At 37.7% G+C, this 138,997-nt stretch overlaps 5 protein-coding genes, 1 long non-coding RNA gene and 1 pseudogene across 13 annotated transcripts; 3 read left to right on the top strand and 4 right to left on the bottom strand.

Moving 5' to 3' along the window:
• Positions 1-3,687: 3,687 nt before the first annotated feature.
• LOC111780489 lies at positions 3,688-15,519 on the top strand. Its single transcript, XM_023660909.1, has 16 exons — positions 3,688-3,940; positions 5,165-5,239; positions 6,421-6,509; positions 7,969-8,053; positions 8,300-8,381; positions 9,066-9,154; positions 9,926-10,165; positions 10,273-10,332; positions 10,458-10,505; positions 11,868-12,000; positions 12,085-12,161; positions 12,488-12,583; positions 13,200-13,270; positions 13,365-13,455; positions 13,530-13,636; positions 15,134-15,519. Exons 1-16 carry the CDS (start codon positions 3,773-3,775, stop codon positions 15,219-15,221), a joined length of 1,599 nt encoding a protein of 532 aa, XP_023516677.1. The 5' UTR covers positions 3,688-3,772; the 3' UTR covers positions 15,222-15,519.
• Positions 15,520-33,266: 17,747 nt separating this feature from the next.
• LOC111779897 (bifunctional TH2 protein, mitochondrial-like) lies at positions 33,267-37,865 on the top strand. The gene is made up of 6 exons (XM_023660088.1): positions 33,267-33,685; positions 34,612-34,720; positions 35,363-35,653; positions 35,752-36,166; positions 36,265-36,528; positions 37,209-37,865. The coding sequence occupies exons 1-6, from the start codon at positions 33,354-33,356 to the stop codon at positions 37,628-37,630; spliced, it is 1,833 nt and encodes a 610-aa protein (XP_023515856.1). The 5' UTR covers positions 33,267-33,353; the 3' UTR covers positions 37,631-37,865.
• An 8,495-nt stretch (positions 37,866-46,360) lies between these two features.
• On the bottom strand, positions 46,361-57,066 carry LOC111779893 (probable UDP-N-acetylglucosamine--peptide N-acetylglucosaminyltransferase SEC). The gene is made up of 28 exons (XM_023660084.1): positions 56,684-57,066; positions 55,990-56,135; positions 55,741-55,839; positions 55,606-55,656; positions 54,950-55,066; positions 54,254-54,310; positions 53,351-53,470; positions 53,146-53,208; positions 52,944-53,022; positions 52,499-52,608; positions 52,328-52,381; positions 52,182-52,249; positions 51,981-52,083; positions 51,588-51,790; positions 50,926-51,022; positions 50,194-50,265; positions 49,991-50,067; positions 49,800-49,916; positions 49,642-49,726; positions 49,401-49,568; positions 48,872-48,982; positions 48,706-48,792; positions 48,487-48,614; positions 48,329-48,411; positions 48,095-48,200; positions 47,854-48,000; positions 47,182-47,302; positions 46,361-47,086 (listed from the first exon to the last, which is right to left on the bottom strand). The coding sequence occupies exons 1-28, from the start codon at positions 56,814-56,816 to the stop codon at positions 46,973-46,975; spliced, it is 2,916 nt and encodes a 971-aa protein (XP_023515852.1). The 5' UTR covers positions 56,817-57,066; the 3' UTR covers positions 46,361-46,972.
• A 2,237-nt stretch (positions 57,067-59,303) lies between these two features.
• LOC111779891 (protein PIR) lies at positions 59,304-98,774 on the bottom strand. Of its 5 annotated transcripts, none has more exons than XM_023660081.1 (31): positions 98,585-98,774; positions 98,321-98,393; positions 87,923-87,987; positions 86,046-86,123; positions 84,272-84,391; positions 84,128-84,198; positions 83,858-83,950; positions 82,373-82,442; positions 81,680-81,744; positions 81,268-81,463; positions 81,018-81,169; positions 80,615-80,708; positions 79,016-79,228; positions 76,809-77,020; positions 74,200-74,344; positions 72,838-73,006; positions 72,524-72,600; positions 69,557-69,727; positions 68,545-68,621; positions 68,364-68,466; positions 67,889-68,008; positions 67,649-67,792; positions 66,747-66,896; positions 66,398-66,541; positions 65,800-65,887; positions 65,299-65,426; positions 63,941-64,145; positions 62,443-62,615; positions 61,373-61,579; positions 60,223-60,454; positions 59,304-59,694 (listed from the first exon to the last, which is right to left on the bottom strand). In XM_023660081.1, the coding sequence occupies exons 1-30, from the start codon at positions 98,636-98,638 to the stop codon at positions 60,254-60,256; spliced, it is 3,858 nt and encodes a 1,285-aa protein (XP_023515849.1). In that variant the 5' UTR covers positions 98,639-98,774; the 3' UTR covers positions 59,304-59,694; positions 60,223-60,253. The 5 variants fall into 5 exon arrangements, with proteins under 5 accessions (XP_023515849.1, XP_023515848.1, XP_023515847.1 ...); XM_023660080.1 differs by having other exon boundaries at positions 59,304-59,639; XM_023660079.1 differs by lacking the exon at positions 59,304-59,694 and having other exon boundaries at positions 59,918-60,454.
• Positions 98,775-125,229: 26,455 nt separating this feature from the next.
• On the top strand, positions 125,230-130,544 carry LOC111779909. Of its 4 annotated transcripts, none has more exons than XR_002812760.1 (7): positions 125,230-125,461; positions 125,556-125,657; positions 125,745-126,194; positions 126,501-126,774; positions 126,901-126,973; positions 128,978-129,085; positions 129,982-130,544. It is a non-coding gene; the product is annotated as an uncharacterized LOC111779909 (long non-coding RNA). The 4 variants fall into 4 exon arrangements; XR_002812761.1 differs by having other exon boundaries at positions 125,231-125,461; positions 125,556-125,606; positions 130,037-130,544; XR_002812759.1 differs by having other exon boundaries at positions 125,231-125,461; positions 125,556-125,606.
• LOC111779908 lies at positions 125,373-128,239 on the bottom strand (annotated as a pseudogene).
• A 6,049-nt stretch (positions 130,545-136,593) lies between the features above and the next one.
• On the bottom strand, positions 136,594-138,168 carry LOC111779903 (germin-like protein subfamily 1 member 7). The gene is made up of 2 exons (XM_023660099.1): positions 138,032-138,168; positions 136,594-137,147 (listed from the first exon to the last, which is right to left on the bottom strand). The coding sequence occupies exons 1-2, from the start codon at positions 138,147-138,149 to the stop codon at positions 136,594-136,596; spliced, it is 672 nt and encodes a 223-aa protein (XP_023515867.1). The 5' UTR covers positions 138,150-138,168.
• Positions 138,169-138,997: the final 829 nt, after the last annotated feature.

Below are 138,997 nucleotides of genomic sequence, written 5' to 3'. Positions count from 1 at the left end.
TTTTTTTTTTTTTTTTTTTTTTTTTTTTTTTTTTTTTTTTTTTTTTTTTTTTTTTTTTTTATGACTGTTCTCTTGTGTTTTACTACACATTTCCTAGAGGATGAACCTTGTATGTAATGTAACCACAAAGTTTTATTGTGGTAGCTAAATGGCACCTAAGAGGAGTAGAACCTATCTCGGGCCTGGACCTAGAAGGGGAAGAAGAAGAGTCGCTCTGGACATTGATGTCCCGCCTCCTGAGGCGGAACAACCCGTACTTGAACCTCAAGAGGAGGTTGAGGAAATGCCTGCATGGTTTGAATGTCCTATACCACGGGCACCAAGGTCAGGAATGAGCGAGAAGAAAGCAGTGACTCAAGAATTACCTGAGGTAGACTCTACTGCTCCTCCTCTTGAAACTGTCCCATCAGTGCCCACCAATAATGTGGAGGTTCCACCTAAGCAGCCAACAGCTATCCTCTCTGCAGATGTAGTATAGTCATTTATGTTAACCTCTATGGAAAACCAGGCTCAATTGGCTCAGATGATGCAGACACTGGTCACCAACCAGGCTATGATGCAACAGGCGATACAACAGACAACATTACAACAGACAACTTTACAGCAGACAACAATGCAACAGGCTGCAACGCAACAGGCAGCGATGCAACAGACAGCATTGCTGGGGAATAGAGACTCTGGAACTATGACCATAGAGGCTCGATATCTTAAGGACTTCCAGAGACAAAAACCGCCTTCCTTTGAAGGTGGCAAGATAGATCCTATTGCAGCAGAAAATTGGCTGGAGGCTATGGAAAAGGCCTTCTTTTACATGAATTGTCCACTGGAATATCAGGTCCATTGCGGAACATATATGCTGGAGGGAGAGGCACATTTATGGTGGAAGGGTGCTAAAAAAATGATTGCACCACTTGGAGAATCTATCACTTGGTGTCAGTTCAAAGAGGCCTACCTCCGCAAATACTATCCATACGCTGCTAGAATGAAGCTGCAAGCAGCATTTCATGAACTCAAGCAGGGCGATCTATCTGTGGAGGATTACGATCAGGAATTTAATAGGCTGGCTAGATTCTCCCCTATATATGTCAGTACTGAAGAGCTTAAGGCCGAACGTTTTATCGCCGGCCTAAGGGAGAGCATTAGAGGTTATGTGGCATCACAGACATCCACAGACTATACAGCAGCTCTCAAGATGGCTTCTCTCATTGACGCGCCTCGTACTGACATACTGCAAGCGGGGTCAGCCCAAAAATCCCAGATCGCAGTCCAGGGAAAACAGATAAATCGAAATCATCCCAGGACTAACAGACCACCCCGTGGTGGCACTGCCAATCGCGGAAGAACCCCAGCACTGAACAGGAATCAATGTCCTAAGTGTCAGCGTACTCACCAGGGAGAATGTCGCCTAGGGACTAATGTATGCTATAATTGTGGCCAGATGGGACACTATGCAGCAAACTGCTCTCAACGGAGAGACGATGTCACCAATCGACCTGTAGTAAAGAATCAAAGGGGTCGGGGTGCCCAACAGCAGCAGGGGCGAGCTGTAGCCCATGCAACCACAGGTAGACAGGCTGACGCACCTGACGCAGTCGTTACAGGTACACTACCCGTCTTTGGTCACTTAGCTTTTGTACTATTTGATTCGGGTTCTACACACTCATTTGTGTCCGAGGAATTCGTTGACCTAGCACACCTAGAAAAAGAACCCTTGGAGACCATTCTATCAGTGTCCACCCCTGCTCACGAGTTATTAATGGCTACACATAGAGTTAAAGGAGGTAATGTGACAGTGTCGGGACGAGTCATAGAAGCTACTTTAATAGTTTTAAGCATGCAAGACTACGACATCATTTTGGGTATGGATTGGCTAGGCGAGAATCGCGCTCTTATTGATTGTGAAACTCGAATAGTTACTTTCAGGCTCCCGTCAGGGGATAGTTTTTCATATAAGGGAGCCACTTCCAAAAGAACCCCAAGTGTCGTAACTGCACTTAAGGCTAGAAAGATGATCCGCGGTGGTGCAAGTGCATTTTTAGCTAGTGTGACCCTAGATAGCAGTAATGAACAGGCAGTCTCGTCAGTGCACATTGTCAGGGAATTCGTTGATGTTTTTCCTGAGGATTTGCCAAGTTTGCCCCCTGTTAGGGAAGTTGATTTCGGGATCGACCTAGAACCAGGAACTGCGCCGATCTCCAAGACACCCTACAGAATGGCACCTGCAGAACTCAGGGAATTGAAGGAACAGTTACAGGACCTATTGGATAAGGGTTTCATACGACCCAGTGTGTCGCCCTGGGGAGCCCCTGTTCTGTTTGTCAAGAAAAAGGATGGATCCCTGCGCCTGTGTATAGATTACAGAGATTTGAATAAGGTCACCATAAAGAATAGGTACCCCCTTCCGAGGATCGACGACTTGTTTGACCAACTGCGGGGAGCATCGATATTCTCTAAAATTGACTTGAGGTCAGGATATCATCAATTGAGAATAAGAGAAGAAGATATTCCCAAAACAGCTTTTAGAAGTCACTATGGACATTATGAATTTCTCGTCATGTCCTTTGGACTTACCAATGCACCAGCCGTCTTCATGGAACTAATGAACAGGGTGTTTAAGGAATTCTTAGACACTTTTGTTATAGTGTTTATTGATGATATTCTGGTGTACTCTAAGTCCGAAGCAGAGCACGAAGAACATTTGAGAAAAGTTCTGACCATACTGAGAACACAGCGACTGTACGCCAAGTTTTCCAAGTGTGAATTTTGGCTGTCTGAGGTAGCGTTTTTGGGTCATGTGGTGTCTAGTAGTGGAATCACAGTGGACCCAGCTAAGATCGAGGCAGTGATGAAGTGGCCAAGACCGACCACAGTCACTGAGGTACGGTGTTTTCTCTCTCTTTTACAATCATCTCTCTCATTATTTTGGTCGATGATTGTTGCACGCCCCTCGCCTTAACCTCGATCATGTGTTGTCCTTACCAATTGTCGACCAAAGCCATCGTGTGAGAAAGAGAAACACAAGGACGGTTTATTCATTATTTTATCCTTCTTTATCTCTCGAGTTTGCAATTTGCTCCTCTTTCACAATGGTTGAGTTATAGTACAACAACCATGGACTCTAATTGTAACGAAACGGAATAAAAAAACCGATGTCGCTAGCGAGGTTGTGAAAATTCCAGCAGTCGTCGAAATTTTCGGATATCACTACCACGACCTCGGCAGATCGTCCCCAGACGTTCCCTCCCTTCTCCAGCCTTCAGCCAATGTCTCGAACACCTGCACAGAGGAAGAAAAGACTAGAAAAATCGAGAGAGGGAGAGAGAGAGATTTCATAGTTTTTCCAGTAAGAACTCGCGCCTCCAACGAACTCACGACCATACCTGAAATCCTACACTTCAGCAAACCCTCAGAACTCACCTGTAAGGATAGGAACCACAAAATGAAGAGAGAAAAGGATGGAAGATGAACGGTTTTGTCTCGTCGGACATAAACGCCGGTGAAACAGAGATATTCGATCTAGCAAACGAAAGACAAGCAAACACGCAGAGGATTAACACAACCATTACTCTAGGAAGAGAGGGCTAACGAGCCAAGAAACACCTTGTCAATTCAACTCTGGGTGCGCAAGTTCGAACCTTAGTACGTATAGAACAGTGGCTACAATTTTAAGCAGAGGGCACCCGCCAGTTTGCATAGAAACTCAGTCTGTTCCAGTTCCAATCGACTCAGTGACGGCCACAGTGTGGGTTCGACGGAGTTTGTGAGAGGGACAATGAAAGAAGGCAAGGAGGAGACTGAGTTCGTCTCTCCAGGTGAAGTTCTCGGAAAAATTTCGGACTTAAAAGCTGGAAGAGGCGCTTATGTTGCCAACAACACTGTTTATGCTTCTCTTTCTGGTTTCCGCCGCATTATTCCCCCTCCGACTGCCTCTTCGGATTTGGTACACTCGTTTTCTTCTGTTCATTGTGTTTTGTAGTTTGGGATTTGTTTGTTTGTTTGTTTTGTTGTTATTATTATGAGTTTTGTTTTGGAATTTAAGGCGGTTTTGCGGTGATTTAGCAAAGGAAAGGAATTCTATACGATGTATTTCGATTTTTCAGTCTCGAGGAAGGAAAACAAGCGTTGTGGATGTTGGGAGATTCATCATCTAATGCGCTTTCCTCCGAGCCTTGTTATAGTTTCTTGGCTAGGTGATACTCCGGCGGTTTAATTTTGACGCCGTAGAAGATTTAACTAAGGTTAAGCAAGATTCATCATCATGCCTATGATAATTTAGCATTACACAATTTTTGTTTTGTTTTGTTCTTTTTTTATAAGAAACAAAACTTTTATTATCAAAGGAGAATTAGAAAATGAAGGGGAGATGAGATATGAGTACGAATCGTCGGGGAGAAGAATGCTCTACATGATCTGGGTCCAAGGACCTTTAAACGAGCTTGCACTTTTCATAGGAGTCCTCCACCATTTCGCATTACATTTATATTTAGAAACAATGGTATTGATATTGACCCATGAACATTTACTTTGTTGGAATAGCACACTTCTCCAATGGTATGATATTGTCCACTTTTGACGTACGCCTCTATGAATTTGCCTTTTGGGTCTATCCAAAATGTAGAACATGAATGATTCTTCACCTCTTCTAGCCAATATAGGACTTACATTTGCATTCCAACATATTCGTAGATAGTTTGATGCATGATTATAAGAAATTATTGTTGAGAGCTGAACAAATATTTAATACTAATAAGAATAACTGAAAGAACTGTTTAGTTTTGGTGTTCGGTGAAGAAACTGTTACCTTGGTGTATTATTGTATTATATTAGGGACAGGACCAAAGGTGAAGTTTTCCACGTATTTTCTCTTATAACTCTGACTGAATAAAACAGGGGAGTCTTAAACCCAATTCTTTGGTTTTCTTCCCTTTGCTTTTAAGCATAACCATGCCATCTGAAATTTAAACCTCAGACTTCATACTGGTCATGGAAGCATGTTATAATGGCTACTTTNTTAACCTCAGACTTCCTACTGGTCATGGAAGCATGTTATAATGGCTACTTTATTTTCATTTATCAGTTCTTTTCAACATCTGTACCTCCAGTTATTTATTTATTTATATAAATCTCTATGTTGTTTACAACTATGGCTGATCTGCATTATTAGAAATCAACTGTGGAAGTGACTGGTCATAAGGCCCATGGAGCTGTTCCAGCTCCTGGATCTATTGTCATTGCTCGAGTAAGTTCCTCACTGCCTTTGTCATTTATTTGTGCATGATATTTAAATACCATCACTCTTTAATTTTAGTGCCTGCTGATGTACGGTATACCTGCTTCCACCCCCGTTTTTCTCTTTCCCCACCTGCTTTTAATTTTGGTATGGTAAACCTGTTGGCAAAAGTAATTTTGCATCTTTGGCGTATTAGTCTCTTTTCATTTCTTCAATGAAACGTGTTATTTCTTTTTGTAGATGAATAATCAACCTTTCATTCAAAAAATAAATGAAAGAATTAAGGGCATACAAAAATAGAATACCCACCAAAGAGAGACAACTTACAAAAAAGGCCTCCAGTCTAGCAAAATAAGGCCAAACAAATAATTACAAGATCAAACTTCAGACGGAGGTCTCTTAAAACCTCTAAAAATCCTAGTGTTTCTCTCTCCACAACCCTTCCAACTTGCCACAAAAGCATTCTTTTCTCTCGCAATAGAGGATGGAGCAAGATCTCCTCAACCATATCTCTACAACATCTAAGTCTGGCTAAAGCTAACATCAAGCTCCTCCAAAAATTGACTCCAAACTGAAACGTTCTGTTTCTTGTTTAAAAGAAATTAATTTTGCATCTTTGCTGTGCTAAGCTCTTAGTCAAGTCATAAGTAGTACTGGAAAGAATAGTCATGGGGACGCTTGTAGTAACAGGTAGAATCTTTTGCAGACGACTTAAATATGTGAAAGGGTGATTAAATTGCAAACTTGCATTGTTGCTAGGTTCGATCTGTTGCGAATCCAGTTTCTTCTTAGGAAAATAAAAGTATATTAAGAAAATACTAAGGAAAACTTTGGATAAAAACAGTCGAGTTTCAAATGGGAAATAGAAAAACAGCTTTCCTTAATAGGAGGATTGTACATAATAAACAAAAGTAGAAAAGAAAACAGAAAAAAACCCAACCATAAACGATAAGCTTTTAAATTTAAAATAAGACGACAGACGGCTGTGATTATTCGTTTTGCCTTTTCAGTCTTCTGGACACTACTAATTGAGGCTTACACCTTTAAGGCCTCAAGGGTGGCGTAAGCCTCCAATACTCTTAACTCTCAACTTGTTAGTAGTAGTTTNGTATCCGTTTTGATTGATGTTTACATTATTACTCTACGGAAGTTTCGGACAGTATTTCTTATTATTCTTCCATTAATTGTAGGTCACAAAAGTAATGTCTAGAATGGCATCAGCTGATATCATGTGTGTTGGTCCGAATTCTGTGAAGGAGAAGTTTACTGGAATTATAAGGTTTGAAATGTTCTTTTATGAAGCTTTTATTTATTCAGAATTTTTTACATATCTTATCTTCTTTGGTGTGAAAAGCTCTTCAACCATGTTCCAATTTTTTTTTTTTTTTTTTTTTTTTTTTTTTTTTTTTTTTTTTTTTTTTNATATTGCATGGAAATCAAATAATTAAGTTCCATGTAAATTCGGTCAAAATTTATGTTGATGGAAACATTGTTTTAGCAAGCCTGGAAAATATGCACCTGTTGTGTACCTTGGCTACGTAAAGCACCTCAAGCACTTAACATTGTTGAGCATGAGCTTCTTGCGTACGATTTGTTTAATAAATTAGGAATAAATTAAGTTAAGAAAAACCTACACAAGAACATTGTTAATTTCCTTCATTTGTTCATTTGACCTCTCTTGAAGCCTAGGTGCATGTCCCATGTCTGTGGGTTGGACGTTTGGAGCATTTCCAAGACATGGCTGTGTCCAACATTGACCCTTTGTGAAAAAAAAAAAAAAGGTTTCCCTGCTTCCTAGGGAACAACCATTCACATATATTGAGATAAATCTTCTGCGAGCTGGAAGTAATAAATGGGTTGTGTTATAGTCATTTGTTTTAGAAGAATCTTTTTTCTTTCTTTCTTTCTTTTTTGGTATTAGTGAGGGATACCTTGCGTACATTTCAACTACTTTCATGAGATAGCTGCTTAACCCTTCCACATTTTATTATCAAGGGAACTCGTAGGACCTATCCTTTCTAAACTCTTTATCATATAATTTAGCTCTTATTGACCATTAGGCCAACTCAGAGTGGTTCGAACATCACTCCTCTTGAGCACAAGGAGACCTAAGATTTCATTTGGATAAATCAATATCCTATCTCGTGGAATTTACTAGAAGTCTTTTGTGAGATCTTCCGTCACAAATAGGTCGGGATTGTTTTGTATTGCCATGGGCTCTCTTCATCTGAATATCAATACTAGTAAGGAGATACCTTACATATTCTTTCACTTTTTCTCAACCAAAGTTTTGTAATTCATTAAAGAAAAAAAAAAAGAAAGAAGGAAAGTGGGGTGTGCCAACTGTCAAAGTATTTGGCTTCAATTTCTGTGTGCTTGTTACAACCAATGCCAATTCCCACTAGAATTTGGGAAGACGTCCCTTTGAGTTTTTATTGAAGGCTTGCTAAATCAGACGTGTACGACTTGAACATGGTGGGGGTGGAAAGCTCATTTAAGTATGCCCATTTCATTCCTATGTGACATTCTTTTACCTTCTTAATTTTTATGGAAATTGTTTCATAATATATAATGATGGAAGTGGCAAACAAGGAATGTTTTTGTTTTTCATCTTGTTATAATGGTGTAATTAAATAATTGAGAGACTTCTATTTGAAATGTCTTTTAATCTATTCTGTTTGGGAAATATTTTACACTGGAATATCATTCATGCTTTCTGTCTTAAATCATGTCTATAGGCAACAAGACGTTCGAGCAACGGAGATTGATAAAGTAGATATGCATTTATCATTTCGTCCTGGTGACATTGTCAAAGCTCTTGTTTTATCCTTTCTGTCTGAATTTTAGATATGATCATTCATGCTTTCATTATTTTTCCCACTCAATCTTCCTATAGGAAACAAGAATTGGCAAGAGCGAAGCGTTGTTTTCTGGATGGGGACAATTTTATTTCATCTTTTTGGTGTTGGATTTAGTTCATTGCTCGCACTAATGAAATTTTCTTGGATGTTTTGATTCTGAGTGTATTTCTTACCTCAAATTTCCTTGACAAAAGGTTCTCTCCAAAAGCTTTCTCTTGTAGATGCAAGGGCCTATCATCTATCAACTGCAAAAAACGAACTCGGCGTCGTCTCTGCCGAAAGTACAGCAGGTATAAACAGTATGGTACTTTCATAATCGTTGTTCCTATCTTGTCGTCTTGATCATGAAAGAGCTTGAGCCATAGATGTCCAACTGGTATTTTAGTACTTTGAATGTTCTGTTATTACTTGATTAGGAATGAATATAGATCTCCATAAGCATGCCTCTTTTTCTTGTTCTTACCCACCCCAAAATACGAAATTGTATTGATACTTAGTATAAAAAAAAACATCGAGTAAATAAAAAAAAATCGAAATGGATAAAGAAATAGTGGGTTCCTTCGTTTCTATGGTTACTTCTTAAACGGTGAGGTCCTCTCTATACACCGGAGCTCCTTCTTTTATTTCATCAATGTTATTGTTAACTTGTACAGTTCACCCTCTTTGGCTCTACCCATGAATTAGCTAGTAATCGGTCTTTCACAACGAGATCTACCTATACAGTAACGGTATTTAATTATGAAGATTAGTTGGGTAGCTGACCCTCTTAGTCCGTTCTTGGAAGAATAAGGCCATAATTCAAAATGCCAATTCTTGTGTACTTGGTTCATGATTTTAAGGGCTTGATGTAGCTAATGTTTTGAAAGGCGCCATCTGTGAAGCCCACAAAAGGCTATTGCGTTTTATTGTGTTTGAGCTTTGAAAAAACACTGGTTGTATGTAACTCTTCTATTATGGATTGAATGTTATTTTAGGTGCAGTGATGGTTCCCATAAGTTGGACAGAAATGCAGTGTCCATTAACGGCCCAAATTCAGCAAAGAAAAGTTGCCAAAGTTGGAGGATGATGTCTAGGGACAAACCTATTCCTTTTTTCTTGTAGTTTTTCATTTATAATGTCGGGGATCGAATATGAAAAATCCGCACGCTTCATTATGGTAATTGTATAGTTCAGGTGGGGTCCTTCATTTTGAGACGGGGATGAGAGGAAGATGATTATTATTAACGGTTACATAGAGATGTCCAAAGGATTGACATGACAAAGATAAGGAAGTCTTCTCTGTCTCCATCCCGGTCACCTATTCATTTTTTATCTCCATGAAATTTCTATTTATTTTTACAGGCATCGGAGCGTGAATTCTCTAGAGAATTTGTGAAAATTGAGCTCGGCAAGTGAACATTATATTATTTTTTAAATGGTCTTTTGAAGAAGCTTTTTAATGTATGATTTTCATTTTTCAATATAAACTATTAATTGGCGTGATTTATTCCTATTATTAGAAATTAGAGATGAACACATTTGTAATAAATTATTATTTATTGATAAAAGAATATATAAAATTAATCTATGTCTAAATTATAATAGTAATTTATTTATTTTTATTATAATTTGTAAAATATTTATTTATTTACTTTTAAATGTTTAATTAAGATTTAACATTCAAATATATATATATATATATTTTTGAAAATTATATTTCAAATAGTTTTAAATTATTTTAAGATTGGTTGGAAAGTAAATAATAAAAAAATAATTATGAAATTAAATAAATATATTTATATTATATTTTAAGCTAATTAAAAAAAAAAAAAANTCCAGTGGCTGACACTGAACACACCAGATTCTCTCTTACTCACCTCCAATGGCTTCTCTTCACCTTCTTCAACCTCTCACTTTTCTCTCTTCCCATTCTGCCCCTCTCTTTTCCCAATATTCCCATCCGATCCGCTTCAAACCCTCCTTTGCCCAAAAGCCCCTTTCACCAAAACCCCTCACTCTTCCCTTTGCTCTCGCCGAATCCGACTCCGCCAAGTCCTTAGAACCCGACCCCCAAGTTCTCCTTCAAGAACTGGCCGTAAGTATGGGCTTCATCTCAACTTTTCCCCCTCGATTTCGTTAAGTTCATATCCAATTTTCTGTTAGGGTTTTGATTGTTTGTGGCTGTTTTAATTTTATGTACAGGACAGTTTTGATCTCTCGCGAGATTACTTCGAAAAACTTCCCCGTGATCTTCGTCTTGATGTAAGAGGAAGTTGTAGATTCGATGTGTTTTGTTTTGTTGTTGTGTCATTCTGTAGCTCTGTTCTTCATGTTCTTCGGTTTTTGGGATTGAGATTAATACCGACAACGTTGCTTTGTATGTGAAGCTCAATGATGCTGCGTTTGATCTCTCTAATGGACCCGTTATTGATGAGGTACCGTTTCTGTTCTTCTCGCTTGTATCTTTGCTTGTTTAGGCGTGTTCATATCCATTTTGGTTTCGTTACCGGATTAGAAAATGATGCTTATTAGTGATTTCTTTTACCTTGTGTTTGGAATGACTTCTGGAAGGTTAACAGTGCTTTTAGCTGCACTTTTTCAAAAGTTATCCAAAATACACTCAAGAGAGTTAGCTTTCAAAAGTGTAACAGACCGAGTCCATCGCGTGTAGATATTGTCCTATTTGGATTTTCCCTTCTGGGTTTTCCCTCAAGGTTTTACAACGCGTCGGTTAGGGAGAGGTTTCTACACCCTTAGAAAGAATGTTTCGTTCCCTTTTCCAACTGAGGTGGGATCTCCTAGAAAGGCTTGCGTATAGTTCATTTATTACTAACTATCGTAGAAAATGTAACAAAAAAAAATTATCAACGTAAGGACAGTTCAACTGGTAAAGACAAATGTATTACTGACTATCGTAGAAGTCGAGTGTTTGAAACCCCATATCTATATTGTTGTTGAACCCAAAAAGAATGTGACAATGAAATTATCGAGAAGAAACAAGAAAATTAGAAAAAATTGTTAGGGGAGGATGCTATCATAAGTTGGCATTTGTTGAAAATTGTTGGGAGAGAAGTCTCACATTGGTTAACTAAGGGGTTGATCATGGGTGTAAGGAATGCATTTCTATTGGTATGAGGTTTTTTGGGAAAACCAAAAGCAAAGCCACGAGAGCTTATGCTCAAAGTGGACAATACCATACCATTGTGGAGAGTCGTGATTTCTAACATGTTAACAGAGTCATGCCCTTAACTTAACCATGTCAATAGAATCCTCAAATGTCAAACAAAGAAGTTGTGAGAGTCTCAATGGTGTAGTAAAAAATGACTCAAGTGTCAAACAAAAGGTGTACTTTGTTCGAGAGCTCCAAAGAAGGAGTCGAGCCTCAATTAAGGGGATACTATTCGAAGGTCCATAAGCCTCAAGGGAGGCTCTATGGTGTACTTTGTCCGAGAGGATTGTTGGGAGATGAGTCCCACATCAGCTAATTAAAGGGTTGATCATGAGCTTATAAGTAAAGAATACATTTCCATTGGTACGAGGCCTTTTGGGAAAACCAAAAGCAAAGCCATGAGAGCTTATGCTCAAAGTGGACAATATCATACCATTGTGGATGTCATGGTTCCTAACCGCACCCTCTCTGCTACACATGCTTTTTTTCTTATTGTATCTCGTCTTTCTTATTGTAAAACCGTCATAATAGGATGAACGCATTGATTTTCGACTCTCAACTTGAAATAAATGTGGATTCTCTGCTATAAATTTGTGATGTACTGAGAATGTTAGAATCTCTGCTTCAGTGTGGTCAAGAAATGGGTGAAATATTGCTAAATCTCTCTCGAGCATGGGAAGTAGCTGACACCTCCACTTCACATACTTTAGTAAGCAAGCTCCCCTCGTTGGTGCAATCTTTGACTGAAAATTACAAGTCAGGCAAGAACAGGACTCAAGGAAATTGATACTCAAGTATTTTGTGAAGAAATAAATGTGACCTTTGTTTGGTCTCTCTCTATTTAGGACTTGGCAAGCGTTTGATATCTGCTGGAAGAAGGTTCCAATCAATGGGACAGTACGGTCAGGGCGAACTACAGAAGGTACCTCGTAAACCCGAAATTACTTTTTCATGATCAAAGCTTTTGTGTTCATCAATCATATTGTATGAATTTTTTGAGTTAATGTGCCAAAAGATTTGAGGTTGCTTAGAGATTCTGTTCACTATCTATGGTTTCCTATTCTCTACATAATTGGAAAGTTAATGACGTTATGTATTCCTTCTCGAGGTCGAGGAAATATCAACGTGTTAGGTTCTACCCTGTAATTTTGTTCATAGGAAAATGGAAAATCGAACTATAAATCTCGTCGGTACAAAATGTTATCATTCAAGTTTTTCTAAGTTTCTTGGAAGTTTTCACAATTGTAGATTGCCAAAGCAATGAACACAACTGGAAAGCTTCTGTCTGCATCATCTGCTCCGAAAGTAGCCGAACAGCCGAAGAACGAAACCAGAATGTTTAAGGTAGGTTTGAACTTTATATTCGATGCAACGTATAAATTACAGATAAACCATTATTTTGCCGATTTGAACCATCTTGAACAAGTTCAAGTAATTGTACTAGCCCAAGCTTACCGCTAGTAAATATTGTCCTCTTTGAGCTTTCCCTTTCGGGCTTTTTCTCAAGGTTTTTAAAACGCGTCTATTAGGGAGAGGTTTCCACAGTCTTATAAAGAATGTTCCGTTCTCCTTCCCAACTGACGTGGGATCTTACAATCCACTCCCTTTTGGGGCCCAAGGTCCTTGCTGTCACTGTTCCCTTCTCCAATCGATGTGTGGCCCCTAATCCATCCTCGACAGGGCCTAGCGTCCTTGCTAGCACACCACCTCATGTCCACCCCCTTTTGGGGCTCAACTTCCTTGCTGATATATCGCCCGGTGTCTGACTCTGATACCATTTGTAATAGCCCAAGCCCACCGCTAGCAGATACTGTTCTCTTCGGGCTTTTCTTTCGGGCTTTTCCTCAAGGTTTTTTAAAACGCGTCTACTATGAAGAGGTTTTCGCACCCTTATAAAGAACGTTTCGTTCTCCTCCTCAACTGATGTGGGATCTCACAGTAATGTTGTTCCACTCTTCAGTTCGGAGAGCTTCAAGTTGAACTGACTGCCGATAAGGCGAACATCGGTGCAGCAATTGGTGTCGTATTTGGGTAATCACCACTCGTTTTAACTCGATTCTTCAATTATTTCTTCATTTATCAGATGACAAGCATATCCCTTTCATGTCTTGAATGTAAAACGCAGAGTAATTTCATGGCAACTGGGTCAGGGCGTTCAGAGCATTCCTGAGAGTTCTCTGCAGTATGCAAATGACAATGCTTTACTTCTAGCCAAGGTACTAGAACCTTATGATTATTTTGATTCTTAAGTTCAATGCTTAATGGTAATTTGATGATTTATATATCCTAGTCATTGAGAGGTGCTCTACTGGCGGTTTCGTACTCGTCGACGGTTTTGTCTGCTTTTACTGCTGTGGGATTAGTCTTACTTGCTAGACAACTTAAATCAAAGGAAGAGTAAGCTTGTCTTCTTTGTTTGTGAACTCTGTAAATGTGTTGTTTTCTGCCAAAGAACTAAGCTCCTTGCTGGGGCTTTTACTGAAAATGATATGAATCTATGTACATGACAATAATCCTGCTCGGTTATAGAATAAGAGTGGCTGATATTTTCTTTGTTTTTTCTTTTTTTCTTTTTAGTTTTGAATGAGAAACATGGGAATAGCCTTCTAGAGCCAAAAGCTGAACAAAACAACCCAAGGGACAAAGTGATAAGACATCGTTGAACACTCTCGAGTACGCCTCCTTCCAAATAAGCGACGGGATAGCTCTTGCAAGATTCATCGGAAACACTCTTTAAGTTTGCCTTTAGAAAACCACCCTGAAAAGATTTTAAAACGTGTCTGCTAGGAAGAGGTTTCCACACTCTTATAAAGAATGTTTCGTTCTTCTCCTCAATCGATGTGGGATCTCACAATCCACCCCTTTGAGGTCCAATGTCTTCGTTGGCACTCATTCCCTTTATGAATCGATGTGGGACCCCCCACCTCCCTTTAGGGCCCAGCCACCGCCTCGTGTCCACCTCCCTTCAGGGCTTAGTCTCCTCACTGGCACATCGCCCGATGTCTAGCTTTAATACCATTTGTAACGGCCCAAGCCCCACTGCTAAAAGATATTGTCTTCTTTGGACTTTCTCTCAAGGTTTTTGAAACATGTGTGCTAGGAAGAGGTTTCCACACCCGTATAAAGAATATTTCGTTCCCCTCTCCAACTGATGTGAGATCTCTTAATCCACCCCCCTTCAGGGCCCAACATCCTCGCTGACACTCATTCCCCTCTCTAATCGATGTGGGATCTCGCAATCCACCCCCTTTAAGAGCCTAGCGTTCTCGTTAGCACTCGTTTCTCTATCCAATCGAATCCACCTCCCTTTAGGGCCCCATGTTCTTATTGGCACACTGTTTGGTGTCTGGGTTTGATACCAAACTTTGTTTCAATACAGTTGAGAATATGTATGGTTAGATATCATCCGTACAGTTAGAGAAGTTGAAGAGAATCTCCTTTCCATTTTGTTCGCACATACACATCCTATTCTCTATGTTCTTGTAACTTTTGTCCTTTTTTTTTTTTTTTTTTTTATATACAATAAAGGAAATAACATTCCAAAATCTATAAAGGGACTTCATATATTTTATGTTGTTTAGCTATTCAATTTCTCTCGCTATTGGTTCGTAAGTAAAGTAGTATTAAACCAACTAATAGCATATTTGAAATGACTTTCTCAACACTTAAAATACTTCGTAAGTTATCGAAGCAGACTCTCCATAGCTGTCATTTACTTAACGCGTTTAGAATATAGATCATTTACTTGATACGTTTAGAGTATAGACGACGTTGAATGAAGATGATATTTCTAGGACTAATTAGATGCAACTATGAAAGTTGAAAATGATGATTCATGGAGCAATTGTAGATGAATTTGTTAATGGATATTGACTAAGTGTTTTTTTGTGGAAGGATTTGGAACAACAATTTGATTAGCCAATCAAATTGGTTCATCTCTCCTAAGTGGGATCATATTGAAGCATTTCACTTTCAAAAATAAAGTTCCATTTATGAACGTTGTAGTCACGGTCATGCTTGTTCAAAGCATGTTGTCTCTAGCTGCATGTCGGATGTTTCGGTCATGTTTGTCTAGGACGTGTTGTCCATGATCGGATATGCATTCCAAACCCTCTTTTACTTGCTTTCATGTTAAATAAGTGTTTAATATTTCCTGTTGTATCAATACGGAGTTGTTGTGTCAAAATGTACTAGTTGTCACCCATCAAGGCTAAAATGCCCCAAAATGTACTAGTTGTCAAATCTTTCTACCCGGTTATATGCTATCAAAGTTGTTGTTGTTGCTACTTGTTTTTTAGCTTATAACATTACTTTCTTTAAAATTGTTTTCAATGTATTTCCTCGCTCATATTTTTCAAAATATTTCTGTCAAACTAGGCTCGAGGCTCGAGTACACACCAATATTGTCTACAAAGTCCGAATTTCACACAACTAACTTGTTCGCTGTGTTAGAATAAGTGTCGCACAATCACTGTCCCGACAAGAGTGTGATTGTGACAGGTGTGACTGTATATACGTTACAATAAAGAGACTTTTTCCTTTTCCAAAAGAGACCGAAAAATACTTTAAAATTTATATATAAAGCAATAAAATTAATAATAATAATAAATACTGAACAATTTTTGCCAGTCATTTTCTAATTTCTCTCTTTTTTTATTATTATTAATTGAATTTACGAAAAAAAAATTTAGAAAATATTAAAATGGGGCCAATCGAACCGTCAATCTTATAATAATTGATACTTTTATCTACTAAATTATGTTTAAATTGATGAGTAAAAATTAATAAGGGTGTTCGTTAATTGAGTTGAGACATTTTTTATACTTGATCCAATAGTTCGGATTGTAAATTTTTAAATACAAACAACTGTTATTAAATAATAAATTCAACGTCTACTTTTAAATATTTATTTAAATTTTGCAACTAAATTTTAATATATATTTTGAAAAAATAAAGATAAAAGTTATTTTTAAGAATTGTCAAAAATAAATAAATAAATATATGCATTTGTATCATAAGAAAAGAATATATTTTAATATTAATAATAAAGTCGAGTTGGTTTGATTCGATAACATCTAATTAATCTATAAATTTTTATTTATTTAACAAATAATAGATAAAAAAGAATATAATTAATTTTTATAATTTTAAGATAAGAAAAAAGAATGTAATTTATTTTGAAAGTAATCAAAATTTAAATAATTAGAAAAATAAAAAAATTCTAAATTATGCAAAAAAAAAAAAATATATATATATAATTTTTTTTTATTAAGTTTGGAAATTAAAGTTTTAGATTATCTTCGAACCATTCCATTTATCCCCGCTCCATAAGGGGTTGACCCATATTGCCTTGGCTCGGTCTAGGAAGGTCCACCCTTAAGAGCACATAACCTAGCCCTTAGTTATTGTCAAACTTTTCTCGGATTGTATGGTGTCACGGTCACGATTGGCTAAAGTGTTTTGTCTGTTGCATGTCAAACTCTTCATGTTATAATGCTTTTATCGCTTTCATTTACCGCTTTTATGATGTATAGTTTTCGTTTTGTATTTTCTAGGAGTATGATGTTTCAAAAAATTCATGTCTATGCTTGATAGACTGAAAATACCTCAAAATGTATCATAGGAGTATGCGACTAGTCGTCAATTATTCATACATGGTGTTATATGCTATCTAAACCGTTCGTTTTTCTTGCTCGCTAGTGTATAACATTGCTTTCAACATTGTCTTCTACATTGCTTTCAAACTCTCTTTTTCAAATATTTATGCCCTCATTTTATAAAACCTTCTTCTTAAAACAAGATCAGATGCTTGGATATATGTCGTTCGACCAGAAACGACACGAATTCGAGTTGGTTGACTCACTGAATAGTGACATTGAGCCGTGACACATGATATCTCATTCACGAGGACAAGGAGAAGAAAAAGAAAAAAAGAGCCACGAAAAAGGATTAAAATAAATTCCTATAAAAAAAAATTATTTTTAGAAATTTAATTAAGTAGCTTCATTATAAAGAATATTTGTGTATATGTTTCTTTAAAAGTTATTTCACATACAAAATATTTGAAAAATAATTTTAAATATAGAATATTGTTTAAAAAGAACCTATAAATCATTAATTAACATTAATTAACTTAAATGATTGATTAACATTAATTATGTGATAGTCATTCAACATAGAATGATAATTAGGGTCACGGTTATGCTTGTCCAAGGCATGTTGTCCATGGCCGCATGCTCATGACACGCTGAAACCTTTGCCTTGTACTACTTTATTGCTTTCTTTTACTACTTTCATGTTGTATTATTTCTTTCTTGTTTTCTTTAAGAGTATGACGTTTCGGGGATGTCATGGCTACACCTTGTAGACATGAAATGCCTCAAAATGTACTACAGGGGATATGACTAGGGTCAACTTCTCCCTATCCGATAGTTATATGCAGTAAGTCGTTGTTGTTGCCTTTTGCTTACATTCTCATAGAACACCGATTTCAATTTCTCTCTTGCTTTCAAAACTCATTTTCCAAAATCTCTCTCCCCCGCTTTCTAAAATCTTCTTTTGAAATTGAGACCTGAAGTTTGTATTCACGTTGCCCGGCTGCAGGCAACGTAATTCGAAGTAGGCTTAACCAACTCAGTGCTGAGAGTGGGTGCCGCACAATCGCCAAATCCGTTGCCTAGAAACTGTTAAAGACAGTCATACTAGACCTTTTCTCTAGGGTTGATGTTGTCACGACCCGATTTTTGAGGCTTCGAAGCTCGGACCGTGATCCGAAAGACGAAATAAAAACAAACAAAAAGAAAAGAAAATAAGAAGAGTAAAATGAAAATCTAATAAAATTAAAATAGAAGAAAGCTGAGTGTAATTTTTTAAAATATTTCAAAAAATGATTTAAATTTACAAAAAAGAAATACAATCCAAATATAAAAGGAATTTGCAAAAGACTTCAAAAGACCAAAGAGGGATTGACGCTCCGGAACGACCCCCTCTGTGACCGCACAGCTCTCGAACGCTCCTCCTCCTCGACCGGCACCTGACAAAAAAAGTAGAAAGGAATGAGTATAAAAATTATACTTAGTAACCACCTACTTATAGGCTCTCTTCGCATCCTAATTTAACAGGTTCCCACGGTTTCCTAATTCGGTCTTAGGACATCTGGTTCTAATCTTAGTCCCTTGGAGCTTGCCCCTTGGGTTTCACCGGTTCATCGTCCTTTCATTAGACGCCTAGTGTAACGACCCGAAAAAAAAAAAGAAAAAAAAAAAGATAAAAAAAAGAGATAATAATAAGAATAAGTAAATAATAATAAAAAAAAAATTGAGAAGGAAAAAATGAGAGAAAGAAACAGAGGAAAGATCACAAATTTTGGGAGAGAAGAATTGGAGATGGCCTTCGCTTCATTCAGATTTAATAGGAACCGAAAGAGATGGAAAAGTAATCTGTAAAGTTAGATCTCCTTTTCTTTTATGTTTTGCAGAGATAGAAAAGTTATGTTAGATCTCCTTTTCAATTATTTAGATTTTTTTATATAGATAGAAAATCAAAATTGATTGAAAATGGCTTATAGAATTGCATTTGAATCATCATTTTTAGGGGAGAGAAGAAAATCATAATTGATGGAGGTATAATTGAAAATGACTACGGTCATTTGGGAGAGAGGCTAAAACAGAATAGATTGAAAATCGCTTCCGTTTAGTTTCCAAGAAAGAGAAGAAAGATAGAAGAAAATAGAATAGAAAATGGCTTCAGTGAATGAGAGTAGTTTTTAGGGAAGAGAAAGAAAAGAAAAAAAAATTGAAAATGGCTAGGGGAGAGAAAACAGAATTGATTGAAAATTATTTTATAATTTCATAGTGATTCATATGATAAGACAGAGAGAGGAGAAACAAGAGTGGNCTTGAGGCACCTTGTTACCGTGGTAAACTGCTAAGTTCCTAGGGGAAAGTTAGGTCTGGCTAGAGCGACATATCGCTCCTAAACTAAATCCCCTAAGCTTATCATAGAAATGGGCCCTAGCAATTAACAGAGTGTGTATGCAACCGTCTTCTAACATCATAATATATAATTCATGCAAACTAGGCATACTAGCTCAACGGTGCGATGACCTCCATCAAGCACCCAGAGCACGACGTTCGCGCTCAATGGGGCGAATTCATCCATCAAGCACTCGGAACGCGGAATACACAATTCCAACATAAATTAAATGCATGCATACATACAGCGGAAGCTTAAAGCATACAAGCAACACTTAGATAATTCACCCAATACACTCATAGCAATCAATCTGGCTAATATTTTACCTGGAGAGCTAATCTGAAACAAAATTACTAGCATGCATGCAATCCAAGCGAATCCTACAAGTATTTGTTCCTAAATACCGAGTGGTGACTTACCTGGTTGACGCGTGCCTTTTTGGTAGCGTTTCTTTGCCCATGAGGTGTCCAAAAATATTGATTTTCTTAGATTAGGTCCCTATTCACGTAAAAACAGTATTAAAACTGGAACCGGGACAAAAATCGGGCAAACAGAGAGCAAACGGGCCAAAACAACCGTTTCACGCGCGCTCATGCGCTGGCCACGCGTGTGGAAGTGCATTAGTCGCAGGCCGCATGCGCGGCAGCTTCTGCGCAGTCGCGGGTCGGCCGGTTCGGCTCGGCTCGCGTTTGCGGTACGGCTCGGGCTTTGCAGGTGACACGTGTCATTGCCTCATTGGAGCTGCATTGCTCGAGCCGACAGTCGACGCGTGTCTGGCGCCTGTCACGCCATCCTCTGCCGCTAGCCGGCCGACTTTTTTATTTATTTATTTATTTATTTTTTTATATATATATCTCTGTCCTCTGCAATCCGTAACACAGTGTCCCCTTTCCGATTTTCATATCTTTTNCCTAGAGGTTCCTTACGCCAAGCTAATACGGTCGGCATCTCTCTATGAGGTGTTACCTCTACATGGCTATCTGGGACTACTTGGTATCTAACCTAGGGGTGTGATGAATACCCCTACGCCCATATAGTCCCCCTATGGGGGGTGCGACCCAACCCGTTCCCATGCAGCTAATGGGTTGTACGACGTGGGGACACATTTCCCATGCGAAATGGCTAAGAGNATCTCTGTCCTCTGCAATCCGTAACACAGTGTCCCCTTTCCGATTTTCATATCTTTTGATTCGTAGTTTGAATCGATATGATTTCTTCGGCAAAGTTCTAGATCGTGTTACGGGCTATGTCTTAGTATTTTTGTCGTAATTTTTTTTTTTTGCTTGACTACCGGATGAGTTAAGAGCATCGGAAGTTCGCTCACCGTTCTTCGACGATTCTCGGGTTTCTGCCTTCGGATCGAGGTTTCAGCCAAACTTCTTCAAAGATCCTGTAGAGAGTTGTTCCTAAATGAATATATTAAGATTTCAGATCTTGATTCACAAAGAAAAACCGTAGATTTGAGAAAATGTTCAAGATCTTACCTCGCGGGTTTTACTGATATCTTGATGGAAAATGGGACTCCGGCCACCCACATTCTCTTTTCCCTTCCAAGAAAGGCTCCTTGCATCATGATCTTGACCGTAGTAGACTCCGACGGTAGTTTTTGGTGAGTCTTTCGACCGTTCATTCTTCCTCCTCTCTCTAGGTTCTCTCTAACCCCTTACTCTCACTATTTTTTTTTACAGGACTCTTGATAGGATTTCATTTGGACCCCTTCAGTGGTTGGAGGGGCAAACTTACCTATTTGCCCCTCTCTCGACTTTTCCTATTTTTTTTTTCTTTTTCTATTTCTATTTCTCTTTCTTCGGGTATTAAAGATGTCCACGGTCATACTAGACCTTTTCTCTAGGGTTGATGTCCACTTCTCGTAGAACCACTAAATTAAGTAGTTGGTGGTTGTTTTCCTATTTTTAGAGGTGACTAATTTTATGCGTTCTAAAGTTGTTAGTGTGTAAGGCTATAAAAGCCAACCGAGTTGATCTGTGTGTCAATGCAATTGATTTCAAAGCTTTAGTTTGTGTGTTTACAACATTTGGAATCAGAGCCACATCACAAGGCCGGATTGTGAGAAGAAGAAACTGCAGTTTTTTTCTTTAAAAAGTGAGCTGAAAGAGATTCAAAATATGGCAGCTAAAATCAATTTCGTTCAACCGGCAATTCCTAAGTTTGATGGTCATTATGATCACTGGTCAAAAATTTCGTTCAAAGGAATATTGGTCTTTGGTGGAGACCGGAATCCCTGCTGCAGCAGAAGGAGTAGAGATTACCGAAGCACAACAAAAAATAATTGCAGACCAGAAGCTGAAAGACTTGAAGGTCAAGAATTATTTGTTCCAAGCCATTGATTGAACTATTATGGAAACGATCCTTAATAGAGATACTGCAAAAAAAATTTGGGACTCTATGAAGCAGAAGTACCAGGGTTCCACAAGAGTCAAAAGAGCTCAACTTCAAGCTCTTAGGAAAGAGTTTGAAATCCTACAGATGAAAGAAGGTGAGAGTGTTGATACATAGTTTGCTCGAACTCTCACCATTGCAAACAAGATGAAAATTCATGGCGAACACATGAAACAAGTAGTGATATTGAAAAAATCTTGAGATCAATGACCTCAAGATTTGACTATGTTATATGTTCGATTGAAGAGTCTAATAACTTAGACATTTTAACAATCGATGAATTGCAAAGCAGCTTACTAGTACATGAGCAAAGACTGAATGGATGTGTAAGTGATGAACAAGCACTAAAGGTGAGATATGATACCTGATTCGGTGGAAGAGGAGTTGGTCGAGCTCGTAAAGTTTTTCGAGGAAGAGGTAGAGGAAGAGGAAGAGGTAGACATCCATTCAACAAAACTACTGTTGAATGTTATAAGTGTCATCAGTTAGGACACTTTAGATATGAGTGTTCTCAATGGGAAAAGGAAGCAAATTATGCTAAGCTTGAGGATGAAGAAGAAATCTTGTTGATGTCATATGTGAAGCTCAATCAATCAAGGAGGGATGATGTTTGGTTCCTTGATTCGGGGTGTAACAATCATATGTGTGCAAACAAGGAATGGTTCTTAGATTTTGACGAGGAATTCCGACAATCTGTGAAGCTTGGAAATAATTTCAAGATGGCGGTGTTGGGAAAAGGTAACATTAGATTGCAAGTTGCTTGAGTCACTCAGGTAATCACTGATGTTTTCTATATACCTGAGTTGAAAAACAATCTCCTAAGTCTTGGACAATTGCAAGAAAGAGGTGTATCTATTTTGATACAACATGGAGAATGCAAAATCTATCATCCCAAGAAATGGCTTATTATGCAAACAACAATGTCTACAAATAGGATGTTCATATTACTTGCAAGAATCATGTCACAAACCACCACTTGCTTCCAAACAATTATAGAAGACAACACTCATCTTTGGCACTGCAGATATGGACACCTAGGCTTCAAAGGTTTGAGAACATTGTAACATAAGCAAATGGTGAGAGGGTTACCCCAATTGAAAGCATCGTCTAAAATGTGCACTGATTGCATGGTGGGAAAGCAACATAGGGATGCATTTCCAAAGAGAAGTTTATGGAGAGCAACACAAAGACTGCAACTCGTACATGCAGACATTTGTGGACCCATCAAACCTTTTTCCAACAGTAAAAAGAGGTATTTTATAAGTTTTATTGATGATTACAGCTGCAAGGTGTGAAAATATTTTCTTGCTGAAAAGTCTGAAGCCTTTACAATCTTCAAGAATTTCAAAAATCTTGTTGAGAAAGAGACTGGAGATTTTATTCGTTGTCTACGCACAGACAGGGGTACAGGGGTAGAGAGTTCACCTCTCATGAGTTCAACAATTTTTGCAAAACTAATGGTATCAATAGACAACTTACTGTAGCCTACACTCTCCAACAAAATGGTGTAGCTGAGCGCAAGAACAGAACAATTATGAACATGGTTAGAAGTATATTATCAGAGAAGTAAGTTCCAAAGAATTTCTGGCCAGAAACAGTAAACTGGACAATGCACGTGCTCAAAAGAAGTCCTATTGTGGTAGTGAAAGATATAACTCCTGAGGAGGCTTGGAGTGACGTAAAACCTAATGTTGATTATTTTCGAGTTTTTGGATGCATTGGGCATGTTCATGTATCAGACGATAAGAGAAAGAAGTTAGATGATAAAAGTTTCCAGTGTATGCTTCTAGGGATGAGTGAAGAGTCTAAACCATATAGACACTATGATCCAGTGTCCAAGAAGATAGTGGTAAGCAGAGATGTGATTTTTGGAGAAAACAAATGCTGGAATTGGGGGAAAACTAATGATGAAGCTAGACTCCCGAAGTGAGGAAGAATCTAAAGAGGAGACGATAGCAGAAGAAGAAGGGGAAGTTAGTATATCTTCTAGTGAGTCATCTGAATCAAATTCCTCAACATCTGAAGAAAGCACTCCCGAAGTGAGGAGCAGAAGCGCACCATTATGGATGGAAGATTATGTGAGCGAATTTTCTGAAGAAGCTGAGCACAACAATTTAGTTCTATTAACCTCAACTACAGATCCGACTACTTTTGAAGAAGCTGTTCAAAGTTCAAACTGGAGAGCTGCAATGGACTTGGAGATAGAAGCCATCGAACAAAATGAGACTTGGGAGTTGACAGATTTGCCTAAAGGAATGAAGAAGATTGGAGTAAAGTGGGTTTTCAAAACCAAACTCAACGAAAATGGTGAAGTTGACAAGTATAAGGCTAGGTTGGTTGCAAAAGGTTATGCACAACAACATGGTATAGACTATACCGAGGTGTTTGCACCTGTGGCTAAGTGGGATACTATTCTAATGATAATTGATTTAGCAGCTCGGAATAGTTGGAACGTGTATCAGCTTGACGTGAAAAGTGCTTTCTTATATGGAGAATTCAAAGAAGCCGTCTTTGTTGAGCAACCACAAGGTTATGAGAAAAAAGGTCAAGAATACAAGATATACAAATTGAAGAAGGCATTATATGGCCTTAAACAAGCCCCACGTGCATGGTACAATCGAATTGAAGCACATTTTGTCAAAAAAGGATTTGAGAGGTGCAACTGTGACCATACTTTATTCATATAAACAGGAGATGGAGGTAAAATTTTGATGGTTAGTCTATATGTTGACGATCTAATTTTTACTGGTAATGATGAGAGCATGTTTGTTAAGTTCAAGATTTCTATGAAACTTGAATTTGAAATTACTGATTTGGGAAAAATGAAATATTTTCTCGGTGTAGAGATTTTACAAAATTCTGAAGGCATTTATATTAGTCAGAGAAAGTAGGTAAAAGAAGTTTTGGAGAAGTTTAGGATGGAAAAAAGTAATAGTGTGAAAAACTCTATTGTTCCTGGGGTTAGACTAACAAAGGATGAAGAAGCAGCCAATATCAATGCTACCATGTATAAACAATTGATTGGAAGCCTTATGTATCTAACTGCAACAAGGCCGGATTTAATGTATGTAGTGTCTCTAATGAGCAGATTTATGGCAAGTCCAACAAAGTTGCATTTGCAAGCTGCAAAAAGAGTGTTGAAATACTTAAAAGGTACTATAGATTTGGGAATCCTTTATCGGAAAAGAGGTAATGGAGAGTTGATAGCATATACTGACAGTGATTATGCAGGAGATATAGATGATAGGAAAAACACTTCTGGCTATGTGTTCTTACTTAGTGATGGAGCAGTGTCTTGGTCCTCTAAAAAACAATTTGTATTTACGTTGTCCACCACTGAAGCAGAATTTGTGGTAGCCGCGTCTTGTGCTTGTCAAGGGGTGTGGATGAGGAGAGTTTTGGAAAATCTTGGTCATGTTCAAGACAAGTGTATCACTATGTTATGTGATAACAGTTCCACTATTAAGCTATCCAAGAATCCAATCATGCATGGACGTAGCAAACACATTGATGTGAGGTTTCATTTCTTGCGTGATTTGACCAGAGATGGAGTTATTGAGCTGAAGCATTGTGTCACACAAGAACAAGTTGCAGATATTATGACAAAACCACTGAAGTTGGATGCATTCATAAAACTACGTGAGTCAATGGGTATGTGTGTAGTACCACGAGTAAACTGAAAGCATGCTTGCAATCAGTTTAGGGGAGAAATTGTTAAAGACGGTCATACTATACCTTTTCTCTAGGGTTGATGTCCACTTCTCTAGGAATGGTANAAAGTTGCATTTGCAAGCTGCAAAAAGAGTGTTGAAATACTTAAAAGGTACTATAGATTTGGGAATCCTTTATCGGAAAAGAGGTAATGGAGAGTTGATAGCATATACTGACAGTGATTATGCAGGAGATATAGATGATAGGAAAAACACTTCTGGCTATGTGTTCTTACTTAGTGATGGAGCAGTGTCTTGGTCCTCTAAAAAACAATTTGTATTTACGTTGTCCACCACTGAAGCAGAATTTGTGGTAGCCGCGTCTTGTGCTTGTCAAGGGGTGTGGATGAGGAGAGTTTTGGAAAATCTTGGTCATGTTCAAGACAAGTGTATCACTATGTTATGTGATAACAGTTCCACTATTAAGCTATCCAAGAATCCAATCATGCATGGACGTAGCAAACACATTGATGTGAGGTTTCATTTCTTGCGTGATTTGACCAGAGATGGAGTTATTGAGCTGAAGCATTGTGTCACACAAGAACAAGTTGCAGATATTATGACAAAACCACTGAAGTTGGATGCATTCATAAAACTACGTGAGTCAATGGGTATGTGTGTAGTACCACGAGTAAACTGAAAGCATGCTTGCAATCAGTTTAGGGGAGAAATTGTTAAAGACGGTCATACTATACCTTTTCTCTAGGGTTGATGTCCACTTCTCTAGGAATGGTAGAACCACTAAATTAATTAGTGGGCGGTTGTTTTTCCTATGTTTAGAGTTGCTAATTTTATGCTTTCTAAAGTTGTTAGTCTGTAAGGCTAAAAAAGCCAACCAAGTTGATCTGTTTGTCAATGCAATTGATTTTAAAGCTTTAGTTTGTGTGTTTATAACAGAAACCACGATTGTGACAGTTGGTATCAGAGCCTAGTTGGCTTCAAAGTGACCGATAGACATGTCTTCGACTAAATAGTTGAGTAAGTCTCATGTTGACAGATTAGTCGAAATAGAAGAACAGATGCAACACTTGCGGTAAGTCCCCGACAGTATTCGCTATCTAGATGAGTGAATGAAAGAACTTGCTGACAAAACCCTCGCCGTTGACGCAATAAAGGATCGGCTGGATGGGGTACCCATTCAAAAAATAATGTATCGAATGGAAAACCTAGAAACAAAAACCACAAAGAATGGTGGTTTCGAGCGAGAAGACAGCTCGACAGGCTCTGTTGGCCTGATTGAAGAGCGAATTGATGGCTTAGACAGCTCCCAAAAAGCGATGTTTCAGATGGTCACCGAACTATCTGAAGATGTGAAGGCCGCTCTAGATGTAGTCAAGGTAGAAATGGCGAACATAAGTGCCCGAATAAATGTTGTTGTAAGGGACATGGAGAACCAAACCCTACCCGGAGGACAACGCGACCCAACAAGGTCAAACTTCTTGAACCCAAGCCCTTCTCCGGGGCTCGCGATGCCAAGGCCTTAGAGAACTACATCTTTGACCTTGAGCAGTACTTTAAGGCGACTAACACTGAGACAGAGGAAGAAAAGATCACTGTGGCCACCATGTATCTAGCTGAAGATGTGAAATTGTGGTGGCGTTCGAAGTATGTGGACATCCAAGAAGGCCGATGCACAATAGACACTTGGGAGAGACCAAAACAGGAGCTTCGGTCTCAATTTTTTCCAAAGAATGTTGAGATCATGGTCAGAAGGAAATTACCTGACCTTAAATACACAAGTAGCATTCGAGAATATGTCAAACAATTCTCGTTACTCATGTTGGACATCCGACAGATGTCTGAGCTAGATAAGATCTTCTAGTTCACAGAAGAACTAAAGCCATGGGCGAAGTCTAAACTATATGAACACGACATAGAAGACCTCTCCACAGCCTATGTTATGTTCGAACAGCTGTTCGATTTGAACAACGAACAGCCCCAAGAGACAAGGCAAAACCAGGCCTCCTCAAGCGGAGGTAATCGCAACCACACCTCTAATCCCTCCAGAATGGGAGGAGACAAACCGAGGATCGAAGGAGGAGAGACAAGACAACCCCAACAGGGGACTGGTGTCTTAGGCAAGGGGCCTCACAATCAGAACCACTTCAATCGACCACCTCTCTCTTGTTTCCTATGTAATGGGAACCATAGGGTGTATGAATGTCCAAAGAGGGCGTCGCTATAGGCTATTCAAGCCGCATTAGATGTAGACGCGGATGCAAAATCGGATGGGAGCCCTAAAGTTCCTATGTGCACTCCAAAAGAAGACCTGGGAACAAAAAGAGCCGATCAAAAAAAGTCTCATGTATGTGGAAGCGTGAGAGAATCACAAGTTGGCCAAGAGTACGATGGTCAATTCAGAAGCCACCCACAACTTCATGACCGAGACTGAAGCGAATCGGTTGAACATCAAATGGAATCGAGACTAGGGGAAGATGAAGGCCGTCAACTCTGTGGCCTTATTGATTCTTGGAATAGCGAGAAACACTACACTTAAGTTAGGGACATGGAGTAGCTTGGTGGACTTTGTAATCGTCAAAATGGATGACTTTGATGTGGTACTCAGGATGGAATTCCTATTGGAACATAAGGTGATCCCCATGCCATTGGCCAATTGCCTAGTCATAACAGGATCAACTCCAACTGTTGTTCAGACAAGCATCAAACAGCCCGATGGAATCAAGATGATTTTGGCGCTCCAACTTAAACGTGGTCTTGCACGTAATGAACCAACGTTCATGGCCATTCCTGTGGTGGAAACTGAAGGAACGGTTGAACTTGTTCCTGTAGAAATACAACGTGTACTAGAAGAGTACCGCGAAGTAATTCCAGAGAGTCTACCAAAAACCTTACCACCATGTCAAGGCATAGACCATGAGATTGAACTGATACCAGGGTCGAAACCCCCGGCAAAAAACGCCTATAGAATGGCTCCACCTGAGTTAGCGGAGCTACGAAAGCAGCTGGATGAACTACTTACTGTCGGGTTCATCAGACCTACGAAAGCTCCCTACAGAGCCCCAGTGTTATTTCAGAAGAAGGATGGGAGTCTGCGCCAATGCATAGACTACCGCGCCCTAAACAAAATCACTGTCAGGAATAAGTACCCTCTACCCATCATTACCGACTTGTTCAATCGACTACATGGCGCGAAGTACTTCTCGAAACTCGACCTTGGGGATACTATCAAGTTCGGATTGCCGAGGGAGATGTACCCAAAAAGACTTGTGTCACTAGATATGGGGCTTTTGAATTCCTAGTCATGCCTTTTGGACTGACTAATGCTCCTGCCACATTCTGCACATTGATGAACCAAGTATTCCACGAGTATCTCGATAAGTTCGTGGTAGTCTATTTGGATGACATAGTGGTCTACAGCACCACCATGGAAGAGCATGAACACCACTTGTAGTTAGTTTTCGAAAAACTGAGAGAACGCCAACTATATGTGAAGAGGGAAAATGTGCGTTCATGCAACATCAAATTAACTTCTTGGACACGTAATAGAAGTAGGCAAAGTAGGTATGGAAGAGGAGAAAGTCAAAGCCATCAAGGAGTGGAAGACCCCCTCCTCAGTGACAGAAGTGCGCTTCTTCCTTGGGTTGGCAAATTACTATCGACGATTCGTTAAAGGATTCTCGAAATGCGCAGAGCCCTTGACCGAACTACTAAAGAAGGGAAACAAGTGGAGTTGGACTTCATGGTATCAGGAAGCCTTTGATAACCTTAAGAACGCTAAGATGGAAGGGCCAGTTTTAGGGATTGCCGACATGACAAAACCCTTTGAAGTCGAGAGGGATGCCTCAGACTTCGACCTAGGGGGCATCCTACTGCAAGAGGGACACTCCATTGCATACGAGAGTCGGAAGCTAAACGAGGAAGAAAGAAGGTACGCAGCATCTGAGAAAGAAATGCTGGCAATTGTCCACTGTTTACGACCTTGGAGACAGTACCTCCTCGGAGCCAAGTTTGTAATCAAGACAGACAACAATTCCATATGCCACTTCTTTGACCAACCCAAGTTATCATTGAAACAAGCGCGCTGGCAAGAATGCGTGATTGAATTCGACTTCCAGTTTGAACACCGGCTAGGTAAAGCAAACCAAGTTGCAGACTCCGTAAGTCAGAAGAGCGAGCATGCGGCTCTGTACATGTTAGCTCATCTACAAGCAAGTAAGTTGAGCGGAACGATACGAGAAAGTGTTGAGCAACACCTAGTCAAAGACTCGACCGCTCAGGCCATCATGCAGCTAACCAGAGAGGGGAAGACTCACCAGTTTTGGGTCAAAGACAATTTACTCTTCACTAAAGAAAATTGTCTTTACATCCCCCATTCGGGGAACTTGAGGAAACTCCTACTAAAAGAATGTCACGACACACCGTGGGTAGGCCACAATGGGTGGCAGAGAGCCTATGCCCTCCTAAAAATGGGTACTATTGGCCGAACCTCCATGACGATGCGACACAGTTTACAAAGACCTGTCTTATCTGCCAACAAAACAAGGTTGAACGAAACAAAATTGCGGGACTACTAGCACCTCTACCGGTCCCGTCCCGACCACAGGAAAGTGTTTCTCTAGATTTCATCACACACCTCCTCAAGGTAGGAGAAATGGAGTCCATCTTAGTCATCATTGACAGATTCTCCAAATATGTCACATTTATCGCAACCCGCAAGTCATGCTCGGCTGAAGCGACCACACAATTATTTTTTCGACACGTAGTCAAGTTGTGGGGCACTCCCACCAGCATTGTCAGCGATCGTGACCCAAGATTTACAGGGACCTTCTAGACTGAATTGTTCAAGCTATTGGGGTCGAGCCTAAACGTCTCTTCGTGTTATCACCCCCAAATTGATGGACAAACCGGAAGGCTCAACAGTATACTTGAGGAGTTTTTACGTCATTTCATCGATGCGCAACAAAATAATTGGTTACAGATGCTTGATGTTGCTCAGTTTAGCTTCAATTGTCAACAAAACTCGTCAGCAAGAAAAACCCCATTTGAAATAGTATGTTGTAGACAACCAATCATGCCCCATGTTATTGACCACCCCTATGCTGGGAGAAGCCCTCAAGCGTACAACTTCACCAAAGAGTGGAAACAAACCTCTGAAATAGCACGAGCATACTTAGAGAAAGCCTCTAGAAGAATGAAGAAGTGGGCAGACCGCAAACGAAGAACATGAGAGTTTCAAGTTCGTGACCAAGTTATGATCAAGCTGAGATCAGAACAATTTAGATTCCGGGGGAATTGGGACCAGCGACTAGTGCGAAAATATGAGGGACTAATTGAAGTCATTGAGAAAGTCGAAAGGACTTCATATCATCTCCAACTACCTACATGGATGAGAATTTACCCTGTCATCCATGTAAGCAACCTCAAACCATACCATCCAGACGACGACGACCAGCAACGCAACCAAGTGACACGACCATCAGCGAAGATGAAGGACTCGAGTAAGAAGGAAGTAGAAGAGATTTTGGTCGATCAAACCCGTCGCATTGGCAAACCTAAGCGCAACTTACATGAATTTTTAGTCAAGTGGAAATGACTTCCAGAAGAAGAAATCAGCTGGGAACGTGCCGACGACCTGAAGACAGCCGCACCTCAGATTGTAGAGTTCGAAGAAATGAGACAGTTGACAGGGATGTCAACCAATTAAGTGGGGGAGGATGTCACGGTCATGCTTTTCCAAGGCATGTTGCCCATGGCCGCATGCCCGTGACACGCCGAAACCTTTGTCTTGTACTACTTTATTGCTTTCTTTTACCGCTTTCATGTTTTATTATGTTTTTCTTGTTTTCTTTAAGAGTATGACGTTTCGGCGATGTCATGGCTACGCCTGGAATACATGAAATGCCTCAAAATGTACTATAGGGGGATATGACTAGTTGTCAACCTCTCCCTACCCGATAGTTATATGCAGTAAGCCATTGTTGTTGCCTTTTGTTTACATTCCCATATAACATCAATTTCAATTTTTCTCTCTTCTTTCAAAACTCTCTTTCAAAAACCTCTCTCCCCAGCTTTCTAAAATCTTCTCTTGAAATCGAGACAAGAGGTTTGTATTCACGTTGTCCGACCGCAGGCAACGTAACTCAAAGTAGGCTTGACCCACTCAGTGTTGAGAGTGGGTGCAACACTATCGCCAAATCTGCTGCTTAAAAACCACGATTGTGACAATTAGCCTCCATTTTGATTAATGATAATTATTAGTATTAAATGATTTTAAGTATTCTTATTTATACTATATTAAATTGTCATGAGTACGTAGGTTCAATTTTAGTTCTTATACTTTCAATAAATCTTAAATTTAGCCCATTTTATTATTTTATTATCGTGTATATATATATATATATATATACATCGGTGTTTGGCATTCTCGAGACAAATGATGAATTTCTTACTCTCATTTTCTTTTACGAGGTAAATAGGCTTTGATTACCTCCTTCAAAAGGAAGTCGAGACGAAACGAAAGATTAATTATCCTAAACCTCGTAAACAATGGTTTCACTGTTCTTTCACAAGGTAAATAGGTGTTTTATTCTTTCTCTTCTCTGTCTCATCGAGCTACTTACTCATTCACTTCTCCAACTCGACTTCTCTGACCTCNATGAAACGAAAGATTAATTATCCTAAACCTCGTAAACAATGGTTTCACTATTCTTTCACAAGGTAAATAGGTGTTTTATTCTTTCTCTTCTCTTTCTCATCGAGCTACTTACTCATTCACTTCTCCAACTCGACTTCTCTTACCTCCTTCACCTATCATACACACACGAGTTCACTGTATTTAAGATTTAACCCGTCCTAAAGTACAAAGACAAAAATAATGTTTTTTTTTTTTTAACTTTTAGTATATAAAAATGATANTCCTTCACCTATCATACACACACGAATTCACTGTATTTAAGATTTAACAAGTCCTAAAGTGCAAAGACAAAAATAATGTTTTTTAACTTTTAGTATATAAAAACGATACTATCCTATATGAAACTATGTGCGAGATCGAGCTCTAACCTATATTAATTGAGTGTGTTTATGCTTCAACGTAGACTAAAAAACGTAAGATCAAACTAATGAAAAACAATTAATTGTCCTTGATAGCCTTGCATCGTACCCATGCCTAGGATTTGGACCAGGATCCAGAATCCAAATTTGGCACTTATAGTCTCAACATTCCCTTTCGATATGATAATATATGTCATTTTAGCATGTTTTGTTGTCACTCACATGTTTTTTTAAGAAAATTCTCAAGAGGTCACGTAATATAGAACTTGTTTCAAGCAAAACATGTTTAATTTCAAAGATCTTATGATCCAGTCACCAAAAAGGAAGATGCATCAGTAATAGATAGTAACTTTCAATTCTTTTAACATTTTCTCAGCGACTCCAATTTAGATGTGGTCTCATTTCATTCATGTACCCTTTTTTTCTGTCTACCAGCTTTCGCTTTGATTCATCCCTAAACCACATCTTACTGGGAAATGTACCGCTCGGATACCATTTGTAAAGCCCCATGTCGTGGGGATGCACAGAAATATCGGGGTTATTAAATGTGTGAATCTTGATTTTAAATCTTGACTCGAATCTTGAACATGAAGCGTTACATACACAATACGTGCACGATCGAGATTTGCCTAAAATATTGTTTGGGCCTAGGTTCGACAACTCTACCTAAATTAACAATGGTAGAAAACAAGATAGAATATGTAACCGCGCAAGCCCAAGCCCAAGCCCAGCGCTAGCCGATATTGTCCTTTTTTTTAGTTTTCCCTTACGGGTTTCCTTTCAAAATTTTTAAAACTGGTCGGGACATGTTTTCACACCTTATAAAGGGTATTTGGTTCGGAATTGGAAAGCCAAGAATTACGTCAAACATACCATAAAGAAAAAGTAAAATAAATAGAAAAAAAAAAAAAGGGAGAGAGTTGGTTGGTTCATCAACACAGGCTTCGACAGAGTCCCCCAAAAACCACCGCCGTCTTCGCTTTTTTCTTCTATATAATTATCCTCTTCCCTTTCCGATGCGCTCACTGTTTATCTCTAAAATCTCACCCAATTCTGCTTTTCTCCTCTCCAATTTTCGATTCCGAATCCCAATCGCCGCCCTCCGATCCCTCACTTTCAGCTCCTTTCATCGATCTCCGCCGCCAATGCCTCCCCGTATGGCTATGGTCTCTCATGTCGACTCCGAAGGCCCTCTCGCTCGGAGATTGTGGAATAAGTGTCGTAGAGAGTCGATATTCTCGATGTACACCCCATTCTGCGTTTGTCTCGCTTGTGGGACTCTCGATGTTGATACATTTCGCCACGTTGTCGATCAGGATGTTCATTTTCTCAAGGCGTTTGCTCAGGCGTGAGTTGATTTTTTTTTTTTTTTTTTTTTTTTNTTAGTTATTTGATTGTGGGGGGAAATGGTGGTGCTGTTGTGGAATCCATGATCTTGAATCTTAATTGAATTTGGTTTATTTTGTCTGATTTTTTTTTTTAATTGGGTTCTTTTGAGATATTATCTCGAGGGGAAATGGGGGTGGTCCTGGAATCAGTGATCTTGAATCTTAGATGAAATCAACAATATTGAATTTGTTCTGTTTCTGTTCTTAATTGAATTGATATTCCTCTTGTTTTTTCTCCTTCGGCCTCCGTGGGCAAAGATTCTTGAATGCGAGGCCTAGTTCATCAAATTCTAAATCTATTCTGGTTTTAATTCGTTTCTTTGGTGTATAACGTTTGCGTTTACTTGATCCTTGATTCATGGAAAAAGGGTGAAAATAGAATTTATTCTTCCATAAACTCTTAGGTTTATTCCAATGTAGGCAATGCTTTTATCAGGTTTCAATGTTCTTCACCCAATGTCGTGGAGTCTTAAATGACTTGTTTTTCTGCTGACAGATATTGGGACATTCAATTTATAGGGCCTGACAGTGGTTGTTTGGTTGGCTTCAGAATCTTGACTTCTGTAATGTTAAGAAGAAAAGAAAATTGGGAAAACAAGGGAAAGAAACGCTTTAAGAACCTTGTCCCATTATGTTTTTGTTTTGCTCATATGGTTTCTTGAGTTTTAATGCTTTTGATGTACTATAGCTTGAAGGATTGTTCGATTGAGAAAAGTAGATTCGATTTACTTTGGTGAAACGAAGAAGCATTGGATCACGATATCATTGTTGACGACCAATGTGTTTTGTATTAATTATTAAGGGTCCTGTCCTGGTTTTGAAGATGTTATTTGTCTGTGTTTTCTAGAAGTTTGGAATGGAAACATCCTTATTTATTCTAATCCAGGTATGAATTAGCTGCTGAATGTGCTGACGATGATGACGCAAAACATTCAATCAATGAGCTGAGGAAGGCAGTGATGGTAGATCTGAAAAGGCATGCTTCATTTGTTAAGGTAGAAGGGCATCATTATTTCTGTTCATTAACCTTCAATCAATGATGTGCTTTTCTTTGAGGAATGGTGTGATGTCCCACATTGGTTGGGGAGGAGAACAAAACACCATTTATAAGGGTGTGGAAACCTTCCCCTAGCAGACGCGTTTTAAAGCCTTGAGGGAAACCCGAAAGGGAAAGCCCAAAGAGCACAATATCTGCTAGCGGTGGATCTGGGGCATTATTAATGGTATCAGAGCCAGACACCGGACGATGTGTCAACTTTTTCGCTATTCCCCGAAAGAGGGTAGGCACGAGGCGGTGTACCAGTAAGGACGCTGGGCCCCAAAGGGGGTTGGATTTGGGGGTGGTCCCACATCGATTGGAGGAAGGAAAGAGTGCCAGCGAGGACGCTGGGCTCCGAAGGGGGGTGGATTGTGATGTCCCACATTGGTTGGGGAGGAGAACAAAACACCATTTATAAGGGTGTGGAAACCTTCCCCTAGCAGACGCGTTTTAAAGCCTTGAGGGGAAGCCCGAAAGGGAAAGCCCAAAGAGGACAATATCTGCTAGTGGTGGATCTGGGGCGTTACTAAATGTTTGATCTTTTTATTGCCTTGGGAAGTTATATGACCCTATTGGCTTGGTGCATGGTGTCTTTAAGGAATGGGCTGCTGAAGGCGGAAAAGAGTCTCCTATCAACCCTGCTACAGTAAAATATACCGACTTTGTATTGGCAACGGCATTTGGCAAGATTGAAGGAGATAAAGGTCTTGGTAATCTTGCCACCCCGTTTGAGAGAACAAAGCTTGCTGCTTATACTCTTGGTGCCATCACACCTTGTATGAGGTTGTACGCCTATTTAGCTACCGAGTTTAAGGGAGCTCTTGGTGCTGACCATGGCAATCATCTCTACAAGACGTGGATCGAAAACTATGCATCTAAAGATTTTGAGGTTTGTAATTTTGAGTTGTGAAGTCTCTTGTTTTGATTTTAGTTTTGTTGTAAGAGATGGAGTGCTGAAATGGCTGGCCATTTTTATTTTTGATTCAGGAATCAGCTGCGAGAACTGAAGACATTCTCGAGAAACTCTCAGCAACTTTGACCGGTGAAGAGCTCGACACCATTGAGAAGCTTTATCACCAAGCTATGAAACTCGAGCAAGAATTTTACTGCTCTCAGCCTGTTTCCCAGAAAACAGTAGTTCCTTTGATTAAAGATCACAATCCTGCAACGGAACGATTGGTACTGTTTTCTGACTTTGATTTGACATGCACAGTCGTCGATTCGTCTGCCATTCTCGCAGAAATTGCAATGGTAAGAGCTCCGAAACCTGATCAGACTCAGCCTGACGACCAAATTACTCGGATGTCATCAGCTGACCTCAGAAACACATGGGGTGTTATTTCCAGGCAGTATACAGAAGAGTACGAGGAATGCATTGACAAAATCACGCCCCCTGCAACTGGTGATTACTTAAAACACAGATTTTCTTTTATCCCAGCGAATTATGTTTATGTTATGAAAAGAATTACAATCATTATTGTGAATTTTTGGATCTTGCAGAGGAATTCAAGTATGAAGATCTGTGTACAGCACTTGAGCAACTCTCTGATTTTGAGAAACGAGCGAATAATAGAGTCGTCGAGTCTGGAGTTCTTAAGGGCTTAAATTTTGAAGATATAAGACGGGCTGGTGAACGTCTTATTATTCAAGATGGTTGTTTTAATTTCTTCAGAACCGCTACTAAGAGTGAAAATTTGAATGTTGGTGTCCATATACTCTCATATTGCTGGTGCGCGGATCTCATAAGGTCATCTTTTAATTCAGGTACATTTCTCAACTTTCTTTTAACGGATTTGGAGTTACCGATATGAATTCGGTTCAGAATGTTAGTTAGAGCTACCATATGCATACGTTCTATGGCATCACAGTAGCTACCATAAGTTCTACGTCGCCACAATAGCTATCGTACGTTTTATGTTCTCACAATAGCTATCGTACGTTTTATGTTCTCACAATAGCTATCGTACGTTTTATGTTCTCACAATAGCTATCGTACGTTTTATGTCCACACAATAGCTATCGTACGTTATATGTCCTCACAGTAGCTATCGTACGTTATATGTCCTCACAGTAGCTATCGTACGTTATATGTCCTCACAGTAGCTATCGTACGTTATATGTCCTCACACGTTATATGTCCTCGTACGTTATATGTCCTCGTACGTTATATGTCCTCACAATAGCTACCGCACGTTCTATGTCCTCACAGTAGCTACCGCACGTTCTATGTCCTCACAGTAGCTACCGCACGTTCTATGTCCTCACAGTAGCTACCGCACGTTCTATGTCCTCACAGTAGCTACCGCACGTTCTATGTCACTACAATAACTATCATACATTCTATGTCACTACAATAACTATCATACATTCTATGTCGTATCCTTCCAAATATTAGCAACCTCAACTGAAGTTAGCATCATGTTTTTGTTTTATCTTCGTGTCAGGTGGTTTACTAACTCAAGTGACTATACATGCCAATGAGTTTGCCTTTGAAGAAGCGGTTTCGACGGGTGATTTAGTTAGGAAAGTAGAATCTCCCATTGATAAAGTCAATTCGTTCCGGAAAATCTTGGAGAACTATGGCAATGATAGAAAGAACTTAACAGTATACGTCGGAGACTCCATCGGGGACTTGCTTTGCCTACTTGAAGCAGATGTAGGAATTGTTGTTGGGACAAGTTCCAGTCTAAGAAGACTGGCAACTCAATTTGGAGTCTCTTTTGTTCCGTTGTACCCGAGCGTGGTACGAAAACAGAAAAGTCTTACCGAAGATACAGAATGCAGTTGGAAGGGATTGTCTGGTGTCCTTTACACTGTCAATTCGTGGGCGGAAATCCATGCTTTCGTTCTTGGATGCGAGAACTAATCTCGCTTGCTTTTCGATATTTACCGAGTTGTGTCTGCATCATCGATTGTAAAGAAGATTCAAGTTGATGGCGAGTTTTATAGGGCCAACAACAACGTTTTGCTGTTGTCTGTCCTTGGCAACATTTTATTTATACTTTTGGTTATTGTGAAGGAAGGGTTTATATAAAACATTTGAAGCTTATACTGTGTATCCATTGATTAATACAGGTGGGTACTATTCTATTTTTCTACCAGGATTGTCTTAAGAATTTCCATTTTGCTCTCGAATTTGGATCGAGGTAGCTTGCCTGCCAAGTTGATAGATGAAGGGCCAAAAGAATGGAACGTTCAAAGTCAATTGTATACCTGTCGTGTGATCCGACAAATCCTTGAATCTTATATGTATAAGCACAATAGTGAATCTTATACTTATAAGCGAAATAATGAGGGGAATGATCTTGCCATAATTTATAGTTGTAGTGAGAAACTTCTCACTATGGTAGATAGTGTTGGATACATGCAGTCATTAATATTTAGTTTACATCTTCGTAGATTGCAGGAAGTGACTTTGTCATTTGTATTATAGTCATATTTGTATTATAGTCATTTATAGTACGATCCTTTAGTGACCTGGACATACGTATCATATATGAAAGACACAACCTCAACAGATCCTTTATATGCGAGGTTTATATGCGAGATGACTCTGTCATATGTGTACATAACATGTAGGGTTTAATCATATAGCCATCAAATGTGACACATATCAGCTTAGATGATCTCGCCATGTGTGCTCATAATATGTAGGGTTTAATCATATAACCATCAAATGTGACACATATTAGATTAGATAGTTTAATATTAAAGTTAGCTGGCGACTATCCAATAGTGTTCATATAGTATAATAATCGTATTCATGAGGAGTGTCACCTCATACCTGATGACTGTTGATACCCATGTGAACCCTTGTCTTTATCTAGACACGTTCTCTATTGGCGAATAGGTAAATAGGTGATGACCCCCCTTTAATAATCATCGCAAGCAATATCCTACTCTAATCTTTCACTAAAATTTCCACACATCTCTCATCCACCCAAATTTATGACGCAAAACTACTTTCTTCTACTTAGGGTACAGAATTTTATCTCGATGATTATCCAGAAGCTCAGTAGAAATTCAAAGAATGATTGTCTCAAGAAGAGAGCGAGCAAGCCATAATTTTTTATATTTTACAATTTTTTATATTTTATATTTTCTTTTTTATCTATCGAATGATATTAATTTTATCCCAATTAATTAGTTTTGAGTTACAAATTAAATAACTAGAATTTTCTTAATTTTGAGAAATCACTCCGGGATGGGTAGCCATTTTTAAGAAAAAAAATGTAAATTGGTATGGAATGAATTAGATTTGTATGAGGCAATTAAATTTATATTCAAAACAGGTGAAACCTTAACATAAGTCATAAGTGAGAACGAATTTGAAGGACGAAAGCAATCAAATTTGAAGCTAAATAGAACTTTGGCTAAAGCCAACCAAGTAAGTGACCTTATTATCGGCTCGGTCGAAAGTCTTGCCTTATGTATGATGACACGTGTCCAGTAGCCCTTGTGTGTGTCATGTATGTTTTATAGAATGTGATGATGTTATGATGTTATGATGGTGTGAATTGATATGATATGATGATGTTCTGATGTTATGATGTTATGATAATGGATTATAATGATGTTACGATGTTATGATGATGTGAATTGATATGATATGATGATGTATTATGATGAAGTTATGATGGTACAATGTTGTGAATTGATACAATATGATATGCATTATGATGATGTTATGATGATATGATGGTACGCTAAAATGATGATGCATTATGACATGATAACATAATATATATATATATATATATATAATGATGTGACATAATATGATAATATTTCATATTACGATAATGTGCATGTATGAGATGTGAGGTTGATTATGATGAAATTTTTTATGATACACCACCCATGATATTATAAATGATGAATGTATGGAAGTTTACACATGCATGTTACCTAGAGTAACATGTAAATGATACGTGGGGTTGTGTCACATGAATGATTTAAGATGAAAAGTATAGGAACCTCCATTTTTCTGATGATGAGTATGGACGATGATGACGATGATCAAGCCTTGCATGATACTTGAGGATTTATTGTACCTCCGAACGTCCAACTACTTCCAACTAGCCAATTATGATGGGCCCAGGCGGTGTGCAAACCGCCTGGTGGATTCACACTCACACGTGTTCGTCGTGTATAGGGAAGTACTACACATTCAATTTGCTCGGACTGGAGACCACCTCTATAATGGTTTTAAATGATAGATCCCTAATCATGAATTGCATGTGTTTGCATTTCTCGACCCCAACATTGGAGTCACTTATCGAGTATTTCTTAAAATACTCAAGTCATGTGCTACTTCTATATTTCACGTAAAGACAAGACACCCTGTACGACTGACGATGACATCGCAAGTAAATACCATGACACATGCATAGCATAGTCGCATTTAATTTGGTAAACTTTAGCCATTTTTGATACACGTTTAATTCTATAGATATACGCTTATGTTGTTCTTATATATTGGCCACTCCACTTTATATATTCTTGTTTACAAAAAGATAAAAGAATTTGAGGTTGGCCACTAATTATTGTTTAATTAAAAGGAAGGCCTAGCAGTTGTTGAATCCACCATTTGCATTTGTTTCCATTTGATACTCCTTTTGCTATTGTTTATTAGGATTGGGCTATCATTCAAGCTACAAAAGACTTGCTACCAATATAGTTTAATTTAGAATCTTATTTGAATTAAATTAATGTTTGCATCCATGAGAATCGTTCGACTATCGTGTTTGAAAGCAAAGAAAAGATTATCCTCGAGCATCCACATGCTTAGCTTTTACTAAAGTGATGTTTGTCTCGATTTGACAAAAAAATATCCTCCCGTGATACTGATGCATAAGTGGGTCGTCCTTAGATAGATCAGGTTTAGTTGCTTTATTTTACCATCGTGCTAGTTTAGGACGAGCTATCTATGGTTGCATGCCCATTTCAATTATTATAATTATATTATAAGTACAAATTTGAGCTCAGTTAATTAATCATGTACCTCGTAAATTAGTAAAAACGTATGAGTACTCTATTTTTCTTCATGAGTATCATCACTCTTCAATCAGTAAAATCGACTAACTTTAGCTCAAATGTGTGTCGAGTGTCGCTCATATCCAACTTAATGAATTGATCAACCGCCACGTCTTTTGTGAGATCCCACAATCCCACATTGGTTGGGGAGGAGAATGAAACACTCTTTATAAATGCGTGGAAATCTTTCCCTAATAAACGCGTTTTAAAGCCTTGAGGTGAAGCCTGAAAGGAAAGCCTAAAGAGAACAATATCTGCTAGCGGTGGGCCTGAGTCGTCACAAATGGTATTAGAGCCGGACACCGGACGATGTGCCAGCGAGGAGGCTCTTCCTCAAAGGGGGTAGACACGAGACGGTGTGTCAATAAGGACGGCCGTCACAAATGGTATCAGAGCCAGACACCGGGTGATGTGTCAGCGAGGAGGCTCTTCCCGAAGGGGGTAGACACAAGACGGTGTCTCAGTAAGGACGCTTTTAAAGCATAAAAGGGAAAGCCCAAAGCTGTTTCTCGAAGGGGGTAGGCACGAGACGGTGTGTCAGTAAGGAGTCAGTAAGGACCCTTTTAAAGCATAAAAGGAAAAGCCCAAAGAAGACAATATCTGTGGTGGACCTAGACAATTACAAATGGTATTAGAGCGAGACAGATGTGCGAGCGACGAGGCTGTAGGAGGCTGTTCTCCGAAGGAGGTAGACACGAGACGGTGTGTCTGGACGCTTTGCTTTTAAAGTATGAAAGGAAAAGTCCAAAAAGAACCATATCTATTAGCGGTGGACCGGAAACTATTATTAAAAAAAAAAAAAACAAGACAAAGGATAGTTGTATGGATAATAATGAGAAGAAAAAAAAAAACACATTTGGTGGTGTCCCCAAATATATATGCTCCAAATGGAGTGAGCTGGTGGGCATATGAATATTGTAAATAAATATTATATTTTTTAAAACACTTTCTTTTCATTTTTTTTTTTCTTCATTATTTAATTTCAATTCTTTTTTGTCGTTTAATATTTTAAAAGTTAGGTTATTTCTTGGAAGGTTCCCCACTTTCAATTCTTTAATATATGCTAAGATTCTTTTTCCTATTTCTTTTTAAATCATAATCCTATCTTCATTGGTTCTATCATTCGACCAACAATGAACTACCTCTTCTTTCTCTATATAAATATTGCCAAGCAACGCCTTAACATTCAGCTCATTGTCGTGTTTTCGATTGCTGTGTTTTTCTTCGGGGCTCTGGAGGATGCAGTGGTCGGAAATGGCAATTGTTTCGGGCAGAAGGCGGCCGAGAAATGGAGGTTATGATTGGAGAAAGATGTTCGAGAATATTTTGATGAAATGAAGGAGACCTATCTTGTTTTGAAGAAACCCTATAACCAGCCATTATCGGCAAGTCAAGTTCTTGGCTCTTGTTATGCTCTTTCTCTTTCTCTTTCACGTCTTTTCATTTATGGATATTATGATAAACTGTAGGTGATAATTTGAATATATGACTCGTAATGGAGCGATATTGATATTGATATTGACTCTTTTGAATTATATGTTCGAGTTGGTGGATGTATTGAAAGAGTCGTGAGATTGAACTATTTTAGTGAATAAAATCTATGTTCGAGATGTGATAATCTCGGTCTATATATATATATATATATTTTTTCCGCTCTATTATGTGATTAAATCAAATAAATTTGCGTCAAGATTCTCTCCTTACCATTAACTAGACGATAGGGTTCGATTCATTGGCTAGTCTGATGATTTCATTCCCGTAACTGATGTTCTTTTTAAGTTCGATAATTGTTGTCCCGGTTCAGATTGATATACATTAACCACATTCTAAAATCAAGTTTTGCTTGATTCTTGTGAACGATGTCCACTATGATCTAGTCGTCAAAGGTGGTCAAATTATACGCTTTATTTTGATCTTAGTCTCAATTTTCGTCTCTTTTAATCAAATGGATAATGGAGAAACATTTTTTTTTTCTTGTAAATTAAACAGGATGGGGATTGTATTCCTCGTCTCCATCCCTGCCCTATCTCCTGCCCTGCCTCACTCACTTTATTTATATATATACAAACGAACTTACTATATATCTCGGGTTCCTTCTCGTGGAAAATCTTTGCTCCTATCACTACAAAAATAAATTAAGAATTTTACGGAGATAAAAATTGAAATAAGAGACTAAAATACGGACTAGAAAGGCTTCTCCATTCCATTTCATCCAACCTGATATGTTACGGAACTCTTAGGATTCGATCTAACTATCGTATTGAAGAACAATTCTTTTAGATCTAAACTATGGAAGAACCCCAAAATAAATAAATAAATAAAAGTCAACCCAAGAGAAATGTTTGGAATGGATTATCTTATTGATCAAGATCAAGAAAACTCGTTTCTAAACTTGTGATTCGAATCCGCCCATAGAATAGTTTGATCCAGACTACTTGAATGACTCTAGCATGCAAATCTAAACACAGCAAATAAAATAAAAAATAAAAAAACAAGTTCATGGCTTAAGAAGATATTTTAATATCCAAAATGTTCGTACTAAAGCAACAACCTGAACGATTATTTCTAGTCTTGAAAATAAACGTTGAAGTAACCTGTGATCAAGTGAAAAGTTGTAACTCTTATGTCCATGAATAACATAATGACTACCACGTAGAACCTTAAAAATAAAACTCAAAAATCGTAAAATACAATGAAATCTTATAAAATACGAACATGTATGGTACAATCTTATCATTCACCATGAAATTTTTGTGGCATGATTAAGACACCTTATTTCGTAAGACGATAATATACCATTTTTGGAACCTCCACTATTCATAAACTTTTTTTTTAATGTTTTAATTACGTGGGGCTCAGGTACATCAATTTCATTTGATCGTTCTATTATGAACTTCAAGTATTATAAATTGGACGATCGATCAAACGTCTCATAGATACTCTATTTCGAGATGCCTTTTATTTCTATTATTTTATGGTCTTAAATAATAAAATTTTATTAAAATGAAAAAAACTAAAGCCTCAACGACATCACTAGAACAATCTCCAAAAAAAAAAAGAGTAGCCTGATCCAACACTAGAGAATAAGCCACGTCATTGGTTGTATCTTCGAGCTAAGATTCGTGAGTTCGAACTAAATTTTTTAGGGTTTTGATCCGTGAACGTTGAGCAAGACTTCTCTCGAATTTGATTTGGGAGATACGAGCTCAATCTCAAAATCGAAAAACAACATTTTTGGATAAAAATCGAGCTTTCTTTTGATCTCCATAGTGCACAAAATGACTCATTCTTGATTTCTCCGTGTATGGTTGAAAGAAATTATTAAAATTTGTGTCAATCTATTCAGGTTGATAAGATCTAAAGTTCTGGGAAGGAACTACTTTCAACTGAATCCTAGAATGCACGAGCCAAGAATGAAACTAAACCACTGGAGACAGCTACACGTCACAATAGCAACCCTATACATACTCTTGCCCTCGAGTATGTTAACCAACTAAACTTAGGTGGTTGTTGCACAGACGTCGTATACTCAAGCCTTCAGTCTCGCTTTTCAAGTTTGTTACTTCCAACTTTTTGGTGAATTGGATCGATAGTTTGTATTACCTTCAATTTTGGGATTGATCATTGTTAAGGTTGAACAACGGAAGTAGAAAGGTCTTAAACTCTTTATTTGTGTAGTTTGAACTTCGTCCATGACTTTAGCACCTCGACAATATAGAAGACCTTGTCTTCCTCTAACATATCATGAATATTTAGCAACCGCCCAAACAAAAAAAAAACTACTTCACATAGTCTTGAATATTCTCGATACGCTTGTCTTATTGCTTCATTATCTCAACATTCTCTAGGAAGAACGGCAGCAAAGTTCTTGCTTTAATATCTCCCAAATGTTATATTGACCATCTTGAATGTCCATGTGACCTCTCCACCACAAGTTCGCATCATCAGCTAAATGCATTGTTGCTAACGTGATCGCTTTTTTTACCATTGTAAGATAAATTTCTCCATATTGGAATTTGGTTCTCCACCACTCACATGGTGAGATTTAGCTTGCACGCTCCTCCATCTAGGCAAAAAAGTCTGTCGAGATATCATCACATTTAGAACGACCAATTCTGATGGTTTTGTCTTGTAAGCTCTAGTGACCATTTCATAAAGGTGAGGTTTTGAAATCCAGGTCATTGGAGACTTCATTTAGGTAAAGCATCTACTCTTCGATCTCGACAAAATCGACCAAATTGAGACGTGCTCAATTATTTTTCAGCGAAGATATTTGTCAACTTGTATTCTAGGAGTCAATAGGTTCTAGTACCACCAATTGTTACAATAGCATTATGTCGACATCTCAACGCAATTGTGCAACACCTCCTTTTGTCCTTGAGGTGTTGTTGACATAGATGTTATCTACTTTAGCCCTTGATCCCGCTCTTGAAAAACAGTTTTAGAAAACTAAGTCAGAGAAAGTGTTGCAAAAATGTTCAGAAAACAATTTATTAAAAAACTTTGTAAAACAAATGAGTCTTAGCATATGCATGATTTTAGCGAAGAGTCACACACACTAATTATAATAATAAAATAATAAAATCGTAGCTAATATGAAAGCAAATAAAAGAGATTTAAAATAGACATACGTGTTCCATGTCATAGTCATGACACTTTCTACTATTTGGACTCGTTTTTTGTCATATTTTTTAGTTTCTTTTTGTCAATTCCATTCTTTTAGTTTAATTTAGAATCTGATTATGAAATTTTATGAGATTTAAGCTTAAGAAAAAGGGTAAAACTAGGCAAACAACTTTTTGCAAACATCTACATTACCCTTTCTACCCTTTCTTTTTCTTCAAGATCACTGGTCGGAATCGATTTGGACATATCTAATATATATAGCACGATGAAGATGAAATATATATCTTTAAGATATTGAACCATGATTTATAATCTCGTGTGAGACAAATTAGGGTTCAAGGTCAAGGGTATGATTATGCATGTCTAATCATACATAATCATATTGATCTAGGTTATGATTATGAGACAAATTGCCCTGATCCATACATAATCATATCTTTGCCTAGCAAAATTGACCATTAAAATTGACCATTATGCATGTTTCTATTAAACCAAGCTACTAAAATTGACCCACTATACATGTGATCGGTTCCACCCAGACTTTACTTATCAATATTGTCAAAAATAAGATACCTAGTGAACCTGTCTCTACAAGCTAAGAGTTTCCCGTAATAAACCAATCGACACGATTGTGAGGGGCATGGGTACCCAATAGCTAGCAGGCACATGGGTCGCTTTCTTCTAATACTTGGCATGACCTTATGAACCTACTTACGAAGGGGCATGAGTACCCAATAGTTAGCAGGCACGTGTGTAATGACCTCACGAACCTACTTACGAAGTGGCAATAGGCCACCAGATTCGAATCAGAACGAGTCACACTTTATTGACTAGGACGACACAACCAATGGCAGAGGTCTAACAAGTTCACCTTACATTATGTTCACTCAAAATACTAGCCACTTAGAATAGGAACAAAGTGCACGTCTAGGCGTGTAAGAATCTTCAAACCTCTAATCCAATTCATAAAAATCAAAACTCGTGCAAGAGAGATCCAAATCAAATCGCTTCCCCCTCATACATAATACATAAAAATGGCTCAAAAATCAGCCAATGTGGTTCTCAAAAAATAATAATAATACAGCCTCTTAACATTATCTCAGCAACAAATGCATGAGCTGTTTTGCTTCATTCCCCTGCATACCTTTTACAACATGTTAATCAACAACCATACACCAAAAATCTGAATCAAAGTCGGAACAATCCACGTGTCCATTCCCCTCGACAATGGCAGCAGATACTCAACTAGAGGCCAGTCCTGTCATATGTAGAAGACTAGAAACGTTGTGGGATACAATGTCCATATCGAGTCGGTACGCCACAACACGCTGCTGATTAGATAACATCAAAACTACCAGCGAGGCTTACAGATACAAACAATGAGTGGCGTGGAATGGCTGTTCTGCTGCAGCCAAATAACTTTATCTCAAATCATTTTATGACTTCTCTACAACATGCATTTTGATCCGCACACATTCTACATATAGTTTCTTTCCAACTTGATCTCTCGTTTGTTATATATACAATCCCGTGTCTTCTCTCTTACCTATCTATCGAACGGATACTCCAAGTTGTTTTCGGTCACCTTGAAATGTTGCGGACGCTGCCCTGAACAATGCAAGTTCCACATTTTGAAGTATGACCTCTCCAGGTTCCTCACCTATTACAACACGAGATTGATATCAAAACTGTGAGCACTTTTTATCCGACATATGAACTTACGATGTTTCTTCACACGTAGACACATGAACATACCCATCGAGCTGTGTCAAATAGAGGGCAAGTCATCCTCACTGCCTTCAATTTGTTGGTAAGTGCTTGTAGTTTTGGCCGATTCAACGCCAATGATACTGCCTTCTCCTCGTATTCTTTCATACTGCATAACATTTCAAGCAAAATAAATAAGAGAACCACCTATAATTTTGCCACCACACGGATAAGTATGGCCGACAGATGGTGATCACGGGTATAAGAAAAGCAGCAGCCCATAAAAGGACAACATCATTCACACTTTGAAGTAAAATATCATTGCAAACATAGGAAATTTGCAGCATAAACTGCAAAGAACGCTATACTTCAGCATTAGTATGAAACGAACTCTGATTACACTCGCTACTGTCGCATAGAGGGAAAAAATTTATAGCTAGATTTGAACCTGAAACATCACTTATAATTATAGTTCTTGATTTTTGAACAATCGAACTGTTCTGTAATCTAATTGTTCATCGTGCTAAGCATCGACACCCACATCATAATGATGGAGACTGAACATGAAAGAAGTGAATTAAAAGCAGCTGTATTTTTTTTTTTTTTTTTTCCCGACTGACCCATTTTGGTGATATCGAATCTTCCCATTAGTAAGGGCATAGCTCCCAGAATTTTAATGATTTTCACAAGCACATAAACTGTACTATAATAAATAATCACCTGCTAACAATCATCTCGTCTCCCAGTCCAGTCGCAAGACAGAGCGACCCAGCAACCCTAGTGGCCATTTTTTCAAGGGGCAGAGTAATCATTGGTAAACCTGCCCATAAGATGTCGGTTCCTGTTGTATGTGCATTGCACAAAGGCCTGAACATGAACAACATAACGTTACAAACCGAACAAAATAAGTAGAATAGACTCGGAAGGGACCATCATAAAGATGGAGGAGAGAATGACTAACGTGTCCAGGAACAAATCTGCTAAAGCACTACGCCTGATATGTTCATTTTTCATGGCAACATCTGTGAAAATTATTTGCTCTGGTTGCACCCCTTGAGCGACAGCATCTGCGGGAGATCAAAACTCTCATTTACCAGTGGAAATTATATTTTTGCAGTGTCAATAGCAAGAATAATTTATCATATGGGAACAATATTATCACTGCCAAAAATTATATCAAATGAATTTCTCATACATGCTCCAAGTCTCATTTCACCAGCAGCTGGGAATCTGAGAAGCCAAAGTACACTGTTTGGCACGCGTTTAAGAATATTACACCTGATACCAGCAAGTAAGCATCTGGTGAGATGAAAAACTGAAAAGAAAACAAGTCAAATATGGAGCTAACATTACCAGGTGTTAAAGATCTCTGGATCCATTTTGTACAACTGATTAAAGCAAGCAAAAATGAATTTCCCTTCAGGTAATCCATAATCTGAACGTTTGTGCTGGAAATTTGGATCCAACACATCCAGATTTTTCTGCATCATGCATCAAATAAGAGGTAAGAAAGATGCAAAACTAATAAATAAACCAACTCAACAGCACAAAATTACATTTTAAAATACTAACCTGCTTGTAATCATTAACAAAGTAACAATGTGGGAGATGGACGATCTTCTCAGAGTAAATATGCGCATAACGTAATGGTGAAACAAACTGAAAGCAGAAAAATGGGTTCAGAAGATTTAACAAGACCATAATAGTTAGAAAATTTTGAAACCTATACTAAGTTTACCTCATCAGTCACTAAATAATCTATGTAAGTGGCCCCTGTTGTTCCTGGAAACCCCATGTATGAAACCTGAATAGGTGCAGGCTGCATGGCAAATATTTCATTTCTAGCCCCCTGCAAAGAGAATCTCGATATTTATCATACTTCAATAATAATAATGAATAATGAACATCGAGAAGAAGAATTAACATAAACAAATATGTTAAACCAATAGCTTTGAACTTTTAAAAATTGATATTACATCTCTCAAAATCATTTGGCGAGATGCAAGTCCCCTGGAAACAAAATATACAAACAACACAGGTATAACATTTCTTTCTATTTTCTACATTTTCTTTACTTTTAGTATAATAACTAATCGACCCACCAGGAAAAAAACATTATTTGAACAAGTAAAACAATGAAAAGCAATCTTCAAGATAATTCTGGAAAACAATGTCCACAGAAAAATCATCATAAAAAGTAATAGAATCTTAAATTAACAGTGAATTGAGCTTCACTAAGCAACACATGATATAATGAAAAACTATACCTTAGTATAACCATTCAAATTTATTAGTATTTGTATTTTGTCTTCATTGATCATTTTTGCAATCACATCAGACGTCATCGCAGAGACATCCACAAAGTGCTCAGCTTCAAATTGAATACGCTGCCTCCACTCTGAATTATCGTTTGAACTCAAAGCATAGCAAAAGACCTAAAAAGGAGGAGTCAGAAGAAAGACTGGAGAAACGGGCTTCTTAAGAATGCCAAAACTAAAATTCCCAGACCTCGACATGTTCTCTGTTGTGCATGCCAAAAACAGATCCCATAAGATGTGATAAGGGGTGATTACCGAAGTCACTGCTCAGATAGCTGCAGGTCAACAGCTTCAGTAAAATGAACATATTCTAAAGAACAAAAATTGCATCTTTAGGTAAATACATACCCAACCCTAAGCCTTTCAAATCCACCATTTTGCTTTACAGGAACTGGTGAAGGGTGGTTGAAACTAGGAATTGAAAATCGAGATGCAATTTTCAAACAGTGTGATGCGTAACTGCGGCTGCAATAACAGAGAGAAAACTTAAGAAAGTTGCATTCATTTTGAAGAGCGCATAAGAGGGGAAATTACTGTACCTAATTTCAAGTGCAAGCAATGGATCAATCGGATATGCTATTGCGTGAAAAGGTTGAACACTTGGTAGAACAGACATCTGAAACAAAGAGTAGCCAGGCACAAAATTACTACGCATAGAAATTGGATAAAATAAGTTGCAGAGGAAGGACCAAAGGACCAAAAACAAATAAATACTGTTAAGGAAGATAAAAGTCATACTAACATTAATTTGCCTCTTGATAATCCCCTCTACCTCGGCAAACATTTGATCACGGTCCTCCCAGTTGCAGACACACTGCAAAAGAAAAACATATATTCTTGTTTATAAAACTTCAATTCTTAACTAATTGGTGTTAACTTAGCACCAAGAACCAAGACTAAGTTCTCACACCAAAAACAAGGATAAAAATTACAACTGTAAAATTTGTATTTGGCCTCTATACACTGATGCAGAAAACTTGGTAAACTAGATACCATATGCTTCATAAAACACAGGCATTTTCTCCTAACACCTCTAGTGCAAAATGTTTCAAATAGGAGAAAATATTATGGAGAACACCATAGAAGCAGAAAATTTTATGATAGAAGCAACAAACTTGTAAAACTTATGGCTGCAACATTTTGTTGTCAAACAGTCTATAATTACAAATTAATTCATATAAACACCCAAGCATGTTATGTTTCAAAATGAGCTAAAAAGAGATGAATAAAATCTTCTTCAACATGCTTGTTGGATCATCCTTCATACAGTCCATGCTTCCAACAAAATATATATATATATATACATATATATATATAGACACACACAGAGATATATATACATGTACTTATATACATATATATATACATATATATACATACATATATATACACACACAGACATATATATATACAGTTCAAGCTCCTTTTGTTTAACTAAAAAACATGGTAAATATAAATGAAATCGTAACATTACCTGTAATGTATGCAAAAGGTTGCATGTTGCCTCAGGAAACTCAGGCCGAAGAACCAATGCTTGTTTATAGCTCTTGATAGCAGCCTCCACATGTCCACTGTATCCCAAAGAAATCAAATTAAATTAAAATCAACACAAATAGACAGTCACAATTTTTTTCCTCTTCCAATAGAGGCAAAATGAACAAAAACCAGTTGGCTTTACTTTTAGGTCCAAATCAACGAACTTGTAGTGTTAAATATTTGTATCCTTATTGTACAAGAGAGATTTCCCTAATGTTTAAAATAGGAGCGACCACTTCACATACAGAAAACACAGGTTGCCTGATCTGGAAACTAAAACTCCAGGAAAAGAAAGCATATGGACACCTTTTTTATTTCAGAATCCTCCTAAGACCCATTGTGAACCAGATGGCGGTACATTCTCTTATATTGTTTCGGATCAAGGCATTAATAAGCCACCAGTTTCTTTTGTTGATTGAAAAAGGATAAGAAAAAATGAAACAGGCTTTTCATTGATGTGAAAAGCTACAAGGGTGTTTGAGGTTGCATTGGAAGATACATCCGATAACATGGTCAAATCATTTTGAAAACAAGACAAATTGCAGTGGAATTTTAGGGGCAGAGTTAAAACTTGCCTTAACAGGGAGAGAGAGGAAATACCTGTCCTTATAAGCTGAAGCTAAATTAGCATGGGCTTCAGCCATAGTAGGCCGGATATTAACAGCCCGTATGTAGTCCTGAATTGCTTCACTCACTCTACCAATTTCCTTGTATGTGTTTCCCCTATTGACAAGGCCATCAGCTGCCAATGGATCAATACGAAGGACCTCATTGTAACAAGATATTGCATCAGCATAATTTCCCTGTAATAGATTGAGTTAAAGGGTTAGAAACTGAAAGAAATTATGAGTGGCAAATCACTCTGTTCTAACAGTTCCCTCTAAGCTTTCTATTGTAACCTTATTCTTGGGACTTCTCTTACAGACTGTCCAATTTTCTTTGGTGTTCAAACCATTAAGTACAAGCAGACTAAAGCATCTCAGAAATCGTTACCTGTTGTTTATATATGATGGCGAGATTGTTAAAGGGGGCTGACAATCCAGTAGTTACTCTAAGCGTGGCCTTATAATAGGAAGCAGCAGCAGGCACCATGTTCCTGTAGGTACAAAATCAGCTCTTATCATCACTGAAAGAAGCTGTAAAATAAATAGTGACGTTTATATAGCCTCATAAAGACAGTGATGAAACATGTACCACTCCATGTATATATTCCCAAGGTTGGTAAGAGCTTGTGGGTGGCTTGGTTGCAGAGCAAGGCATTGCTTCATGCAGAAACATAATGTTAATCACTGGAAACAAAGACTGTAAACTAAACAAAGGGTAGAATGACAAAAACATACATTGTAACATTGTATAGCCTCATCCACTCTGCCGAACTCCTTAAGAGCATTACCCTTAAAATTTGCAGAACAAAATAAAAAAAAAGTACATGTTAAGAGATAGTAGAAGATAATTTGAAGACGAGATATAAACTAATGATCAGTTACGATGATAAGTCACATGGAACCAACCAAATTGTTGTAGGCCTCCAAAAATCTAGGATCACATGTAATAGCTTGCTTGTAATGAAGTATTGCCAGATCAAGTTGACTTTGTTCATAATAAGTACATGCCAAATTGCCTGGAACGTTTAACACATGTCAACTACAGAGGCAGGAGGTCAAAATAAGACAGCTAATAACCAATGAAACATGGAGAACGTAAACAATAAAATTTGCATGTACAACTTAAGCTACCACTCTTGATCACAGTAGAAAACTCAGCCCCCGATATTTTCACATGAATAAAACACTTCAATTAGAGAAGCCAAACTAAACCCATTGTTGAAGTATTATCTCATAGAATACCAAGACATGCCCCAATCCCACAACAAAAGTTATTAGCTCAAGAAAGATCCATACATACACAACATAATAATCTTACTCCAAAACTACATCATTAAGCATCAACATTTACCATATGCTATTGCGTAGTTCGGTCGAATCTGAATGGAACGTTGGTAGCATACAATTGCCTCCTGAGGCATTCCCAAAGCCTGGAAAAAATCAAAAGAAACCTTTTGTTCGTTTCTCTAATACCAGGGTAGAGACACTCTCCAATGCAAGGACAAATACTTGCAGCCCTTGGACCTGCTCATACAAGGCATGTGATACCTTACCTTGTAAACATTCCCCAGGTTCAAGTAGGCATCTGGAAATTGGGGTTTGAGTTTTACGGCCTCCTAAAAGATTAACAAGTACAAGAACAGTTCAGTAAGGCATATAAGAAGTGATTTAGGTAAGCAAAAAAACTTCATGCACGGGTTAATGGATACTAATCACTTACATTGTGAAATGTAGTGATTTAATTAAGAACAAGAATACCTTGTAGTATTGAAGTGCTCTGTTATAGTCACCAGATTCCATGAAAAGACCAGCAAGATTTGACCATGCAATAGCAAATGTAGGCTGTATACGTAAAGCTTCAAGGTAGCAGCTGTACGCCTGCACAAAATGTTAGTTTCCTTCACAATTTGCAGACTTGGCATGGAAGTAACAACAAGACCAACCATCATCTGTTCCCTGGCCTGAAGATAACAAATTGAAATATATATCGAACTGTGGATTTCAACACAGTTCCACCAATGAATTGTTTCAATCAGTAACTTTACTGGAGGAAGAGAGACATTAAGTATGAAAAACTAAATAATAGACGGCACTCTTCCTCCCAACAGAACAAAAACAAACGAGAAGTCATTTGATTCTTTTTGTAACATCTCTGTTCTCCTTAGTGGCCTTTTTTTTTTTTTCACCTCCTCTAAATTAAGCTTGGGGATTTCTCATCCCTAATGCCTTTAGGTTGTTAGTCTTTTGGCTCTTTTGACTATTAATACAATATTTCAATTTCTCATAAAAAAAAATTTTTAAAATAATAAAAATAAAGAGGATACCCATTGTGTGAAGAAAATAAAGGCATGTGATGCTCAAATGAGTTCAGATCCAATCTCTCGTCATGTTTTCTTCTCATCAGTAAAATTACTTTGGCTTATGGGAAATTATTTTGTTAGGAGAGTTGAAAGGGGATCTGAACTATAGATGCTCTAGTTCAAGGGCACCTTGGAGAGTGGTATAGAGAGTGAAAAGTTCATAGTTAAACGTCAATTTCAATAGCATATTGGAAATGGGTATGACTCAAGATCCTAGATTCCAACTATGGAAAGTTCAGCTATCCATCACACACTCAGAAATTAAAGAGGAACAGTTCAGAAAATATTTGAAGGTACTTACTTCTTGAACCAGCCCTTGGGCTTTCATGAGATTCCCAAGGTTGCTATGAGCATCAACCTATTTTCCAAAGAACACAGAAGGAAAGTATCACAATCCTTGTTACTTCGAACAAGCATAATTTTGCATGACAGAACCCAAACATCACTTGATAGAGAGGAAGATAACACAATGGAAACTTAAAAAAGAAGTCCAAAAAGAGGACGGTCTACTACCCATAGAACATGCACAATCCCACATATGGAAATACCATAAAGTCAGTGCCATCTTGCTTCAGATCTTAACCGGAATCTTTGAAGAAAAATTAGTTGCCAAGGAACTAATATAACAAACGTTAGTGCATATTACGTCATTGAATCCAACTTGTCACCTTGGGGTCACTTGCACTTTAGAACACTACATAAAATATGATTATTATACATTTCAACTTCCAAAATCTATCGGTAAAAAAAAAATCGTTATGATTTCACTTCATGATTAAACTATCCAAACTGAACCAAGAATATTACAAGCAACACTGCAATATGGAAGACTAACAAATACATGGGGATGAAAGGTCCAAACTTTTATTTTGAAAAATGAAAAATGAACGAACGCATGGGGAAAATGAAAAAAACACCCAAAGAAAGCCCACAACTCTAAAAAGAGCTCCGGTTAAACAAAATGGGACAAAAAGGGAGCGTAGGGGTGAGAAATTACCAGAAGAGGATTCAATGCAAGTGCCTGTCGACAACATTGTGCAGCCTCAGCAAGCCTGCCTTTCCGCATGTATGAACTAGCCAAGTTTGACCATGCATCACAAAAACTGGGTCGAAGCTGCAGCATCAGAAAGATAGGTTGAGAACCACACTTGGGCAGAGTTAAAAGGAGAATTGAGAACCACAGAGGGAAATAGTTCTAGTATAATAAGAGCCCTTAAACTCTCTACACAAACCACATAAAAAAATCATAGAAATTAGAAAGATTGGAAGAAATCTCCAAAATTATTTTTAAGCAAGCACACCAAATAATGTTAAGGATAAACGTAATAAAAGCAAGTTAGCACTTCCAGACAGAAAGAAAAACATAGATCCCAACAAGTTTTTTTAATTTATTTTTATTTAAAATGAAGAACATAGAGCCTAAAATGATATTGAGACAAAATCTTTCAAGTCTCATACAAAGACAGTCTCAAGACAACGATTTGTGCAGTTGATGAGAGTTTATCAAATAAAATGATTGCATGGTCAATCTACATCGGATACTGCTATGGGCACAAATATAAGAGAAGTAATTACAAGTTAAAATGATCATTGTTAATACCAATTAAATTAACATCACTTTCACATAAAAAGGGTTCAGAAATCTTAACAAACCTCAATGGCGAGAAGATAGTAACGAATTGCAAGATCTATATTTCCTTTTTCCTGTATTGTGCAGAAAGGCAGTAGCATCAGCACCCAATACGGATAAAGAACAGTTAAAATGCCAAGCAAAATCACAAGGATTACCTTCCACGCATTAGCCATGTTTCCATAACACTCAGCAAAACGTGGCTCTATACGGACAGCTTCTTCATTTTTTGAAATACACATATCAAAATCGTTCAACTGTAAGGAAAAAGCCAAGCATACACTTTTGTTAGACTTGGAAGCGAGCATAAGGAAAACTAAGAAAACAGGTAAATTCAAGAGAAAAATAGAAAATAAAAATTGGTATAAGACGTAGTCAATAACCAAATCAGTAGCCGCGCAAAATACCTGATAGTATATGGCACCCATCAGAAGAAGATTATCTGTGCGAAGTGAATTCCTCTCATAAACTTTAGTACAATGCTCCAGTGCCCGCTTATAGTCACCATTCTTGTACTTCTGATGCGCAAGAGCCAGATAGGTTTCTTCATCAACTACAACACAAACGTGTTATAAGAACAAGTATTTAAAAGAATGAAAGATAAAAACACTTTTTTCCATTTAATTTGAGATGTGTCAAGTAGACAAGCATAACAAAGACCCGGTGCGGGGAAGTGAAACCACATGACTTTTCGCTCTTCTCCTCGAGTTCTTGTTTTTCCTTTTCTTTGATGTTTGTTAAGATGTAATGTGTGCAAACTCTAGTTCGAAATATATTTTAAATAACAGCAAAAAGGCACACACAGAAAATTCCTTCCAAAACACTTTTATTTATGGAAACAAATGATGTGAACAGAATACAAAACATATGTAGATAAATTTTTCGCCCAATCTAGCGATGAAAATGATAACATACGATCTTGACATCCCCAATACATCAACGAGTTAAAGCACACAAAGAAATCCGCTCCATTAAAACCAATTTAGAATCATTATCAACTAACCACCGCATTAACCACCTCCAAGAGCTAGGTACTTCAACTAAATAACAAAAATTTCTTCACAAATCCCCAAATCCCAATTCACAAACAAAATCACAAACCTTCATGAGAATCAGGATTCTCGAACGTAACCAGACTGAGCGAGGGGGACTCCGTCTTCACCGCAAACGATTCGCTGCCGCGATCAGAGCCAAAAACAGCTCGAGAAACCTCGCCCTGTTGTACAGACATCATCACGGTGATCCCTTCAGAGGATCAAATCAATTGGGCACTGCCAACACCCAGATCAAAGGTCGAGGAACAAAACCCCAGAAAAGAACACAGTAACAGCAAATCAAATCGACGAACAAAAAAAAAAATGAAAAAGCTCGGAAAAACCAAACCAAACCCTACGTCAGTTTGGAATTTTCGAGTACTTCTTCGATTAGAACGAGGCAGAGAAGAACAATTGCTCCCAAAAAAAGAAAAAGAAATGTTTTTTTCTGGAAGGTGAAATCAGAGAGTCATGCCGCGTAAATAGGGGGAAGAAAGAAAAAGGTCAAAATAGTGGAGAGATCTTAACCGTCAACGTGGACGGCTGAGATTGAGCCATTGTAGGTGGTAAGAAATTAGATTCGGCTGCTCCTGCTATTGACACGTGTATTTCAAAAGTGGAAGGTGTGTGAAGAAATTTTGGCATGAAATCCCATATTCTCTTCTCTTCTAAAGTTCTATGGAATTTTCTCCTTTAGAATCTTCTTTTTCGAGTTATACTATGTGCACATTCTTTCCCAAAATTCGAGCTCGATCCAGATAACAACAGCTATATATCATTCACAAATTTCAAATCCCGAGCATCATAGACGAGAACTACAAACTGGGTTAGTTGGAGTAAGAATCTCCTTCATGATATGACTCGTCCACTATTTACAAGAGTACAAATCAAAACCCAACGAGAACGACACGTTCCTAGTGTTAGATGAACACGACTCTCCACAATGGTATGATATTGTCCACTTTGAGCGTAAGCTCTTATGGTTTTGCTTTAGGCTTCCCCAAAAGGTCTCGTACCAATGGAGATAGTATTCTTTGATTATAAATCCATGAACATTCCCTAAATTAGCCGATGTGAGACTTTCATCCAACACCCAATTCTGGTTCTGAGAAGATGATAGTTTTACAGTAACAAATGTTATGAACTTCTCGGGTTTCAGATAAGGATCTGTCATTAACAAGTGTGTTTTCTTGTGTCAACTTGTTATTGCCTTCTAGAATGAGGAAAGTAAAATGAAAAAGGTCGGTTGCATCTCGATCTAATGATAGGTCATTATAACTTAATTAATATTGCAAAGAACCATTATACGTTAAGACCGAATATCGCTTTAAAAAGAAATTGTGATTGCAAATATAAGCAAATCTCGATTAGCCTATTAACTTTTTTTTTCCTAGTATTCTCTTATGACAGGAAGATTCCTTTCCATGCATATTTTAAATATGTCTAAAGAAGAGAATGTATTTCTAATTAAGAATCATCTTTTGTATATAAATTTTAATATAAACACATCGATTGTTGAGAAGAACGATACATTATTTATAAGGGTGTAGAAATCTCTCAATAGTAAATGCGTTTTAAATTTTTTTTAGGGAAACTCGAAAGAAAAAACTCAAAGAAGACAGCATCCACTAGCGGTGAACTTGAGCTATTGGGTGAATAATGTGTCTCTTGTCAGGGCTCAAACCCATCACCACAGGCCGCAGCAGCAGCCAATGGAGCAGCTGGTGGGCGTCGTCACAGGCCACAGCAGCAGCCAATGGATTAGGTGGTGGTGTCAAAATTTACAGTTACCAACAAGAAATCACTATGATAACTTGGAATCCAACCCACATTAGACAATTTAGCCCAAACTCTGCCAATGGGATTTGACTTTGTTCTTACATTGAGAACCCCACCAGAATAGAGCAATTATTGTGAATGATTTGAGCATAGAAAGTTTAGATAAGAACCTCCTCAAACTAAATGACCATTTCTCAAACCTGAAAAGCATTCAAAATCTGATCTTTTGATATTTTAAAGTTTTTTTTTGTTGGATCAATTAAAACTTTTGGCTTCCAAGCTTTATTTGATTGAAATATTTTGATTTGTAAGCAATGATTTTTTGACCATTGTATTAAAAGTTTGCAAGGATTTGAAGTTTGCTTACTAATGTTTTGAATTTTTTTTCTTAAAAACTTGATAGGAGAATCGTTCATTCTTTATTCTGCTTTGAGATGAAAGACCAAACGAAACGATAATTCTGCCGAAACGTGAAATTTAACGTAACAACACATGATATTGAAAGTTATAGTCAAGATCTGATAGACTATTTTAGAAAATGTCTAAAAAATTTGTTTTACCAAGCTGTTTCAGCATCAGAATACGAACAAACATGTGAATTAAGATCAAATAGCTCATAAAAAACATAAAAAAAATACATCAAATCCATATGAGAACACTGATTTTTATACTAAATGAAGAGGGGTGAGAATCATGCCTCAAATAATGTGGCAAACAAATGGGAATTATTTGGGTTGAGTTTAAAAAATAATAATAATAATACTAAAACAGTATAACATTGTAATAATTATTCAGTGATGTTTCAAAATTTAGATGAACTTTCAAGCATAGAAAACAAAACAGCTATTTTTTAAAATTGTTATTTATTAAAAAAGTTATTTAGAACTACAGGAAACAAAGAACACAAATGGTGCATACCTTAACAGCTCGATAGGCGCAATTTAGGGTTGGCCAACAAATTGACATCTGCCAAACCAAGAGTTTCTATTTTTTCTTTAACGAAAGCAAATCTAACAGTTTCGATAAAATCAACCTCTTGTAAAGGAGTCGCTCTGCCTGATCACCTTGGACATATCAAACAACTTATTCTTCCTTGTGCTTTGCTCATTTATATATTACAAAAGTCCTTAGTTTGCACATAACAACACAATTTTACCTCCCATATTTTCAAGCATGCAATATAGAAGAGCTTCTCCACGTTAAATTTGGATATGCTTTATGAACCTCTTGATATAAAATCCACCCTTCCAAATGGATGAAATACACAATTACAGTCACTTCGATGCATCTACAAGATCGCTGAATTCAAAATTTTCGAACGAAGTACAAATGATCATACACATCAACTTTCCTCTTGATAATATAAACCCAAACCCAAACGTCAAAGAGATTCGAAGTAATCAACACAAAATGACTCTTTACTGTTTAACGATGATAAAAAAAATAGATCATATCTGATACGTTTAAGTTAACTTGTACATACCTCAACTAATATTATAGGCAAATAATCTTGAGACACTAATAATGTAACTGAAGATGGATATATCATTTTTCGTTTACAAGAGGGCCATTTCAAAAAAATTGCTTTCACCAAGGCAAGTTAAGAAATATCATGTATGAAAAACAATCAACTTACAAATCCCTATAACATATAAAAAAAAAGTAAGGCTAAAGAAGAAAAGGTTTAAAACATCAGAATCAGCTATGGCTCACAATCATTCTCATTGATATACAGCTACTACTATCACAAATATGAAACAATTAGCATCAATATCAAAGTAGGTAATTCTGGAGGCAGACAAAAAAATGAGTTGAAGTTTCTCTTACAGTGGAAGAAGCAGAGCTGCATAGAGTGGGATTAGTTGACAGCACCTTTCTGGGGCAGTGTTTCAAAAGCAGAGACAGTGTTCTCAAATTTAACACGATGAAGAGGAGCTCCACTCTGTTTGATGGCACATGCCGTCTTGTCTTCAAGAGGACAACGTGCCTTCAGCATTGAGAATACATGGTTGTTCAATCTTCTGGCCTTCTTCATGGCTTCTATTAAGGATTCCCAGCCCTGTATATAGAAGAAGGGGTTTGTGAAGCCGGAAAATGCAACTAACTGATGAGAAAACATTGCACAGATTATGAAAATTACAATCGTCACAGTGTAACAGCAGCTGAAACACAACTTTTTGAATGTGTACGTATTTTCTTGTATAGTTTTGGACCAAATTTGTATAACTTTGAGAGATTCGAATTTATGTTTAAATTTTAATAAGTTTAAGCAGGGGACCTTCTTCATTAGCTTTTAAGTGAGTTTGCATAAAATACTGTGAACAAGGTATACAGTAACAAAGTCCTGTTTGAAGTCCAAGCCCACCGCTAGCAGATATTGTCTTCTTTGGGCTTTCCCTTTCGGGTTTTCCCTCAAGGTTTTTAAAACACGTATGTTAGGGAGAGGTTTCCACACCCTTATAAAGAATACTTCGTTCTCCCCAACCAATGTGGGATCTCACAATTCATCCCCCTTCAGTGCCCAGCATCTTCGCTGGCACTCGTTCCCTTCTCCAATCGATGTGGGACTCCCAATCCATCCCCCTTTGGGGCCTAGCGTCCTTGCTAGCTCACCGCCTTGTGCCCACCCCCTTCGGAGCTCAGCCTCCTTGCTGGCACATCGCCCGGTGTCTGGCTTTGATAACCATTTGTAATAGCCTAAGCCCACCGCTAGCAGATATTGTCCTGTTTAGGTTGTCCCTTTCGGGCTTCTCCTCAAGGTTTTTACACTATATGTGGGTACCAAAATTAACATTGATTAGAATAATGATCTTGCTTGTTTAATATTAGCCATTTGAGATTCAAGACAAAATGACCAAAAAGTACGTAAATCTGGCTGAGTTCTCATTACTATTCAGAACCTAGAATACTAATTTTCAGACAGTAGATGCATCTTCTTGAAAAGAAATTTCTGGATGAGAATATTAAAATGTCAAACCTGCATATAATGGGAATTTTTATGAGTTTGCACAAATGTTCCATCCTCTGCCTCAGCAATATTCAGAACCTGGTACGAAAAATCAAACAGCTCAAATTGTAGCTGTTGCCCGAGCAGGTAGACTATTGTGCAACCACCCCAAGCTACAGAATCACCAAGCAGTTCATGGTTGTTTGAAGGTGATTGAGCAGACTCTTCCAGGTAGCCCTTGAATACGTAGAAATATAGTATCAGCAAGAAAGACTTAATTTACTGTAAATTCACAAAGAATATGAGTGTAAAAAGAAAACTGAGGTTTTAAGTAAGCTTAGCTTCATTTATTTCTACAAAAAAAGGGGGGAAATATGATAATTTCAACTGATTAGCAGCTCTGACCATTGAAAATTTCTACATTAAAATCTCTCAATCGGCGTGTTAGTACCCCACATATCACAAAGAGTCCAAATACTTGGTGTATTTAGTTCGAAATTTGTTCTAGTTACAATATGAAATCTGATGAAACATACAATTCAGTTAACAAAGTTGAGGAAACCATGGATGAACTAAAGCCACAAATCACTAGTCAGGTAATTAACAACTGTCTTCAATTTTAATATCATTCAGATATGGAAGACAATGGAATTAAATTCCTTCTGTAACTGTAGGGAATGAGTCAATGGAGAATTACCATTCATAGGTATATAATCTACATGAAATAAATTTCAATCTATCTACAGAAAATGAACTAAACCATACACATTTATCACTTGCGTAGCATAGATTCCATTACTAGTGACATTATTAAAGAGGCATATTACATAAAATAACGACAAAGGAATTAAAGCAATAATAGGATTTAAAACATGATCGGATCCATTAGAGTCTAAACTTCTGTTTTGCTGCTGCACCAATAATTGATTAGCATAAATCGACCATGGATAAAAAATAACTAACAATTGAGAACACATAGACATAGGTGAAAATGATTGAAAGAAGATATCCAATGATCATGAGTTAAAACAAAGAAATTATCTATACGGCAAAAAATAGCAAAGAAACAAACAATAGATAAAAAGGGCCGTCAGACTCACTATTTGGAGTCCACTATATATCCTATAGAAATCTTTTGAAGTAGTGATGTCAACGAATCCAGTCTTGGGAGCAGCACTCCATTTGCTACAGTATTTATCCAGAGCAGCACTTGTAAAAGCAAGTGCATATTCTAGAACGCTTCCAGTATTCAAGTTAGATCTGTACAGAAGATCTGCAAAAACAGGAAGATTCAAGATCTTTACAAGTCAGATCACTAAAACTGGAAGGAGGGGAAAGAAAGAACAGTGGAGGAAAAAGGTTGGCTGTCAAATATAACTGCTAAAATTGTTCATATTCCTCTACTTGCACAACCCACAATAGCCAAAGCCTCGATTGGACTTGCAAAACCAATCAGTTCGAAAGTGGTGGTTGCTGTGATACTCAATTGGACATGTGGTAATGCACAGAGAGGTCGACAACTATGAAAGTTCCGAATGAAACTTGATCATGATAGATGATTGACAGCTATAAAGGTTTCACTGATTGAGTTAGAGTTTGGTTTTAAGTTTTGAGACCATGTTGCAACTATCTTTTGTTAGATACATATTCCTTTTATAATAGAGAAAGGTTAGAATAAAAATTTCTAGATACTAGGTAAAACTAAATCTAGCTAGATCACTAGATATTAGGTAACAATATATAAATAAATCCCTAGGGAGGTCAACTATTTACTTTATTAAAAGGAATTACAAAACACACAAATATTCTTTAAATCAAGTTCATTCTTTCAAGACCCTCATATTTATTTTTTCGAGTAAACATGAGGAGGCCAAAAAAGGAGAAGGAAAAGGAAATAGAGGAAGAGAAAAAGAAAGAAGAAGAAAGGAAAGAGAGGAATGAAGAAGAAGGAAAAAAAAAAAAAAAAAAAAACNTTTTTTTTTTAAATTTTAAAAAATAAAAAAAAATGATTTTTTTTAGTTTAAGAAATTTTAAAATAAAAAAAACTTTGTCGTGTCATCTTCTGTTAGCTACAGTAACAACAAACTGGAGGCAGGGACCAAATTCTCCCAATAATTAAAAAGTTTTTAAGGGCCAAAAGCATACAAAAAACAGAAAAAAAAAAAAAAAGGTCTAATCCACAAGGACAATGCCTACGGGATCATTTAAAATACTTAGTAACAGACACCCAAAGGGACATATTAAGTCTAATAAGGGAACACATCTCACAAGATCTCTCAAACCCTTAAAACCTCTCTTATTTCTCTCAAGTGAAACCCATCACACAATAACAACAAGAAAGCACAACGCCAGAGGATGTTATCACGAAAGGGAGGATGGACAACCATCTCCTCCTTCCCATAATCGCTTCAAGTTATTTAACAATAGCCCAATGTCACATGCACACATGACAGAAATCTAGACTTGTATGATAAAAAGACTTAAAACTGCAAAATATTATCGGTTAGCAGAACTGGAATGATTCAGCCTTTGTGAAATAGTAGAAACTGTTAAATGAACAGCAAAATAAATTGTTAAGGGTGTGAAATAGTAGAAAACCTGCTGCTTCAGCCTGTTTTGACATGGTATAATATGACATTCCATTAGGGTTTCCAGGATTTGAAACAGCTGCACTGGTTGCCGACTTGAATAGGCTAACAATAGGGCTCTCTCCATCTTGAGAATGAAATATTTGCCCATCAACACCTGGAATTATCCCTAACCAAGGTGCTGTCTGCATGAAATGCGTGACGTCTAATTCTCTCTGTGTTTTGGGGCAAGAAGAGAAACTTTCAGTTCATTCATATTTCATAGTCATTAAGAGATTAATAACAAGATTCAAATGTTTGACAATTAAATAGAAAATTATAATCATGGGCAACAATTTAAGCCTATTCGGTCTCGTAATATTATTAGTCAATGGGCATATCCAAAAGTTGGCTTGCTTTCGTCATGAGAGTGCTAAATATCACAAACAGGCACATAACGGAACTCTAACCTACTGAAGTACAAGTTTTTAATAAAGGGAAAACATTAATAAACTCGTATGTCTAATACATTTGTATCATGTTGCCCAGTATTACATTTCATAAAATGTTATTTACAATTTAGATTTTAGATTAAATTTTTGTAGAAAATAATAAAATACAATTTTTTTCTTCATGACACATTTATATAATTTAACAAAAGCCTAAATAATGAAAAAAATAGAAGGAACATACAAAAAGGAGAGATTGGGAAAGGTCAAAAAGGGAGAAGGAAATTTCTGGGCATGCACAAGGTATGAGGGAGAATATAATGGGTTACCTCCAAGTAGAGAAAAATAAAACAGAATTAGTTGGCCTATGAATAGAGAGAAATACACATGATAAGGAGAGTCAATAGGCCCCACTACATCACATGCAAGGCTGATAATACCTTGAGTTTCTTAGAAAAAAAAAAGGCTTCAACCTTCCATTTTTAATCACAGTTGGAACTTCATTGGTGTACTAGTTATCCTCATGTTTTGCAAATGATCCATGCCCCAAATTAGTCTAAGACTTTTGGTTAGCAACATATTGGCCTACCAGCAACATGTCAATGTCAGTGACAAGTCAAATTTTAGAAAGATGTCCTTCTCCTAGTAAGTCAATATCAGTGGTCTGAATTTGTAGAATCATTGCCTACAATGTCATGTTTAATTAACTCAAACACCCTCCTAGGACCTATTAATCAATTCAAGGTATAAAACAGTCCATAGCCTTCGAATTTACCATAGTTTCAAGATAGGACTCTGAATTTGAAACAGTAATTAATGAAGGCTGAAAATAAATCTTACTTCAGAAGTAGAAATTGCAGAAGTACAGATACTTTTGAATAATTTCAAGAAGAAAACAGTGAAAAATATTTACTGCAATATGTATAATTCAAATACTGACCAGCACAATATCAAGAAGGCTAATTAAATATAACACACTTCCAATCTCCTTTATTCCATGCAGGACCTCCAACCTGAGCTCTGACTTTGCTTCCCAGTTTAGATTTTCATTGATCGATCTCATGCAACCTGAACTCAGTACAAATAATTATGTAAATATGGCTTCAAGTTTGTTAACGGTTTTTTAGGTTATTAAATTAGTTTGTTTTGCTGATTTGTTTAAGTTGTTACTTGGGTACTTGAAATTATCTTTAATAAAAATTCTTCCCTATTTACTTCTAGTTTGCTTTATTTTTCTGCACGTATTCCTGGTACTTCTACAATCACAATGTAATCCATTTCTTCTTCTTCACTTATGTGCAATGAAGTAAATTGTGAATGTCTAATAGTGATAAAACATAATTTAATAAAAAATATTCTAAAAATTAGGGGGAGATGGAATAAAAAATTCAAAGGTAGACCATAAACTTCGACATTTATAACCTTAATGGAAAAGATATACCTGCTACACCTCCATCAAATGGTAGTAATCCTATAGATCTTGGCAACGCTTCTTGCAATCCTGATATCATTGGTTCAAGTACAGCAATCTGAAAAATGGTAAAACGAAATATTAGGCTTGTCCAAGATGGGGATCTTTTGTAATCTTTTTTGTTATGTTGGATTGGGAGTCTTTCTCCATACTATTGTAGAAGTTTAAATATTTAAACACCGGTAACTTTTCAACTCTCAACGAAAATGTAGTTACTCGCAATGACAAGGATGCTCTCTCCTAAAATGAGATGTAAGATGACTTCTTGGCGTGCTTTAAAACTTTATCTTATGCGTCTTCATTTAACTATGACCATTCATTAGTTACTCAATGACAAGGATTCAAAAACCAAATGAAAAGGAAAACTGTAAACTGTGGCTAGTTATTTTAGAACAATCATTTAGAGACATTTTTCAACACACAATATGTAAACTGTGTGCGCATGTGTATGTGTATGCATATATCTCTATCTATCTATCCATATGTATATATATAATAACGCTTTCTCACAGTGCAAGAACTTTAAAAGGTGTATTTCATGGAAGGATATATCCAACTCATACTGTACCTTATTTGATATATGATCCAGAAGTGCTCGAATAAGCCATGGTAAGGATCTAGATCCAAGAAGTCTCGCAATGGAAAACATGTGAGTCAACCCAAAGAATCCACTATGCAACCGTGCAAAACTTTGATGAGCAGAATTCAAGTCCTATCATGATGGGAACAAAATTAACAGCATTTAACTATAAATCCTCTCACGAGTACTAAAATGTAAAACGATATAAAACAGCCAAATCCAACTAATAAATACTATATTGATGATTGAATTAGATAATATAGGTTATACTTCAAATAAACTACCAAAAGGGTCTTATAAGTGATGTGCAATGTATCGACTATAATAATTAACGTACTTGAGTACCAAAGTAGAAGTTAGGCTTGGCATGAGGAACTGATGGTTTTTGAACCGGAACAGATGGAACTTTGGATAATCTTACAAATCGCTGAGTAGTATTGCATAGGATAAAGTTCGGTAAGAAGTCATTTTGCATCTCTGACCAAATCTGACAAGAAAAATTATGTGAAAATTAAAAAAGATGAAAAACACGTGAAAACTTCAATATCATATCAAATTCATGTTGCATAACTGAAATTATTGCTCAGGCAAAAGGCTAGCGTTCACTATTTTTTATTTATTTATTTTTTATCATCATTGAAGCTTATAAAGTAAACGTCCTTCTGCTACAAGTTTAAAATTTTAGTACAAGCATGTTATCCATCAAAATAAGAAATAAAAAAGGGCAAAGGACCAAGGAGTAAAGGGTATAAAGAACCAAAGGCATATAAAATATAATTAAGGAAAGAAGTAAAGGGTACAGAAGCTTCAGATACAAGTAGTCAACAATGAACAAAACTTACCCTCTTTGAAAATCCAGTAACGCCAACTAACAAAAGGCTTTATAAGAATACACTTCGTTGAAATTATTGCCAAAAGGGTAAAAAAGAAAAAGGACGATACATTCAAGAGAGCAGTGGAAGTTAAATCAAAGATCAACGGGAGAAGGAACTGTTACAGTAGACACAGAAAGCAGGAACAAACTCAAACTGAAATTATCAAGGATAAACAAAATTGAAGGTCCTAAATAGGATGCCTAATTAAATTTCAGTAAGATTTATCATTGATAGTAAACTATCAGTGATAAAGATCACTGTAGATAGAAAATCATCAAACGAATGTACTTGATCATTGATCCCTGCTTTCCTACTCCACATTAAGTAGTTATTCCCTTCAAGAAAGGTAAGAAATGTTTTTAACCTGAGAAGCCAATCGGCTAGAGAATGATACAAGAGATAGATTTTCTTGCATCTCATTTAGCATGAGACTAAATGAGTCTATCAAAAGATCTTTGGATAGCAATTCGTGGGTCACTTTCAGGACATCCATCAGCTTTTCCAATTCCTGAAACATATTGATATACGTTCATTTTGTTAACAAATAGAGAGCATAGAAAGAACATGCATAATTGAATCACAACTGAGAAAAGAAACTACTTACCAAAATGGCACAAAGATCTTGAGACTCAAACCGATCAAATAAGAATTCAAGGTTCTCTCGAAAAATTTTGTTCATTCGTTGGGCAACCAAGCTTCTTAAATCAATAGTCCTTCCAAGTAACTGTTTAACATAAAAATTTGAACATAGGAAACAACAGATAAATATAAATTTCTCTAATAGGTTTAATGAGCTCAATAAATGGACACTCTTACACGCATACATGATAAACCAACTATTAGTTGAGAAATAAATATGAAAGATCATATCTGATCATGGCTCTGTACAAGGATTCCTTAAAATGGATAGCTTTGTTAACCAATGATGATGCATATATGTAATACTTTGATATCAACCAAGAGAAAGCAAAGAAAATTTCCCACATGATAGTCTCCATCATAGGGCAGTAAGAAGTGAAGGGAAAAAATGCATCCTAAATTCAGATAGATTAGTAAGCTATAAACAGAAAACGTTTTACCTTTACTCTAGTGATCTTTAGAAGGGCGTTAAACCTTATAGGCTGGACAGAATATTTTTCTCCATTGTCTATGGCAAATAAGAAAGATGAATCGAGCATCTCTCTGCAATAATTGGTGATGGCACCAAGTTATTATTCATTCATAGAGTAGCATGTGTCTAATCCAAAGAGCAGAACATACCTCGCGGCCCAACTCTTGTAATGTGTAAAGATTGAATCGCATAGCTTTGTGACAAATATATCAAAACAATGATCGACCTATAATAGAAAACAGAAGGTGGCATCAGGTAGTAAAAGTAATAAAATGACAGATAGCTCGAAAGCAAAAAGAATAGACAACGCACAGTACAAGCGACTATGCAAATATGGTGTCTCAGATGCTCAAATTGTCTTTATACCAATGCAAAGAAAAATACTATTGAACTTTATATGTCATTACAGATTCCAAATGCGTTCTTTGAGAATAATGGTTCAAAAATAAATCATCAATCAGTCCATATTCTGCTTACACAATATACACCTACTAAGTAGCACAGGCTGTGGACAGAAAGATGACTTCAGATATGTGGCATGGCATAGAACCCTATCAGGAAAATATGGACTAGATGAGTTAGGGTAGTTTCCAAGTCTAAAAAGCCCTTGGACAAAAATTGCCAAGAAAGTGAAGTAATATCCACACTTGCTCTTCATTTCAGCTGGGAAGAATTCTCTGATCTTTGAGAAGATATATGATATTCTAACATCTCCTTTTTGAATTCTAATCAGTAATTAGTTTGCATACATACACCATACATATTTCCAACAAAATATGCGAATGCATAGTTCAGCCAAAGTACGTTCTACAACATAAACCAGAAAAAGGTTTGAATACGACCCAATGCAAGACATCAGTGCCTATCTGTTGATAAGGCCCATCCACGAAGCCCATCATTTTGGATCCATGTCCTCAATTCTAGTGGACTTATCTCTCTTCCCTATGTAAGTCTTTCTATTTACTTTTCTTTCCATATTTATCAGATTTCCTTTCTCGAATTTCTTTTTACCGTTGCCCTAGTTTCCATACTCATACAATTTCTCTTCATTTTAAACCCAGGTCTGTAACATAGGAATGGACATGATATATGAAAAATAATTCCTCTGGGATAAATCATTACTGTCAAAACTCAAATATTGAATTATAAGAGAGAGAAAACCTCAGCTTCAATTTCGTCATAGAGAAAACGTTGTTTCAAAGTAACCAAGGCATGTTGAGCTGAATCATTGTAAATGTCAAGTGGAAATAAAGCACTCTCAATAAGGCCTGCATTCTGAGACTCGAGGACATAATCCACCAGCATCCAGGGAAGGGAGCATTCAATAGGAAACTGCAAGCAGAAAAGAAAAGAAAAATGAATGTTGCACACTTCTAAGAACACTTGAAGCAGCAAAAAATTAAAACAATTCAATGGGTTAATATAGAATTGGAGGGGGAAAATGATAAAAAGAAGAACAATAAATTATTATACCCTCCAGTGCAAGGAATTCACAGTTTTAAGAGGATTATCGAACATAATGAAGATAGAAAATAAAAAATAAAATAAAAAACTAATAGGTATCTGAAAAGCATGAACACATCACAGAAAAGAATGAGACAAAAATTACAAAAGTAGGAAAGGGGCACTTGAAGATGCTTTATATATATATATACACACAATTGAATACTTCAAAATAGATATAGCAATGGGCTAGGGTTAAATTTTAGGGCTTGGATTTTTGTGTTGGTCACAATGAGATAAGTAACAGTCGAGGCAGTAGATAAAGCAATGGGCTAGGCTAAATTTCAACGTCTTTACAAGTCGATGTGGTTTTGTGTTCCCCACATGACCAGACATGTCACATCTGTGTCTTGATGTGTAAAATAAAATAAAATAAAGATTTAAAAAAAAAGGTATCTTTTTTATGACAAACGTGAAAGTCAGTCTGGACATATTCGTGTTCGACATGGACACAGAGAGATTATCCTCGCTTCCAAGAGTAGTATGTATCATAAGAAGATTTAAAATATCATGAAAATTGGAGGTGTCAGAATACATTTCTTTAATACAAATGGCATAAATATATACATACAACCAACTGAGATCTTTTCACTGATTCATCGTAAAACTTTCTCATGAAGTTTAGTATTATTATATTTGAATAAGAAACTGGGCTTTCATTCAGGGAAATAAAAAAATGTACACCGGCATACCAAAAAAAGAAAAATAATAATAATAATAATAAATAAATAAATAAAAATTCTCAGAAAAAAGGAGTCCCAAAAGCTACAAGAAAGGACTCCAATCTAAAAGAACAAAACATAGTTTCTCATGAAGCTAGTTTTGACATCAGTACAGTAGAGTATTGTTATTAAATCATTACTTTGGTATCGTAAAATGTATACAAAAAGTCCCATCATGAAGTAATTACAAGAAACAATTCCAATGAGTAAGGAGAGTAGATAAGCTGTAGTTACAAAAAGGTTTGTTTAACTTGCTCCATGACAGAGCTAGGTAAGTTATGGATTCAATAAACTTAGGAGTGTCTCGTTTCTTGTCTGTGAAGATGCAGCCGAGTTTAACCAAAAAATCTTTTTCCATCTTTGAATGGGTGCCCGATCACAACACAAGATAGAAGGGAAAAGATGTCAACTGAGTGAGCCATGGTCCATCCAAAGGCAGATTGTATGAAGATCCAGATTCCATAAGCAAATGAACATCAGCTGAAAACGGAAGTTTGGGGTTCAAGGAGCCTCATGCATAAGGGACAGAAAAAAATGGAAAAATGCGCATCCGAAGGGATCTTTCTGAAGGACACCTAGTGTGTTGAGGCTCAAATAGCTAAGCTGACAAATGAATATTTTTTAATTTTTTTATCCCCTTTGCCCACTGTCATACTCGTGTATTTGTAGATGAGATTCTTCAGCTTATCAATATATTTCCACGGCAGTTAGAGGAATGTAGGAAATTTGTACCGGGTTTCAAATCATGGCGCATAGAACCATACTTAGCAATAATCACCTTTCTCCATAGGGCTTTTTTTCCTTTAATTTTGAACAGGAAAAAAAAAATTCATTGTTTATATGAAACTACAAAAGAGGGAAAATCCCCATCCAAAGAAGTTAAATAAAACCTCTCCAGTTGGAAAGGAGAGAATTATAGCTATAGCGATGAAAGAGTAGAGAACATTTACACCAAGAACCAAAGAATTATAGCAACAAAAATTACGAAACAAAAGCTTCTTATCTAGAAAGATCTGGCAATTCCTTTCCTGCCAAACAGTCCGACAGACAGCTCTAATGAAGTTCATCCAAAGAAGCTTTTTTTTTCCCCACAGGACTTCTTTTTTTCAATATTACAATGTCAATCCCATTTGGATAATAAGCTTGGTTATTCTCTTAGATGTCATATATCCCTAAGCCCCCATTTTCTATGGGGAGCTTGACAGTTTCCCATTTAACAATTGGTAACCCTTCCTTTCACCTTTCTTTGCTACCTTTCAAAGGAGGTTCTGAAACATTGCTCAATGGTTATGCCACCTTTGTAGGAGTGTGGAAGATAGATAAATAATAAAAAGAAAGGTTGGTCAAAGGAGCTTGCATAGGTTTGTGCCATGAGAAAAGCCTATTTTCCACCTTTTCAACAACAGGAGCCCAAAAAGAAACCAGTTTCAGCTTTTCATTGAAAGGAATGCTCAAGTATGTGTGCGGCCAACACCCCACTTCACAACCATAAACTGCAGCCAATTTGGTAACTTGTTCTGGCTCAGTATTGAAGCCCAAAAATTCAGATTTGTGACAATTAATGTTGAGGCCAGATGCCACTTAAATATCTTTGATGGTTCTGAAGAGGTTTTTAAGATGAATTTCGTTGTGGGAAAAAAATGAGGATCTTAATCAATGGTATGACATTTTCTTTATAATATAAATAATTAAAGAAAAAGAAAGCGGAATAAAAGTAACAGTCATCACCTAGCTAAATTTAATCATAGAAGTTAAAAGAAACAAGAAGCAAGAGAATTGAATATTTCCATCTGATTTGAAATTCTCCCTCAACTCATACTCACCACATATCATCATGTAAACAAGCTGAATGTGCTAATTTCTGCCAATAATATAGCTAATTGCGTATCCATGAACCTCATACCTGAATAACCCGTGAAGTCTCTAAATAAAACTCTCTAAACCATAAGAATCCAAGATCAGTTAATGTTGCACCAGTCGCTGCAAAAAAAAAAAAAATAATAATAATAATAATAAATAATAATAATTGTCCACGTGGATCATAGGAAATAGCTCATCAATAATTAAATTACAAAAAAAAAAAACCATTTGAAGTGAGTAATAGGAACTTGAACGTGATAACACTACCATGGCTTTTGGTTAGAGCAATATAAAAATTAGTTAGCAAAGCATTGGATCTATATGCTTATGAAATATGTGCCAATAGAGAAAGAGTACCGGTATAATCAAATATGTGCAGAAAGAAGCTGAGCTTGTAGAAAAAGGTCTCCAACTGCTTCAAATCATTAATGGGAATCTCAGACGCACTATTCCCAAAAAGCCCTCCTGGCTTCCTAAGGTTTCCACCAGACACCACCTCATAAATCAGAAATTGCAAGCAATGAACCTGGAACAAACAAGAGATTACAAAGTGATCAAACTTATGTTCAAGCTTGTTATTAGTTTTGTACTTCAGAAATTTAAGTTCATTAAAAGCAGGGAAATTTCTCTAACTTATAGTATAAAATATCCTTCTATCAATGATGGTCAATCTGAAGGCAATCTAAGCCTAACTCAATTGGTTAAGACATTATAACTTCGACCAAGAGGTCAAAATTTCACATCTCCACTCTCACGTATTGTTAAACTCAACAGAAAAAAGAAGGGGTCCAATGCAAGGTTGCAGCTATTAGCTATATAATTAAGTATAATGAAACACATTTAAAAGAACAACCAATGACGACTTGAGAAAATCTTGTTATGGAAGAACAAAGTATTGTTTTCATGACTGATAGCAACTCATAAAAGTGATAAACATAGAAGAACAAATTGTTAGTTTCTTTAACTATTATCATTATTATTACGTAAGAAATAGCAGACCTTGGAAATTGAAAGTACAGGGATGTACGCCAATCAAAAAGGTTACGCAAAGGATATCCAATTGGTCAACAAAGAATAGCTACAAAAGTATTTAGATTTCATAGTTCATTAACAGTTGCAGGTAATGAAAAGTGGCTTTTTTTAATAAAAAAAAGAAGAAGAACAGAGAGCCACAGAATAAATGTTCCGCAAAAAAACAAGGCCTCCTTCCTCATTAGTAACTTCCACAAAAAAAAAAAAAAAAAAAAAAAAAAAAAAAAAAAAAAAAAAAAAAAAAAAAANAAGAAAAGAAAAGAAACTTAGAATCAGCATATCAATATTAGAACAGACCTTGGCGGTCACACGTAAGACAAATAAGAAATAAGTGAGAAGGTTGGAAAGCAACAAATGGGCCAAAGTGAGTCTTTCGCTTTTGGAGCGTTGTCTGCTTCTTCTACTCAACCTGGAAGTGATTTTTCGGCATGACAGGTTCCCAAAAAGAGAAGGTATGCAGATTACCTCATAGCAAGAGGCCCAAGTAAGAGATGGGAAAAAACATAACCATGTAGCCCCAAATAGAGGCAAAATCCTAAGACATGAGAAGGTAAGCTATTTTATGACCTAACAACGCAAGCTATCTGAGTTTTTCTTCATTGGTCATATGGGGTAGTATGCTCAAACCTTTTTTTTTTTCTTTTCATTTCAAAAAGCACAACAAGAAAAAAGGTAAATCAAAGAGACCTGAGTAGCTGTAGGTGCAACTGGCCGTGGAAAAAAGAAGTTCACTTTACTTTCTTCACCTCTTTGCATAGACTGTGCTTCAGATTCAGATTTGCTTCTATTTGCCATCCAATCAGCTGACAGGGTTCGCATATCAGAAAGAATCCTGAAAGGTAGTAAATCACAGAAGTTATGAAGAACTGAAAACGTCAACTAAAATTTACCAAAAAAAAAGCTGTACACGGGTTACTAAGTTTCAAAGGGTTACTTGTGCCCTTCAAAGGGGAGAAAGGCTAACTAAACACTAGATACTAGCAACAACAAATCTAAATAAATCTCAAATACTAGGTAACAATAAATCTAATAAAACCAAGATACTAGATAAAAATAAGGGACTACATAAATATGTCCTAACTTAAGGCTATTCTCTCAACACTCCCCCGCCCTTCAAGCTGAGTAATAGATATCATTCTCAGCTTGGATACTAACTCATGAAGCAGTAAGTTGTGGAGTCATTTTGTTAGCATTTTTGTCCGTTCAAGTCATGGAGCACATAACTCATGCATTACTATTTCCTTGGAGCATTTCCATAGGCGTTTCTTACTCTCTCATGCTCACTCCTCTCGGGGCACTTCCACGAGCATTACTTGTTCTCTCATGTAGACTACTATTGGAGCACTTCTATGGGCATTGCTGTCTTTCTCATGCTCACTCCTCTTGGAGCAATTTCACCGGCGTTACTTGCCTCTCTCATACTCAATCCTCTTAGAACACTTCCATGGGTGTCATTTTCCTCTCTCATGCTCATTTCTTCCAGAACACTTCTATCGATTGATATTCTAAAGAACTCCATCAATTGCAATGGTGACTCTTTGAAGCAATTTTTCGAGCTGCTCATCATTCCTCACAACTAGAAGAACATGTCTAGGGTTTAATTTTTCTTATTGTCACGCACTACATTACTGGCCAATTCCAAAACCTTAGTGACAAGGTATTGAGGACGACAACTAGGTAGATCATAGCATCTACGGCAATGCACTTTACGTAGTGGCCTTTCTTATAGTACCGTCCGATTCTTCCATCACGAATTGGAGGCCAACCTTGACAAATTTGTAGATCTTAATTTGGTCACTTCCTTTTCTTCCTCCAATCCTCTTGGTTCCCTCCATTATTGAGTATTTCAAATATGAATTTCGGAATTTGATGTTTTGTGATAAAGATTAGAAGAATGACTTGAGATTTTTCTATAACATGATGGTGAAATAATCAAGAAGGAAGGAAACAAATCATATTTTGTATTTGAAGTAAGGTACATTAGATTTTGGGCCTTCCTTAAAAATTCTGGATTATCAAAAATTGATGGAACATGTGGGACTACAATAATGATCCTTTAAAAAGAGAAAACGTTGAGGTTTCAAACCCATTAGGCACATGCCTCTTTATGCCAATGGGCCAATTCGTTGCTATTGTTGAATGGACTTTGTCCAAATGAACTTTGTCTGATGTTGCAAATGTTATGATGTTGCAACGGAAATTGCAAGGGGGCCTGACGCAAGAATTCAAGGCATCAAGTGGGAACGCAAATGGAAATAGCAAGTGATCCCAACGCAAGAGTCCACTCCAATGGGCTTTTGATGCTGAAAACTTATATTCTGACGCAAATGGAAGTTCAAGGATTCAAGAGTCAGAAGGGAAATCACAAGTGGGAACGCAAACGAGCCACTAATTTCATCCCTTAATGTCGTTGCTGTTCTGAAGGGTTACACTTCGATTTTCAACCAGTTTAGTGCTAAAATTGCCGCTCAAGCTTCGGGGGCAAATGAACTCAACACATGAAACTGCAACATCTACGACTTCAAGCTTCTGCTTCAGTTATGAATATCATAACTAAACGTTGACGATCACAATATCATTCTTGTGAGTGATTGTTGGGATGAGGTTGTTCTTCCTCTATTACAAGATTTGAAAGGTCCTTGGTCACAGTAAAAGATCGACAGCTATGAAGGCTCCGAATGACACTTAATCAAGGTGAGTGATCGGGAGCTATGAAGGCTTCACCAATTAATTAGACTTTTTAGACTAGAAAGGATTTGATATTATGTTGTAACTCTTAAGTTATCTTGCAATTTTTCATATTTATTTGGAAAGAGGTACATGTACCTAAATTCCTAGGTACTCGTAACAATAAATCTAAATAGATCTCTAGGTACTAGGTAATAATAAATCTAAATAAATCCTTACATACTAGGTAACAATAAATCTAAATAAATCTCTAGGTACTAGGTAACAATATAGATAAAATAAGGAGGTCAATTAATTCTCTTATTTAATGAAATTACACAAATATCTCCGAACTTAAGGCTAATCCTTTGCTCTCATATCGTGATTCATAATTCTACCAAATTGATAAAGAGAATATTTATGACCCACTTTCCTTCCACATAAACCCAACTAAAGGGAAGATCTTTTTTATTCCTACCCCACAAATATTTTTTCTCGTGAAGATTCTATTTTAATTTATAAGCATAATAGACAATTTTCAGTAACTCCAGACCAACCAAAAATACTAAAAAAATACATAATGGAACGAAAGTTTGTTTAAAACCAAGGAAATCAGAAATACTATGCACCTTGAAATTTCTTTCTTCTTCCGGAATGTAGTTCGCAACATGGTTGCCAATGTGTTTTGAACAAAATCTTGAACCTCAGCATGTATTGTTTCCCACAAAGCATCAGCTACCAGAGTATCACACTGCTGCATCATTGACCCAATGCTCTTTATATAGCTAACCAGCTCAACAAGAGCTTTCCTTTCCTCCGCACTATAATTATGTCTCACCACCTAGAAAAACATCAAAATACAATAAAGTCATCAAGCCAAAAGACAATCAGAGAACATAGACCAGGCTTTGTCATTTTTTCTTGACAGGAAACAAGGGAAACAAAAATAGGAAACAGAAATAAAAATATGATACTAAATAGTAAGAGAAAGATAAAAGCAGTCCAATTAAGATAATGGTCCTTGATAGAGTAATCAGCGAAGTGTTTTGAAACAGTGCACTAGGAAGAAGCCTTAAGACAAGCAGAACCAAAACAATCATTCCATGGAAGTAGCGTGTTTTGAAAGGTCCTCTGGTTCCTTTCAAACCAAATTTCTGCTAAAATGGTTTTCACTACATTAGACAACAAAATCTTTGGTTTCAACTCCAAAGAAAAACCAACAAACCGGAGAATTTTTCCTTGAAGGATTTGGAGAATACCCACTGGACATTAAATATCGAAAAGAATTTCCACCAACAATGCTTAGAATAAAGACAATCAAGGAAAATGTTATCTCTGAGATTATTTCTAAAACACTGTAATTATTTCTGAGATTATTTCTAAAACACTGTTATCCCCTACTTCGGATAGAAAACTAAACGATGCTATTATTTCTCCTTAAAATGTCTGAAATAACAACTTCAAAAACTAACAAGCCACATTGATGGATGACCAACATTTTCAAAGAAGTTGATTGGTCTCCAAATTTTCAAAAAGAACTTACTAGACCAGCTTTGAGATTTAACTAACTCTCAGTTTGCTAACTAACAAGTCACACTGTAGGAATTTTCATTGCTAGTGTTGAGATTCTCGATCCTTCTGAAATGATGAACAGGTGAGTCTTAGTCAGGAGGGAAAATTAGTCTGAAAGAAAATTTATTCAAACCACGTAAGCGAAAATCCTTTCTTGCTCAAAAGTGGTGGGCTTGCGGAATAGTGATGAACTAGTAGATTGCTGGAGGATTGTCGAATAGTAATGAACCAGGGAATGGATGAAAGCAAGATAGTGATTGGGCTTAGTGGTGGATTTGATGAAGTTTTGATTCAGCCAGTGATAGAGATTCAGCTAGAATCACAGCTAGAATTACGGCTAGTGTTGATGGGTTTGTGAAGTTGGTTGCCATGGAACAATCGACGTGGGAAATTCGGCTAGAATTATGGCCACTGTCTTTACAGCTAGAATTGTGTTGAAGGAATGAATTACCGCTACTGTATTTACGGCTAATGTTGAAAAAATGAATGGATAAAGGCTAATGTATTCCTCTTACGGACGCACTTTGGATGAATGTTGTTTTGTGTGATCACGGATTGTTGTACAAGGTTAATGCAATATTGGATCAATGTTGTTTTAATGGTGGACGGTAGTAACTATGAAGGCTCCAAATAAAACTTGATCACGTGAGAAGATCAGCAACTATGAAAGTTTCACTGATTGAGTTAGGATATGGTTATAATTATATTTCCCATAGTAGAAAAAACTTTGATACCAAAGTGTAAAATGATAATATAGAAAAGCTAACTAAATTTCTAAACACTAGGTAACAGTAAGTCTAACTAAATCCCTAGATACCAAGTACCAGATAAATTAGGAGATCAACTACTACTATTATTTAGTAGGATTACACAAATATCTCAAGCTAGGAATAACACAAATACTCCTTAAATCAAAGTCATTCCTTTTAACAATAACTTCAAACAAATGTTCAAAACACAATAAGATTAGGATAGCTAGAGACTACGTATCGGAAGGATTTTAGCAACATTGGAGGCCAAGAATGGCAATCTTGCATACACTACTGATATTATGAGGAAATATTTAGACCAATCAGACTCTAATTCAAAATACAAGTGAAACAGAATAATAAAAAGGTAGAAAACGGAAAATAAGGATTCAAGAAATATGAACAATCTAGGCCAAAATAAAATAAAATAATCTAAGAACCAAGGTCTACAGACATGCCAAATAATAAAGAGTGACATCTGGGTAACTGTTACTGCTAAAATGAAAATTTAGAACCTTTTCATAGTCTGAGAATGACGAGGTTTCATGAGATTCCAAAGAAATAACGTCTTTGCATGGGCGAGAGAATTTCCATGCACATTGTTCCCAAATACGCGCAGTCCATCTGCTCAAGAGTTGAAAACCTTCAACAACCATGTCATACATGTTTCCTTTAACATCTTTGCACCACTCAATATCTGGATTCTCTGTTGATTTCAACAGCAGCAGCTGCATGTTCAAGGTCAAGAAAAGTTTCAGTACAACCAAAAGCATTATTCGTAGATGGGGAACCTTTAGCACTTTCTCATCATTTGTGACATACTGTAAACAGAATGTCACTTAATTATCCTCACTACTCCCGGATTGAGAATGAGAACCTATCTCAAGTGATCAATGGATCCTTTTGTTTCCTTTTTGGGGCTTTAAACAAACTATGGTTTAAATTATCATTTTGAGTTATTTTTAGGAATTCTATGCCTTCAAATTCTCATATTTTATGGATTCATATGATTAAAGCTCATCTTTCAAAATTCTGGATGGACAGGAACTCGATAATTTTTTTAAACAAGCAACTTTCTTGGATCAACCGTTTTGAATCAGCCCAGTTGAAAGCTTCTTCTTCGTGTGCTCTTTACAAGTCCTTTGCTGATTTTTATCTACATAATATATATTTACACTGGGATGTATTTATTTTCAATGGTAGTTTTTAGTTTTTCTTTCTTTCACTCCCTTGTGGAGTTTATATCCTTTGAGCACTGGTCATTTTTTATTCTCAATAAAAAAATTTGTTTCTCATTCAAAAAAATATGCATTTTTGACAAATATCTAGTCATCTAGGAGTTGGGACATTCCAGGTCGGCGGTACCTGAAAATTTTGAATTTGATAGACATGTCGTTAGAAATATTATTAGGATCAATATTGGACATACCATCAGGATAATGGGGGCATTCGATCACTAGACAACCAGTTGGCTAAGGAGCTGGTTATAAATAGGGTGGGATAGGGGGAGTTGGTAGACGATTTTATGGAAATGGAATGTAGGATAGTCGAGGTCTTCCAGAGTGCTTGGGATATATTTATTTTACTATGATATGAATTTGTAATTGCTATAATGAAATGATACTAAAAGGATGAGGATATTGTAACGTGGGAGTAGATATTTAAACCATCTCAAAAGAGAGAGAAGATTCCTTAACCACCGAACTGCGCGCATGTTGGCTATATTATTACAAGGTTCTATTAATTTCTATTTCGACTAATAGTTTCCTATAACAAGTTCAAAAGTTCCAATCATCGCAGTTAATACTTGGAAACCAGATAGTGTTAGAAAAAAATGTTTGTCCTTTGGCTCCCTTGGTTAAGCAAGTTTCCATTCAGAATTGTAGTAGACAAAAATTATCTTCAGAGATCCTAGTTTTGTATTCACTTAAGGAGTCACTCATTCGTCAAAGGACCTTATACTTTTCATTCTTTTTCATGTTATGTTCATGATTTTGGTAATGCTTTGAAGTTAGTTTGAGTGGTGTGAAATATGACCTACAGCCATTGATGTTGGTAACGATGAATTATTGTATTTAGGAAAAGGAGAGGTCAGAAGTAAGATAAAGAAAAACCTGATTCATTGATGACGCAAATCGAATGGTGAAATCATCGTGCTCTGCACGGATTGCTCCAATGTGGTTGATGATAAGGTAATGTCTCTGATATGTAGATTATTGTCAAGGCTTTTACTAAAATGTGTACTGAAATCTCAACCATATGGTTGGGGGGGGGGGGGGGGGGGGNATACCAGTAACACAACACATGATGTAACGTGATTCTAAAATGAAAGGTGCCAAATTATTTTAATCATTTTATCACATCGTAAAAAATGAGTATGCATATTTTTTATGTATAGATTTTATGTACTACAGGATTTTGATAAAGTTTTAAGATACTTTTCTTTAAACCAAAGTTTCAGATTTTTCATGCACAGTAGAGAGAGTAAACACTAAGTGCAAAAAAACAACAGGATATTCTTGTGCTTCACGTGGTGGAAGCTCATGTGGAGCTGGAAGAGTAAGAAGACGAGCTTGGGCAGCAAATTTTTGGAAGTATATCGACAATTCTTTCAAGATTGCTGCAGGAGAAAGATGAAGATCTGGAAATGCTGGAATCACAGGATCATTCTGGAAAGATATAAAAAAGATATGAAGGCCAAAATTTAATCTGTCTTATAAGTAATAAAAAATCAGTGGTTTGGTTATCATTCTAAAGCCTGCAATACCTTAAAGATGTTAATGAGTCTGTTGATCTTCACCCTCTTATAAAGTGATTCGCTGTCCTTCTCTGATGATGTTGCTAATACGACAAGAACAGGCAGAATACGTAAAAGCACATGCCTCTCTGGATATAGAAGTGCAAAATCCAACTCCAAGGACTCCACAGCAAAGACAATGAGGATCTGAAGAATGTCTTCTACACTATTTCATGTCAAGGAAGTCTAAAAAGATGAAAGGTTTCTTTTCTTTCTTTCTTTCTTTCTTTTTTTTTTTTTTTTTTTTTTTTTTTTTTTTTTTTTTTTTTTTTTTTTTTTTTNAACATAACTTTTGTAGAACTTCAAAACAAATCAAGTAATATAATTTAGAGTCCCTAAATTCAATCCTCTTCATTTGGAAGACATCTAAAAGTAAGGATACTTGTTTACACGAAACATCTCAACATGCAGATTCAATAAAATGGCCCATCGTGTGCTTAAGAAAATCTGTTGCGAAATAGATAGCAAAAAATAGAAGGAAAGAGAAAACAAAGAAAGTTAGAAGTTAAAAGTTAAAAGGATAAATGATATTATAGTGCCAAGCCAACAAAGCATTATTTCATAATTAACTACCCTCCATTCGGAATCAAGAAAATTCAAGAAATTATTTTTTAAATCATGTGACTTGAAATCCAAGATATGATTTATATATATATATATATATATATATATATATATATATATATATATAGATAGATAGATAGATANTCATAAATTTTTTTTTTTTTTTTTTGGATGTTTCCAAGCAAGGAAAAGAAAGTGAAAAGGTTTACTTATAGGCTTTTAATCTTGATTTATTAATAAGGGATAGTAATTTAACTCAAAATAATATGAAATTTTGCAAAATACTATCATTTGAAATCAGTTAAGGCTAAATAAGTAATTTAACTTAAAATTTCAAATCCTTCTATTTTATGGGCTAACAAATAAATAATAATAATTCATTTGAAATCAGTTAGGATTTGAAACCACTTGAAATCCTAAGCAACCAAATAGACTATATATGGCTCATATCCTGACTCTACAGCCCTTGATCACATATACAACATAACATTTTAGGGGTAGTACCAAAAACCTGTAAGTCATCTAATTCTTCTCTCATTGAATCAGAATCTTGCCACTGAATACTGACTTGCGTGAAGGTCCTGGAGAAAGGAAAAAAAGTACTTTTTATAACTAGCCAGAAACTTCTATCAATACCAGACCCTTCATATTATTTACATTCACATGCATAAATAGATGATAAAATAATTCCACAATAAAATTAAAGTCAATAATTCGGAAATTATGTGACACTTGAAAGATATTTGGCCAACATAAAACTCTTGCAGTTGATTGGTGATGTAGTAGGATTAGGCAAAATTGGGGGAAATTCATATTAATCTTGGTTTAATCCTTGAATAATCCTCTTTAGTTTCCTATTTGGATTTTAGTTTTCCTGTTTAATTTCTTTTCTGTACTTCAAAACCTATTTTTTTCCTAGAGAATTGCCCTCATGTATCCAATAACTTTTAATGAATAATAAAGACTTCGATTTGATTCTTGGAGAATTTTCTCCTTTAATCCATTAGGCTACACCAACTGGCCTCCAAGAATAAGAATGGGAAGCCAAACTTTGCAGATGTGATTTTCACACATTCAAATTTCTTTTCTCTAAATAAGATATGAACTTCTCGTTGATATAATAAATATTTTCAAAGGAAACAAAGAGTGAGAGAAAGGAAACAACTTATGGAGCATTTCAACCTTGAGGTAAGAACAAACACTCTTTTTCTCTTTTTCGTTGACCATATCCTAATGTGAAACTAGTTTCATTTCAATTGATCTAGGTTTGATTTGCATAAAACCAAACAAGGGACCAAACGTCACTATAACTCCTTTCTTTCCTTTTTTTTTTTCAAAAACAAAATAGGAATCACTCGGATCTCTTTCAACTCCTCTAAAGGTTCCATTGTTTCTCCCTCTCAGAAGATCCCACAATAAAGCACAAACCCCTGGTAACCACAAGAACCTCTCCTCCGTATGCGGCAAATAAAGAAAGAACTCCTCAATCATCTCCCTTTAATTTTTGTGTCTGGCTAGCTAGAAGCCAAACACGTAAAAGAATAACTCCAAACAGACAGAGTAAAAGGACAACAACCCAAACGTTTCATATGGAAACCAATCCCAGTATCTCTCTTTTCAAATAACTTTATTCTTTACTGGCCCCTGATGTAGAAGAGTTTGTCCCAAAACGGAGAAAAAAAATATATATATATATACATATATATATATATATATATATATATAATGTCGTTCTTTACAGTAAACAATGCATACATATGTTAGCCTACAGTCGGGGAGGTCTCTTTTTTTTCTCTATTTTGTTCGTACGTAACTTTTCCAACTTTTTATATCTTGATGAAAATTTTCAGTTTCTTTACAAGGAACAAAAAGAAAGAACTAGACAAACAGCTTGCGAAAGAGGACTAAATTGTGGATGAACTCAAACATAATCAAAATTTCTCTTTCACATCCACTAAATCATAAATCATAAAGACAAAAAAAGATGTTCTCCTACCTTTTATACCAAGAGAAGTCGTTGGGTATGCTTGCCTTAGCATTTTTAAGATGATCAAGTTGAACTAAAACATCAAGCAATTTCAGCATTGACCTAAGGTGTAAAAAGTTTAATTAGAAATATTGAAATTGACATAAAATTAAAATTTCCCAACGATGGGGGATAACTGATAGTCTAATTGTATGTTAGAGAAGCATGAGTTCAAACTTCCTTGATGTTAAGTTGCTAAAATTAACACCGAAATATGATCTACCACATATCATAACAGACCAGAGATGAGTAACTGATGGGCCATTAATGCGCCTCTCAGGCCTCGAGAAACGTTGCATATCAGCAGCAAGCTGCATAAAAGACAACCTACATAAATCAATAATTTAGATTAACAATAATGGAACAATTCACTAAAAGCAATACCTTCGATGCAGCTGATGCTTGCCATCTCTGAATCTCACGTAGACGACTCATTTCCAAGTCCAAAACTTGATACGTTTCCAAATATAGGTCAGCTTGACTTTGCTTCATAGACTCCGGTAACTGTCAAAGTTTTATAAACCAATAAGCATAGTTTTGGGAGAAATTAATTTCTTATTCAACATAGGAAACAAATACAAGAAAATTTTGCATGACAAGAATTTAAGAAAAAGAAATATAACTATAATTTAGGAAAAAGGTACGATTAACTAAATAAAAAAATTATACCCTCTCAAGTGGAATTGTATATAGAATACAAGTCAGGCCTGAAGTTAGTTCATCAAAGCTTGTCCTTGGGATTGTTTTGATGGTGAGATGACACGTGGTTCAATTTCACTATGTTTTTTTTTAACAATGAACAACACTTTTATTGATGTGTAAAGAAAGAAAAAGGTTCAAGATTAGAAGTTTTAAATGGAGACAAAAAATGTTCTCATATTTGCAGCCTTTCCCTGAAAAACTAAAGCCATGAATAGAGACTTTCCGATGCTGCACTTCCTGCTACATACATGGAAACCAAGGACTACTTTTACGATCCAAATACTTGCACCAATTAGTGTAGTTCTTGACACAATTCTTCATTACAACAGACACAACAAAATCGATCAGCTTGAGCTGTTAATTAGAGAAAAAAAATACAAGCTAGTCTTCCATTACTTAGAAACAAAGAACCGGTCAAATAATGAGTGAGAAGTTTCATCCCACGTCCTTGACCATGTGAACAGAGCATTTGACAGAGGTAGTTCCAGCATACCAAGATCTTCAATAAGTTTATTAAACTTTCTCCCGCCCTTCATTTGCCTTCCAACTGGGGATCTCTCATGAATGCAATAAGTGATATTAAAATCTCTACCAAAAAGTTATTTACTTGGCAGGTTCTACACAGATGAGTTAACATTTTGGATTGGCTTTCAAGGAAGTTTCCCTTATTAGCTGGCTCGTTTTGTTGCATTCTCCATCGGAAGGCAAAGGAAGACCTGGATCATATTCTTTAGAGATGCGAGTTTGTGAAATTTATTTTGAGTTATTTAATACAGACATTCAAATTCTTGCTAGCCTGCCATAGGGATACCAGTGATATAATCAAGACGATCCTCCTCCATCCGCCTTTTCATGAAAATGGCCAATTTTTACAGCTTGCCAAGGTATGGGTTCTATTATGGGATCTTTAGAGGTTTAGAGAGGGAACCTTAGGATGTTTAATTCCTCATTAAATTTCATATTTCTCTTTGGGCTTCGACTTCGAAGAGCTTTTGCAATTATTCTATTGGCTCTGTTTTGCACAATGGGAGTCCTTTCCTATAAGGGGCTTCCGTTTTAGGGGTTTATATATATATATATATATATATATATATATATATTTTGTATGCCCTTGTATTCTTTCATTCATTATCAATGAAAGTTGTTGTTTCATCTAAAAAACAAAAGTATGATTGACATCAAAAGTTGTTGCACCATGTCAAAAAGAAGAAAAAAATTATTGCCACCTTGCCTAAAGTTTTTCCGCAATTACAAGTTACCAATGCATTACAAATATTAACTTGACACATCTGGACCTGTGAGCTCAACACATCTTCACATAATATGATCCAATTTTTATTTCATGATGCTTACAAACAAAACTGTTGTCTATCAAGAAAATCACATTCATGAATGGTAGAAATAAATATTACATGTGCAACTCTTAATATTAAATACTTTCATACAGCATTTTAACCTGTGGAAGTGCTTTAACACAGCTTCTATATGTATAAAGCACCGATGCCATCTCCTTCCCCTCATGGATAAGAGCATTCTGCAAATGAGTAATATCAGCAAACAGCGAGATTGAAAACATATTAACATTACAGAGAAATTGCAGCAAAAAAGTGAACTTAAATGGTTTAAGACGAATTATCGACAAGAAATTACTCATTCCAATGTAAAGATTGCTCCAATATTATAGATTGTTCCAATATTATAGAAACTGTGTTTCAATAAAATTATAGAAATGTTTTTCCCTTGACCATTTCTCGATTTCCCAAAACTTACAGTCTATAAACTTTTTCACTTTCGACAAAGCCTATTAAGCCATATACAGATTAACTGTAAAGGAGACTGGAAACTGTTCTAATAAATTTTTAATGTCGTTCCAACTATTGTGAGTAAACAACCAGGAAACCACAAATAAACTGCTAAAATTTGTAGAAACTTCTTTTTCCTCTCTTACCCAGACTCTAGGAGCTTTAGGATTAGACATAAAAGAACTCTCTCCATTCTGATTGTCAATCATGAAATTACTGAAGTTAATTTAACAAGGTTCATGATAAGAAAAACCTAGCCAATTAGATCAAAAAAACCTAAATGATATAAAACTCCGGGGAATTCGATCCAACAACCTTATTAAAAAAAGACATTTAGATCTAAAATATCCAAGAACCCTAAAATGATAAGAAATCAACCCAAGAAATAGTAAGCATTGAAAAAAATGCTCGAATGGTACGACCCCTCCGTCACCTCAGAATGAAAGGGGGGATCTCGTAGTTCTTGGTTTGTGAAGATACGTTGTCAGGTGCCCCGTTTTATTTTTCCATTAAGGCCGAACCTAAACCTCTGCTTGAGAGATAGTTGTCCATATATTGATAAGGGATGTATGAATTCTCGAGAAGAGAGGAGTCGAGGTGGTCCCCCGTTTTGGATTGCCTTATTGATCAAATAACTCAAGACAATAAAACTTGTTTGAGATTTGAATCAATCCACAAATAAGATTGATCAAATTAAGCTTAAATAATTCTAAGCATGCAACCTAAGTTATATAGAATTGCAAAGAAACGTCTCTCTAAGCTAAAAGAAAGCACAAATGCTCTTTTTACCACATTTTTCAAGTCTCTCTTTACAAAGACAACGTACGTAGCTTTATATAGCCTCAAAATGATATCATTCACCTTTATATGAGGTATTGCAAGAGTTGTATCCTTCGTACTTTACGACCATAATTAGCCATTATGAAAATGTAACATAAAAAGTAAATAAAAAATCTTAAAACTAAAAATATATTAATGAAACACCATAAATATGAAAATAGTAGGTTTCAATCCGCCATCCAAGAATTTGTAACCATCCAAGAATGATGAAACCTCACTTGAAGTAGCTTGAATCCATTGTTGCATAAATGAAGCTTGATTCTTCTTTAACGTGGCATTAATTGCAACTTGAGTCCAACTTTAATAAAACTTGACTTCACTTAATGTGATTAGAGTTTATCGTGTAGTAATTTGAACAACATTTTTCAACCAATATCTTTCAAACCAATGCAAATAATTCAGAACAAGGGAGATAAGAACAGATTATTCTCACAACTTTGCACTTTCATAGCTAAAAACTTATTTGAATGAACTAATATGACGAAGCCACTAAGCTTGAGACCAAACTGCGATGAGGAAGCTAGAGGTTGGAGGTGGTGGAGGAAGCGGTAAAAGAACGGGATGAGAGAGGAAAGAACATCTGGGGGTTGGAAAACTCATTGCCACGTTTCTTTATGAATGAAAAGTTAGTTAATGTTCACAGATAAAAGAATAGACTTAAATATTTGACATGAAAAGTAAAACAGCATACCAACTGATTGAGAGCTTTGGTGTCTTCTGCTAGAGATAAACGATATGCGGAAACATCACTGTACTCTGCAACAGAAATTCTATATCAGTTACGTAATAATGAATCATCTTATATTGAAGGATGCCGTTATACAGAAAAACAAAATATATTATAACAAAATGAATATTTAGAACATAAGGAGGATGAGAGATCTTCAAACTATAAACTCAAATAAAAAAATTACAAGAATCGAAAATAACTAAGTGTCAGTCGTGGATCATTACACGTAGCAATAATATAAATTTAACACTAATTATCTGAGAACATCAACTACAAGCGAGAGAATTTTACTAATATAAAATACTTGGAAAAAAACAGGCGCACCACGTTCAGCAACAATTCAAACAATTGAAACACATAAAAAATATAAAGATATATAGTTAAATGCTTCAGCTGAATTCTACTACCACTTCCTTGAATTTATGGAATCGTAACAGGAACTCAATATACTGCTTCACTTAAAACTTCAATCAGAAAAGATTCGAGGATAAAGCACTTTCATTTGGTCTTATAACATTTGACCTTTTTTTTAAAAAAACAAGAAACAAAGTTTTTCATTGATATAATGAAAAGAGGCTAATGTTCTATAGATACAAAAGAAAGCAATAAAACAGTAAAGTAAAATAACGGAATTACAAGGGAATATAAATGCTTGCTAATTTAAACAGAAATCTTGAATAAAGTATCCAGCAAAAGGAATAATGGAATTAGGGAAAAATGAGATTTGACGTATTGTAACTGAATTTGTTACCAAAGTATATAGGGTTTGACTTCGAGTCCACCTCACCACTGTCAAACACCCATTTTTAACAAAACATAATGCCATTGATTAAAGTCAAAGCCACCCTTTTGTTTTTTTTCCTGTATGCATCGAGATTATGGAACCAAATGCTTTCAGCTTTTGGTTGGTTGATGGTTCTACCACATGAACCATATTTTCTCCTCACCCTTGTGTTATTGGGTCGTCACTTAAGCAAGGAAAAGAAGTTGTTGTGGATACACTTTGTTAGGGCTTTCTTTTAGATTACTTGGCAAGAAAGGAATAAAAGAACTTCCAAAAATAATGAACTTACTTTTGAAAGGTTTTTTTTGTACAAACAATCTTCTAAGATAAAGAAGTTGTGCTGCAGCACAACAGCAACCTTCAGACACGTCCAATATCAGAATATTCTAAGACATCCAATACAGGACTAAGTGATGAGTTTCGTATTTTCCATCGTAAAAGGTAAGCACACATGTACTTAGCCTATTTCTTCGCTATCCCTATTTATCTCATCTTGGATGGAGTTGTGAGTACGATGGGTATCTGAGTACAAAACACATGGTATACAAGTCTATTTTTTACTAAATTCCTTGATTTTAACAAGGGTTTCCTAGGCACGCTTAAGCCCAGAATGCAGCCTCTGCACATTGCTTCATGAAGAAGGTTCCCTTAATGAAGCCCAATTGAGGTGCGCGCCTCAATGCTTGTGGTGTGCACCTCAACACCTTAAGCCTCATTTCCTATTTTCATTTTTTAACTTTTTCAATTTGAAGGAAGAAATGCATGAATATTCTTACAATCTCAATTAAAAGCTCTATTTTCTTAACTTTTGCATCATCTTAATATTCATCATACTATTTGTCTCCATGTATTAAAATTAACTTATATTTTTCTATCGTGCACCTCACAAAACAAAGTTGTGCCTCGCTCTTAAGCTTCAAAAGGCTATTACACCTCAAGCTTTAGAAAACACAAGAGCTCCGACAGGTGGGAAGAATAGAAGTCACCGAATGATATTTCATAGTAGACAAGTTGTATAATCAAGGAAACAGCAGGGTCTATCCACCAACTACTTAGGCTCCCAAAAGAATATCCATCCCATAGCCCACTGTGCCATGAACAGGGTGAGGGAAGAAAGGAAGCCGATTAGAGATGGCTTTCTAGCGATTTTAGATAGTACCTCTCTAGACCTCGCCAAATAATCAATTATAAGGATGGGTGCACACTTACCATAACCTTATGTCATAAGATACCAAACTCTGAGGAAAGTGCCACAACCACTTAGACAACAAAGTCTCATTCCACGCCTTTAAATTCTCAATACCTCTTAAATCTACCGATTTGGCCTATATATAAATGTGAATATTGGAGCTTATTAATCTTTTGTCCTTTATTGTAATTTTATTATTCTTAGTCAAGGCTTCCATGCTTGCCTACTAGGAAGCACAAACATATTTTTTACAAAATGTTTGTGTTAGATGTCACAGCAATGCTTTTATTCTTAGTCAAGGCTTCCATGCTTGCCTACTAGGAAGCACAAACATATTTTTTACAAAATGTTTGTGTTAGATGTCACAGCAATGCTTTTATTCTTAGTCAAGGCTTCCATGCTTGCCTACTAGGAAGCACAAACATATTTTTTACAAAATGTTTGTGTTAGATGTCACAGCAATGCTTTTATTCTTAGTCAAGGCTTCCATGCTTGCCTACTAGGAAGCACAAACATATTTTTTACAAAATGTTTGTGTTAGATGTCACAGCAATGCTTGTCCAAAGATGCATTGACTGTAGTCGCATGACGGATGTCTTGGTCATAATTGTCCAGGACATGTTGTCCATGGCCGCACGCCCGTTCCAAACCTCTTTTTGTTTGTTTTCATATTAGATAGGTATTTACTATTATTGTTGTCTCAATATGGGGGTGTATGATCATTCACCAAAACCATGGCTATATCCGTCAGGGTTAAAATGCCCCAAAACGTACTATATGGGGATATGACTAGTTGTCACTTCTTCCTACCCAGGTTATATGCTATCAAAGCCGTTGTTATTGCCTTTTCGTTTTTAGCTTATAACATTGTTTTCTTTCAAATTGTTTTCAACGTATTTCCTCGCTCACGTTTTCTAAAACATTTCTCGCAAATGTGACTCAAGGCTCGAGCATACACCAACATTATCCGCGAAGTCTGGATTTCTCACGGCTGACTTGTTTGCTAGATTAGAACAAGTGCTGCACAATCGCTGTCCCGTTGCCGCAAGAGTGCGATTGAGACATTAGACACGTGTCCAACACTAATACGTCTACGCACACTCCAAATAGTGTTGGACACATTAAAATTTGTGTCCTTTTTTCATAATTACAAATATGTGATGGGCATGTACAGACGCCTAGGATACGCACAAACACAAAAAAAAAAAAAAAAAATCCAAATCTTTGTGATCAGCAGCGACGTTGGAGAGTGGCGATCGGCGACGACATTGGTCAAAAACGGCAGTGTTGGTCAGAAGCATGGTGGCTGCAAAGAGGCGGTGAAGGGAGGAAGATCAAACGAACGACTAGAGAGGGAGGAAAGCATGATAGGGGTGAAGGGAAGAGACTTTGAAGGGGAATAGAAAGAAGCCTGGGAGGGGGAAGGGAAACATATTTTAGTGGTTCTTTCTCTTAAATGGGCTAATTTTAATGTCGTTTTCAATATTGAGCTTGATTTCGTGGGCAATAACTTATTGGGTTTTATGCACCATTTAAATTTTAAACTACATTTAATTGTCATTTAAGTCTTCATTCACAATTTTTTATTGTAACGATTTTTGGTTTGATCTTTTAATAACTGAGTTAGGGATAGAAGTAGAATCAAGTGATGTAATAAAAGAATTCGGGCGATGACAATTGGTTATAAGAAAAAATGAAGAAGTAGGCTAAGTACACGTGTTTAAACTTCACAACAGGCAATGGGAAGCTCAATGTCAAAGAAACTACTGGCATAGGACACGTGCCTGAAGGTTGTTGTGGTGGCCGCCTAGAATACTCTTGAGTAATGGGTGGGCAAGGAGGAATAGAAATTAAAGAACATGGAGTAGGGGAATAGGCTAGAGAGATAATCTAATTGACATCCTCCCCTTAAAACTGGCTCAATAGTGATGGAGTAAAAAGACATATCTGCCAAAAATGTAACACCAGGAGAAATCATTGTTAAGACTAGGATAATAACAACGATATCCTTTTTTAACGAGAACAGCTAAGAAATATGCATTTCAAGGATTTGGGGTCTAACTTGGTACGATGAGACAAACATCTCGAGCCAAACAAGTGCAACCAAATAGTTTTTGTGCAACCAGGAACAAAGATTTTGTTGGAAAAAGAACACAACGAGGTATCTCACCAACAAAAAAAGATAAAGGCGTTCTATAATCAAGAAGCAAGTTTGGAAATTGTGTTGGCCCAAAAATGCTTTGTAACATGCATTTGAAAGGATAATCAAGTACGTGCCTATTTTTTCATTCAGCAGCTTCATTTTGGGATAGAGTATCAATAGATGAAGATTAATGAATAACACCATTTTTACGTAAGATCAAGCATATGAGAAAAATAGTCACCAACATTATCAGTGCGCAAAGTTTAAAGAGAGACATTAAACTAAGCTTCAATTTCATCATGGAAAGCACAAAAGTAAGAAAGTAAAAAGGATTTTTTATTAAATATAACCAAGTCAAACGAGAATAATCATCAATCAAAGTAACAAAATATCCAAATCCTATTTGAAACACGATTGGACATGAACCCCGAATGTCTAAATGAACTAATTCGAAGGAGCATTAGCTTGTTTATTGACTCTAGGATTGGAACTAAGACGATGAAATTTGGCAAATTGATACGAATCACATGGGGTGCAACTCCATAGCAGACCACAACTTTTGATATTTGGTGATAAAAAATGTAAAGATCCCCGATTTAATATTCTTTACCAATAATCTTCTTCGTCGTACGATTTTGAGACAAGCAATAGCCAGGAAAAAAAGAAAACAAAATAGTTGTAACAAGTGAGTTTACTAACAAAAATCAAGTTAAAAGAAAGTTGAAGCAAAGGTAAAAGAGAAGACAAAGAGAGATGGTGTTAATTTATGGGTGATAGATCCAGAAGATGTTGATATGCCTGCCAAAGCGAAAACTACCTTGCTATATGGGTTGTAGCACAAAGTCTATGATCCATTTGGAAGAGGATGTAGGTATGGTATCTGGTCTCATGGTCATGCTTGTCCAGAACCTGTTGCCCATGGTCGCATGCCCACGACACGTCAAACCTCTTTTACTTGTTTTTGGGTTGTATTACTTTCTTAATTCATTTCTGGTGTATGGCTATTCGACGAGATCATGTCGAGCCCTGCCAGACCTAAATTGCCTCAAAATGTACTACAGGGAGACCAAGTAGTCACTAAACCTCCCCCGAACAAGTATTGTAATCTCCCCTGCCCAAATATTGACTTTCACAATGCTCAATTTCAACTTGTTTGCAACAATTTTCCTTGCCCATGTTTTCTAGAACATTTTCTCTCAAAACATGGCTTGAGGCTCGACTATACACTAGAATTGTCTGCAAAGTCCGACTTTCCTCGCACAATCGCTAGTCTGTTGTCTATAAAGTGTGATTGTGACAAGTGGTATTAAAGCTTCGTTAGCTTCTAGTGGCATCAAAGACCAAAACGATGTTGGCACTAAAGAAGTTGGCTAAGTCGCAAGTTGAGCAACTCACTGAGATTGAATATGACGTCCTTCTTAAAAGAAATCTTCGACACTGTCTGCTTCTTGAAAGGTCGAGTGACAGAATTGAGTGGAAAAGTCAATAAAATCGACGCAATGGGCACCTGCCGGGATGGGTTGTCAATCAAAGAACTGATATTCAGAATTGACTCCCTAGAAGAAAGAGCTACACGATTGAACAGTTTAGAACGCGAAGGTAGCACTGAGAGTTCTATCGCACACATGGAAGGACGTGTCGAAGAGCTAGACATTACACAAAGGACCATGCTGAAACATTTCAGCAAATTGACTAAAGATTTCAAGACAACAATAGAAGCCATCAAGGGAGAGATGGCTGAAATGAATACCCAATTGAACTTGATCATGCTGGCCGTAGAGAATCAAACCCGAAGTCAAGCTTAAGTTAGCCTCAACAAACTAAAGATCCCAGAACTCAAGGCCTTTAAAGGGAAACGGGATGCAAAGGAACTCGAAAATTCCGTCTTCAACTACTCAAAAGAACTCAAAGTTACCTTGGTCACAATGTATCTTGTAGGTGATGCAAAACTATGGTGGCATTCGAATGTAAACAACATTCAAAGCGGGTTATACACCATAAAATTGGTGGGAAGACCTCAAGAAAGAGTTGAGGAGGACTCAGTTCTTCCCCGAGAATGTAGAGTTCATAGCAAGGTGAAAACTGCGAGAATTGAAACACACAGGAGGAATCAAAGATTATGTAAGCAGTTCTCGACCTTGATGTTGGACATTAAAGATATATCCAAGAAGGACAAAGTATTCTACTTTGTCGAAGTGCAACATTGGGTGAGAACAAAATTATATGAACAAAAGGTGCAAGGTCTTGCAGTTGCATTTGCTACCGCAGAAAGACTCCTAAACTTTGGGAGTGACACCAGTTTCCAAAGAAGAAACACGCCTCCCACCCCCAAACTCTAGGGGCAAACCATATAAGCTAACAGGTCAAAAGACTGAACGGCCCAATAGATCGAATGGAGGGAATAGATAGGCCTCCTTAAAATACCAATACTGGTCCATCTCGAGGGTCTTACCCCCAAAGGAACTACAATGCATGTTGTGTAAAAGCCCCAACTAACTTTCCTATTACCCTCACCGAGCATCCCTCAGAACACTCCAATTATTGGTACAAGAGAGCAATGACCCAGGAGCCGAACCAGCAGTAGAAAAAGTGGAAGACCACGACACTCCTAAAATGTGGTCGTTGAAATTTTTATTGGTCATTCAAAGGAAGATGAGTAATGACCCAGGAGCCGAACCGGCAGCAGAAAAAGAGGAAGACCATCACACTCCTAGAATAAGAGTGTTGAAATTTTTATCGGTCATTCAAAGGAAGATCGATCCGAAAGAAGTGAGAGAGAAGTGGCTAATGTTTGTCAACGCATTGATAAATATGTGACACAGCAGAAGCACCTTGGTAGACTTGGGCGCGGCCCGCAATTTCATCTAAGACCAAGAAGCCCGAAGATTGGGCTCCGAATAGAGAAAGACTAGAAAAATGAAAGCGATTAATTTAGAGGCCCTACCTATTATTGGGGTCTTCAAGAGAGTCTCTTTGAAATTGGGGGCTTGGTCTGGAGAAATGGATCTAGTCGTGGTTCGCATGGATGACTTCGACGTGGCACTTGGGATGGACTTCCTTCTTGAACACAAAGTTATCCCAATACCATTGGCGAAGTGCATAGTAATTACTGATTGTAATCCTACCGTAATACTCGCAAGCATCAAATAGTCGTGCAACTTGATAATTTCACCCTGCAACTCAAGGGAGGACTCGCTCAAGAGAAGCCCACATTTATGACCATACCTTTGGTGGAATAGGTAACCACCACCAATCCTGCCCTGAAGGAAGTTCAAGACGTCCTACATGATTATGCACCTCGTCGGGGCATTGATCATGAAATCAAACTCCTAACAGGGGTCAAACCCCCGGCGAAGAATGCATATTGGATGGCTCCACCAAAGCCAGTCGAGTTGAGGAAGAAATTAGATGAGTCGTTGGTTATAGGGTTCATCCATCCAACATAAGCACCATAGGGGTCCCTTGTGTTGTTTCAGAAAAAGAAAGATGGAACAATACGTTTGTGTGACTACAAGGCCCTAACAAAATGACAGTACGCAATGAATACCCATTATCGATTATTACCGACCTGTTTGACCAGCTGCATGGGGCCAAATATTTCATGAAGTTGGACCTAAGGTTGAGATACTACCAAATGCATATTGCTTAGGGAGATGAACCTAAAACCACTTGCGTGACAAGATATGGTGATGTCCTTTGGCTTGACAAACGCTCTAGCTACGTTCTATACCTTGATGAACCAGGTCTTTCACGAGTACTTGGACCAATTCTTTGTGGTGTATCTCAACGATATTGTTGTATACAGTGCCACATTGGAGGAACACAAGATACATATGCGCTTAGTCTTTAAAAAGTTTGAGGCAAAACCAGCTATACGTGAAAAGAGAGATATGTACCTTTGCACAAAAATGTATTAACTTCCTAGGGAAAACCAGCCTGGATAGCGAGAAGGTAAAACCTATGCACAAAAATGTATTAACTTCCTAGGGAAAACCAGCCTGGATAGCGATAAGGTAAAACCTATCCAAGAGTGGAAGATCCCCTGCTTCAATAACCAAAGTACAATCCTTAATGGGATTGACAAACTATTACAGGCGGGTCGTTGAAGGGTTTTCAAGGCAAGTCGCCCTGTTAACAGAACTACTGAAGCAAGACCACTCCTGGTCGTGGTCAGATGAATGTTAAAAGGCCTTCGAAGATCTGAAGGCAACCATGACGAGGGGCCCTCTCCTCAACTTGGTAGATGTCTCTAAGCCTTTTGAAATAAAGACGGATGCATCCGACGTTGCATTTGGGAGTGTCCTTGTCTAGGAAGGTCACCTCATTGCCTATGAAAGTCGAAAACTCAACAATACAGAAAGGAGATACACATTATCAAAAAAAGGAATGCCAGCTCCCATCCTTTGTCTTAGAGTCTGGAGGCAATATTTGCTAGGATCTCACTTCGTGGTGAGGACAGACAAAAGTATCATTTGCCACTTCTTTGACCAACCAAAATTGACGTCAAAGCAAGCCTAGTGGCAAGAAAAATTAGTTGAGTTCGACTTCAGGTTCGAACATAAAGCAGGAAAGAGTAATCAAGTTGTCAACGCACTGAGTCGAAAGGGAAAACCTGCGGCCCTATGCATGTTAGTCCACATTCATTCCAGTAAGAACAATGGGCCGATGCGAGATATCATACAGGAACACCTACAAAGAGACCCTTCAGCCAAAGCCATTGTCGAGTTAACCAAAGCCAGAAAGACAAGACAGTTTTGGATCGAAGGGGACCTTCTGCTGACGAAAGGTAATTGGTTCTATGTCCCAAAAGCAGGAGATCTCAAAAAGAAACTCATCCAAGAATGTCACAACACTTTATGGGTCAGTCACTCTGGGCAGCAACCTAAGTATGCCTTAGTGAAAAAGGGAAACTTTTGGCCGAACATGCGATACGACATAATGCAATACATCAAGAAGTGTCTTGTCTGCCAACAAGACAAGGTTGAAAGAGCAAAGGTCTCAAGTCTCCTCGAAGAGGCCAATACCAACAAGACCTTGGGAGAGTGTGTCCTTGGAGTTCATAGTAATTTGAACCATTTAACATATGTTATGTGATCTTGGAAGTAAAGGGAGCTACATTAGTTACCACCATCTGTTTCATCTCAGTCATTAGTGACAGACTGAAGATAAAGCTCAACAAAGAGAAAACCAAACTAAACTGCAAATATTTACAAAACCACAATGCAAACAACACAACCCAAGACAAACTCAAGAGATTTTGTCGAATCCAATCACACGAACAAGTTGAAAAACACAACTCGAAACAAACTCAGTTGATTGAAGTTGATTCAAACAACCTATGCGCCTTCACACGTCAGCTCGTGGTAGTGGAGATAGATCTGTTGGGTAGCGCATGTAACTCACGCGCGGGTGTTTCTGACAAATGATGGCTCTCCTCTTAGGGTGGGCGGTGTTGAGGAATGGTCACTCTAATGTGATGATCCAAGCTTCATATATTAGCCCTATGTCTAGGAAAAGGAACCTTAACCGCCAAAAGAAAAAAAATATATATTCTAAAACTCTAGATATTGCTCTCATACCATGAACACAGTATTGGAAAAATACTTGGTTGTATGTTATATTAGTGGGTCACATATATGTGTATGTATATAGGTATACATGAGAGCCCTAAACTAAGAGGACGACTATACATAATAACATATATTATAACAATAAATTCTTTTCACACTCTAAATCACTTTTTGAATCATCTGAGTCCCATTTCTTATATTGATTTCTTGCATACTTGTTTCTTTTTCATTAAATCAATCAGAAGTTGTTTCTCATCGAAATGTGTGTGTGAGCTTTGCAACAATGAGCAAAAGAATGAACATGCTAATTCGCTCAGGTAACTGATACTAGGTTAACGGAGATGATGGCCTCGTATGAGGGCAGCTCTCAACATAGTTCCTTGACAACAGAAGCTTGCCTCAATAAAGTCAGCCCTAATTTGAGGACATAAAGGACTTCAATAGCGAATAATATTCCAACTCTATTCTCAGTTCATCCTTAGCAATTGTCATTGAAAATACAATCACCACAACTCCTCTGTTCCGTTCCAGTAAAAAGTTTCTATTACGATCGCCCACATTTGAAGAATAGAAAAGGTATCATTCAATAGCAGGCATTCTTTTCAACTCCAAAATCATAGCCGTACTAAATCTAGATGCTCGATATCCATACAAAACTCCAAAAAATACATACCTATCGGACTCTCAGTTGCGCCTCTCTCAGTTGACACCCAAACGCCAGGTCCTTGCAACTCTGGCTGGTCATCCTACATGAATTGAAGTCGAAATGTAAGAAATGCAAGCATTCAAATTGCAGCAGAATTCTGACCAAAACATATTAAATTTAAAGCTGAACAATTGAAACAAGTCTCACGAAATCGATTAGTAAAGCATCGAAAATCAAATAACCATTAATAAAACAAGCAAATGATAATTTCTGAAACTGGTCAAGCATTACCTCAAGGGAGAATGTGGACAACGCAGCAATGGCTTCTTCGACGGGGACAGCCATGGAGGACTCAAGCAAAGAGAGATCTAGAAAGCAGTCTCGTTTAAGATCATAAGTAGCTAAGAATCTGAGTTGAAATCGTTCTGGTTCGGTAAACTCGCTTTCTTCGTTGATTTCTTTGTTTTTACTCCGAATTTCAGTTGAGGTAGTGTTCTTCAAGAAATTATTTGGGTCCGGAAATGTATCGTTGCCCTTTCTCAAAATAAATCGATAAACTAAAATTATATATATATACATAAAAATATTTAAATTCATAAATCATTTCAAAAACATTTTTTAAACAAATATTTTAAATAATAATTTTCAACTAAAAAAATATTTAAAATATTATTAAACTTAAAAAAAAAATATATGTGTTTTAAAGGTGGAAGCTAAGACGAAAAAAGGGAATCGACCAGTGACGGAGGAGGCTAGGTTAGCCGAAAGATGGTTATTGGTTCAAGGACGCTTTTTCAGGGTAAGAAGGGGTTGAGAAAATACGTCGAGTCAATGTTCGAGTACCAGGCGCTACGGTGCTGAAGTAATCCATGTCATACTCGCAGACGTCAATTAATTAGAGTTACATCCACCCCGGTAAAAAAAGGATCCTATCAACTTATGGCTCGAGTACTAGGCGCTACGGCGCTGAAGTAACCTATGTCATACTCACAGGCGTCAATTAATTAGAGCTACATCCACCCTGGTAAAAAAAGGATCCTATCAACTTATTCCGACCTAGGATAATAATTTCAGCCCTTGAATCAATACTTTCTACTGAATAAAATTTAAAGTCTGTATCTATTGCATTAGTTTTTTATTTTTTTAAGCTTAATAAATATAAAAATTAATAAAATAGTTTAATTTGATAATTGATTGAATGAAAATTTTAAAATTTATTAAACATTTTTTAAAAACTTATCGAACACAAAATTTAAAATTTTAGTATCTCGCAGGGGAATAGAATTAATCGCTGTCTCGACTGTGGTACTGGAGGCTCTTGAGAAGTCGGAATAGGAGAGCACTCATCTTGGGGTGAGTTTACTACTTAGATGCTTTTCAGCAGTTATTCGCTCTGTACTTGGCTACCCAGTATTTACCGTGGGCACGATAACTAGTACAATCAGAGGTGCGTTCTTCTCGATCCTCTCGTACTAGAGAAAGGTCTGAGTTTAGATTTACCGTACCAAATGATATGATGATATGGTGCAAAGCTAAGCGAGAATTGAGTGAATTTGCAGCAACCAACTTTAATTTGTTGGTTGGTTTTATTTTTGTCTAATGGATTGCTGCAACTTTACTCCACTAATTATGTTCTTGATTTTTCTTGCTAATTACTTCCATTAATCATCAGGCTTCTCTACTTTGGGTACCTTTTACTTCTACATTTTTTTCTAACTCCTTGAACCTCTTGAATGTATGTATATTTCTACTCTANTATTTTTGTTTTTCAATTTGGATCGAGTTAAATTTTTAAAAAATAGAAAATTCACTTTTGTTCGTAGGATATTTTTAGGTCGGGTCAAATCAATTGATCGGAAAAAATGGTAGCAAACCAACTCAACCATACTTTAAAGATTATTATAAAAGTTAAGAATATTTGACGTTTGTAGCTGATGTTAGTGATGTGGTTGTCAGTTGTGAACGATTGATATTTGAGTTTTACGACATTTTAATTATTATTGTAACCTGAGTTAGAATGAGTAGAATTTTTAAAAAATAAATTTAAAAAGACAATTGGGTAACCGAACCCAACCCAACCTGAAAATAGATGGTTAGGTTGGGTTGAACAATGAACTCTATTTAGATTACTCGGGTCACCAATCCAACCAACCGAAGTTTTTGAATACATTTTTATCTAATACATCTTTTAATTTTAAAAAATATTAATAAAAATTCAAAATTCAATCGCGACATGCTCTAATTTTAAAAATAAAACATTGGATAAGTTCAAGTTAGCTTACAAGTATTAGCAAATTTGGAAAAGTAGCCCTTAAAGGGTAAAATTGAAATTAACCACATGAAGTCCAACGTGCAAAGACAACACTCACTATAGACTAAATTTACAAAAGTAACCTTAAAAAGAGGTAAATTACAAAAATAGCCCTAAATTGAGTAAATTTTGAAAAAGATATTTGGCAAATTTAGGCAAATTTAATGGAATCTAACCTATGAAGAGAACGAAGGTTAAAAATGCGTGGAACACAATTTACTCTTCGAGCTCTTCGATAAGGATTTTCAAATTTTGGTGTTTTTTTTATTTGACTAAAATTAAGACTTCTAGCCTATCTCAAAAGAATTTAAAGCTAAAATAGAATGTTTTTATTTTATGAACGGCTCGAAGAGATATGACTAAAGAAAAGCCCACAATTTTCATGGAAAATTTTGGGTTAGAATTTTGAAAATCACAATTTCGTGGTAAGGAGAAGAACAACTTCGGTGGAGAAACCAAAAGCTAAAAGTTGTTAAAATTCAAGAAGCTTGAAGATTAGAAAATTCCAAATTTTGATTCCAAAATTCATTCTCCATCAATTGATTCATCCGATGGGTTTTATAATATTAAATTTAGGGCAAGATAAGCTTCGGGATTTATAATATTAAATTTAGGGCAAGATAACGAGCAAGCTTGGTGAAGAACTCGAGAGGTTGTAACCTCTCGAGCGCCTTTACCAAGAGTAAAGAAGAAATCCAAAATTTTGATTAAGTCATGTTCGAGCAACCTACTTTTATGTCAAGAAATCGAGTGAACATAGCTACTAAATCATTGAGAAAAGCTCGAGTGTTAGAAGACAAAAACTAGCTCAAAGTGCAAGTTCTTCAAACAACTCGAGATTGGAGGCTATGCTAACATGGTGGTTCATTTAAACGGCTCACTTCGCCTAGTTGACCTTTACTTATTAAATTAACTAACTCACCTGTTTTTAGACGGTTCCCATAAAAGTTTTTTAGTATTTTTGAAATTTGACTCAATTTGGCACCTATCAAAAAAGTTGAAGGAAACTAGCTTCAAGAAGGCCGTGAAAAGGATCTTGAAGACATCTGAGCTTGTAAGTTTCACCTGTTTTTAAGTTTCAAAACTCGGACGGTGACCAAAAAGACGAAAGCGAGAATGATTAAAAATAAAATAAGTGAAAAGTAGAATAAATAGTAAAAATTCAATAAAATTTAAAATAATAGAAAAAGAGGTTTTGTTTCAAATATTGGAAAGGGATTACGAAGGTAAAAGGAAATTTAAAAAACTCCAAAATGACTGAAAACTGACTGACACTCGAAAACGACTCCCTCTATGACTGTATAGCTCTCGAATGCTCCTCCACCTCGACCCATAGCCTGCAAACACTTGAAAAAGATAGGAAAAGAGGGATAGGTATAAAAATTATACTCAGTAAGCCACCTCATCACATTCGAGGCTTAACAGATTTTCATGGACTTTTCTTTAGCTTTATGACGTTTGGTTATGGTATAATCTCCTTGGGGCTATTTTGGTTCTCCGTCCTTTCATTTATACCCTAAGAGTTTCTTAAGCCGAGCTGTGAATGACCGGTGACCTACGAGGAGCTACCTCAAACATGACTTATGAGACTACTTGGTATCTTACATAGGAGGTGAGCTGCAACCACGTAGGTCCATAATAGTCTCCCTCATCATGAAGGGGCTACCCCTCCCTTATCCCATCCAGCTAAATAGTCTATACGACGTCGGCTCACGTTTCCCATACAAAATGGCTAGGAGCAATGGATTCTAATCAAGAACCCTTGGTCCCCTACGAAGCTATGACACCGTTCATACACTTGCAGCCTAAGGTTACACCTAAGGTGGCTCGCATGTCGTGGTGGTTTGTTAGGCTTCTAAGGGAAATGTTAGGTTATACTTGTCACTCTAACCAAAAATCCATAGACTTAGTTATAATAATGGGTCATAGAAATTAACCGAGTATGTACATAACAATTTTCTAGAATCAACGTATTTAATTCATGAAAAAATAAACTTACATGCTCAACGAGGCGATAACATTCATCAACATCTGAAGCGCAAAGCTCATAATTTCCAACATGCTTCGCATTATGCATATATATACTTGATAGACATACATCCTAATCTACCAGCATGCATGCAATCAAGCAAATTCTACCTAATTCCGTATGGTGACATACGCGATTGACGCGCGCCCTTTATTTAGCGTTTCTACACAAATAGGGTGTCCAAAATACTGATTTTCCTCAATTAGGTTCTAATTCACATAAATTTTTTGTTAGAATGGGAATTAGAATAAACATCGGGCAAACACAAGTCGAATGGACCAAAAAGAAGTTTACACGCGCTAGAGATGGACTCCACACGCGCACAGACACGCCTGAGGGAGGAGCACGCTCATTCTGATGCTGCCACGTGGCGTGTTCGGGTTGGTCAACCGTTGATGAGTGTGTGGGTTCAAATCTGGAGGCGCACGATGGGAAGCCAAATTTCTTTACGTTATTTGGTTCGAATCCTAGTCATTAATTTGATAAGCCTCATCATAGTGGGAGAATTATGAACCGATTCAATCCTACTAAAATTCAAATTGTCATATTAGATGACCAATTTGAAGGCTTATTCCCCTCAAAATAGTTACGAGGGATGATGACAAAGGATAAATATTTTAAAGTCATAAAATCCAAGCCATGGTAGATGTTCTTGATGAGGTTAAACTCATAGGATATGAATGGATCTACAAAAAATTTGGAGTAAAATTCATTTTTGAAATGAATTTAACCTATAGATTTTTGAATAGGATGTTTGGTAACCTATGACTTTGATAAATTGTAATGAGCTTGTGAAAACAAGAAAATTACTGATTGATTAGCGGATTTTCTCAATATTTTTTTTTTATTTTTTTTAAATGTTGAGGACATTACTCATTATGAACGATGAATCTTTCAATCTAATATAAATAGATGACTACCTAACCAATTCCAAATAAATGATTTGGAATAATTTTAAAGCAACAAAATGACTGGTATGACTATAATAATTTTTTATACATTTGTAAGGTGTTTCAGATGTGATTTAGGTAGTCACTTTCATTGTGATGATAGTGATACAAAGACTAATATTAAGAAAATTATAAAAGATCAAGCTATAAAGAATGATATTGAGAGAGAAAGCATCGTGGTAGTGACTAAGATGACTTTTAATGATAATTATTTTGATTTATATAAAATGACTCTCTAGGCTAAAGTGTTTTTTTCCTTCTTGAACAAGGTCTGTTCTATTTGCTCCTTCCCCTGAACCTGATTGAACTGTAAAAGAAGATGAGAGTTAGTCAAGTCAGAATGTATTTGTCTCGAGCTTCAAACACATGGTAAAGCAGCTTCGATTACCTCGTCAGAAGTTCGTGAGGTGACGCTGCAGCTTATTACCTCTTGATTCACCCCCCAAAAAAAGGAGAGAGATGTCCCGTCCCTTCTTTATGCACATCCATGAGGGTCATCTAGAATGTCTAGGATTACGAGACATGTCTCATCTTCTCTAGGGCAAGTAGGAGAACATGTTGGGTATAGAGTACGCCCTAAGACACATGTCTCATCAGCTTAGTGGAAGTGGGAGATTGTTGGAATTTTTTCTATTTAATCTAAGGTCATTACTATACCTTGAAATGCGGAATATACATTAAATGGGGTCTGTTCATAAATGTGACTTACACTCGCCTTTTATTACCTCGTGAAAGAGAAAATGATTACAAAGGAAAGAAAGGAAAAGAACATTATTGAAATAAAGAAGAAGGAACAAAACCGAAATGAATGTCTTATACTACCCTATGGTTTATTATGCAAATACAATTCAACCTATACTAATGTTGCAAATCGAATTCAACATGTGCCACGGTCCCGGGGTGTACGATGCCGCCGTCGATGTCACATGGGTGTCTTGCCCTTATCTGAAAAGGTAAAGTAGCACGAGGCTTGAGTATTCTAGAATACTCAGTGAGTGACCCCCTATCGGGGTTATGCAACAATCACACGCAATGAAATGATGGGACATATCGTTTCGTTTCGTTTCATTTTTCCTACGATGCAGTCCTAATGGGTAATCGTGGACGTGTACCATATACTCTACACACAGCCCATACGTGCGAGTATGGGCTCACCAACTAGTTCGCACATCGCTGGGCCACTTTCCTTATCCGGTGGGCATACTCTGGGAGCCCCTTATGCTGGGACCCGTTAAAACTAGTAACTGTCACGGCAGTGCTATGCAAAGCATAACGATCGTTGCCCTACCATTGGATGTACGCGTTCGTACCCTCGTGATGGGACAGGGGTATCCCCCAGATGCACGAACACACAATATGCATGAGGTCCCCACTAGTTCTACATTTAACATTAATGAACATAACCCCTCGTCACGTTTCATGTTTACATGTAATTCTCATTTTCATTTCTGTACGTATCATACATATTCCTATCAGGGTTATGTTTCCATGCAGTTTACCGTATTTCATGTCATACAATTCATGTTGTTTACATTCAAATATTCCGTACAATCATGCCATAATCATTCAGGAACCACATATCTTCACATGCATATCATATCACATCAAACAAAGGAGCATACATAGCATACATTCACGTTCACATGAGTTCGTACTTAAGCACATTAAACTGGCATACGATGTCATGACACGTGCAAATCCACGGGCACGTGCCAACATACAACAATTAACGCGTAACCTACGACGGGTGAGCCACTTACTTGGTACGCCTTAGCCGAAGTACTCCCTAGAATATAACGTAAGCTCCTAGCTCCTCATGAATGTTCTACGCTTCCGTTGGTGGTTGGTTCCTATTGGTTCATTCATCACTTTCGTTAGTATTTCACAAACATAATTCCCAACTTGAATTTGTGAAATACGACCTTAAAATGGTATATTTTACCTTAAACAAGGCCGAAATTAAGTCCGGGAGGGTCGAAATGGTGACAAACAGGCTGGAATTAGGTTTTGCGAGCCGAATAAGCCGCCGCCGAGTGGATTGAGCCGCGGGAGCCGAAGGGAGCCGCGCTGCAGATGTGCCACGTGGCACAATCAGAAAGCGATGCGTGTGCAGGGGTCTCGGGTTGGGGCGCAGGTTATCGAATCGCTTGCGGGTCTCGGGTCGTACGCGGGTGACGGGCCTTTCACGAGTGACAGGCCGTTCGACTGAAGCGCCTGGGCCGCGGGAACCGTCGGGTACTGGGCTGACCTAAGGGGACTGGGTTTGGTTCGGGTTGCGGGATCCGGCCCTCGGGTCGAACTTTGTCCTCTTCGCCCGATTTCCTGCACATTTGTCCGGCGACCTTTTTCTCTCCTCATTAACGTCGTCTCGACGTCCTTTTTTCCTCCTTTTTTCTCTGTTCCCGAGTCTCTTCTTTCCCCTAACCCCGTTTTTGGTATAGATTTGGTTTGTAAGGGCCTCACACTCCCGGATCTGGAGAAGTTCAGAAATCCGACGTTTCGTCTTCCTTGCCGCAGTGTTCAACGTAAATGATTCATCTAAATCTACTCCTGATGTGTGTAAGAGGTTCTAGGATTACTTTTATGGAGTAAAATGGAGGTTTTGACGTCGATTTTGTATGGTTCGGCTTCGCCGGAGTTTCGTCAGATTTTTCTGTTCCTTCTCATTTTTTTCTCTATTTTCGTTCTTTGGAGGTCGTTTTGGGGTGGCTGAAGGTTGGGGTCGAGTTCTGTGGCATCCCAGCCTTCGGCCGCCCTTTGTGGGTCATCTGTGAGCGAAAACTCCAGCGTCGCCGGAGTTTTCGGTTCTGCCGACGGCCCCCATTTTTTTTTCCAGTTCCGTAACATTACCTACCTCTAAAAAGAACTTTCGTCCTTGAAAGTCTCGAGCTCATGGAATAACTTAGGATATTTTTTCTTTATTTTCTCCTCTCGTTCCCACGCAGCTTCCTCGATTTGGTGGTTACGCCACAATAACTTAACGAAACCTATATTTCTGTTACGTAAGGCTTTCACTTCTCGGGCTAGGATTCTAATCGATTTCCCCTGATAACTTAAATCTTCATCGATTTTGAGAGGTTTGTAGTCTATTACGTGCGTAGGGTCTGCAATATATTTCCTTAACATGGACACATGAAATACATCGTGTACGCTTGAAAGTGAAGGTGGTAAAGCTAGTTTGTAAGCTACCGAACCTACTCTTTCTAAAATTTCAAACGGTTCAATAAATCGGGGGCTTAGCTTCCCCTTTTGTCCGAATCTTAAAATGCTTTTCATAGGAGCTACTTTTAGGAACATTGGGTCCCCCTCTTTGAACTCTAAATTCCTACGCCTAACGTCGGCGTAGCTCTTTTGTCTACTCTATGTGGTACGCATCCTTACTCTAATTTTCTGTACCGCCTCGTTGGTGATGCGGACCAGCTCGGGTCCTACAAGTTTTCGTTCTCCTACTTCATCCCAGCACAATGGGGATCTACATCGTTTTCCATACAACGCTTCAAAGGGTGCCATCTCGATGGTTGCTTGAAAGCTGTTGTTGTAAGAGAATTTCATTAAGTGTAGTTTAGTGTTCCAACTCCCTGTGAAATCCATAACGCATGCTCGAAGCATGTCTTCCAGGATTTGGTTTAATCATGCTGTTTTGGCCATCCGTTTGTGGGTGGAAGGCGGTGCTAAAGTTGAGGCGGGTACCCATCGCTTTTTGGAGTCCGCACCAAAAGGCCGACGTAAAACGCAGGTCCCATTCCGACACAATTGACACCGGTACTCCATGCAACCTCACAATTTCTTTCACATACAGTTGGGCCCAATTGTCTACTGTATATGTTGCCATACCCGGTAGGAAGTGGGCCGACTTTGTCAGACGATCCACTACCACCCAGATTACCGTATAACCCTTTAATGTTTTGGGTAGGCCTACTATGAAATCCATGACAATGTTTTCCCATTTCCATTCCGGTATACTTAGAGGTTGTAGTAGCCCGACGGTTTTCTGCCTAGGGACTTTTACTTATTGACACACCAGACACTTACTTGTTAGGATCGCACAACAACACACACACTCGATCTAGATGAACACAAAGAACACGATAGAGAAAAAGCAAGGAGAACTCTAGCTAAAGGATTTGTATTGATGACTCCAAGTATGTACAGTAAGAGAGAATACAGAGAATAAAAAAAAGTACATTTTCAAAGCTCTACGGGATATATATATAGTTCAGTTTACTATATATAGCGTTACCAGATTTAACCATCTATTATATATAGCTTTACCAGATTTAACCATCTACTATATATAGCTATTTACCATATATAGTTTTACCGGATATAGCTTTACCAAATATAGCTGTACCAGATATAACCGTTGACCAAGCTATAAATAAGCAGCAGGCTTCGTAACTTAACAATTCTCCCACTTGGAGACTGATCTAGTCAACCAAGAATTTCATTCTCAAACGACCATGAGCATCTTCATGGCACCATATCAATTGAGGCTTTGCACAACCTCAATATTCCAACATCAACACATTTTGTCAACATGTTTGCTGGATTCTTTGCACCCTCTATCTTCTCCAAACACATCACCATCTTTCACTAACCTGCAAGTGAAATGGTATCGTCTTTTGTGTTTTCTTTTTAAATGATAGACCGGGTTCCTTCACCAACTGTATGACACTCTCACTATCTCTATAAAGAATATCTTTATGCTACTTCTTGCCCATTTTTCCATATAGCCAGTCATCCATGTCGTCTTCTTTCCAGCTTCAGCTATTTCCACGTACTCAGCCTCAGTACAACGCATTTTTGAAGCTTAGACGTCCCATCATCCATGGCTTGCTCCCACTTGGTTGTATCCTCCAACTGTANCATACCCGGTAGGAAGTGGGCCGACTTTGTCAGACGATCCACTACCACCCAGATTACCGTATAACCCTTTAATGTTTTGGGTAGGCCNCCACTGCTGATTCTTCCGCAACATCCTCAGGAGTTTGTTGAGTATCTGCTACAAGATCACTAGGTGATTTTCTCCGCAACTNGACTTTTACTTATTGACACACCAGACACTTACTTGTTAGGATCGCACAACAACACACACACTCGATCTAGATGANGGGTCTTTTCGCCATACAGGTAGTGTAGCCAAATTTTTAACGCGAACACCACCACTGTCAGCTCCAAATCATGTGTAGGATAGTTTTTTTTCGTAATCCTTTAGTTCGTGTAACGCATACGCAACAACCTTGCCGTATTGCATCAGTACACAACCTAACCCCTTTTTGGATGCATCACTNAAAAAGCAAGGAGAACTCTAGCTAAAGGATTTGTATTGATGACTCCANCACACAAAACTCTCTGGAACTGTGAGCACTGAGGCGGATACTAGTCTTTGTTTTAGCTCTTGAAAGCTGGCCTCACAAGTATCGTTCCAAACGAAAGGTACACCTTTTTTTGTCAATTGGGTGNAAAAAAAAGTACATTTTCAAAGCTCTACGGGATATATATATAGTTCAGTTTACTATATATAGCGTTACCAGNAGTAACCTGCCAATCCCAAGAAAGTTCGTATCTCGGTGACCGTTGTTGGGCGTTTCCACTTCGTGATAGCTTCTATCTTATTAGGATCTATGAAGATTTTGTCTTTAGACACTACATGCCCCAGAAACGAAACCTGTCGTAGCCAAAATTCGCACTTGGAAAATTTGGCATACAACTTGTTCTCCCTTAGGATAGTTAAGGCTTTGTGAAGGTGCTCTTGGTGTTCTTGGTCCGTTTTCGACTCTATCGAGATGTCGTCTATGAACACGATCACAAATGAGTCTAAGCACTCCTTAAATACTCGGTTCATTAATTCCATAAATATCGCTGGGGCATTGGTGAGACCAAAAGACATCACCACAAGCTCGTAGTGGCCATATCTAGTTCGAAAGGCTTTTTTCGGTATGTCTTCATTTTTAATCTTAATTTGATGANTTTTTAAATGATAGACCGGGTTCCTTCACCAACTGTATGACACTCTCACTATCTCTATAAAGAATATCTTTATGCTACTTCTTGCCCATTTTTCCATATAGCCAGTCATCCATGTCGTCTTCTTTCCAGCTTCAGCTATTTCCACGTACTCAGNTGAAAGATCTATTTTAGAAAACACTGTCGCCCCTCGCAGTTGGTCAAATAGGTCCTCGATACGGGGTAACGGGTATTTGTTCTTACCGTCCTCTTGTTTAATTCCCTATAATCAATGCATAAATGCATTGAGCAGTCTTTCTTTTTGACAAACAACACTGGGGCACCCTAAGGGGACACACTAGGTCGAATGAAGCCTTTATCTAACAGGTCTTGCAGTTGTGATTTAAGTTCTTTTAGTTCTGCTGGTGCCATGCGGTACGGGGCCTTAGAGATGGGTCCTGTTCCTGGTTCCAGTTATATTCCAAAGTCTACCTCTCGCGATGGAGGGATTCCCGAGAGGTCCTCCGGGAAGACATCTATAAATTCGTTTACTATGGATACTGTATCTATTGGTTTTTCCATTTCTTTTGTGTTTACTGCATAGGCTAGAAACGCCCACCCCCCTTGTTGTACCAGGTGTCTCGCTTTCATCATCGATATTATTTTTGGGGTGGTACCTGTAAGGTTCCTTTAAACTTAAAGGTGAGTCCGTTTGGAGGTGTGAATATCACATCTTTCTTATGGCAGTCTATGTTACCAAAGTTTTCGGCTAGCCAGTCCATTCCTAGTATAACGTCAAAATCCGTCATATCCACTACTTTTAAGTCTATGTGGATAGTTTGTCCAGCTATTACCACTTGTCCGTCTTTTACTCTATTTTTCGTAACTAAGTCTACCCCTGCTGGGGTACCGACCGACAATGCATGCATTAAGGGTTCTACTACGAACCCTGCTTGTTTAACAAATGGTAAAGCAACAAAGGAATGGGTAGNAAAAAGCGTACCTGTCACCATGGTGCCAGACGTTCCCACCTCTTTACTGGTCTTGCATATGCCATGGTCTGTGAGCGGGTTTGTATGGTGGGCTCTCAAATGACCGATCTTCTAAGGGGTTCCCTTGGATTTCCCGAGCTCCTTGTATGGCAAGTTCTGGCCACATGACCTGCATGACCACAGATATAACACATACCTGAGCCCGCCAAACATCTCCCAACATGTTATTTTCCACAGTTACGGCACAGGGGCTTCTCCAGTGTTCGGTATCGGGCTATTGGGGGTGGAGTAGGTGGCCTACTCTGATATCGAGGTCTATAGAGCGGTGGTTGGAATTATGTGGTTACGACCTCGACAGGGCGTTTCCTTCCTGTGACAACCGTTGGCTCCGTTTTTTTCTCCTGTGGGGGTTCCTCTAGGGCCTTGGCCGTCCTTAGGACCTCTTCATAGGTTTTTGGGATAAAGGCCTCTAACATGCGGCGGGTTTTCGGATTCANATCCCAACATAAATTTTTCTGTCTGTTTCTCTTCAGTGTCAGCTCATGACAGTACAAACCTTCTCAATCTCATGAATTCCTGATCATACTAATCCATCGTGCGATCACCTTGGGTTAAGTGGTTAAACTCTTGTTGTTTCTTTATACGGATTTTCTTTGGATAATAATATTTCAGAAAGGCTTCCTAAAGGTTTCCCACGTTGTAATCCCCTCACCCGGTTGATGCTCTATTTATTATCCGACCACCACACTTCTACATCTTTTTGTAATACATACGTCGCACACGCCACCTTATGTTCATCAGGGCATCTCATTGACTCAAAGGTCGTTTCCATGTTTGCGATCCACATCTGAGCCGCTGTGGGATCTTCCTTTGAACCGACAAAAGGACGGAGGTTATACCATCTAAAATCCTTTAACCAACTCGTACCATATCTGGATGCGGGTTGTTGGTCGGTTATATAGCTACCGCATCCACCGGTTGCATGGCCACCGCATTGGCTGGTTGCGTGGCCATTGCCGCGACTTGTTGCGTAGCTAACAACGTGGCCTATTGTGTGGCTAGCATGGTTTGCATTGTCGTTTGGAGGGATTCCAACATTAACCTTGTGGCGGGGTCTAACCCGGCCTGTGGTGTAGCTTGAGGGGGCGATGCGTATTGAGGAGGGGGTACAGCTTGTGGGGGAGGTGCATATTCAGGAGGTGGTACGGTTTGTGGGGGAAGTGCGTTTTCGGGTGGTGGTACAGTTTGTGGGGGAGGTGCGTATTCAGGAGGTGGTACAAACGCATATGGTTCGGTAGTCGACCCCTCTTGGGAAGAGCTTCTATCGGCTTCTTCTCTTCTCCCTCTCCTAATGGGAGGTCGTCCTTTCCCTCTCCTACCTCTTCTACGTCCTCTGTGCGGCATGGTTCTAGAAACCACGAAAATGATTCTAGCTAAGTTTATGATTTACTTATAACATACCCTACATCCTATCTTATAATTCATATATAAAAAAGAAAAAAACATAAATATCATAACGTAAAGACATGCATTACATCAGATCACATCAACACCTTTTCATACAGTATCATGTCATGCATTATTTAAAGCCAACCGCATTAAATATATCACAAAGATTATACATCCCTCATACTACATAAGGTATACCTAGCAACAACGGGGCATCGGTAATTGGACTGTGGAACATGCCAAGCCTACTCTGTAGGATAGTCTACAAGTTCTATAACCTGGCTTTGATACCAACTGTAACGACCCTAAATTTTTACCTATTTAATCTAAGATCATTACTATGCCTTGAAATGCGGAATATACATTAAGTGGGCCCTCTTCATAAATGCGACTTACACTCGCCTTTTATTAAAGAGAAAATGATTACCAGGGAAAGAAAGAAAAAGAACATTATTGAAATAAAGAAAAAGAAACAAAACCGAAATGAATGTCTTATACTACCCTATGGTTTATTATGCAAATACAATTCAACCTATACTAACCTATACTAATGATGCAAACCAAATTCAACCTAGACTATAAAATGGAAATACAACTACCCTATGCATGTGCCACGGTCCTGAGGTGTACGATGCCGCCGTCGATGTCACACGGGTGCCTTGCCCTTATTTGAAAAAGTAAAGTAGCACAAGACTTGAGTATTTCTAGAATACTCAGTAAGTGACACCCTATCGGGGTTATGCAACAATCACATGCAATGAAATTATGGGACCTATCATTTCTTTCGTTTTCCCTACGGTGCAGTCCTAACGGGTAATCGTGGACGTGTACCATATACTCTACACATAGCCCATACGTGCGAGTATGGGTTCACCAGTAGTTCGCACACTGCTGGGCCACTTTCCTTATCCGTTGGGCATACTCTTGGAGCCCCTTATGCCGAGACCTGTTAAAACTAGTAACTGTCACGGCAGCGCTATGCAAAGCATAACGATCGTTGCCCTACCATTGGATGTACGCGTTCGTACCCTCGTGATGGGACAGGGGCATCCCCCCAGATGAACGAACACACAATATGCATGAGGTCCCCACTAGTCCTACATTTAACATTAATGAACATAACCCCACATCACGTTTCATGCTTATATGTAATTCTCATTTTCATTTATGTACGTATCATACATATTCCTATTAGGGTTATGTTTCCATGCAGTTTACCGTATTTCATGTCATACAATTCATGTTGTTTACATTCAAATATTTCGTACAATCACGCCATAATCATTTAGGAACCACATATCTTCACATGCATATCATATCACATCAAACAAAGCAGCATACATAGCATACATTCACGTTCACATGAGTTCATACTTAAGCACATTAAACTGGAATACAATGCCATGACACGTGCAAATCCATGGGCACGTGCCAACATACAACAATTAACGCGTAACCTACAACGGGTGAGCCACTTACTTGGTACGCCTTAGCCGAAGTACTTCCTAGAATATAACGTAAGCTCCTAGTGTAACGACCCGGGAAAGAAAGCAAAAAATATATATATAATAAATAAAAAATAATAATAATAAAAAAAAGGAACACGAGAAAACGAGAAAAAAAAAACTTAGTCGCCGGAAAACCCGCGAGTTTTCCGGCAACCGCCGAATTTCGCAGAACCCACGCGAAACGACGGCCACAACACGCCCAACCCTCAGCCCATGACACCCAGCACCATCAGGATACCTGGAAAGAGAGAAAAGACAGAAACTATGAGAGAGAGAGAGATTTCGGAAAAAAAAAATCGGCGAGTGTCCAGTTTCACCGACGAACCCTCAAACCACCCTCAAACCGACACCAATCGACCTGTTACCACCACGAGAAGGGTCCCTAACAAAAGCACGATAACTCAAGGTGCGTTCTGTGCTTCTTCGTAAACGTCGTCGTCAGTAACCGAGGTCAGAAAATTGGGTTTTTCCTAATCGTTCGTAGATCCGTGGTTTTAGGAACCTTTAGGCCGCAAGACTTCCAGAAAAGAAAGAAGGACGACAAATAAAGAGGAAGAGGAAGAGAGAGGACCGAAATCGGCAACGGAAACGCCGCGGAAAGGAGAGAGAGAAAGCTCGCCGAAAAATCGACCGAAGTCGGGTAAGGAAGGCGAGACCCACGGATCCTGGTCAACCCGTACCCAGAACCCGAGAGGGTCAGCCCAGTCTTTCCTCGGCCTCTGCCTTCGGCCCAGCCCAACTACAGCGGCCCAAACCTCAGACCAGCCCAGAAGTTAAGGTTCAATTGAACCAACCCGAGACCAGACCCACGGCCCAATCGAGCCGGCCTGCAACCCAAAAAAAAAATTTCGACCCAGCCCAATGTGCCGAGGCCCAACTGTAGTCTTGGCCCAGTAGCCTCCGCAGCCCGCGACCCGAACCACGACCGAACCGGACTGCGACCCGCGCTTCGACCTGACGCTACCGCGCGACGTGGCTCGCTCTACTGCTGCCACGTGTCACACAGCGGTGCAGGCGGTCCCTCGGCTCGGGCTCCCTCCAGCGGCTCCTCCGACGGCTTTCAGCAGCTGTTTGGCTCGGCTCACCTGTTTTCAGCCTGGTTTCCACTGTTCCGACCCTCATGGATCTGTTTTCGGCCCCGATTAAGGTATCCGAGGCCGTTTTAGAGCCGTATTTCACATTTATTAAATTATAGGTAAATTAATTGTGAAATACTAATGAAAAGTGGTGAACGGTGTGATAGGAAACAAACCCCGGCGACGTAGAAAGCAGCTCTCATGGAACGGGAGCTTACGTTTAGCTATTTAGGGAGTACTTCGGCCAAGGCCAACCAAGTAAGTGGCCTTACTGTAGGATAGGCTAAATAAATTGTATGAGTTATGATGATGTGTGGATTATGATGCTTGATGATATGTGCAGTATATACATATTTTGTTGAGTGATGCTTGATATGTTTGACGCACGTTGTGGCATTATGATGAGCATGATGATTGCATGATTTTTACCTTAATATGATGATGTTTTCCATATTGAGCATGCTAGATGATGATGAGTGCCATATTGCATCATGTCGTTAGATCGACGTAGGACACAACCCTAAGAGCATGAAAATGATATTAATATAAATATCCACGAGTATGCGTTACCTAGAGTAACAAAGAGATGAGACTAGAGGGTTGTGTCAGAAGAGACATTACGATGGATTTAGAGGGACCTCATGCATTTTGTATGTTCATAAGCATAGGGCTACTTCCCCTAGAGATGATGAGTGCGGACGCGCACCTTATGATGAGCGCAAATGCGCACAGGTGCGAAAGCACACAGATGAGGGTGTTCATGAGGCGCATGACACTATGGGGTTCCGCTGACCTCCGGACGTCGCTACAGATTAGCTTGACCAGAGGGTCTAGGGGGTGTGCGAGCGCCCTGGGGACTCACACTCGCACGTGTGAGTCGTGTGTAGGGAAGTACTACACATCCAATTTGTCCGAGACTGGAGGCCACCCCCTAAGATGATTAGAGATAGGTCCCTATTCATGATTGCATGTGTTTACATTAGCATGGCCCCTATAGTGGGGTCACTTACCGAGTATTTCTGGCCGTGTGCCATATTGTTTTTCAGGTAAAGGCAAGGCTCCATGTACGGTTGACGGTGGCATCGTGATCAGAGACTGTGGCGCGTGCATAGGATAGTTGCATATTTAATTCCTAGTCTTGGTTAGGATAGGCCGTTTGCATTTCATTCATTTATATTAATTAATTTGTAATCGTTTTATTTTATCTTTTTGAACTCCAGCACGATGTTTGAAACACGTAAGTCCGGTAGTGTTTTCAAATGTTTAAATGTATTCTGAAGTTTTAAATTTTTCCGCTAATAAAGATGAGCATTCCTAGATTTTTATTCTGCATTAGAGATGAGCATTAGACGTTAGTGGCGACTCTAGATATGTGGAAATTTAGGGTCGTTATACCTAGCTCCTCGTGAACGTTCTATGCTTCCGTTGGTGGTTGGTTTCTATTGGTTCATTCGCCACTTTCGTTAGTATTTCACAAACATAATTAATTCCCAACTTGAATTTGTGAAATACGACCTTAAAATGGTCTATCTTACCTTAAACAGGGCCGAAACTAAGTTCGGGAGGGTCGAAATGGTGACAAACGGGCTGAAATTGGGCTGACCTAAGGGGACTGGGTTCAGTTCGGGTTGCGGGATCCGGCCCTCAGGTCGGACTTCGTCCTCTTCGCCCGATTGCCTGCGCGTTTTTTTGGCGACCTTTCTCTCTCCTCATTAACGTTGTCTCGACGTCCTTTCTCCGTCCTTTGTTCTCCGTTCCCGAGTCTCTTCTTCCCCCTAACCCCGTTTTTGGTATAGATTTTGTTTGTAAGGGCCTCACACTCCCGGATCTGGAGAAGTTCGGAAATCTGACGTTTCGTCTTCCTTGCTGACGGTGTTCAACGTAAAGGATTCGTCTAAATCTACTCCTGATGTGTGTAAAAGGTTCTAGGATTACTTTTAGGAGTAAAATGGAGGTTTTGACGTCGATTTCGTACGGTTTGGCTTCGCTAGAGTTTTTCTGTTCCTTCTCGTGTTTTCTCTGTTTTCGTTCTTTGCAGGTCGTTTTGGGGTGGCTGAAGGTCGGGGTCGAGTTCTGTGGCATCCCACCCTTCGGCCGCCCTTTGTGGGTCGTGTGCGAGCGAAAACTCTGGCGTTCGCCGGAGTTTTCGGTTCTGCCGACGACCCTTTTTTTTTTTAAGTTCCGTTACAGCCAGGACCAAAGAAGTATCTTGGAGGTGGAACGTAATGTACGGGCAACTAAACTTTACTACCCTAAAAAAATTACACAAGGAGGAGATGGTGCACGGTTTGCCGGCAATCAAAGGCGTGAACAGGCTGTGCGACGAGTGTCTCATCGACAAGCAGAGGTGCACCCCCTTTCCATCTCAGGCATCCTACCACGCCAGTGAGCCGTTGGAGCTCGTGCACGGCGATATCTGCGGGCTCATCAAGTTGGAGACCCCAGGCGGGAAGACCCTCTTCCTCCTACTGGTCGATGATAAAACTCGCTTATGTGGTTGATACTGTTGCAAGTGAAAAGTGAGGTGGTACAGGAAATTAAGCGCATTCAAGCGCGAGCAGAGGTCGAATGCGAGAAGAAGATGCGAGTGTTGCACACGGACCGAGGCGAAGAATTCACCTCAGCGAGCTTCGGTAAGTACTGCGACGAGCTTGGCATACAGCAGCACCTAACGGCGCCCTACTCCCCCAGTAATACGGGGTGGTGGAGCACCAAAATCAAACCATCATCGGGACAACAAGATCATTACTGATGACGGTCGGGATGCCCGAGAGGTTCTGGGGAGAGGCAATAATGACGATCATCTACCTCATCAATTGGTCGCCAACGCGAAGCCTCGACAGGAAGATGCCACACGAGGGTTGGTACAACAAGAAGCCAACGATACATCATCTCCGAGTGTTCAGCTGCGTCGCATACATGAAGCACGTGCGTCCCTACCTCACCAAGCTCGATCCCAAAGGGCTGAAGGTCGTCTTCATCGGCTACGAACCCGGGAGCAAGGTGTACAGGTTTTATAATCTTGCAAAGAGGCAAGCTCACGTGTTGCACGACGTCATCTTTAATGAGACCACCTTTTGGCAGTGGAATGACGTGACCGAGGTAGACCAAAACCCAAATCAATTCACGGTGGAGTACCTCGTCACCGAGCTGAGAAAAGGATGAGAGCAACATCAGGAACCGCCACCGCTACCGCCACCAGCAGCTGCACTGGGCACGCCTACGCCAACCCCAACCACAACTCCAGTTGCACCCCCCTAATTTAGGGGAGATCGCAACACCTCGTATTGCGGATTCGACGCTGGATGTTGATCACGATGATGATCTGGTGGCTAGGTACCGGGGGATGGAAGACCTACTTGGAGGAGGTGTACCACCTAAACTAGCGATGCGCGAACTCGAAGAATGGAGTTAGTAAGGTAGATATACGATAGGGCTTTTGAAGGAGATTGTTGTTAGAGTGATCCCTATTTCTTTTTTAGAGATAGTGTACCTCCTTTCTACATTGTTGAGCTTTTGACTTTCATAAGCGATTGGGTGACCTTCTTGGATAAGAACACCGCCTAAGGCAAAGTTGGAAGCATCTGTCTCTATTTCAAATGGTTTAGAAACATCCACCAATTCGAGGACAGGACCCCTCGTCATGGTTTTCTTCAGATCTTCGAAGGTCATTTGGCATTCACTTGACCACGATCAAGGGTGGTCTTTCTTTAGAAGTTTTGTTAATGGGGCGGCTCGTCGTGAAAACCCTTCGACGAACCACCTATAATAGTTTGCCAATCCCAAGAAGGATCGTACATCGGATACGAAAGTAGGAATTTTCCACTCTTGGATAGCTTTTATCTTGTCGTTCTCCATATCAATCTGTCCACAACTGATGACATGTCCAAAAAGTTGATGCATGTTTGTGCGAATGCGCATTTTTCTTTCTTGACATACAACTGATTCTGCTGCAGCTTGTCGAACACTAACTTCAAGGGCATCTTGTGTTCCTCTAGGGTTGCGCTGTACACAACTAGGTCGTCGAGGTATACCACGACGAACTGATCCAAGTAATCATGAAAAACCTGGTTCATTAATATGCAAAACATAGCTGAGCGTTTGTCAGGCCAAAGGGCATTACCAAGAACTCAAAAGCCCCGTATTTTGTTACGCACGTTGTCTTTTGCTTGTTCCCTTCAACGATATGTATTTGGTAATGCCCTGATCGTAAGTCCAGTTTCGTGAAGTATTTGGCCCCATGAAGTTGGTCAAACAAGTCGGATATTATCGGCAAAGGGTATTTGTTGCGTACAGTCACCTTGTTTAAGGTTCTATATCTATGCACAGACGCAACGTCCCATCCTTCTTTTTCTAAAACAGTACGGGGCTCCATAAGGTGCCTTTGTAGGGCGGATGAATCTTGCCGCCAACAACTCATCTAGTTGTTTTTTTAATTCGGCTAGCTCAGGGGGAGCCATCCGATATGCGTTCTTCGCTGGGGGTTAACCCCAAGGAGGAGTTCAATTTTGTGATCGATAGGTGGTAATGTTTGTGGTAAGCTCTCTGGCATTATGTCGGCATAACTGTCTAGTACATCCTTGATTTCGTTCGAAATAGTTTCCTCAGTAGTCACTTCTTCCATCAGGGGTATAGCCATAAATGTGGATTCCTATCGTGCGAGTCCTCTTTTCAATTGTATGGCAGAGATCATTCTAAGATTACCTGGTTGTTTGATGCTTGCAAGTATTACTGTGAGGTTGTGATCGGTAATCACCAAGCATTTCGCTAGTGGCATTGAGATAAGTTCGTGTTCTAAGAGGAAGTCCATCCCAAGTACCACATTGAAGTCGTCCTTACGAACCATGACAAGGTCCGTTTCAAGGGGACTCTTTTGGAGACTCCCACGATAGGCAAGGCCTCGGAGTTGACAACTTTCATTTTTTTGGGGTCCTTTTCTACGGTGAGTCCCAATCTTCGGGCTTCTTAGTCGGCGATGAAGTTGTGGGTCGCACCTGAGTCTATCAAGGTGCTCTTGCTCGGTCGTGAGTTTATTTTTGCGTCTATGAACATAAGCCCTTTCTCTATTATCTCCTTTGGTTCGACCTTCCGTTGGAGGGCTGACAACACTTTAAGCACACCCATTCAGGGGTTGTCTTGATCTTCCTTCTTGTCTTGCGCAGTCTCGATTCCTGTGTCGTTGCTCTCTTGAATGGACACTTGGAGTGCACTGATAGAGGCCCGGTGAGGATAGTAGGACAGTTTGTGGGGGCCTTTACACAACAGGCATTGTAAAGGTGTCGTCGGGTAGTTCTTTTGTGGGTAAGGTCCTCGAGATGTTTCCGCTTGGTTATTCTGAGGAGGTCTATCTACCCATCCACTTGGTCTGTCATTACTTCCGTTTGTCCTATTGGGGCCTTCGTTTCGATGACACAGCAACTTATATCCTTTGCCCCTAGTGTTTGGAGTTTGTGTTATTTTTCTTTGGAAACTCGCTTCGTTTTCAAAGTCTAGGAGTCTTTCAGTGCTGGCGATTGCAGTGGCTAGGTCTTGAACCTTTTTCTCGTATATTTTGTTTTGGCCCACAGTTGCAACTCATTTATAAAGAGGAATACCTTGTCTTTCTCTAACGTGCCCATGATATCCAGCATCAAGGTCGAGAACTTTTTGACATATTCCCTTATGCTTCCAATTTGTTTTAGTGCTATTAATTTTTCTCTTGCTATATATTCTATATTTTCGGGGAAGAATTGGTCCCTCAACGCTCTCGAGGTCTTCCCACAAGTCGAGGATGCATAATCCATTTTCATGTCTTGCACCTTCGAACGCCACCAGAGCTTTGCATCGTCCATGAGATGCATCGTGGCTACTTTAACTTTTATGTCATCGGTACAGGCTGGTGTGGCTTGAAGTACTGTTCGACATCAAAGATAAAGTTCTCAAACTCTTTGGCGTCTCGGTTCCCTTTGAAGGGTCTGGGGTCTGGAAACTTCAGTTTGTTGGATCTTGTATGAGTTTGTACTGCCGTGACGTTCTCTACGGCTTTCATGGTCACCCCAATTCAGGTGTTCATCTCGACCATCTTTTCTTGGATGGCATCGACCGTTGTTCTAAATTCGTCAGCTAATCCATTAAACAACTTCATCATGACATTTTGTAGCTCGTTGAACTCTTCGCCACGTCCCTCCTTGTGCGCAACAGAGTTATCAGGGTTACCAACAGGTCTTGAGCTGCTCGTTGGAGCAACTCTTTCGTCGAGCAAGCCTACTTGAAACATTAGTTCTTTGATTAGCAACCCATCTAGGCTGGTTGCCCATTGCATCGATTTCTCCGACTTTTCCATTCAATTCTGTCACTCGTGCTTCCAGGAAGCGAACGGTGTCAAGAACTTCCTTGAGGAACAACATTTCCTCCTCTATTAGAGTAAGTCGGTCGGCTTGTGATTTGGGTGTCGACTTTGTCATCGACATGGTTTCGGTCTTACTATATCGCAGAGCTAACAAAGCTCTGATACCACTTGTCACAATCGCACTTTGATGGCAGCGAACTTGTGATTGTGCGGCACTCACTTCTCAACAACAAGTGAGTTTTAAGCCTATTCATTCTCGCGTCGCCTACGGCCAAGCGACGTATGCTCGAGCCTCTGGCCCCAGTTCAAGAAGAAGGTTTTAGAAAACGGGGGCAGAGAGATTTCGAAAGAGAGTTTTAAAAGCAAGATTTGAGAAATTGAAATTGGTGTTATATGGAAATGTAAACAAAAAGACAACAACAACGACTTACTGTATATAACTATCGGGTATGGAGAAGTTGACAACTAGTTATATCCCCCTATAGTACATTTTGAGGCATTTCATGTCTGGCAGGCCTAGACATGATTTTCCCGAAACGTCATACTTCCTAGAGATACAAAAGTAAAATACTACAACATGGAAAGACATAAAGGGTTTGGCTTGTCATGGGCATGCGGCCATGGGCAACACACCTTGGACGAGCATGACTGTGACACGTGGAACATGCGGATCGGGTCGAATGTCTTTTGTGTTGAATCGGGTTGGGAAGTGTGATGTCCCACATTGGTTGGGGAGGAGAACAAACCACCATTTATAAGGGTGTGGAAACCTTCCCTTAGCAGACACGTTTAAAGCCTTGAGGGGAAGCACGAAAGGGAAAGCCCAAAGAAGACAATATCTGCTAGCGGTGGATCTGAGCTGTTACAAATGGTATCAGAGCCAGACACCGGACGATGTGCCAGCCTCCTTACTATTCTCCCAAGGGGGGTAGACACGAGGTGGTGTGTCAGTAAGGACGCTGGGCCCAAGGGGGGTGGATTTGGGGGCTGTCCCACATCAATTGGAGGAAGGAAAGAGTGCTAGCGAGGATGCTGGGCCCCGAAGGGGGGTGGATTGTGACGTCCCACATTGGTTGGGGAGGAGAACAAACCATCATTTATAAGGGTGGGAAGGTTTTTAAAGCCTTGAGAGAAAGTCCGAAAGGGAAAGCCCAAAGAGGACAATATCTGCTAGCGGTGGCAACCCTAGAGGAGATGAATAGGGTTTCAACAATATAATGATTAAAATTTTCTAATAACAATAAAATCCTAGAGGGGATGAATAGGGTTTCAACAATATAATGATTAAATTTTTCTAATAACAATAAAACTTAAGTTTAGCCCAAAGAGGACAATATCTGCTAGCGGTGGCAACCCTAGAGGAGATGAATAGGGTTTCAACAATATAATGATTAAAATTTTCTAATAACAATAAAACTTAAGTTTCAAGATTAAAATTTTCTAATAACAATAAAACTTAATACCAACACCATAGTAGTTTTATAGTGTATTAAAACTTAATACCATGCAATAAACTTGATAGTAAATTTAAAATTTAAATAGGAAAAAGGTTAGAAAATATAACACCATAGTTTTATAGTGGTTCTGTCAAACTCGACCTACTCCATTCCCCAAGCGTCTCTTGGGAATTTGAATAAACTTTCTTGACTCTTTCCTCAGATCAGAGCCCAACCGCTACACCGCTCCTTTTACGAGTTCAAGAGCAAACTCAATCCTTTCCACGACTCAGGATCAAACCGGTTCCTCATATCAGAGCCCAACCGCTACACCGCTCCTTTTACGAGTTCAAGAGCAAACTCAATCCTTTCCACGACTCAGGATCAAACCGGTACACCGCTCTTTTTACGAGTTCAAGAGCAAACCTAATCCTTTTCACGACTCAGGATCAAACCGGTACATCGCTCTATTTACGAGTTTAAGAGCAAACTCAATTCTTTTCACGACTCAAGATCAAACCAGTGCAATTGTCTGAAATCTTATATAAACACACCACAACTCTCTAAAGTAATAGATTTACAATTTTCTCACAATACAATAGACATCTCTCAAGATAAACAAGAAATAAAATTGGAAGCGGCTAGAAAATATAACACCGTAGTTTTATAGTGGTTCGGTCAAACTCATCCTACTCCATTCCCCAAGCGCCTCTTGGGAATTTGAATAAACATTTCTTGACTCTTTCCTCGGATCAGAGCCCAACCGCTACACCGCTCCTTTTATGAGTTCAAGAGCAAACTCAATCCTTTCCACAACTCAGGATCAAACCGGTACACCGCTCTTTTTACGAGTTCAAGAGCAAACTCAATTCTTTCCACGACTCAAGATCAAACCGGTACAATTGTCTGAAATCTTATAGAAACACACCACAACTCTCTAAAGTAATAGATTTACAATTTTCTCACAATACAATAGACATCTCTCCCAAGAATAAGATAAACAAGAAATAAAATTGGATGCGGCTAGAAAATATAACACCGTAGTTTTACAGTGGTTCGGTCAAACTCGTCCTACCCCATTCCCCAAGTGCCTCTTGGGAATTTGAATAAACCTTTCTTGACTCTTTCCTCGAATCAGGTTAAAAACTCCTTTTACGAGTTCAAGAGCAAACTCAATCATTTCCAAGGCTCAGGATCAAACCGGTACACCGCTCTTTTTACGAGTTTAAGAGCAAACTGAATCCTTTCCACGACTCAAGAGCAAACTCAATCCTTTCCACGACTCAAGATCAAACCGGTACAATTATCTGAAATCTTATAGAAACACACCACAACTATATGAAGTAATAGATTAACAATTTTCTCCCAATACAATAGACATTCCTCTCAACAATAAGATAAACAAGAAATAAAATTGGAAGTTTTGGAGAGAGCAGCAATGGAGGCTTTTAAAAAAAAGTTTTAGATCGAGGAAATTATAGAAGTTGTGTATTGTGTTCGTGCTTTGAAATATGAAGATGCTTATACAAGAAATAAAATTGGAAGTTTTGGAGAGAGCAATGGAGGCTTTTAAAAAAAAGTTTTAGATCGAGGAAATTATGGAAATTGTGTATTGTGTTCGTGTTTTGAAATATGAAGATGGGATGAGTTTAAATAGTGATGAAGTTGTAAAAATAGAAATTGATACGTACTACTAAAACATAAACGAAAACGTGGATCACGAAAAATAATATTTATTTATTTTTAAATTTATTGTGAAAAACTGTAGACCACATGTTTCATTAATATATATATATATATATATATATTAGATAAATGTAATAATATAATTAAAAAATGTTAATGAAAATGACGTGAGTAGCGATTTAAAAGTAATTGAAAAGTTTTATAAATCTAATTGAAAACATTATAAACGTAATTGAAATGATTTTATAATTCAAATATTCTCTTCCAAAGAGCAATTGAAAATTCTACTCTTTATATTCTACTAAAGTTATAAATGTCATATTTCGATAGGTCTTTGATGTCAATTTTATCGCTCGTCTATAATGTCAATTTTTTCACCACATCATCAATTTTGTCACCACATCATTATGTCGGGTATCTTGTTTTGAATTCGATTGGTCCATGATGTCAATTTTGCCGCCACATCATGACGTCGGGTATCTTGTTTTGACTGAAACTTTTTCGTTTTAGCTCTAATTTGAGTGAACAAAAAAGACGTTGAAATCCTTATTCCTTTTTTTTTTTTTTATCAAATTTTCTCATTTTCATAACATTTAATTTATATTTCAAATCGATTCGGTCCTTAAGCTAGATCACGACAAGATTCAGAATTCAAGAATATAATTTAAGAAAGAGTGTGGTACTCTAGCAACACAAGGACACGCTTAAAAACCTACGAGTAGTGTCGTACAAGAAGGAGGAGTGTCGTACAAAAACCATACCATGTTTCATTTGTTTAACTGTTTTAAGTTATTTTGTCTCCCGAGCCCAATATATTCAAACTTTACTTTCGATTTGTATATAAAATGTAATATTTTGCTCTCTTCGTTCGAGTCTCACTGAATCTAATTCAATTTCGAATAAATATCCCGCCTAACTCTATCAGCAAAGGGTCACAGGAATGATTTCAGGCCGAAGCAAATGAGGCGTCTCCCTACACACTGAACCGAAAAGACTCTATTTATTGGATCAAGTCATAACCTACAGAGCGGTGGTTCCGGAACATTTTACAGGGATAAGATAGCACAGACCTCAGACCAATCGATTAAACTACTCGTGAAATTGGGTCGTGACATTGATATAGAAAAATGTGAACTAAGAGTATATAATAAATTAACTCATTTTTTGTTATTTGATTGGGATTTTAAACAATTAATTATGCGATATAAATAGGAAAAAATAATGAAATGAAGAGTGAAATCTATAAAACACTCCCAAGTACTACTTAAAATAGCATTTTCCCCGTTACGAGAAAAGAAAATTGGAACATTTTCCCTCTTGGTGTTCTTCAATTTTCCCTGCAAATTTCTCAATCTTTGCCGTCATGTTCAGAGACGCCGTCGGAATCGCTTCTGGAGTTGTTTTGACCTTCGCCAGATTTCGATTCCCTACTGCTCTTATGCTCTAATGTAGAATCGGTACTATTTACAATATCCGAAGCTTCTTTTTGCATTTTGAAAGATGAATCTCTGCTGTCGATTCTTCTATTTTCTGATGCGTTGCTGCTTCTAGGTGAGCCTCCATCGCTCGATGAGGAGCTGTTTTTTCTGCTGTGATTTGGCTGTACGTCGTCTTTGAATACCACTCGTTTTTGTTCAGAGTCTTTGTTTTTAGGTTTCTTCTTGCTCGAATTGTTTTTTTGTTCATCTTCATCATCTGAGGTATCTGAGTCGTGGTTTCTTGCGCTTGTGAAATTTGCAGATGCGCCGTCTTTGTCTCCTTTTCCTATTTTTCGAGATTCGGTATCGGAATCCGAAGATTCTGAAGAGTAATCGTCGCCTGCATCCTCCTCATCCTCCTCCTCATCCTCAGGCTCGGGTTCCGGTGGATAAGGGAGTGGAGTGAGATTCTCGTCTGGAACTGTGGAAAGAAAACTGAGAGCCGTCATGACGTCGGCGATCAGAGGACGGACTTCTGCTTCCTCTTGCAGACACATGGCGGTGACGGCAACGGCCTGATTCAGATCTTTCTCCGGGAACAATCGCCCGAGGAGTGGATCGGCCAGGTCTGGAAATCTCTTTGGATCTCGGAAAAATGGTTGTGCCTGTTACACAGCCATGGCTTCAAAGCTCACATAATTTAAAGGAGTACTGAAATCATTGTCCAATTGATAAATTCTTGGGCAAGGCAGAAGGAAAAGGCCTCTATATTGTGAGTTCATTTTTTTAGCTGTTTATTTCTGCATGTGAATCTCACTAGAAATTTCAAACTGTTCATATAACCCATATAGTTTTCAATGATCCTTCATCTGAAAGTTAGAAACTCAACTAAGTTTCCTAAATTTGGGTTTATTTGTTAATGATTGAATTTTTAGTTTTATAGTTTCAAACATTATGCCTGATTCTTTGCATTAAGCATGTTTTTATAAGTTGGATCCACCAAATTTAAATCCAAACACAAATTAAAAAGAAAAACATACCCAAGTAACAAGATTCTGCTCGTTATGTGGCTTTGTAGTGTCAACGGCTTTTCTTCCGGTAATGAGTTCAAGCATCACAACTCCAAAGCTGTAAATATCAGACTTGGAAGTGAGTTGTCCACCACTTGTGTATTCAGGAGCAGAGTAACCATAGGTGCCCATGACCCTCGATGGCAACGGTGACTTATCACCGCCAGAGCCGAGCTTTGCGAGCCCGAAATCAGAAAGCTTTGGATTAAAATCCTCATCTAGCAAGATGTTTGATGACTTCAAATCACGAAATATTATGGGAGGATCTGCTTGATCATGCAGGTATTCCAATCCTTTTGCAACTCCTGATGCTATCTTTATACGAACAAACCAATCCAATGGCTTTTGATCCTCTTTTATGTCTGCCAATATTGAAACATAGTTTAATGAAACATGTTTGTTTAATAGGTAGCTGATTGGATATTATTTGGCAAACAAATTACTGGATCTTGAGGTCGACGATGCAGCCAGATAAAAAATGGTATGCATTTTGCATGAACTACATTATTTTACACATCATGATGCTAAATCAATCCATCAACATTTACCTTATAATCAAACCACATGATATCTCAATAATGTAACAAGTTCCTAAGTTTAGAGAATTGAATTTATAGTACTCGGAGTACATACCAAAGAGACGATCTCCCAAAGAACCTCCTGGCATATATTCATAGACCAAAATCCTTTGATCTCCATCTGCACAATATCCATTGAACTTCACAAGATTTGGATGGCTTAGAAGGCTCAATTCGTTGACCTCACCAAGAAAATCCTTGTTTCCTTGTAGCCCATTTCTATCCAGCTGCTTCACAGCCACCACCTTAAATAAAAACACACAACCCAAACAAACAATCTCTATGAACATTCCTTCTTAGAATATTACGAACGAGGAGAGTTAATATCCCGGACTTGTTTGGATCGACTTTCTAATTGCTTAAAGCCATATTTTTCCCCACTTAGAAACACTTCTTTAAGCACGTAGAAAGGCAATCTAAACGTCCCCTTAATCTATGCTCGGAAATTTTGGTTAGTTACCTGGCCGCTTTGTAGGGTAGCCTTAAAGACTTTCCCAAATCCACCTTCGCCCAAAAGACATTCCTGACGGAAATTCTTTGTAGCAGTGGCTAGCTCCCGGAAAGTGAAGCTTTGGGCATCTATTTTTTCACCTTCTTGTGGTTTGTCCTTGACTTCCTCAGGAGGCTTCGGTGTGGTAGTCTCTGTTTAATTTAAGTCCCATTCTTCAAAATTTAACCCATACTCTCTTCATTCATACTAAAAGATATTATTTAATTTCATGCTCTTAAATTATTCTTTTTTCGATATTGCTGGCATTTCATTTTTCAGTTTTGTATTTGGCTAAATAAATATTACCCTTAGGTTATTTTTTTTAAATCTCATACTTCAAAAATATTAAGATATCAAAATGATGATATAAGCTTATAACATCAAAATACATTATATTAATTATCAATATGATATGACTTAGTGGGGGGGATGAATGGAGAAGAACAGACCAGGGGATTTGGGGGGCGGAGGAGTGCGGTGGCCGGAGGAGGATGAGGAAGCATTGTCATTGCCGTTCTTATCGATTCCTTTCTTGCTCTTCTGAGACGAGAAACATGGAAAGCAGCTCATCGTTCCTGACTTTTCAGACTCCTTTCTTCAAATCTGGAAACAAAAAAATAATACAAAAAAAAAAAAAAGACAAAACAAAAACAGAGCCCAAAAAAAGAAGAAGAATCAAGGAGCAGGGGATTCGAAGAAGAAGAAGAAGAAGAAGAAGAGATGCAGTTTGATGGAAATGGCCGGGTGGGGGGGGAGGAAGGAAGGAAGGAGGACACGGGGTCCTCCAAGGTTATTGAAGGACCCGGCCAGAGGCGATGGGGGGGAGGGAGTTTGGGGAAGGAGACACCAACAAAACTAGGATTAAAGAAGAGGCCATGGGATTGTGGAACATACAATACAACAATTTTGGGGGGGAAAGAGAAAGAGAAAGAGAAAGAATTGGGGTTTTGAGGATCGAGAAATTTGGGGAGATTTGAATGGAATTCTTTACCCATTTTTTTCATTGGAACCACAGAAAAATGCGGCATTTTCATTTCTGTTTCCCTTCCTTTTTTTACATGAATCTTTGAATCATTGGACACGCCCCCGAAACAATCTCTCTTCTAAACAGCCTAACCTTGAACCATGCTTTTACATTATAACTAATCTATGCTTATGTTTATTTGCATCGGAGACATAGAATAGATGACGGTGTTCCTGTTCCAATTCTATGTCAACATTATTTTAGGTCATAATTTTCGATGCTGTTCATGTTCTAATTCACTCTAACTTTGTTATAGTTCTGAATTGTGTTTATTTTAGGTCTTAATTTTTGTTCTACATTCTCGATAATTTTGAATTGACCTGAAATAAAATTAGGAGTTGAATGCTGTCACATTATTTCGTGACCTTACTTTTTTGATAATTACGATATTAGAATCAATCCCAAACCCAACTTCACCATTTCAGTTGGACCAAAGAAAATAGGCTGGAGTGAACTGATCAGTATCATCATCTCGCCTTACAAGCTCAAATGCTAGCCAAGGTACGCCTAAATCTAGAGCCTCTCGTGTTTGCGTCATTTAGTCTTAATATTTCTTGGGATGTATGTTATAGTTTATGTTTCTAATAATTATACTTTGATTTGATTTGTAATTTTCATAATCCATGGTATGAAAATTCTAGTTGATTAGTGTAATTTGGAACAACATAGAGTTGTAAGTTGAAATACAAGAGGATTATGTTCAAGATCGTAACCTAAAAAGTCTATGTGGATAAAGTTGGATACATTATCTTAATAACACTACTTAAATATGACCTACTTTATATTATTCGGTACAAATGATTTGATCAAAATTATTTATGTGACGATGTAAGTGGAAGTATTATATACAATAAATTTGTATAAGACTAAACTATAAAAAATTTCATCCCGTTGTCAATGAAGAGATTTAAATATTGGACAAAATGATTATATACCACTTAACTCGATTAAATTATGAACTCGTGACTTTAGAGCATGTCTTTTGATTTTTATAGTCAATTTAATAAGGTTTCCATTTTGGAGACTGGATCGATTAGGGATTTAGGATTTGTTATATATATATATATATATATATATATATATATATATATATATATAGTAAATAACATATTTTATTACATATATTAAATCTTACTGGGGAGTTCAACTAACATGTTATGAATTAACATTTATTTTATCTCATCCGGCCTATTGAGTAGAAATTACATATAAATATAATATATATCTTTATATTTATTGTATTTTATATATTAATTATTAATATATTATGTATTATATATATTAAAGGTTTGTATGAATTTTAAATGAGATTCCAATGGATTAAATACATATCTTATGACATTTGAACCATGAGCCTCGTTGAGAACGAAATGTTGCGTCGTTGCTTCCTACCTTAGGTTGGCTTTATGATGGTTGATGGTTGATGGTTGGTACAATGATGAAACATGCAAGGTGGGGTGGAGCTGGATGCCTTCGGGCATGCGACATGAACCTTGTTGAGTTCGGGATGTCGTGGTGATGCCTCTCAGCCTAAACCCTATGGTGACGGCGGTGCGGTGGCGGTACATGCACGGTGGAGCAGAGTTGGGTGCCTTTAGGCGTGTGATATGAGCCTCGTTGGGCATCAAATGTTTTTGCGTTGTCTCCCAACCTTGGTCAAATGTGTAGTGTTTCCAATCCCCCCCCACACCCACACACACTTTCCTTCACCCTTTGTACATGACATTGGAGTGCAACATGCGAATATTATCACTAAGGTCCTAGCAAGTGTTGGTAGGGATGTGGGAATTGCTCGGAGCGAAGAATCTTGAGTGAAGTCAAGCTTACAGGGATATTGTGAGTCAATAGGCTCGACTTATATTGATTTTGTTTTTAGAATTGTTTTTGTGGTGCAAGGGTAGGAAATTTAACGTGTGGAATATATTTAAGGAATAATAATTTGTGAAGCAAATTTAGGTGATAATATCTTGTGGGGGAGACATGTAACCTCTAGATTTTTAAGAAAATAAATAAAAGAAGAAGAAGAAGAAGAAGAAAGGAAAGGCACAAGTTGGAGAGATGACAATATAGTTGAAGGCTAGTTTTGCGACTTAATAGTTTACGGTTTAGTATGATACATAGTTTTATAATTTTCTTAGTGCTTAATCGTGAAATATGATAGAGTAAATATGTTTATAAGTTTTGCAGCATACCATGGTTGATTTACGACTTGTTTAAGCATGTTGAAATTGATGTATGTTTGTTTATGTTTATAAATATATGATATGAGTTTGGGAACTCGTGTATGCTCAGTTATGCTATATTGGATAATGATATGTGCTCTAGAAAACATGTTATGTGTATGTTAGACCATGCATTGTTATTCTACATTCTTGTGGTGCTCGAATCTAATTTTAGATTCTACATAACATTGAGTTGACTAAGTATCTCGTAGGGACGATTAGGGCGCAACTTCTTTTTGTGAACTAGCCAATAAGGGTTATGGACTACCTGATACACAGTTTAGTTGTCACCCATAGAGAATTCCAAGAGTTAGGAAGGATAAACCACTAAGGTAGCTACAATTATGTCTAGTGGGGAGCCATGACCTTATACTATTCTAACTTGAGAGGGTATGTGTGAAAAGGCAATCCAACATATAGTTTACTATTTTCGCCTGGAAAGCAATGCAATAGGTAGTTTAAAAGGCGATATGGTAGTAATTTATTGTTCTTAAGATAAGTAGTTTACTATTCTAACTTGAGAAGGGTGTACGAACAAGCAACTTATGGTTTTTGCATGAAAAGGGCGATGTAGTTGGTAGTTTATTGATCTTAGGAATAAATAGTTGTTGCCCAACACCATTACTATGACCTATTTTGCAATTATTACAAATGATTTGGTCCAAATGGTTCATATGGAAAAAAATGAGTGGGATTATCATATACAATAAGTTTATATAAGCTTATATCATAAAATATTCCATCTCTCTCTATAAATCTTTTAATTGAGAAGATTAATATTTTACATAATGATTATATGTGATCAATCTTAATACTGAGTGAGTAATGAACTCTTTCCTACGAGAGCTTTTCCTTTGATTTGCTTGGATGAGAATAACTTTTGTAGTCGATTCAATACGTTTACCATTTTAAAGACTTGGCGAAATAGAGTGCTAAGAACATGATTTCACAAGATGAAATTCACTCCTTCATAAGTAGATGAGTAGTTTTCTTACATGTTTTTTGAGGCTTGAACAATGGACCCTACCTCTCATTCGACTAAGAGAGACAGGGTTCTAATTGGATTATAAACAAATTGTTCATTAGAAAATTCGGGTTAATTACAAGGGTAAAATAGACTTTTGACCCAACTTTAATTACAAGCAACTCGGGAAGGATCGATGTAACAACTCAAAAAATAAATAAAATAAAATTTTCCTCCTACTTTAAGAGAGTACTTCCATAAGTTTGGTGGAACAATGAAAGACTACAAATTCATAAAAATTAAGTCAAATCTTAAACTTCGGTGTTTTCCATCTCCGCCTCCACTGTCCATCTGTCCATCGCACCACAATGCCTTCATAAGTTGAAAAATTTCGTCTAACGTTAACCAAGTGAGTGGCTTTACTGTTGGCATCGTTAGAACTGATGTTGTGTATTGATACGTGCCACGTGATTCTGCATGTGTCATATATATTTGATATATGTGAATTGTTTATGAAATGATACGACTATGATATGATATGCACATGTTACGATATGTGATTACAAAGCGTGGTAGGTAATAGAGAGGGAGCAATGTGATTACAAAGACTATTATACATATGAAACGATATGATTACATAGCGCTTACAAAATGATATGGGAACAAAGTATATATTTATATATATTATAATATGATATNACAATAGTATGGATGCGTACGCTATGAGGCAGGAGAACGATCATTATATTTAACATAACACTGTCGTAATGATTGTTATTTCTAACGGGTGTCTGACATCAACAGCTACCAGAGGATGCTCGTCTGACTAGAAATGGGCTCAGGAGGTGTGCGAACCGACTGGTGGGTCTATACTTGCACGTGTGGACCGTGTGTAGAGAAATTAAATACACATCTAATTGCCCGTTAGGATAGCCATCGTAGGAAAATAGACTGNACGATATATGTTACGGTACGATATGTTTGTTGAATTAATGTATCTATGATATGGTATGTTGAAGGCATGCTCGAGATATGCTATGTGATTGTTATGATATATGAAATGATATGATATATGCATGTTGAGAATTGTTATGTTTTAAAGCATGAAAATGTTATGACATGACACATGTGTGTAATATAAATGATATGATATAATTGATATGCAGAACGACGAACTAGCATAAAATACAATTTCGGTACACGCGTGAAGGCTATGATAAAATGATATGAAGGAAAACGCTAGTGGGGTTATATTAAATGATAAAGAAAATGGAAAAATGTTGGGACCTAACTCTCCAAAAGTAGAGTTACATCAAATCTTGTTGTGATTAATTATGCACCGATACAAACCATTTTATTGTGGTTCAACATGAAAAGAATATCAATTTGAATGAATCGAACCTAATTGTACATTTAATTGAGTTATTTGACAAAATGTCAGAACATTTATTCTTAACCATGATGTTGTAGCAAATCTGAGAACAACACTGCTGGAAAATCTGGAACAAATTGCTGATCCAGATGCTGAAACAATTCGGAAAGCAAATTTTCGGGGATGACATGGAAATTTTAATGCACATTAGCAATCCAAGTGGGTCATTGACTACCTAATTAGGAACATTCTAGGTGGACAATCTATTTCTTTTCGGCCCTAAATGGGAAGCAATGCACACTATAAAAGAAAAAATGATTCACGAAAGAAAGATGAGCCACATTTGGGAAGAAAAAATCGGAATAAGCAGCAGCACTTATTCTAATAAAACAAGATAGGTTCTTTGTATAATCGATAATTTACTTATTACTTTCTACTTGTGATAGTGTATACTTGCACTTATTCTCGTAAATTTTACATCATTTTATTATATATATCTACAAGCGATCAACCTCATGCATTATTGTGTGTTCATGAATCGGGGGATACCCCTTATCGTTCACAATAGTATGGATGCGTACGCTATGAGGCAGGAGAACGATCATTATATTTAACATAACACTGTCGTAATGATTGTTATTTCTAACGGGTGTCTGACATCAACAGCTACCAGAGGATGCTCGTCTGACTAGAAATGGGCTCAGGAGGTGTGCGAACCGACTGGTGGGTCTATACTTGCACGTGTGGACCGTGTGTAGAGAAATTAAATACACATCTAATTGCCCGTTAGGATAGCCATCGTAGGAAAATAGACTGATATGATAGTTCCCATTCATGAAATTGTATATGTTTGCATCTAATCCCAATAGTGGGATAACTCATCCTGTATGGTAGAAAACATTTTCGAACACGCAAGTCTATGGTAGTGTTTTAAGGTGAAGTTTATGTTTTATGAAGTTTAAATGCTTATTTCCACATAGACTAGTGTATGCTTGCCCTATCGTACACTATAGAAAGAAGGGTTCAAATAATATCATGACGAACATAAATATCGTAAAATACGCGTCTGTACTAATCGTAACAAGGAAGTATCTTAATGTACGTCACATATAAATACACGAGGTTCTCATATCTTAAAATCATAACATGTTTAACAGACAAATTGTGCCTCCTTTCATTGGTGACGTAACGTGCATATGAATTATGCATACATAATACTTATCACATCTTTCATAATTAGCATACATCGCTTCAAGGGTTATACATCATATGTCACCGATAACATGGTATAACTTTATAACATGGCATATACATAAACATAAAATACGATACATGCACGTCATCCAGCCAAGCTAGCAATAAGGCCACTTACCCAGTTGGCCTAACCTAAAAGTCGCTACGAGGCAATATTAACATTCAATCTAGAGCCCTTTGACAAATCCTCTCCATTAGAACGATCTTTTTTCATGTGTCATCCCGACCATGATTTCCCTTAACAATGATTGCTTCGAGGAGCGTTGAAACCTTAAAATTAAATCTCCACTAAACATAGTGCTAAAAAAGCACTACCAAAACGTCTCATTATTTTGAAGTAATGGAGGATTTAATTTTAAATATAATTTGGGTATTTTGAGGCCTAATTAATATTATCTTCCATTATTATATCAATTTGATTGTGAATTTTTGTGCGCATGGTTTGAATTTTTTGAATGGAACATTCTTAGTGATGTTTTAATGCAATCACTTTTCACCAACTCTTCACTTCATAGCCTTAGTTGCAACATTTAATGAGAAGAACATAGAAATATCCACTAAAATATTATAATAATTTTTTGAACCTCAAATCATCCGAGTCAAAGATTTTGATATCTCACATTGGCTGGGGACGAGAACGAAACACCATTTATAAGAGTGTGGAAACCTTTCCCTAACCGACACGTTTTAAAGCCTTGAGGGGAAGTCCAAAAGGGAAAGCCCAAAAAGAACAATATCAACTAGTAGTGCGCTCGACAGTTACTAAGATAATTTTTTCAAGATGTTCGAACTTTTCACTCTACGTTAATGTTGAACAACAAAATCTGATAGAACAATTGATAGTCGAATCATAATTAGGTGAGATATGCAAGTATGTTGAAAAGGAATTAAAAGAGTTGATAGTTATTACTAATACTAATAATAAGAATTTTAAGGTTAGTTGTCAACTTGTCCGTGCCCAATGTTATATAGTGTGAGCCGTTGTTATTTCTCCCTTGCTTGCTTATATAACGTCTCTTTCAAAAATCTCTCTCTTCCCTCGTTTTCTAAAACCTTCTCTTAAAACCGAGGCCAGAGGCTCGAGCATACGTCGCTTGGCCGTAGGCGACGCAAGAACAAATTGGCTTAGCTCACTTGTCGTTGGAAAGTGAGTGTCACACAATTTCAAGTCCGCTGCCATCAAGAGTGCGATTGTGACAAGTGGTATCAGAGCTAAGCCAATTTGTTCTTGTGTAGTGGAATTTGGTTTAAGGTGGAAGTTGGTGGACATGTTACACTAACCAGAAGAGTGATACATAAATGATGTGATACCATATAAGTAATTAGTTGTATGATTTTATAGTTAGTAGATATTGTTTGCTTTTCCCTCTCTGACCGAGGTAGAATCTCAAAATCCACCCTCTCGAGGGCATAGCGTCCTGGCTGGCACACCGTCCGATGTCTGGCTCTGATATCTTATGGTTAGTAGATATTATTTGCTTTTTCCTCTCTAACCGAGGTGGAATCTCAAAATCCACCCTCTCGAGGGCACATCATCCTAGCTGGCACATTGCCCGATGTCTGGCTCTTACACTATTTATAATGGCTATCTACTTTCCTCACTCTAACCGATGTGGGATCCCACAATCCGCCCATCTTAGAGGCCAACCGATGTGGCTATCTACTTTCCCATTTAGGTTGGGTTAAATTTGTTAACAATAGAAAATTTGAGTCGGGTTGACATTTTTTAGCACCGTATCCAAAAAATATAGTTACAACCAAATCAAACTCTACTCTACTAAGATTATGATGAATATTAAGAATATTTGACGTTTGTTATCCATACTAGTGATGCATCGTGACTAGTGAATGCTTTCTACGTGAGTTTTATGAGATTTTAGTTATTAATCTAATATGTATGGTAGATAAATATAATTTGCTTAAATAATTAAAAAAAACAACTCCGACCTCCCAACCCAAACTGATCCAGAAATAGAGGATTGACTTGAGCTGTGACCTCTGTTCGGGTTCTAATCAATCCAAAATTATGGGTTAATCTAAAAAAAGTTTCCAACCCAACACAATCCAAACCGTCCCCATGTTACTACGTAATATTGTTCTAAATATGATTATACAAGATGAACATAATTCAAAGTTAGAAGTTCTTTTATTCATAGTTGAAGATCAAAGGCAATACATATCATGATCACCATGATATCTAGTAATTAGAGGGCTCCCCAAACCGGCGCTGAAGATAGGCAACAACATCAGCATCCAATTGGAAAGCCTTCTCAAGAACATCAACAGGAATCAAAGGCTTGGATCCAAACACAGCGTTGGCAATGGTGATAACGCCAGGGTTTTGGCTGCCAAGACCAGCAAAGGCAAGCGCGGGCGCACGCCCGACATTGAACTGAAAGTGAATGAGCCCGACAGGGAACACGAACACGTCTCCTTTGTACAAAAGCTTGGAGAACAGCTTGTTGTCCGGGTTGGAGGTCACGAAGCCAACCAGGAGTGTGCCTTCCATGACCACGAGGATTTCGGTGGCGCGTGGGTGGGTGTGCGGTGGGTTTAGGCCGTATGGAGCGTAATCGATCCGAGCCAAGGAGACGCCGAGAGTGTTGAGGCCGGGCAGCTTGTCTACGTTTACGAGTGTCACGTTTGAGCCGTTTGGATTCACTGTGTTTCCCGCAATGTCTAGCCCTTGGAATAGGAAATCATTCGCCACGGCGTATTTCGGGTCTTTGCACAACTTCCCATTCACAAATACTACAAAAATAAACGAACAAAAAAAACCCATAAATTTTTAAAATTCATCTAACCAAGTAACGTTGAGGTTGGGAGGGAGTCTCACGTTGGCTAATTCATACATCTACATTGGTACGAGGCCTCATGAGAGCTTATACTCAAAATTAACATCATCATATGAGAGCTTATACTCAAAATTAACATCACTATGAGAGTCGTGATTTCTAACACATAAATATTAAACTTTTTGATTTGTTGTAGCATTTTTATGATATATAGATTAAGAAACATAAAGTAAAAATAAAAACCCGAGCTACATTAATACAAATATATCTCAATTTTATACTTTATTTAAAAAAAATACTTTTGAATTTTATTAATAACCTTAAATTTTCAAAAAAAAAATGTTTTTTTTTTTCAAAACTACACTAGTGACATTAATATTTTTAATACTCTTAAAAAATATATTTAAATAAAATTGAAAAGAAGACGATTATGAGGTGTAGATAGACGGTTTCTATTAAAAAAAATTTAAAACATTTTTTTTTTTATAAACGTCTTTTAAAAGTTGATGGGTATTTTTTAGATACAGTAAGGGTATTCTTGAAATTTAAAAAAAAAAAAAAAAGTTGAAGAATATTTCTGAAATAAAAATATTGTCCATTTCAATTCAAAACTAACCATAAATATACGTTTTAAAATAAAGTGTACGCATAGGACACCAGAAGATCGAACCATGAACGAAGAAAGACATGAGAGAAAAGCATATTGGCTCGTGATTGTGAGGAGGGGACACCAAAGTCCTCTGCCCTTCCATCCCTTGGATAGACAATGAAAATAGATGGAATTCACGGATATTTTATTTATTTAACGCAAAAAAAATAATTCGAAAGAAAGTAACGTACAGGGAGATCTAGCATCATTAATTGCAACACAAAAATCTTGTAAAGGACTAGGATCAAAGGAAAAGGCCATAAAAGATTGGAAAGCCAAAGCAATTACTACAATTCCAAAACCCTTCATTCTCTTAAATTGCTCTATTAATATCCTAAATATCTCCATTTTTGTTCTTCTATTTATACCCAACAAATACCCTTTTTTCAAATATTATTAAATTTTTATATAATTAATTTTTGGATTTATGTTCATGGATATCATCTACCCATTATGTTCCACTAATGTAATCACTACAAATATCTTACATAATTTATTTCATTAATTATTTAACATATTTGTCGTACCTAAGACTCGTGTCAATTCATCAAATACTGATAGAACAATATTAAATTTTTGGTAAAATAATGTATAAATTTTTGGTCCTTAATCTCAAATTAATTGATTTTAGTTAATTAATTAACTACGGTTTCTTTATTATTAATAATTTTAATATTTTGAATTATTCTTATGGTAGAGCTTAGAATAATGATTTCAACGCCTCTTAAATCACTAAAATCAAACATAAAATAAAACAGTAATAGACAGAAGAAAATGAAATAAAAAATACTTGATGGGAATGATGTGATAATGGGATAAGTTGAATTAATACCAAAGTTTAATAAAATCGTGATATATATTTTATTTGTTTTAAAATAAATGAAAAGAAAAAAAAAATAGTTATATAGATATGAATGTTTGCTGAATTCACCACTTAAGGTACGAAAGTTATCTTATTTATAATCAAATAAATTACTGATATGGAAATAGTAATAAATCGGAAGAGATAATAAAACAAATATCTAGATATTTGCCTTATTATAATATCAAATACTATATATATGGTAAATTATAATTTATTACTAAATATCCTTAACAAAAATATATATATATATATATATATATATATATATATATATATATATATATATATAAAA

This window comes from Cucurbita pepo, chromosome LG18 (assembly GCF_002806865.2).
Source record: "Cucurbita pepo subsp. pepo cultivar mu-cu-16 chromosome LG18, ASM280686v2, whole genome shotgun sequence".
NCBI classification, from domain to species: Eukaryota; Viridiplantae; Streptophyta; class Magnoliopsida; order Cucurbitales; family Cucurbitaceae; genus Cucurbita; species Cucurbita pepo.
Note: the sequence above shows the minus strand (reverse complement) of the source record. Positions and strands in the feature narration are given on the sequence as shown.

Excerpts from the sequence above, each read along its gene's own strand:
- LOC111779903 (XM_023660099.1), bottom strand. The coding sequence starts at position 138,149 with ATGAAGGGTTTTGGAATTGTAGTAATTGCTTTGGCTTTCCAATCTTTT. Across the intron at positions 137,148-138,031 it reads TAATGATGCTAGATCTCCCT|TATTTGTGAATGGGAAGTTG; the intron begins GTACGTTACTTT and ends TTATTTTTGTAG.
- LOC111780489 (XM_023660909.1), top strand. The coding sequence starts at position 3,773 with ATGAAAGAAGGCAAGGAGGAGACTGAGTTCGTCTCTCCAGGTGAAGTT. Across the intron at positions 5,240-6,420 it reads GATCTATTGTCATTGCTCGA|GTCACAAAAGTAATGTCTAG; the intron begins GTAAGTTCCTCA and ends CATTAATTGTAG. Across the intron at positions 13,271-13,364 it reads GCAATTGGTGTCGTATTTGG|AGTAATTTCATGGCAACTGG; the intron begins GTAATCACCACT and ends TGTAAAACGCAG.
- LOC111779891 (XM_023660081.1), bottom strand. The coding sequence starts at position 98,638 with ATGGCTGTCCCCGTCGAAGAAGCCATTGCTGCGTTGTCCACATTCTCC. Across the intron at positions 68,622-69,556 it reads ATGACGAAATTGAAGCTGAG|GTCGATCATTGTTTTGATAT; the intron begins GTTTTCTCTCTC and ends TTTCTATTATAG. Across the intron at positions 65,888-66,397 it reads TGGATCATATATCAAATAAG|ATTGCTGTACTTGAACCAAT; the intron begins GTACAGTATGAG and ends ACCATTTTTCAG.
- LOC111779893 (XM_023660084.1), bottom strand. The coding sequence starts at position 56,816 with ATGATGTCTGTACAACAGGGCGAGGTTTCTCGAGCTGTTTTTGGCTCT. Across the intron at positions 52,084-52,181 it reads GGGAATATATACATGGAGTG|GAACATGGTGCCTGCTGCTG; the intron begins GTACATGTTTCA and ends TTGTACCTACAG. Across the intron at positions 48,983-49,400 it reads ATTTGAATGGTTATACTAAG|GGGGCTAGAAATGAAATATT; the intron begins GTATAGTTTTTC and ends TTCTCTTTGCAG.
- LOC111779897 (XM_023660088.1), top strand. The coding sequence starts at position 33,354 with ATGCGCTCACTGTTTATCTCTAAAATCTCACCCAATTCTGCTTTTCTC. Across the intron at positions 35,654-35,751 it reads ATGCATCTAAAGATTTTGAG|GAATCAGCTGCGAGAACTGA; the intron begins GTTTGTAATTTT and ends TTTTTGATTCAG. Across the intron at positions 36,529-37,208 it reads AAGGTCATCTTTTAATTCAG|GTGGTTTACTAACTCAAGTG; the intron begins GTACATTTCTCA and ends TCTTCGTGTCAG.